Genomic DNA, 142,897 nt, shown 5'->3' with positions numbered 1-142,897 from the left:
GTGGACCATGATTATGCTCCTTGTACAGATGTGGACCACGATGCTTGAAGAGGCTAAGCAACTTTCTCAAGGTCACACCATAAGTGGTGTAGGCAGGATTCCAACCCCAGCCATCTGATCTCAGATTTATCTGATGCCTTAGAGAATGGCAAGAGAATAGAATGATCCCCGTGCCTGTGAGTGACTTGGCACGACAACAGCCTGAGAACAAAGACTGAGTTGTTGTCAGTTGGCCAGCACTTGCTTATGCAACCAGCATTTAGCAAAAATCTACCGTGTGCTTAACTGTGTGAGGCACCCAGAGCCTAGGTGACTGAGACAGAATCCCTACACTCTTGGATCTTGCAGGCGAACAGCAAGAGCAACAAAATGTGCATAGATTGTCACAAATGAGCAACAGAACATGGTACATGCCATGGAAGGTACAAAGTACAGGGGATTCAGGGCAGGCCACGCATTTCAAGCTGCAGTGATCAACAAAAAATTGTAGGCTCTGTAAATAACTTTTTTCTCTCCAGTTCATCTGAAAAACTGACACCATCCCACCTCAATGTATTATTTCTTTATTTCTGTCTGTATGTGTTTCAATGAAAATGCATGTAAAGAGTCAAATGCCTATTGCTTATTGGGAGTGGACCAACTGGCTTATGCATTCTCCATCAGGGTGGAACCTGGCAAGTTCTACCCCCAGAGAAGGTCTCTGGGGCACATAGCAACCATGGTACCTAGCCCAGATGACTTGAAGTGACAGCATCTCCTTCTCCTGGTGATAAAGAAGGCTCTCCATCGTTAGCACTGCTCATCAAGACTCATCTTCACTGTCAGACTCCTGAGCACAGGCACCACGTCAGTTTAATGCAGAGCTGTGAGGCTCTTTCTGGGGCAATCCTGGTTTAGAATGCGATTCTGTTGTCCTACAGGTGCTCTCCTATTTGTCTGACCTAGTCCCAATTTTAATTTTATTAAAAGGGTCACTGGAAACTTAATGAAAGATACTGTAAAGTGGGAGTCAGGAATCCTGGGTTCTGGACCCAGCTCCGGTACTAACCTAGATAATCTTGGGCACAAAATTCCATATCCTGGATGAGAAACTTCATATCCTAAAGCCACAGCTTTCTCATCTGTAAAATTTGGCAATTGGTCTAAATTTTCCAAAGGGAGTACCACTGACTTTTTAGTTGGGACCATTCTTCTTAGGTTGAATTGCTCATGTATGGCAGGATGTTTAATGTTCCTGAGCTCTAACGGTCAGTTACAGAGCCCCCTACCCTCAGTCATTATGAAAATTAAAACTACCTCCAAATATTTCCAAATGCCCATGGTTGGGGGGAGGGATATGGGGCAGTGAGGAGGGATGGGGATACCACACCTGGTTAAGGGTCATTGAGCTAAGTAATCTCTAAAAGGGCCTTTCCAGTTGATTCTAGTTGACAAACATTGGGGTAAAGGGTTGTCTCCAGGCTACTTCCTGGAAGTATTTGAGGTGTGCTGTCTCCACAAGAGCCTTGCAAGAGCCTTATCAATACAGACCTATTGGTTGTCAGGTGTGCTGGAATATTCTAGGTTTTCATGTTGGTGTTTTGTCCCATCTGAATCCTATAGGCATATAGAGCATTGAATTAAAGCCACATAAGCCCCAGTAAAAGGTTATTGTTGACAGCCAGCTTTTTATTCTGCCCAGACAGAACCACCATTCATGAGATCATGAACTTGCTATTTCTTCACCTTCTTTAGCAGGTCTGCTATTTCCAGTATGTACCTCTTCTTAGCTGTCAAGGAAAGCTCAGACACTAAAACTTCTTGCTTTATTACTACAAATTAAGAACCCAGAAATGGCCCAAATGTCTTTCATGTGGGCCAGGAGGCCAGTGTTTCCGGTATTCAGACTGGTCACCGTGGCTTTAGGCTTGCCAGCTAGCTGCCTCCTGGTAGGAGCCCTCCCGGCCACCAGCAGCTGGAAGAATTTGGGCTGCAAATGGCATCACTTTGCTGTTAATTGAAGTGAAGTAGCATACTGTGTTTAAGGGACTTGAACGCCTGTGTGTGTTTATGAAGCATGAATAAGTTATGACTTTCTGTCTAAGAATCTCCTTTGAAAGCAGCTGCTCTGTGCTCCCGGCCTGGCCCTCGGCTTTGTGGCTGCTCCCGGCTGTGGCTTTGCTTAGTCAACACCTGTGACGTGGGGCTAATTGTTTTGTCTTTTGAAATCTCTTCTTCTAGCACAGTCTTCAGAAAGCATCCTGTAAAATGTGATGCTTGTCACATTGTGGCCCTCCCTCCTGAGCCATCAGTGTAGGATCCGGTGGCTGGAACTAACCTGCATGGATGGGGACCTAATTCAGCATGCAGGGAGCAGGGAGTTCAAATTGGCTTCACTGGGGCACCTGGGTGGCTCAGTCAGGTTAAGCATCCAACTTTGGCTCCGGTCATGATCTCACAGTTTGTGAGTTTGAGCCCTGCATCGGGCTCTCCACTGTCAGCATGGAGCCTGATTCAGATCCTCTATCCCCCTCTCTCTCTGCCCCTTCCCAGCTCATGCTCTCTCTCTCTCTCTCTCTCTCTCTCTCTGTCTCTCAAAAATAAGTAAGCTTAACAAAAAAAATCTCAAATTGGCTTCACTCTGTCTTGGGTCACCTCTGCTCCGACCTGCAGCCTCAGGGGGCTTCTGTCCAGCAGTGGTAGAGGAAATGAGCCAACTCAGAGGTGAATGCCAGGAAGCCAGCCTGGGGGAGGAGCTGGGACCACAAATGTCCTCCGGGCTGAGGAGCATAGGCCAGGCACCATGCACTGACTGAGCTGAGGCCAGAGCTCCCCTCATCAAGGCAAGCAGAAAAGTAGTACTCGTTATGGACTCCTCTTGATGGTGTTACTGCTTAGTTGAAATATTAAATACCCTGCTCTGTGGAGAATCAATCTTAAAACGTGCCTCCCCCGAGAATGTCCACTGTGCAGGAAATGGAAGCAGTTTTCATTTCTCATTATTTGCAACGTCATTACATTCTGTTCTTTATTTCTTCAGAAAGTCTCCAGTCTCACTTTTCTTTCCCCAGTTCTGGCCACCACCTCGATCGAGACCCTCATTGATGCACACTTCGATTACTTTTGTAAGCTCTGGGATAGAAACATAATGAAGAGGGTAGGAAATATTCTTCCAGGAGATCAAAAACCTTACAAGCTTACAAGGTGCATTGAATTTGCCGATCATTGCTGTAGACCAAGTGGAATGTTCTGGTCGTCTAGGATTAGTTGAACATTCTCCAGGGAAAAGACAGAAGAGAGATCCCCATCCCTAACCCCCATTCCCCACCCGCAATAGGTGCTTCTAGCTAGAGAGCATCTGTCAGCATCTTGGCTCAGGGCACTGGAGAGGAAGCAGCAGATGAAATCAGAGGAAAAGAGCCTCATCTTGCATAATCTGAGGCAGGCACCGTACCCAGGCAGGCTTCCTGGGCTGCCTTTGCAAATGCCCTAGGGAGATAGGTCATAGCCCTCTATATGTGAAACATTCTCACTCAATATTTAGAAATCGACTCACTTTATGCTGATCCAAACGATGTAGATGAAAACTTTGCCAAAATGCAACATGGGACTTGGCTGTATGTTGAAATTTCACATTTTGCCACCAACACTTAAGTCAGACTCAGTCAGCATTCCATATAAAGTCACTTGGAATTAAAACACGGGATCTGGACGCCTGGGTGACTCTTGACTTGACTCAGGTCATGATCTCACAGTTGGTGGGATAGAGTCCTGTGTTGGGCTTCTCACTGGGCACAGAGCCTGCTTAAGATTCTCCCCCTCCCTCCCCCTCTATCCTTCTCTTGCTTGCACATGTGCTCTCTCTCTCTCTCTCTCTCTCTCTCTCAAATAATTCTCGGGTCACCTGGGTGGCTCAGTCAGTTAAGCAGCTGACTTCGGCTCAGGTCATGATCTCATGGTTCATGAGTTCGAGCCCCGCATCTGTCCTGCTCTGTGTTGACAGCTCAGAGCCTGGCTCCTGCTTTGGATTCTGTGTCTCCCTCTCTCTCTCTGCCCCTCCTCCGCTCACACTCTGTCTCTTTCTCTCAAAAGTAAATAAACATTAAAAAAATTAAAAAGATATTCTCTAATTCCAGATTTTCTTTTCTCGATCTTTTACTTTAGAAGAGGGGTCAGCAAACTACAACCCATAGACCCACCACCTGCTTTGGTAAATAAAGTTTTATTGGAGCACAACCAAACCCACTCATTCACATTTCCTTTGTGGCGACTTTGGCTCCAATGGCAGAGTTGAGTCATTGGTACAGAGACCTTATGGCTCACAACCTAAAAATATTTGCTATGAGGCTCTTGCCATCCTTTGTCCTAGAACTACCAAGAGACTCCCAATAAAAAAACCTAAATGTTTTTTAAGAAAACCTAAGTGCAATACGCAGGGCCACAGGCCCAGAACACGGGCTTTGACTTCAGGCCAACTTAAATCCGGGGTCGGTCCCTTACTAGCTGTGGAATCGCATAAATGAGCAGCCTTGTCCTTCTCTGCTCAGGTTCCAGCCATAAGTAACATACATCCCAACTCAAACAGGCTGAAAAGCTTCTAAAAGGTGTCATCTCGTATGAAAGGAAGTCTCAAAGTAAAACAGCCTTCCGGGGTTAGTGGATTCAAAGACTCAGCACTAACTCGGGGCCCCAGGGTGCTGCTGTCAGTGATATCTGGCAACAACCTAGACTCAGACTTCCGGAAGAAAAGAACCCCTCTTTCCCTTTGGTTCTCTCTTGAGAACAAGAACGAATCCCCCAAAGTCCAACAGCTGGTCTTCCCTCATCTGTCACTGGCAGCTGCCAGGTCACACGGCAGTGGTTATGGGTTGCTGAACTACGACATTAGTTTAATTCACAGTCTCATTCGTTCTTTTTAAAAAATTTTTAATTTATTTTTTATGTGTTTTTTTTGAGAGCTAGAGAGCAAGCTGGGGGAGGGGCAGAGAGAGAGAGAGAGAGAGAGAGAGAGAGAGAGACGCACAATCCGAAGCAGGCTCCAGGCTCTGAGTTGTCAGCACAGAGCCTGACGTGGGGCTCGAACTCTCGAACTGTGAGACCTGAGCCGAAGGTGGACGCTTAACCGACTGAGCCACCCAGGCGCCCCACGTTCCTACGTAAAAGCTCGGGGACCAGTCTGGAAACAGTGGATCAGGATAGAACGGGATATAATAGGAAGATCTGAATGCCTCGGAAACATCCAAACCCAGCAGAAGGCGCCTTTCCTTTGCCTTCCGATGAGGTTATTTCTGCCTTGCCTGAGGATGCCTGAAGATGATGGCTGAGGTGGGTAACTTGCAAGTAGGCTCATTCTCCTCATGATTTAGCTCAACCACCCCAATTTTTTTCTAGGCTTTTGACTAGATTCCAGCTTCCAGCACCAGCATAGCTTGAGATGTCACTCTAAAGACAAATCCAGGAGGAGCACACACCAAAAGATATGCAAGATATTGCCAACGCTTACTTTCCTTCTTTTTAAAAAAAAACATATTTATTTTTTGATAGAGAAAGAGAGCACTGTGGGAGCAAGGGGGGAGGCAGAGAGAGAGGAAGAGAGAGAATTCCAAGCAGGCTCCGCGCAGTTCGGAGCCCAACGTGACTCAGGGCTTGATCGCATGGAACCGTGAGATCGTGACCTGAACCAAAATCAAGAATTGGATGCTCAACCCACTGAGCCACCCAGGTGCCTCTGCCAATGCCCACTTTCAAAAACTCGCAGAGTATGGGTTTAGACCAAGGAAAGAGAAACTTAATTTTAGATCAGGCTGAATTTATTGCTATTTGGGTGTACCAGAAACCCTGAATTCAATATTCCAGGTTGATCATCTGGAAGTGATTTCAGTTGTGCTTTCAATTAATTGACTGATACCTGGGCTCAGGGGTGGCCTAACTGCAAGGTGTTGAGATGCCAGAAATTTGCTGGCATAACTGTAGGTTAGTGCTTCTCGAGCTTTAATGTGCTTACGAATAGCATGGAGGTCTTGTGAAAATTCTAATTCTGTAAGATCTGGGAGAGAGTCCAAGATTCTGAATTTCTAACAAGATCCTAGGTAGGTGATACCAGTATTCCTGGTCCTTACATACTTTGAGTAGTAATGATACAGAGAAATGATCCAATGCCTTGGGGGATATAGGAATGTTGGAGTGGATTTATTATGGGCATCCCACTCATCCATCGTCTATGTGCCTTAAAAGAACCTACAATACATTCCCTTAACCAAGCTTTTGAGAATTATGTTGGTGGAGTGTTGCCATAATCTTCAAAAGTAACCATAGGGTCTATTCTATACAGGCTGAGGATGCTGGGGGGAGAACCTCAGATGGACACGAGTTTCTTGGTTTTTATGACAATGTTGGAATTCCAGGGTAGATCAAATCTAGGAACAGTATTTAACTCCTAGAGGTAAAGTGGAGGAGTTGCTGAATAGGATATGGGACTAAAGTAACAGAATAGTCTTACTCATGGGGATCTTTGGCAATGGTCATTGATTATAAGCAGCTTAGAACTTGAGTAGATGGTCAGTCTACTTAGTTCCTTATCGATCAATATAACAAACAAAATCTAAGTCTGATGCACAGAGACCTGAGCACCTGTAGTAATAGTTATAACTATTTATGGCAATAGTCTTAGCTCCTGTCTTAAGTCAACTTCTCAGAAGCAGACCCTGAAATGAGGATTTCTATACAAGTTATTCATTAAGGAAGTACTCCCAGGAGAAACTGGTAAGAAAAAAGGAAGGAAGCATGACAGGCAAGGGAAATAAGCCAAGCAAGGTGCCTGATCCCACAGGGAAGTCTGGAGTTTAAATTATCTCAGAGCTTTTTCTTTGCTTCAGGCAAGGAAGCTGGGCTTCACACCCTTGCTCCAATCAGTCATTGACTGGGAGTCCCATGAGGGAGGGGATCATGAGCTCCCAGGCACCCCAGCTTTCTGTGCATGTGGCTACAGTGGCTCCAACAGCTAAAGGGCAGATGTCTGAAGAACATTGTAGGTAATGGGATGTTAGAAGCAGAAGAACCCAGAAACCAGGGGAGGGTGCACGGAAATTGTAAAAGGGATCCAGGGGGATATGGGTGGACACAGAATTTCTGCTGTAATACCGCATCCCACACTTAGTTAATTCACAGACTTAGAATGCTCTGAATGAAGGGACATTGCAAGGAAAAGATCCCACAGACCAACCAAAGTACATACTTCAAGTGTTCCTTTCATTCTTGTCCAGAGGAAACTGGGGCCACTTACCAGGGCAAATGGACTTTGAGGAATGGCAATTATCCAGCTTCTTGGGGATTATCAGACACAGGTTCTGAGCTGACACTATTTCTATGGTCCCAAAATACTACAATGGGTCATCAGTCACAGAGGGCACTTGTGATGATCCGGCCCTGAGAACTTTGCACCGAGTCCATCTCCTGGTAGCTCTAGTGAGACCCCCAACACTGGTCAAGGTTATTTCCCCATTCCTGAGGGTAGAGTCTGAATAAATAGACTCTATAGTGGGCACAAGTTCCACATGGACTCCCCTGTCTGAAGAAGAAGGGCGATTATGGCAGAAAGAAATGAAAGGAAGCCCTGGAACTCTGTTTTCCTTCCCAAACTATAAACCAAGACCAATACTGCTCCCTGAAAGAACTGAAGATCTATTGAAAGACTTGGAGGTAGTAAGCACATATTTGGTTAATATAAAAGACGGCTAAGTCTTAGAAAAATGATGCTAGCTTACGCAAGTGATGCAGCCAATTGTGGCTGGTGTTCCAAAAGCTGTTTCTATCAAAACAGATTAACACAGTCTCCATGACCTGGTATGTAGTATTGGCCTGGTGATTTGTAAAAATATATTGAAAGAAAGAAAGAAAGAAAGAAAGAAAGAAAGAAAGAAAGAAAGAAAGAAAAAAAGAAAGAAAGAAAAAAGAAAGAAAGAGGAAAGGAGAGAGAGACAGAGGGAAGGAAGGAAGGAGGGATGGGGAAGGAAGGAAGGAAGGAAGGAAGGAAGGAAGGAAGGAAGGAAGGAAGGAAGGGGGAAAATGCCAGGACGAAATTGTTTATCTTGTTAGGGACTGCAGTACACTTTCACGATTTTATAGAATGTCCCACATTCTGGATTTGTTTAAATGTTTTCTTGTGGCTGTGTTGCTCAGACCCATTTATATGCCACAGCTCTGAGAGGGCCCACACTGAGAGAAGTCTCATCAGCCAGTCCAGGCTGCTGTATCGCAGCTCTGCCATTTGGTCCTTTGGCCAAGGAGATCTAATGACTGTGGCAGATCGGCATGCTATAAGGAGCCTATGACAAGCCCAAGGGGACACGTTTAGCCACAGTCCCGAAGGGTTTTGAAATAAAATCATGCCCTGTTTAGAAAGTAATTATTTTCCTTTTGAGATACGGTTCCTGGATTGCTGCTATACCTTGGTAAATGTTGAGCAAATGTTGCCATGTGACATAGAATGTGTGTTGCTGCTCATTGATTGGGTGTTTTCTGATACATCAAGCATTAAAGAAAGTCGCATGTGCCCAGAGCACTCCATCAACAAGAAGGAACAATATATGGTAGTCAGTCTCTAAGATGACCTCCAACGATTCCAGCTCGGATATTCATGCCTTGTGTAGTCCTCTCCCACACTGCATCAAGTTTGGTCTGTGGGGCCATTGGAATGCAGCAGAAGTGATGAAGCTATATAAAAGACATTGTGATGTGTGCCTTGTTTTCTCTCTTGGATCCATTGCTCTGGAATAAGCTGCCTGCCACGTAATGAAGACACTCAAGCATCCTATGGGGAGGCCCGCCTGGCAACCAACTGAGGGTTCCTGCCAACATCAAGGGAAGACCTGAGACCTCTTGCCCTCAGCCATGTGAGGAGCCCTCAGGGAAGTGGGTCCTCCAGGCCCAGCTCAGCCTTCGGATGGCTGCAGCCCTGTGGACACCTGGAGTACAGCTTTGTGAGAAACCCTGAGCCAGAACCATCCACCTGAGCCGCCCCCACGTTCCTGACCCTCGAAGACTATGTGAGATGAGAAACGTTTGTTGTCTTAAGCTGCCGTGTTTCGGTGTAGTTTGTTAGGCAGCAATAATGGATACACACTGTCGTGTTATTAGAACAGGCCTTAAATCACACATAATTGTCGTGAGGAAACTCACGTTCCCATGGGCCCACACATCACTACTGCCTCCCTCAACGGAAGGGGAGTTTCCTAGAGAGTTGGAGTTTTCAGAACTGTCTGCATGTTACGTAGGTACCAGTGGAGTGACATAATGGGCCGTGAGGAGAAAATTCCTCCTGACGGGCAGAACTTAAAGCTGCACATCTCACTGTCTTCTTTGCCTTGCAAACCTGCCTTGTAGCTAGAAGACATGTCAACCAGTCTCTGCCATGTGGACACAGCAGAGTGGATATTACTTAGCAACGAATGCCAGAGAAACAGAATTCCATTCTCATGTAGGTAGTGGCAACAGGGGTGGCTGTGTCCAGTTTCCAGTGGTCACAACAATGTCCAGTGCCCAGTACCGATGGTACCAGTGACACCAGCGTAAGTGGTATCTTTATGGAACACCTCCGTGGAACTATTTTGGACATGGTTACTGGACTTGCTCCTAGAGCACTCTGGGATATCCTGTAAACTACTCAATCTTTTAATAAATTCCTTTTCAGCAAAAATTGGCCCAAACTGGTCTCTATTGTTTTCATTTAAGAACCCTATGTAATAGATTGGCTATAATTTATTCCTTCCTATCACTACAAGTTTTGCCACAGGGCCTTTGCACATATTTTCTTCCACCTGCCTAGAACATGCTTTCTTCTTGCTTCAGTCAGTTATTTACTATTCATTCTTAGAATCTCAGCTAAATTGTGCTTCTTTTCTTTTTTTTTAAGTTTGTTTACTTTCAAGAGAGAGTGAGCATGCATGAGCAGGGGCAGGGCAGAGAGAGAGAGAGGGAGAGAGAGAAAATCCAGAGCAGTCTCTGCACTGGCAGTGCAGAGCCTGACGCGGGGCTCGATCTCACAAACCATGAGATTACTACCTGAGCTGAAACCAAGAGTCAGATGCTTAACCAACTGAGCCACTTAGGTGCCCCTAAATTGTGCTTCTTAAGGAAGGCTTCTCTAGCCTACCATCAAATATTCTCACAGTGCCATTTACCTCTTCTTCTCATTATTTATCACCTTTACACGCATTAATGTACATATCCCCTTTAGCATATAAACTCCCTGAGAAAAAGGACCATATCTGTCTGGGTCACTATTATATTTCCAGGGACTAGTCCTGTGCCTGGAGCATAATAAGCGCACAACAAGCATGTATTGAATGAACAAATGAAAGAAAGAAATTGAAATGGTTTCCCCAACCTTTCGATGGATTATCACAAGAAATGAATGAGCATATACATATACATAAGCATATGTATATCATTTAGGCCTTCTCAGGCCACGCTATGTCTAAAATTACATCTCCCTTCTGCAGTACATCCCCTTCCCTGCTTTATTCTCCTCTATAGCATGTATGTGTATCTGATGGTTTATATATGTTAACGATTTTTTGTCTTTCTCCTCTACGAGAATATCAGCTCCTAAGGCCAGGAGTTTTTGTCTCTAATATTTACTGCTATGTCCCCAGCCAATCTAATAGGGCTTTACAGTAGAGGGTGCTAAATAAATATTTCTGAATGCACATTAAAGAGTTTGTGGCTTGGGTAAGGGACTTCATGCCTCAGTTTCCTTTTGTATATAGAGAGATGGTTGAACAAAAATCTCTCTCAGGACCTTCCGATTTTAATATTCTATGATTCTAATATTCCCAGTTACTTCTGGGAAATACATTCGTGTTGAAATTAAAGGATATTCTGGCTGGCTGGCTTATAAAAAATTATAAAAAATATTTGCTGATAATTACATGGAAATCTTATCTTTTAAGCAAAGAATCTGTGAATATTAAGCTTCAAGAAATAATGACACCCTGGGACACCTGGGTGGCTCAGTTGGTTAAGCATTCAACTTTGGCTCAGGTCATGATCTCACTGTTCAGGAATTTGAGCCCCATGTCAGGATCTGTGCTGACAGCTCGGAGCCTGCTTTAGATTCTCTGTCTCCCTCTCTCTTTCGGCCCCTCTACCCGCCCCCCCCCCCCCACCACACTATCTCTCAAAAATAAATAAATAAACATTTAAAAAAAAAAGAAATACTAAAATTCTAAGTTACTAGTTGAGTAATAAAAAGAAGTTTTCACTGACTAAAACTAAAAACGCTGATAACTCTTTCTCAGCACAGATATTGTTTTCTAATTTATTTTGCTTATTAGATAATACTTGTAAGATTTCACAATTTATAAATGTTATACCTAATCATAAATGACATTATGGTGGCATATTGAACAGAACTATATGTTATAGCATGCAGTTTTGTTTCATAATACTAAATATTTCTTTTACGAAACAGCCCATCTCCTAATAAACCATTGTCATTGTTCCAAAACATATCTATTAATACAAGTTGCAAAAAAAAAAAAGTGTTACTCAAGCTATTAAGGAATCCTCCTTGATATATTTCAAACAGTGTTACTCAAACTGGAGCCAAGACCATGAATATGATTAGAAAGTAGAAATAATTCAATATAATGTCAGTTGAACTCTGTTAAAGTCAAATTAAGTCTCTAAGGCCAAAAAATCAAACTCTTAACTATAGAGAACAAACAGAGGGTTTCAAGAGGGGAGGTAGGTGGGAGATGGATGAAACAGGTGATGGGGATTAAGAGACACCTTGATGAGCACTGGGTGATGGAATTGTGGAATCACTATATTGTACGCCTGAAACTAATATAACACTGTATGTTGACTACAGTGGAATTAAAACTTAAAAAAAGATAAATCTCTAAGGAACACGCATAAAAATATTTATGAGAGATTATGGTATGATTAGAAGGCTGTACGTCAATTTACATACAGTAAAGTGCACACATCTTAAGAATATAGATCAGTGAGTATTGACCAGTGCATATACCCGTGTAATTCACACCCCTATCACTTTTAATGTTGAGATCATTATAGGTTCACATACAGTTGTGAGAAATAACAGAGAGAGATCTTAGCCTTCAGTCTTTGCCTCAATGGCAAAGTCTTGCACGGATATAGTGCAAGATCACAACCAGGATATTGACTTTGATGCAATCAAAATACAAACATTGCCACCACCACAAAGATCCCTACTACTGCCCTTTCTAGCCACACTTGCTTCCCTCCCAACACTCCCCCTTCTTAGACCGTGACACTCATCCATTTGACATTTCTATAATTTTGTCATCTCAAAAAATGTTATAGAGAAGAATGACGTAGTATAAAACCTTGTGAGATTGGCTTTTTTCTCACTTAGTATACTTCTCTGGAAATTCATCCAGGTTGTCGTATATATCAACAGTGTGTTCCTTTTTATTGTTGGGTAGTTTTCCATGGTGTAGATGATATGGATGCAACATCCTTTCTTGAATCATTCCACCTGTTTAAGTATCTGCATGGTTTCCAGTTTGTGGCTCTCATGAATTAAGCTGTTGTACACAGTCAAGTAGTTTTTTGTGTGAACATAAATCTTCATTTACTTGGGAGTGCCGTTCCCAGGAGTGCAATTGCTGGGTCCCATGGCAGTTGCATATTTAGTTGCTGGTTTTTTTTAGCCTGTCAAACCGCTTCCCAGAGTGGCTGTACCATTTTACGTTTTCTTCTGAGCCCTGCTTACACTGCCTGCCACAAATTTTGATAAGTTGTATTTTCATTTTCCTTCCTTCAAAATATTTTCGAATTTCTCTAGAGACTCCTTTTTTACCTGTGTGTTGTTTAGAAGGGTGTTGTTTAATCTCCAAATGTTTTGGGATTTTCCAGCTACCTTTCTGTTACCGATTTTGAGTTTAATTTCATGGCGGCTTGAGAGCATTCTTTAGGTGACTTCTATTTTATATTTGCTAAGGTGTGATTTATGGCCTAGCTTGTGGTCTATCTCGGTGAATGTTTCACATGAGTTTGAGAAGAGTATGTAATCTGTCAGTGTTGTGATGAAGCATTCTATGTGATGAAGCATTGTCAATTAAATCCTGTTTGTTGGTGCTGCTGTTTAGCTCAACTATGTCCCTTCTGCATACACCAGTTACGGACAGAGAGGTGTACAGGTCCCCAACTACCACTGTGGCCCTGTCTGTTTCTCCTGGCTGGTCCATCAGTTCCTGCCTTGTGTGTTTTGATGCCCTGTTAGGCACATATACATTGTAGATTGTTATGTCTTCTTGGAGAATTGACCTCTTTATCATTAACGCTCCTCTGTTTCCCTGATAATTTTTCTTGTTCTGAAAATTTTTCTTGTTTCTTCACCTGAAATTAATATAGCTAGTCTAGGTCTCTTCTGATTCATGTTAGCAAGGTGTATCTTTACCCTTTACTTTTAAGCTATTCGTGTCTTTATATTCAATTCTTTTAAGGTTGATTTATCTTTGAGAGAGAGAGAGAGTGAGCGAGCACGTGAGCAGGGGAGGGGCAGAGAGAGGGAGACAGAGGATCCAAAGTAGGCTCTGCGCTGACAGCAGAGAGGCCGATGTGGGGCTTGAACTCATGAACTGCAAGATCACGACCTGAGCCAAAGTTGGACACTTATCTGACTGAGCTACCCAGGCGCGCTCCCTTAAAAAAAATTTTTTTTTATGTGTCTTTATATCTAAGTGAGTTTCTGTAAACAAGATATAGTTGGGTCTTTTTTTTTTTTTTTCTTTTAAGTCTGGTCAATCTCTGCCTTTTAACTGGTGTATTTAGCCAATTCACATTTAAAATGGTTGTTGATATATTTGGATTAATATCTGTCATATTTGTTACCATTTTCTATTTGCTGCATTTGTTCCTCATTTCTTGTTTTTTTAATCTTCTCTTTCTCTGGTTTTAACTGAGCGTTTTATGATTCTGGTTTTTTTCTTTTCTCTTAGCATAGAAATCATACTTCTTTTAAAAATAGTCTTAGTGGGGTGCTGGGTGGCTCAGTCGGTTAAGCATCCCACTTCGGCTCAGGTCATGATCTCGCGGTTCATGGGTTCGAGCCCCGAGGCGGGCTCTGTGCTGACAGCTCAGAGCCTGCAGCCTGCTTAGGATTCTGTCTCTGGCTCTCTCTGCCCCACCCCCTCTGTCTCTCTGTCTCTAAAATAAACATTAAAAAGTTTAAAAAAATAGTCTTAGTGGTTGCACTAGAATTTGTGATATATTTTTACAATTAATTGACGTCCAGTCCCAAATAACATAATTGCTGTTCACAGGTAGTGCAGGTACCTTTTACATTCCCAATTTTCCCCTCCTGTCTCTTAGAACATTGCTGTCATTCATTTCATTCATTTGCCCATAAGCTGTGATCAGCCAATACATAGTTACTGTTATGATTTTGAGGTAACAACCTGAGCTTGCAACTTGCAACTAGTGTGTGAAATGTGTGTGTGTGTGTGTGTGTGTGTGTGTGGTCAGGGGAGGGCAGTCTTGTGGGACTGAGCCCTTAACCTGTAGAATCTGATGCCATCTCTGGGTAGATGGTGCCAGAATTTAAACTGTAGGACACCCACCTGGTGTCACAGAGAATTGCCTGGTGTGGGGAAAGACCTTCATATATTTGGTGACCAGGAGTGTCAGAAGGGAAGCCTTCTTGGTAAAGGTGAAGAAGACATACAGGGAAGAGAAATACACAGTAGGGAAGAAATGGGTATTTCCCCACTCGGGAAGGAAAACTCTGTGAGTGGTGCCATTTCACACTCCTTTTTTTTCTTTGCCTTCTGGTATTCCCACTGTGTGCGTGTTTCCATCTGTTTATTCATCAGTCTTGGGACACAGGCTATTTACTCCTAAGGTCCTCTGCTGTTTCAATGGAAAGCCAGCAATGTTTGATGAAACCCCCTGACTTAGCGGGATTTGATGTCTACACTTCGTCTCCCCTTTTGTGGGTAGCAACTGATGGCTTTACTCAGCTCGGTCACCCTCCCAGCTGCTGCTCTCCCTTGTGCTCCTGGAAGCTCTCCCTGTCCCCCAGGCAGAGCAAGTATTTCACTGGAATGTGTAAATCGATTTGGGGACTTCCCCCTCTCTGGTTCTTTCATTTCCAGGATCTCACCCTTCTATTTCCAGCTGCTCCAGAATTCCCCAAATCCTTCCTTCCTCTGATACCTCAAACCATTAAGTAAGACTGCAGCTCTCTACCTGGATTTTAGTTTACCTGCAGATAGCTGGTTAACACCTGTCTGAATGTCGATCTTATCCAGGGCAACAGCCTCCCCCTTTTTTTTGAGGGGCATGTTCTTTCTAGTTTTGCCTGCTTTGGGCCATTTTCCTGACTTTTCAAATAGCTGGTTTTAAAAATATTTTGAATAGGGTTTATAGTTGTTATCTGTGGGAGAGTTAGCCCATTGTCCTACTCCTCCATTATTGGAATCGGAACCTAGGAAGCTATCTCTGGACCTTTTTGATGAGAACGGCAGGGTAGCCTTTTATTTATTTTTTTAAGGTAATCTCTACACCCAACATGGGGCTCAAATTCATGACCCTGAGATTAGAAGTCCCGTGCTCTACTGCCTGAGCCAGCCAGGTGTCCCAAGGTAGCCTTTCAGAATGTAGGCATTACCCCTTATCTCCCTGATCATTAGTAATCCAAAATGTCATGGGCCTGCTGTGCTCTGTGAGTAGAAGGTAACAAAAACTACAGCTTTCTGTGTCAGACATCTGTATTTTGGGTTTAGGATTTTCTTCAAGTGGGACACTTATAGACCTAAACTTAACTCTGGCCTGTTTCCAGAGCTTGGAAGAATATCAAGAGAGTTGTGCTCCTGTTTATACTTTTGTTGATGAAAGCACCCCTGCCAGAGCTCTCTTGTTAGAGAAGAGTGTTATCAGAAGAAGCTGTTGGTATTAATAAGCTAGAAATAGTGATTCACTTCTGATAATCCTTTCCAAGTTAGAGACCATGAGAAAGCGTACAATCATTGGCTTCCCTGAGTTGAAACACCCAAGCCTCTGTTGTTCCGTGTGGGCAGGGCGTGGAGGTGGGTGGTTCTCTCCTATTCTGAGGTTCTCCTTGGAGGTGGGGTTGGATTCAGAGACGGGTATTCACAAACACCTGTGCCATTTGTGAGTTTGGGCTGACTTCTGTCCTGGGGGAGGAGTGACAAGGGAATTTGCTCTTTATCCCTCCTTGACCTGCTCTGAGTCAGAAGAGACTCGATGCCACGTTAACTGCTACGTTTCCTGGGTCTGGGGCCCAGGGCACCCTTTCGAGTTCAGTAAAGAGCAGTATTCTGCCCCTGTGGGCTGGGAATCCATGTGCCAGGTGTGATTTTCTGCTTTTTTAGACATAGCGTGGCCTGAGAAGGCCTAAATGATCAAATAATGTCAGATTTAAAGGTGAAAAGGAGGGGGTTCACATGGGTGAAGGGTGAGGAGCTTTCTGGATGGAGGCAACAGTCAGTGCAGAGGCCTGAGGGAGACTCCTATTTGACCTGTTCCAGAAATAGCATGGAGGCGAGAGAGGTGTCTGAGTCACAGAGGGGTGCAGGAAGAGGCTTCCAAGTCTTTGGAAGGACTCAGAAATGGGGAGCTATTCAAGGTTTTTGAGTGGCAGAGTGACCTGCTTTAACATTGGTTCAGTAGAGAATAGACAGTAGGGAGGCAAGAACAAACACAGAGACCAGTTAGGAAGCTTTGAATTAATCCAGGGGAGAGACGATGCCGTTTGGGACCAGGGTGGTCAATACGGAGCTTGTGAGAGGGGGTCAAATTTTTGAAGGTAGAACCAAAAAGGAGGAAATGGCCGACGTAGGACCAGAACCCAGTTTTCTGATGCCCTAGTTTTCTTTTTGATGCACCGTGTTGCTGGATTATTTTGTATAGTCCCAAGAAATCATTGGATATCTGAGTCACAATAAGGATTATAGTTGCAATTTTTCATATGCAGCTTAGGCATGGCTCACAATCATTCTGGCAAGACGTTTGTAACTGGAAATAACTCACATTTGTCCTGTTGGTCCATCAGAAAGAAGAAAATTTTAGTTGCCTGCACTTTTTGAGTTGAATTGATCCTAGACTTATGGTGAAACATTCTGACATTATATGCCTCCTAGCGTGGCGTAATATGAAGTTGACAGGACTGCCTATGAAATATTATTGTCAAAGACTTAATCATGAATCTAATTAAGACTTTAGCTCTATCATCCAGTTTATAGGAAACACAGGGGATAGAGACACAAGCTAAATATCATCATGAAGAAACGATCAGACATCCAGATATAAATAACCTGGTCTCCTAAAAACAGTCCAGTAACAGAAAACAAAACCCAAACCAAAACCACAGGGGGAGCCTGTTCTAGCTTCAAAAAGACTTAAGAGCATAACCAAGGATAAACCATGAACCTTGATGGGTGTCTCACATCTTTATTCATTTATCAGTGGACACTTCAGTCCCTTCCATATCTTGACTGTTGTAAATAGTGCTGCGGGAAACATTGGGGTGCACACATCTTTGTGAATTAGTGTTGTTTATTTTCTTTGGGTAAATATCCAGTAGCGGAATTACCAGATCATAGGGTATGCCTATTTTTAATTTGAGAAACCTCCATACTGTTTTCCAGAGTTGCTGGACCAATTTACATTCCCACCAACAGCGCCCAATAGTTCCCTTTTCTCCACATCCTCGCCAGCACTTGTTTCTTGTCTTTTTTATTCTAGCCATTCTGACAGGTGTCGGGTGACACCTCGTTGTGGTTTTGGTTTGCATTTCCCTGTTGCCTAATGATGAGTATCTTTTCATGTGTGTGAAGACATGGGTTTCTTGAATTATGCTGGATGTAAATATTATGTTTATACACAAAACAGTGTATTTGGCATCTTGCTTATGCATGGAGAGATGATACACGTATATAAGCTTGATATCTGAAAAATATATCACTTTTCATGAACTTTTACATGTTTTCAAATAAGCTTAGGCAGGGCACACCCTCCACAGGTGATTGATGGGGACAGATTTTCATTTCCAATGCAGGTTTAACTTAATTATTATGAGCCCACTTGCTGCCTTTTCTCACAACTGTAGTGCAATTTCAGACTAATACTTTCATCATCTCTTGTTGTATGATCAATTATGCAAAAAAAATAGTGTCCTTAAACCACTATAATTTATTTTTCATGATTTCTTCCAAGCCCTGAATTCAGTCAGAGCACAGTAGGGGGCAGCTTACCTTGACTCCTTGATGCCGGGGACCTCAGCAGAATCATGTGTTCACATGACTGGTGGTGCTGGCAGTTAATGTGACCTCTCCATGTAGCCTTGGCTTTCTCCCAACATGGTGACAAGGTTCCAAAGGCACACCTCCCAAGAAAGAGACAGATGGAATTCATATTGTCTTTAATAGCTAGCTTGGAAATCGTGCAGTGGTATTTCCTCTCCATTCTATTGGCTGAAGCTACAAAGATATGTCCAGATTCAAAGGCAGGGAACAAAGATCCCGCCTCTTGATGGAAGTGTTGATAACACATTGAAGGAGTATGTGGGATGGAATATGGAATTATCCCATCCATCCATCTTTGGAAAACACAATCTGCTACAAGTAGTGACAGCTAGATCTCTTCCCTTAAAGTTACATTTCACCCTTTGTCTTAGCAAGTAAGACAAACACCAGATTCACATCCAGAGACACAAATCGGATGAGGCCAAAAGGATCTGAGGGGACACCTATAATAGTTAGGAAATGTGAAAGGGGACAGAGTATCCTAAGGAGAGGTGAAACAGGACAGAGGTTGATCAGATGTACCCTGAACACTTTTAACTACTGTGTTACCTAGAAAAAAAAATGTGTTATCTATGAATAACTAACTTAAGAAAAAACAACAGAACTTTTAAAGGAACAGAAGAAAGACTTTATCACATAAAAATTGGTATCTCGGGGCACCTGGGTGGCTCAGTCAGTGAAGCGTCCAACTTTGGCTCAGGTCGTGATCTCTTAGTTTGTGAGTTCAAGCCCCGCATCAGTCTCTGTGCGGATAGCTCAGAGCCTAGAGCCTGCTTCATATTCTGTCTCCCTTTCTCTCTGCCCGCCCCCCCCCCATGCTCATGTTCTGTCTCTGTTTCTCAATAATAAATAAATGTTTTAAAAAAATGTCTTTTTAATTAGTATCTCAATATAGAAGCCTGAGCAAGGTGCTGGGTCTCTGTTGCCTAGCCCTCTCCTCCCAGGGCCCACAGGCTGGTGGGTCTAGGAGGTGTGAGGCCAGGCCTCAGGCTCCGTGGCACCCAGGTGGAGACAGCCAGCCGGAATCTATTGTGCACCAGGCCACAGGACCCGTGGCAGAGAACTATGGCAGAAGGGGCAAGGCCCAAACTTCTGGAGAGCCATGCTGTGGGGACCATGGGCTGCAGGGGAAAGGTGCTTAAAGACGCAAGCTACTGAAGAGAAGATGGAGAGCAAAGGGTGAGGAGTGAATCTGAGGGCAGAGAGACCCAGGACCACAAGACGCATCCAAACTTAGATTTTTTAAAATGTTATTTTTCAAAAATACAGAAGTCGAACAAACCTGTCATTTTTTTTCTGAAAATGAAGTTCAAGTAATAGAGGTTAGTTCTTGTTTGAAAATCAATGTCTTTTTAAAAAAAATTTTTTTTAAAGCTTTATTTTTACTCATTTTGAGAGAGAAAGCACGGATGGGTGAGGAACAGAGAGAAGGAGAAAGAACCCCTAGCAGACTCCACACTGTCAGTGCAGAACCCGATGTGGGGCTCGAACTCACGAACCCTGAGATCATGACCTGAGCTAAAGTCAGATGCTTAACCGACTGAGCCAACCAGGTGCCTGAAAATTAATGTCTTTATTCTTCCTTGAGGGACAGTTTACCAAATGTATGCCCAAATTAACGTAACAAGTTGATTACATGCTAATGATTAACATAGAGACTAACTGCTCCCCTCAGTATCCATTCTACAAGAATTAAACACATTTCTCGACAGTTGTTCACTATGAGTTTCAGGAAGAGATATTTCAAGCAGATAAAATGTTTTTTACAGAGAAAAATGATTTATAGAGAAAAATCAAGCAAGACTTAAAGTAAAAGATAATGCCATTGTTTTTAAAGCAAGACATGAAAAATTAAACACATCTGCATTTAAATTAGGGAGGAAGAAAGGATAACAGTATGTAGTGCCCATAATATACTCCGTGGTCATCACAGTGACAGTGTTAACCAGGCCAAGACTTGGGGGACATTTTTCCCTCTGCTACAAGGATAGACCTGCCAAGCAGATGGCCAAGACCAGGATGGTTAACTTTATGTATCAACTTGACTGGCTGTGGGGTGCCCACATCAAACCTTATTTCTGGGTGTGTCTATGAAGGTGTTTCCAGAAGGGATTAGTATATGAATCAGTGGACTCAATAGACTACCCTCCCCAACGTGTGCAGGTATCATCCAATCCGTGGAGGACCTGAATACAAAAAAAGGTGAAGGAGGAATTCACTTCTTTCCTGCCTCATTGCTTGAGCCACAACACCTTGTCTTCTCTGGGTCTCAGGCCTTCAGACTTGGACTGAATTGCACCTGGCTTTCTTAGGTCTCCAGCTTGCAGACAGCAGACTGGGGGGCTTCTTGGCCTCCATAACCACACGCACCAATGTGTCATCACAAATCTGTGTGTGTGTGTGTGTGTGTATCCTATTGCTTCTAGAACTCTGGAGAACACCGACTAAAACACACATAGCCAGTCTCCCCAACTGTGGAAGAGAAAAAAACATCCTAAACACTTGCAATCCAACCACCCATTTTCCATGACAACTCTCGACTTGCTTACACGTTATCATCTTTTTCATCTCAATATACTTTTATTACAATATCATTACAGGTTGATGTTTATAGATTGGTTTACACTGCATGTATTTCAGGTAAGCTATTTCCAACAACATATGGGAAAGCAGAATCATCACAGGGAGGGGCTGCCTACAAATCCAACTTTTGCCTGTTCACTGAAATGCCAGATAGAATTTTGACATTCACGACCTTTAATTCTAATGAGCCTGTATACTCTTGACCTTATCTTCTCGACCTTTTTCTTCCCTAATCATGTCTGTACCTATCTTATTGGGGTCTACAGCACTGTCACTAAACACAAAAACAAAACCTGAACATTTTTTAATTCCATTACATGCCTAGCACAGAAGCTCATATGGTAGGGGGTTACCCATGTGCTGAAAGAAAGTGAATTTGGGACACCTGGGCAGCTCATTCAGTTAAGCGTCCAGCTCGTGATTTTGGCTTAGGTCATGATCTCATGGTTCATGGGATGGAGACCCACACTGGGCTCTGTGCTGTCAGCATGGAGCCTGCTTGGGATTCTCTCTCTCCCTCTCTCTCTGCCCCTCTGTACTCTCTCTCAAAATAAATAAACTTAAAAAAAAAAAAAAAGAGGAGTGCCTGGGTGGCTCATTCTGTTTGGTGGCTCACTCTTGATCTTGGCTCAGGTCATTATCTGTTTGTGAGATCAAGCCCCATGTCAGGCTCTGTGCTGACAGCGTGGAGCCTGCTTGGGATTCTATCCTTCCCTTTCTCTCTGCCTCTCCCCTAAAATAAATGAATTTTATTTACTCAAATAAATAAAAACTTAAAAATACATATCTGGAAAAAATATTTAAGAAAAGAAAGTGAATTTTAAAATACATATGCTTTATTTACTAAAAAGTTTCATTTTTATAGTCAAGCAGAAAAGAAAATAAGAAAAGCAAAGAAGTTATATATGAAGAAATTACATATAAGGAAACTATAGGAGTGGCCTCTATACCCGACTCTTGGCCAGTTCTAGAGCTCAGGAGGACTTCAGGTTATAACGTATCGGGTAAGGCCTCCCCCTCGGACCTCGGAGAGCCTCCGGCAGTGTCGTAAGATATTCAGTATTACATGAAACCGCTTGTCAGCTTTCAAAGTTGTGAACTCCTTTATGTCCGCTTCCACTATAAAATAATGACCTGAAAAATAAAGATATTTGTGCCAATTTTCACGAGGACAACTTTCAAGATGAATCTTTAATGTGGTACAATGTGAATATGAATAACATTAATCATTTTTACTATTAGGCAACTGGAGTGAGATGCGGTATTCTTGCTGAAATAATCATTGTTCAACTGCAGTTGCACAATGTTTGTGGTAGCATTTTAGAAATGCACTCATCTGGTGGTACCCACTTTCCAAGAGGGAATATAGTATAGTGGTTGAAAGAATGAAACCCCCGTAGCTCTATCCCTTAACTGGCTGACCTTGGGCAAGTATCTTAAGTTCTTTTTGCCCAATCTGCAAAATGGGAGTAATGGTACATACCTTGTAAGATGCGAGGACTAAAGCTCTCAGTACACTATCTGGTACATGTTAAGTGCTATGTAAGTATGACCAAGTGTTTTTCATTACTATTCCAATTCTGAAAACCCTGGGTATAGTTTCATAATAGACTCTAAAGCCATGTTTCTCAGCCTCGGAACTACAGACGTTTCTTTTCTGTGGAAGCTGTCTTGAGCACTGTACTAAAGTGTACTTTAACAGCATCTGTAGTCTCTAGATGCCAGTAGCACCCCCACCCTAGTTGTAACCACCAAATTATCTCCAGAGATGGTAAAAATGTTCCTTAGTGGGAAAGCCACCCCTGGCTGAGAACTACCTCTCTAGATTTAGAATTTTCTAGAATAAGTTTTGTTTCTCATGAGTTAGTTACATTCCAAACGGCTGACGTGCACACATACATATATATGCTATCATTTTTACCTTTGGTATCCTTTGTTTCTTCATCAATAAATCTGTGATAGAGATTTCTGGCCACAGAACTCATAGACTTCTTCGGCTGATATAGGATCTTGTATTTACTAACTATTGCCTTGTTGATTTCTTTAATAACATCATTAATTTGACAATAAGTTAAGCGGGATTTCATGTACCTGCAAATAAGTATATGATTCATTTTTTAAAAGAATCATTATACAAAATCATTTTCTTTGAAAAAATTTATGACTTTATACAGTAGCAGCTATTAGAACTCTTTATGCCAAAAAAATGTATATCAACTTCCAAATAAACCACACATCTCAACAATTGACAAATTAAAGACATACTACAACGTATCAGTTGCTTATCTTCCCTACTTACACCTAGATATATTAACCTCCATTACCTACAGAAATAATACTACAATTTAAAATAAGGTCTCAAATACTGACTCAAATGGACTGGTTAACTGCAAGCCAGAGGTTTAAACATTTTTAAATGTTTGTGAGCAACGGAAAGAAAAATTTAAATGTTAATAAATTAAATAACTCACACCACTCTAGTTTTCTGCAAACTTATCTGTTCTGAGAAAGAAAGAAAAAAGAAAGGAGGAGGAGGAGGAGGAGGAGGAGGAGGAGGAGGAAGGAAGATGCGCAACAAAGGCCACAACAGAGATGGTAATTCCCATCAGGACACAGAGCCGATCGCACAGGATGATGGCAGAGAAGAGGGCTGGGGGTGAGTCAGAGGATGGACTCCACCCCATTGAGCACTGGTCTTTCTCTAAATCCACTCTTCCAATCCCTTCTCCCCCTTGCTATGCTCCCCGTCACCTATAGTCTTAGAATATAAAAACAGGAGACTTGATTTCTCCGTATACACCAAAACCCAAACCCAATGATCTGCCTCAGTTTTTCCCTTCAACAAAATGTGGGTTCATTATGTGAAACACTGCCCTTCTCTTCTCTCCAAAGGGACAGATTTCTTTCTTTTTTTTTAAATGTTTATTTGTTTTTGACAGCAAGAAACAGAGCGCGAGCTGGGGAAGGTCAGTGAGAGGGAGACACAGAATCCAAAGCAGGCTCCAGACTCTGAGCTGTCAGCACAGAGCCTGACGTGGGGCTCGAACTCATGCCACAAGATCATGACCTGAGCCAAAGTTAGACACTTAACCAACTGAGCCACCCAGGTGCCCCCAAGGGGGCAGATTTCTAATCAAAACTTATTTAATATAAAATAATACATGAATATGTTTAAAGGAAAACGTTCATATAGATCAAAACACATTTTCATTGTTCTTTTCTAAATTCATTTTTGCTGTTGTTGTTTCTAACCACAATTCCCACAAACTGTTGATCCCACAAACTACCCCCCGTCCAAAATAATTCCTTTAAATCCTCTGAACTATCACCTTAATTTCCTCAATACCTGTCCCCCCTCTTCTGCCAATGTTCTCCACTTTAACTCCACCCTCAGTATTAACTTTTTAAAGATAAATAAATGAAAGCCCCATGCCTGGAATACATTCTTCCTTACCCCAACCTTCCAAGTCCTCTCATTCACCAAATATCCCCTTAGTTTAAAAATGAATACTCTGGGCGCCTGGATGGCTCTGTCAGTTGAGTGTCCGACTATGGCTCAGGTCACGATCTCATTAATTTGTGAGTTTGAGCCCCACATCAGGCTCTGCGCTGACAGCATAGAGCCTGCTTGGATCCTCTGTTTCCCTCTCTCTGTGTCCCTCCCCTGCTCTCTTTCTCTCAAAAAATAAACATTAAAAAAAACCCAAAACTCTACCATGCCTATTCTGATTTCCTTCATCTCTTCATGGAAGCATTTTCTAAAAACCCATCTACTCTACTGATCCTCACACACATTTGCTTTTCCCTTTAGCTCAGCTAATGAGCAACAAAAATAACAATTTAAAAAACTGAATAGCGCCAAACAGAATTATCATGAAAATAAAGCAATCATAAAAAGAAATGACTGACCAAAAAAAATAAAGATTAAAGAGAAAGGTCAGTCTCATTTTGATGAAATGTAATACAACTATTAAAACCCAAGTTTACAAGAATAGCTAACAATGGCAAAATGCTCATGATAAAAAAGGAAGTAAGTGGTATTTACTGTATAACTACATTGTTGTCATAACAATCAGAAACAACCTATTATATACGTGAAATTAAATAAATATCCGGGTGGCCGAATTACAGAGGAGTTATTTTCTGACATCAAATATTTTCTAACATGTATTATTTGTATAATGGAAACGTAGTAAGAAATGCAGTAATATAGAGCCAAGAAATTAAGCAAAGCCCTGGAACTACATTAGTTTAAAAACATGAGGTTCCATGACGGGCTCTCCATTACTGTCCTCTGTAAAGAGCAAAGACCTTCCTCCAGGGAAGTTATCTGGTCTTACTCGCCCCTGTATTCTCCTCAGTGACCCAGGGCCTGGAACGAGCATGTGGCAGAAGTTGAGTAACAAACAGAAACCAAACACAACACTTGCCATTCCAATTCTCACACCTACGCAGCACGCTTTCCTTAAAAGTACAGCAAAACTGAGGCTACTTCTAAATTTTTTTTTTTTTTAACGTTTATTTATTTTTGAGACAGAGAGAGACAGGGCATGAACAGGGGAGGGGCAAAGAGAGAGGGAGACACAGAATCCGAAGCAGGCTCCAGGCTCTGAGCCATCAGCCCAGAGCCCGACGCGGGGCTCGAACTCACAGACGGTGAGATCGCGAGATCGTGACCTGAGCTGAAGTCGGACGCTTAACCGCCTGAGCCACCCAGGCGCCCCCTGAGGCTACTTCTAAAATGTAACTGGATAAATCTCTATCACAAAATGGTCCTGGAACTCAGCAACAGACTGACCCATCTCTAGATCTCGCTATGAAAAGAGGTTTGACAACTAAATAAAAAACGATTTTAAGCATCTTTAAGAGACTTCCTGCATTTTCCTAGTACAATGTTAAGACTATTTTAGAAAAAAATCAATATTTGAACACAGCATACTATGAATATAATCAAGCTTTATGATTTAAACAATCATGTACATCGACCATTAAAGAGTTGAATGTTAAAATTTATCTTAAATACTTACGCTGGAATGCCATTAAACTCATCGGAAGTTATAAATGACATTTCTTTAATACTTCTTTGTTCTTTTGGGTGCTTCTTTGTGGGTGCAGGTTCCTCAACTTTGACTGGTTCTCCAGGGTCAACATCTGGCACATTAACACTAGGGAACAGAGATGCACACAGTTGTACAAGTGATGATCAGAATTCCGCAGCATACTAGAAAGTTTTCCCAACTGAAAATACTCAGTAACAAATACAAGATTCATCTTGTGATTGTTTTAGTCATTTTTTGCTGCCCCAACTCCTATGGTTCATGAAGATCTGAATAGTGAAGAGAACACTGAAAAATTAAATCCCCAAATCTTCAGTAACAGAATTATATTTATATACCCCAAACATGGTGCATGCAGTAAATATGCTAACCATCTTCACCAGTCATTCCTCTGGCTCCTCAAGTCAGTATGTGCAAAGCTGAACTTATCTTAACCTCTCAACAGCTTCTCTTCCTGACTCCCTATTTCTGGATGTAGAAGCATCAATCAGCTTCTGCTTCTGTTTTTCTAATTTATCCCATTGGTTGCTAGTATCAGTCCCTGCCTGTTGCAGACTCATTTTAGTTGCCAGCAATGAGCATGGAACTCTTGGATTCAGTCCTACCCAAATTTTGGAGTCAGTGAGAAGCCTAATATAGCTCCTACCCCACTAGCAAAGAGTCTAGAAATAGGCTGTAGCTTCTGGGTTATTTAGCTGCCAGGGAAGGAACAGACCCTTGTTTCTAGCAGCAAATGAAGCCATACTGGCTCAACTGTTCCAAAAAAGAAATGGGTTATAGGAAAGAGGAGATCGAACCCAGGAGTGAGTGAAGGGAATCCCAAGAAAGACAGGGAAGTGAGACCCCAAGATGACAGCTGAGCACCAGACACAGGGCAACCAGGCCTGACTGAGGTGGTAAGACTGAGGATGGCCGTGTTGTGTGTTGTCAAGATGAAGATGCCCAATGCTATGGTCCCATCAACCTTCTATGAGTGTTAACGTGAGACATCATGGTGAGGTTGGCTGACTTTTCTCTGTGCTTATCTTCACCAAGTGCTAAGGAAGCTCATGATTTCTCCTTCATGCCCTGCTGTGAGTATCAGCTGAAAAGAACCATTTCCACCTGCAGAAATGTTCTGCTTTGACTTTGGCTGAAAACTGAAACTAAGCCATAGCGAAGTCAGAAGAAGAAAAGTCCTCCTATTCCCCAGACCATATTCCTGCTGGATATCCAACGTCTAGTTCACACTACCATCCTGGCAGATCTCCTGTGATGACCTGTGATCCTAGCATTCATTCATGACCTTGCCCAGCACTTTCTCCTTGTAGGGAAATCGCAGGGCACCCTGACCATGCGAGGCACTCTGTTGAGCTTATCTTCTTCTGGAGAACTCCAGCCATCAGCAGAAATGTGGCTCTTCTACATAGCAAGGCCCGTGCCTTCCTTTAAGTTTTTCAAATTTAAACAGTATATTGTTTATAGAAACACTCAGGTAAGAGTATGATTATCATAAACACCAGGATGACTACCTCTTTGACAGAGGAAGGGTCTGCAAGGGAAGAAGGGTTGTAAGGTACCAGGAATATCCTATTTCTTAATCTGACTGGTAGATACACTGATGTTTATTCTTCTTCTTTAATTTGCACAAATAATGCTTTAGTCACTTCCTGTGTGTGTGTACACATATATATATATATTTCAAAAGTTAAAAAATTTTAAGTTATCCACGGCGTGTACTTGGAACCCTGGAAGAAGAATCCAGAAGCCTAGAGAGGTGGAGGTGGTGGAACCCTGGAAGGGCAAAACACAGGAGCTCTCAAATCACACAGACAAATGATGATGGGAGATGGCATTCAGAGCCAGGCAATGAGAGCAGAAGGGAGGCCAGGGAGGGGCGCCTGGGTGGCGCAGTCGGTTAAGCGTCCGACTTCAGCCAGGTCACGATCTCGCGGTCCGTGAGTTCGAGCCCCGCGTCAGGCTCTGGGCTGATGGCTCGGAGCCTGGAGCCTGTTTCCGATTCTGTGTCTCCCTCTCTCTCTGCCCCTCCCCCGTTCATGCTCTGTCTCTCTCTGTCCCAAAAATAAATAAAAAACGTTGGAAAAAAAAAATTTAAAAAAAAAAAAAAAAAAAAAAAAAAGAAGGGAGGCCAGGGACAGACAAAATCTTGCAGGGACAGCAGCTTGGCTGAGGGCTACAGAAAGCAAGACAGGCTGAAGGCACGGAGTTCCCGTCCCGGTGATGGGCGGAAGGCAGCAGGCATGACGGGTGGGTAACAAAGAACCAGTCAGTTGAGCCTCGGACACGCACAGTTGGAGAGAACAGCTCATTTATCAAGCTCCCAGCAAGCAATTAAAACAGCAGAATCAGAGGTCACGTCAAGGCTGGAGTTGGACATTTGAGAGCATTAACAGTGGCGTAAGGTATGCGTAAGCAAAACTCAGCAAAACTCAGCTGTAATTTAAAGGAGGGCAGCCAAGTCAGAGACGCGGGACAACAAAGCACCGTGGCAGAGCAACAAACAGAATTTCAGGAACAGAGAGACAGAGAGATAAAATCTGAGAAGAAGGATCAGGGCTAAAGGGAGGATTTCTTGATGAGTTTCCTCAGTGTGGTAGTAATAGCAGCCCAGAGCCAGGCTCAGGTCAGGGGCTCTGCGGCAAAGGGGAGGCACAAGCATATACAGGCAGGGTACACAGCGGGGACACGAGTTTGAGGGGGAAAGCGAAGCCAAGTTTTTGGTTCCTTCGGCTGTTTTTAAGATGGGACGTGTATGAATCTTATTTTTACCCTAAAACAATGGTTCTCAGGAGAGAGACTGTCCCCTAGAAGACATATGGCAATGTCTGGAGACATTTCTCATTGTCACAACCGGCCGGGGGCGGTGAGGGCGCCACTGACGCGTAGTTGGTAGGTAGAGATCAGGGTTGCTACTGAACACCCTCACTATCCTCATAACAAAAAATCATCTAGCCTAAGAAGGCAACACAGCCGAAGTTGACAAACTCTGCTCTAAGGGAAAGAAATGAGAAAAAGTAGGAAAAAAGAGCCTAGCGGACACTCACCCATGGGAAAGAGGGACCACATCGTCCAGAGGCAGCAGAATAAGACTGGGGCAGACAAAGCGAAACACTACTTCCAGTGTAAGTGACAACAACACTAACACTAACATAATCACTAACAAAATCACAAGCACATGAAAACGCAAAAGAGAGCTGAGGTGTTTAACAGTTTTATAAATGCAGACAGCAAGAATAATTATAAATACACTTACAAGTTCTGGGTTACTGTTACTTGAGGCAAGTGGGGAGGAATGTTTTCTTTGAGATGTTCCACATCTTTATAATCCTCTTCGAGAGATGCACAGAGTTCCTAAAATTTAAAAAATGCTCCCCAATAAGCGGCTGTCCTGCCTGTGTGTGTTTTAAGACATTTTAAAGAGCACAAAAGATTCAACCACAATCACCATGACTGGGAGTGTTCAGAACACAGAAGAGGTGGAAAAGCACAGGTAGCGGCAATATTTTTTTAAGAACCCTTTGGTTTCTAGAGCTGTTTTTGGATGGCAACATTGTATCTTTCTCTACTGTTTTTTTGTTTTTTGTTTTTTGTTTTCAGAGAAAACTGCTATAATCACATTACAACAGCTAGGGTTGACATTTAACTTCAGCCTTGGCAAGCAACTAAAAAATGCATGAAAGATTTATGTTTGTCATTCCGGTAAATTGCCTTTGTTGACTTAGCAAACCTTCCCCGGTGTTATCTGTGCAACAGCACCAGGGCGACAATGCATGCCTGGAACGCATGTACGAGAAGCTACACAGAACGATTTCCACTGCTGACCTGCATAATTCTCTAGTTTAATGGAAATTTCCACTGGATCATAATTGCTTGTGTTTGTTTTGTGTTGTCTTTATTTTACCTTTCACTAGAACTTGAGGTTATGAATTCATGCAAATGTAATAAGAAAAATACTCTACACCTTCGGAGCCCTGTCATCTGACTCTCAATCAAAACATGAACAAAAATTCTACGTAGGCTTCACTTCTAAATTTAACATTCACTAGACACACACTTAACTTTGGATACTCCCAGGCAGGTTAGAACTGAAACCAATATTGGTTTCTGTTTTGAAACCAATCTCTCTCTCAAAGGACATCTCTCTTTGAAAGAGCCAAATGATGCTCAAGCCGCTAATTTCATTTCAACTAATAGTAGGATAGGCATATTCATGCCCATTCCTATGAAAAATCTTTACAGAGCTTAAGGATTATGAGGCTGAAAGGGTCCATAGAGGCCCCTGTTCACTCCCACTGAACACATCAATGGCTCTCAAAGCGTGAGGCAATGATGGACAAATTTGAGTATTTTCTCAGAAGTATACAAGCACTTTCACTAGCTTAGTCAATTAGAAAGCTTATTTAGAGGGGCGCCTGGGTGGCTTGGTCGGTTAAGCGTCTGACTTCGGCTCAGGTCATGATCTCATGGTCCGTGAGTTCAAGCCCCGCGTCGGGCTCTGGGCTGACAGCTCAGAGCCTGGAGCCTGTTTCAGATTCTGTGTCTCCCTCTCTCTCTGCTCCTCCCCTGTTCATGCTCTGTCTCTCTCTGTCTCAAAAATAAATAAACGTTAAAAAAAATTAAAAAAAAAAAAAAAAAAAGAAAGCTTATTTAGAACAAAATGGTGTGTGAATGGGGCTCAAGTTTTTCTTGAGAATCCTTGTATTACATTTTATAGAACAGAGAAATGCAGAATGGAAGGAACCTAAGAAATAGTTCAGTATGCCCCATTAATTTCCAAATGAGGACAAGACCCCAAGGCATAAGATGGCTTTCTCAGCATGGCAGAGGGTGCTAAGGGCAGCCAGAGTGAGAATCCACATCTCCTCACCCCAGGGCTAGTGTTCCTTCCACACCACTCTACCAGATCATTTGTTTCAATTAAAGCTACCAAGAATTATTCAGGAAATCTTCCTTTTTAGTAAAGTTCAACTTCAAGAAGAAAGAAACACCTGTGGAGTTCTGGAGTCCTTTATATTAATACAATGTAAATGACATTCTATACCATTAATAATAATTTACAAATCTAAGAACATTTGAAAGTATCCTTCAGAATTCCCTGGATTAGGCAATTTGTGTTTATTGCCCTTTTGTTTCTTTACTGAAAAAAATGTTACCTTGAGTGAATGGTTGGTTTGTTCTTGATACTGAATTTCCAATTCCAATTTATTTAGAAGTTCATTTACTACAATGATCTCATCTCCTATTTTATCTAATGTAGTCTTCAAGGTAGGTTCCTGACCTATCAATAAACAAAGATAAAATGGCAAATAAAATATATAGAAGACTATTAACAAAACTGTACTCTTTAACTCAATTGTACCCAATTAAACTCTTGGACTAGAGCTTTACTTTAGATAGAGATGCTTAGGGGAAGAGAAAGGACTATTGTTTCAACCCTAGGACCTGTCTCCATGGATAATCTTAAGATCTCATTTCTAAGTAATTGGAAGAGAAGGAAGGGAGAGGTAAGTACAAAGCGTCCCCCGAGTCTTCTGTTTCTGGCAAATTCCTCCACCATAATAAAACACTTAGAAATGCTAGATAAAAGAAACACCCTTCTACATGCATAGCTGAGCTTTCATGAGAATAAGGTAAATCCCCAAGGGCTTCAACATGAAGGCAGACACACAGACTAGGCAGTGTGTGTGAGTCAGTGTTGCAAGAGCCCTGACTGGGGGTGCAGAGGAAACCTGGGGAGAGAAGGCTGCCAGTCTCAGCAACCTAACACATTTGGTTTTAATGGGGATAAGAGCCAAGGCTTTGGGACTTCAAAGCACAGGGTGTTAGAAGTTAGAATCCCAAATGAGGCTTCTTCATGGGATATATCTTCAGCGAAAGTGTAAACCTTAGAATTCTAATCACTGGCCAGGGAGAGAAGCTGATGTTTTGGACTGGCCCTCAGGGATGTGTGGAAATGAGGGAGAGCTTCTCTTCAGAATTTGTTAATAGCGGCTTGGGATTCACTTGGGTTTGAAATTCATATTTACACTATCCACACTATTCACTAAGCAGAAAAAGTAATATAAAAAGTCACAGGCTAGTAATCAGTCTGGGGCACTTGAAAGAAACAAACACCAGACATCTGTAAAGTAGCATGCTCTAGTATTCCCAACCCCACCTCCTGGCACCTCTCTCTAGCTCCATAGATTTGAGGATGGGAAAGCCAGAGTCTCCTCCTCCCTAGAAATAAAAGAAGTAATAAAAAAAATTTTTTTAAGAACAGATCAAAGGCACAAAAGAAAAACTATTCTCATAATCAAATCTTTCCATCTTTACTTCTAGTAACCAATGAAATACACATAAACAAAAGCGTAATTAGGGAGGCAGGAAAAAAAAATAAACAAAAGCACAATTTGACCCTATCCGTAGATTATGAAAGCAGAAGAGTGAAATGGTCAGAAGATTAAAGGCCTAAAGTCAGAGATGCCAGTACCTACCTTAAGGTTACTATGAAGATAAGTGAAAAAGTACATGTAAGATAAGTTGAACACTGTGCCTGGAATCTACTAAAACATTCAGTAAATGCTAACCCCTACTCATCATTATAATGACAAACAACATATAATTCTACCTAATAGAGCAATGCTAATTGCATTTGACAGGTTCATAACAACTAGAAGAAATTAGTAAGTAAATGAGAGTACTGATGTCTCTACCAAGATTAATTTCAGGGGATTAAATAACTAGTTTCGATACACTGGTATCTCCAATAACTTTTAGTCATTCAGGGCCTTATCTACTGATCTGTAGAAATATAATCAACTGAGCAAATACGCTACTTTTGATAGTAGTAATCTAGTACATTACAGCAGTCAAAAAATGTGTGGCAAACAAGTTACTGGGCTCTATTAAATAAGCTATGGAACCAGAAAGTCAAATTATTCTTCCCACATACACATGATGGTTACCCGGTATGTAGTAATCTAATAGGTCACATTGTTTCGGTCAGGTCTCATGCTTTGGTGGGGTCATTTGAATTCAAGCTTTAATAGTTTTATAGATCTCCAAATTTTAGGTGTTTATCCCACAATAATCACGCCTCCAGAAAGAGATTCTAAACAAGTTATTAACACACACAAAACCAAGCAAACAAAAGGTTTAAATTATCAATTCATACTACAAACTACAGAAAAGTTCACCACGATGGTGCCAGCAGATAGAATTCTGCCTATCAGTAAACCTTAAGCTTGCCTAGAGTGGACTGGGGAGCTCATAATTTTTATAAATAACATTTTCCCAGACTTGACAAAGATCACCTATTTCTTTGCACTGTCCCTGCCACATCCTTTCAGCACTTCAACACATTCTGGAAGATGGTTCCAACCTCCAAGTTTCCTGACCTTAAAAAACTGGACATTTTCAATTGTTTGCTAGTCATACACACAGATAAGCTTCCTCCAAAGTAGATTGTGAGATGGGTTATGGGCTATTCCTACCTCTGTGGGTGTTTTCCACTTCTATATTTCTCCCTTACCTTTCAGTATCTCCATTTAGGTTTAGAACCACAAATGCCCCATAACCTTCAAATCTTACTATTGTGCCTTGTGTATCTCAAAAAAACATAAGCAATTAAGTCTAATTAATATCCAGTTCATTGTTCAATGTAACTGGCATTTTAGTACTTTCTGCAATAGTCAAAATATTAATGCTGGAGGGCTTCAAAAAAACACTACTCAAAAAGTTCAAATTACTGGTCACTTAACTAGGTAGGTGTAAGATATTGAAAGTGGAACAATAATTAAAATGCATTATCTATGTATAACATCAGTGAAATCTGTTCTACTTACCACAGTTTCTTAATGACAGCATTCTTTTAATATTGCCAATTTTTTCATTAATATGAGAGCATAACTGTTCCAGGTCTGAGGAGGCCATCCTTTAAGCCTCTGAAGAAACAAACAACCATATTTACCAAGAAAAGGCCAAATTTCTGTTCACTTTCAAAATCCAATAATGGTAAATACCCATTTCTTGAAAAGAAAGTACAAAAACTCAATTTCTTTTAATTTTATAAAATTCAGTTTCTAAACACAGTCCAGCACCTGTCTCTGACCCTTCTGTAATCAACGCATCCCAAACCAAAGTACAGGGAATTTACGGGGACAAATGCACTGTTTACATATAATGACAACGTTGTGATCTTTAAAAATGCAAAGTACACATGACTTTTAAGAAAAAACACAGTTAAGTGCACAGAAGTAGGTCCAAGTAAGCATGTCTTCCATGCTGTGGGGGTCTGGCGCTTTACGGTTTGGGGTCCATAAGAAGGCAGAGGGAGGGGAAGGAAGGGAGTCAGTTAATCACTCGCCCCGAGGGTAGGACAGAGTATCTAAAGCAACCACTCCAGCTAACCGAGCGGTGGAAAGACAAGGCCGGCTCCACGGCTCCGCCCGGCTGCCCCGCTCCCGCACTCCGCCCCAGGAATGCCTATCGCCGGCTCCCGAGGGCACGACCCCCAATTCCAACCTCGAGAGGGTTCGGGAGCAAAGCGCCCACTCACTGCGGGTTCCCGAGCCGCGGAGCCCTTGAGTCCAGTCTCGGCCAGAAGCCCAAGATCGCGAGACGCGACTCAGGGAGCGAAATTCAAAGCGCCCGCCAGTATCCGGCGCCACGCAGGCGCACCTCGGCGTTCCCGGAACGCGGGCTTAAAGACAGTTCGAGTTACGGCGCCTTCCGGGGCCGCCCCTGAGCGGGGGGAAAGGGCGGGGAAAGGGCGGGGAAAGGGCGGGGAAAGGGCGGGGAAAGGGCGGGGCTGAGTGGGCTTTGAAGCGCCCGGCTGCCTGGGCCACTGCTCCTCCTAGCGCAGGCGGTGAGGCGTGATCCCTGGCCGTCACCACCCACCGGCCAGGGGCCGCGAGCTCTAACAGTGAGTGTCCAAGCTGGCTGCACGTTAAAATCACCAAGGGCAGCTTTTACAAATTCCAATTCCATTGAAATCAGGCACTCTGGAAGAGGGGCCCACTCCCTGATATTTTAAAAAGCACCCCAGATAACTCCAAAAAGCACCCAAGTTTGTGAACTTAGAGACGGGGAGGGACCTTGTCCTCATAGAGTTTACAGCCTCTGTGAGCACGAATACAAATTTAAGATAAAAAAGGTTAGGGGCGCCTGGGTGGCTCAGTCGGTTGGGCGTCTGACTTCAGTTCAGGTCATGATCTCGCGGTCGTGAGTTCGAGCCCCGCGTCGGGCTCTGGGCTGATGGCTCAGAGCCTGGAGCTTGCCTCCGATTCTGTGTCTCCCTCTCTCTGCCCCTCCCCCGTTCATGCTGTGTCTCTCTCTGTCTCAAAAATTTAAAAAAAATTAAAAAAAAAAAAAAGATAAAAAAGGTTAGTTATCCCTTTTGAAAAAAAAAAAAGGGAAAGTATCCCCGAGCTGGCGTGGCATCTCCACAGTCATCAACTATGCAGATTCCTTCTAACTTTTGGCACCACCCTCCACAGCGTCATGCATTCTGGTCTTCGGGTTGTCTGTGAAGCAAGATGACCCTGCCAATTCCTTCCTCAGGTCTTGGTCTAAGGCAGCAGAAAAGAGACCAGGGTCACATTCATGGAAGCCACACCCAATGGCTTCTATCTGATTTCACAGGTCATTCACATCTGCAAGCAAGACTGGAAGAAAAAAATCATCAAAAAGTTTTTTGATTTAGATAGTTACATTGCATCCTCAACCATGTAGGGGTTCTGCTTGTAAGGGAGAAGGAGAGCATAGGTTCTGGATAGGCACATAGCAGCCTTGGCCATTTCTACTTATTACTTTTAAAAATCTCTGAGGGAAAATTTCAAACTTATAAAGTTAGAATTTAAGATAATGAACCCCATGCTCAACCCATCACCCCAGCTTCAACCATTATTAATTTATCTCACATTTTGTTTCATCTGTACCTCCTGTCCTCTTACCTTTTACCTACTGGAATATTTTGTTTATTTTTTATTATTACTATTTTTATTTTAGAGAGAGCATGCAAATGGGGGAGAGGGGCAGTGGGAAAGAGAGAGGGAGAGAGAGAGAATCCCAAGCATGCTCCACACTCAGTGCAGAGCCCTACTTGGGACTCAATCCCATGACCCTGGGATCATGACCTGAGCCAAAATCTAGAGTTTGGCTGACTCAGCCACCCAGGGACCCCTGGAATATTTTGAAGCAAATCTCAAATATTATATCTTTCCATCCAAAACATCTACATATTTATCTCCTGAAAATAGAAACTCTTTAAAAATTACCATGTTAGCATGATCACACATAAGTATTTTAACAATTATTTCTGAATACCAAATATCCAATGTTCAATCCCCTGATTATATCATCATTTATTTTTAAACTTTCGTTTGTTTGAATTAGAATCCAAATAAGAGTCACACATTGTTATTTGGTTGATACATTTTTAATGTTTCTTTTAATTTTGACATACCTACTTATCTAAGGCTAAGTAATTTAACAGGAACAAAGCCTTTCAGTGTAGGAATAAATGTAAGGCCTCAAATGTCAATATTCTAAGAAAAATAACACAGTAACACAAATTCACCCTGTAGCATCAAGGACAAACATTATCAGATTATTTCCCATGAGAAAATAAATAGGAAGATGAGAGCATAAAGGCACTGAATTCAAGAGGAGAGGGGGGGAAATGTGGAAAAAATATAGAAATGAGTAACTGGATTACACTGCCTAGTTCATATTTCTTTCTAAGACAGGATTATTTATCAAGACTTCAAATACAATGACAGAAACTCAAGCCAAACTGACTTAAGCAAGAAAAAAAGACTTCATTTGGCTTATAAAACAATAAAGGGTACATGTGTAGGTCTTCAGTTACAGCTGGAGCCAGAAATTCAAACATTTTATTAAAGAACCACCTCTATCTCTCAGTTCTGCATTCCTCTGTGCTGATTCCATTCCCAGGCAGCCTTTTCCCTATGGTGACCGCTGGTACCTCTAGACTCAGACTCTAATAGGTTAGCAGTTCTTGCTTTCCTATGGAATCTAGCAAAATCATTGGTCTAATTTGAGTCATCTGCCCAGTCTTAAACTAAGCAGCCTGTTTAGGGAGGTGGAATGGTCAGGTTGGCCACATATCCTGAAGCTGGGAGTTAGGATAATCCTACCCAAAACACAGGGTCTGAGATTGGGACAGAAGTGGTTTCTGGAATGTAATTTTACAGACAAGGATGAGGAAATTGGGAGGGGTTGTTTTGAACAAAAGTTTGTTGGAGAAAAGCAAGAGTTTCTCATTGGCTGAGTTGCAGAGGGAATTGATTTCTTGTAGGGGATGCAATGTACATCTTTCTCTGTTGGGGTCTGTAATTGATGATTCCTTCTTATTGATGATTCTTCTGCTGGGGTCTATAATTGACAATTCTTCCTATAATTGACATGGAATGGTAAGGCTCCTTCTAGTCTCCTGATTCCATGTCAGAGAGGTTTCCCTTTATTTTTATATGAGCAAGATAGAAGAAATTGCTGGACTGGTCCTTGCAAGAAATATAAGCAAGAGTAAAAGCAATGTGAATTCTAGTCTTCAAGGAAAAATAATAACAATGATAACATCAATAAACTTTTAGTGGGTGCTTAGTCTAATTCAGGCATTTTGCACAGATTATCCTATTTAATCTTTGTAATAAACATGAATACTTACAATTATGATCTGTAATTTACAGATGAGGAACTGAGGATTATAATCACGTACTTGCACAAGTGAGTATCTCAGAGCCTGTCCTCTTTTGATGAAACTCTGTTACCTCTCGGAACCAAAAGGGTCTTTCACTCACTCCCATGTTTTATGTTTTGAACCTAAAGACTTCCATCATTGTTTCATTCTCTCATACCATGCATATTCCACACGTGCAATTTTGGATTATTTATGAATTCTAAGTGTTTGATACTCAACTGACTTTGACAGAAAATACTTTTCTTTGTACTTTTTGTACTTCCTTTTTGTCCTTTTCTTGCAGCTAGGGGTCAAGTTTAATTTATTTCTGGATGTCCCCAAGTCAGAATCAACTAAGATCCGCATTGTAGAATAAAGATCAAAATCTCTTTAAGCAATAGGACTCTGCGCTTCTGGGGAGCTGGAGAAATATTTAACCCTCTGGTTTTAACGGTGGATAGTGACCAATAAGTTTGGGGACAGCTTCATAGCTCTACTTCCTGAAGAGGGAAAGCTCCCAGTGTAATAGACGGGGTGCATTCTGAGATACCTCACGGATCAGAGATAGGCCTGACCCTTTGGGGAGTTATAACATTCAAGGCAGATTGTGTTTTTACATTCCCTGCTAAACTACGCTCCTTTATCTTGTTCTTAAGTCATTTTCCAACTGACAATATTAAAACCCAAGGCGTATACTCATTATACAGTTCTCATGGGGACCATTTCTCAATTCTCATTGCCTGTCATAGCAGCTGAGGTGAATCAGCCCAGAAAATCAAACTCCTCATTTTTACAATGTTTCGTACCCTAAAATGATTTATGCCTCTTGGTGGCATTTTTTTGGTTTTGTTTGTTTGTTTGTTTGGTCGAGGGTTTTTTTTAAACTAGAGAGAAAAAGAGAAAGAAAAAAGCTTACACTTTTCCCCTAGTGTTCTCTCCTCATTTTATGGAGTCTTTATCCAGTGTGTGCTTTTTTAGTGTTATACTTAGAGCCCCAATTTCCGGGCCACCAGGGTGTCTTTTACAAAGACTCAGAGGGATGTAGTATGATTAGAGGCAGGGAAGGAAAGTCACCAGCATGAAAACTACACACATACTTCTCTCTCTGAGAGAACTCCACCCATTAGTGAGAAAGAGGAAGATGGGGGGAAAAAATATCAAGAGACCTTTAGGTAGTCCCAGCTCAGTCATTAACTAGCTCTGTGAACTTGAGGGAGTGGATGACTTCTGACATCATGCTCAGCTCAAAGCATTAGGGTTTGTTCCTTTTGAGAAGTATTTCCTGGGGAGCCTGGGTGGCTTAGTCAGTCAAACACCCTACTTCTGGTTTCAGCTCAGGTCATGATCTCATGGTCGTGGGATTGAGCCCTGAGTCAAGCTCTGTGCTGGGCATGGAGCCTGCTTAAAATTTTCTCTCCTTCTTCCTCTGCCTCTTCCCCACTCGCATGCATATGTGTTCTCTCTCTCTCTCTGTCTCTCAAAAAGAAAAAAAAAAAGGAATTCCCTCTTCCTTTGACCTGCTTTTAAATATAAACATGACAAGGTGGAGATTAATAGACTTTTAAGTTAAAAGGGAGAATTAAGACTGACCCACATTTTGCTTTCCCTACTTCTTAACAAATGTCCCCCAAATAAGTTTTTTTTTTTAAATCCTTGCCTCCCAAAAAATCATTAATAATTGGCAATAAACAGAGATAATGTAAGGTAATAAACTTCAAAAACTGATGTCAAGGAGGGAAGTAGAAGATTCTGGAGCAAAGTGGAAAGGCAGAGGCCTGACTCCTCACCACACCACCACCTGAAATCATATTGGAAAACCCACAAATCTAAGAATTGCAAGCAATCTGAAGATTACCAACTGAGGGATAGCCTTTCTTTCCCCCCTATTCTTGGCAATCACTCGTCTCTGAGTCCAGTTTCCCATTGGGAAATGACCCAAAGGTTGAGCGTGTTCCTCAAAGGGATGGACTATTTGTTGAAACTGCAAAAAGCAGAACAATGGCTCGGTGCATTTAACAATGAAAATGGGAAAGTGGGGGAGGCAAGGAAGGAGGAAATCATGCAAGGAATGCTAAAGAAAATGATCTATAGGAATACATAAAGGAATAGCAAGACATTTTATATCTCTGTGAATTGTATATATACTAATTAAAAATAAGACTTCATCAAGAAGAGAGTAAAGAGAAACAAAAGAAAATGATAAAAAGGAGAGCTTCAGACTGAAAAATATAAATTGAGGGTTGCCTGCGTGGCTCAGTATGTTAAGTGTCTGACTTTGGCTTAGGTCATGGTGTCACGGTTTGTGAGATCGAGACCCGCATCTGGCTTTGCCCTGACAGCTCAGAGCCTGGAGCCTGCTTCGGATTCTGTGTCTCCCTCTCTCTCTGCCCCTCTCCTGCTCATGTGCTCACTCTCTCTCTCTTAAAATGATACACACACACACACACACACACACACACACACTTCTTTTATTAAAAAATTAGTGGTTTCCCTAGAATTTGCAATATACTATAATATTTGTGGAGCTAAAAAAATTTTTTTAATGTTTATTTATTTTTGAGAGACAGAGACAGAGCATGAGCAGGGGAGGGGCAGAGAGAGGGAGACACAGAATCTGAAGCAGACTCCAGGTTCCACCTGGAGGGGCACCTGGGTGGCTAAGTCGGTTAAGTGACCAACTCTTGATTTAGGTTCCGGTCATGATCTCACACTAATAGAATTGAGCCCTGCGTTAGGCTCTACCCTGAGCTTTGAGCCTGCTTGGGATTCTCTGTCTCCCTCTCCCTTTGCCCCTCCCCCTCCCCCTCTCAAAATAAATAAATAAACATTTAAAAAATATACGTATATACATATAAATTGAGGGGCCAAAAAACACGATTACAGAATTAATACACTGAATTACAAATAGCAAGGAATAGAAGAGACACCTTTGGAAATCAAGTTAAGAGAAAAGCTTAAGATGATCAGAGTACATGCAGTTGAAAAAAAAAAAGAAATTAAAGAAAACACAGAGAAGCCCACAGAAACAGAAGATAAAGATGATCCAACGTGAGGATAATTTGTGTCCTAAATGCAAAGTAACCCCCATAATGGCCAGAAGATTTAATAAAGGTGATTACCCAGAAAAAAAAAATTGAGCTTCTAGGTGAAGATGCACACCGCATTCAAGGAAAAGTTATTAAGGGACGCTTTATAACTGTAAATATCAGAGGTAAGTTATTCCACCTTAAGGATAAAGAAAGAATACTTCAACCATTCAGGTGAAAAGCGAATTGACTACAAGAAAGAAAAAAAAATCAGGCTGGCTGGCTGGCCTCCAACAACGGTACAGTAGCATTCCTCCCCCCATATTCTTTTTTTTGAAAAATTTCAGCCATACAAAAAAATAGAAAGAATTGAACAGCAAACATTCATATACCCTTCACTTAAATTCTTCAAATTGAAACATTTGCAATTTTTTCCTTCCTATATATCTGTACATACACAGTGGTGGTTCTAAAACTCCACAAATACAGAATCTGGAGCCTGCTTCAGATTGTGTCTCCCTCTCTCTCTGCCCCTCCCCCACTCATGCTCTGTCTCTGTCTCTCAAATAAACATTAAAAAAATTTTTTTAGCCCCACAAATATTATAGTATATTGCAAATTCTAGGGAAACCACTAATTTTTTATGAAAGAAGTATAACTGTTTACTAATAAAAAATGCTCAGGGCACCTGGGTGGCCCAGTCGGTTAAGTGTCTGACCCTTGATTTCGACTCAGGTCATGATCTCACAGTTCATGAGATCAAGCCTTGTGTCAGGTTCTGTGCTGACGGTGCCAGAGTCTGCTTGGCATTCTCTCTCTCCTTCTCTCTCTGCCCCTCCCTTGTTTTCTCTCTCTCTAAATAAATAAATAAACTTAAAAAATAAACCATGCTCAATGAAACTCAAAGAAAGTAGAAAAAGAAGCCTCTGGCAACAAATAGAAAATACTTACAAGTATGACTGATATTAACCCAAATACATGAATAATCACTTTATTTTTTTAATATAGCTTTTTAAAAAAATTTCTTAATTTTATTTAAATCCAACTTAGCATACAGCGTAATAATAATTTCAGGAGTAGAATTTAGTGATTCATCACTTACATATAACACCCAGTGCTCAATAATCACTTTAAATGTGAATGGGTCTAATTATACCAATTAAAAGACAGAAATTGTCAGAGTGGATTAAAAAAAAAAAAAAGTAAGACCCAACCATAAGTTGTCTACAAGAAAACCACTTTGAATATACAGAATCCAATAGATTAACAGTAAAGGTATGGAGAAAGATTACAACGATAATGCTAATCAAAAGAAAACTAAAGTAGTTATATTCATTTTGGACAAAGTAGACTTCAGAACAAGGAAAATTATCAGGGATAAAAAGCGACACTACAGAATAATAGAGGGGTCATTTTCCAAGAAGACTTACATTCTTAAACATGCATGCACCTAACAGCAGAGCATCATAATATGTGAGGCAAAACCTAATAGAAAAAAAAGAAAAATAGACCAATGCGCTATTATAGCTGGAGATCCAACATTTGTCCGTCAATAACTAACAGATCAAGCAGGCAGAAAAATCATTTACGATATAGTTTAACAGAACAACACTATAAATTGATCTAATTGACATTTATGGAATATTCTGGCTAACAAAAGCAGAATACACATTCTTTTCAAGCTTGCAGAGACCATTCACCGAGACAGACCACATTCTGGGCCATAAAGTACACCTTCTTATTTATTTATTTATTTATTTATTTATTTATTTATTTTTGAGAGAGAGAACTCGCTGGAGGGGCAGAGAGAGAGGGAGAAAGAGAGAATTCCAAGCAGGCCCCACATTGTCAGCACAGAGCCCAAAACTGGGCTCAATTCCATGAACCTTGAGATCACAACCTGAGCTGAAATCAAGGGTAGGACACTTGACCCACTGAGCCACCCAGGCACCCCATGGGCTATAAAGTACACCTTAAAAAATTTAGAAGACTACAAGTGATACAAAGTATATTTTTAGACTACAATGGAATTAAACTCTTAAAAGTCATATCTCGAAATTGAGTCACATTGTTGGGTTAGGGCTTCAACATACGAATTTTGAGGGGACACGACTCACTATATCGTACACACACACACATTTTCAACGATGAGAGGCTAATTTATGTCTCTGGCTTCTAGAGTTTAGCATTTTAATGCAACAGAATGTGTCCATGTAATAAAAGAATAAGGTGAGAAGTTCAGCGGCCTGTTGAGGGGAAGGGACAAGGACGCAAATAAAAAACTTAATATTTTTTCAATAATACTAAGAAGGAAATCTTTCTTCCTTCTACCTCACATATTCTAGAGGATGGTTGTTGCACTTGGGGGGCATAAAATACCCAACCCAAACAATAACAGAGTATAAATAGCCCCTTGAATCCTGACTGGTTGTGGCTAAGCTGACCTCAAGAGAGACTCAGAGCTGACTAGAAATTGGAGCACCGGTTTCTACTAAAAGAAAAGGAGGACGAGATGTATTAATAGAGCAGCTTTATAGTACAAAATCTCCCCAGTTTTTCACAGAGATTGTATGTTACTGTTTTCTGCCATATGCTTAGTTCACACAAAGAAAAGAGTAAACACACTATATAATCAATGCCTTGACAAAAATAAGACGGAAAAAAACCTGGGTAATTTGAGGAGAATTTAATCAAAGGGACTGCTTGAAATACATGGCAGAGTTTTCAGAAGGTGACAATTGATGGTGCAGTTCCCTGGGGTTTATAACCTTAAGGAACAGTTATTATCTCTAAATGTGAAGACTTAAAGTCACATGAGTTTGGGGAGGCAGCTCTGTGGAAGCGGCCACCTGGAAGGAGCTGTGACCTCTGGTTAGGTTCAGAGCACCCCTGTCAGAAACTCAACAGGAAGGAAGCTAGGAGAATAAATATCTGCCTGTATTTTCCTCCCACCTGTGGGTCTTCTTCTGATAACCCCTACTTCCATTGGCTGGACCCATCCTGAAGCCAGGAGGCAAAGGGAAATCTTGAAGCAGTCCATATAGGTCAGGCCCCCTCAGTCCAGGACTGGGTAGACAATCATGGAGAGTGGATCTTGAGGAGAAGGCAACTAACACGTACACTTAGGTCGTGGCTTTCACATATCGATATACTTTGAATTTGGTAAAATATTTCTTAGAACAGAGCATCGGTACTTTATGTATAAATATTTGAGATCAAGTATTATAAGCCACAAAAACCATATCTTTTGACAGAGACTTTTCCCAAAACATTGAACACATAAAGGACACTGTTATATTCATATTTATAAACTGGGCCGTTTCCAATTCTCGAGGCAGAGAACAGCAAGCCTTGCCAAATTTTCTAGAATCAATTAATTGCAGAAATACCTGCCAGTCAGATCTCTACTAATGGGTCACAGGAAAACCAGAAAGAACTGTTTGTATACCATTTATATAGATGTGTTCATTTTGCTGAATATGTTCTAATCTTCTAGAACCAAGGTGTTTTTCTTGCTTACCTTCTGCAAGTTCTTCTCCTTAAAAAAAACTTAGCAATAAAAATGAAAACTCAAGGGGCACCTGATTGGCTCAGTTGGTTAAGCATCAGACTCTGGCTCAGGTCATGATCTCATAGTTTGTGAGTTCAGGCCCCGCATTGGGCTCCGTGCTGACAGCTCAGACCTTGGAGCCTGCTTCAATTTCTGTGTCTCCCTCTCTCTCTCTCTGCCCCTCCCCTGCTCATGCTCTCTCTCTCTCTCTCAAAAATAAATTAACATTAAAAAAATTTTTTAATGAAGACTCAATTAGAATTTCATTTTATTAACTGTCATTATGATGTCCAAATCTATATAATGAGGTGATTTCCACATTTTCAAAATTCTATCTGTGTAGATATGACCAAGCAAACAGAGTATGCTTCTACATCTTGTGTAAGCCTTAAAGCTAAATTAATAATAATTCATGTATTTCCAAGATGCTTATAAGATTTTAGATCTTTACATCAAAGATTGATCAGACCTCATTAGAACACTCCCAGGATTTACTATATCTCCCAGACCTCCAAATAAACTTCCCAGACAACCTAGGAAATGGTTGAATTACATCAGAAATCTCTCACATGATGTTAAATTACTGTTATAGCAGAGGGGACAAACCCAAGCACAGATTTATCCTCCCCGTTGCTATTGACGTTTGAGAGAAATGGAGGCTGCCTAGAAGGGTTCTGAGCCGCAAACAACTCCCCAGAGCCTAGCCGCACTCACAGGAAGCAACACAATCATGCCAGCTCAGATGTGCCCATGCCACGGTGGTGCCTACAGCAGCAAAGCTCAATCCTTCCCCTGTCCACAGCTTAGCGGTTCCATGCACATTCTGCAGGTGAGTGGCTCAGCTCTTCCCTCATCACACCTCAGTGAAGCTGCTCCCAGGACCTACACTGGCCCATTTTCTTCTCTGCCCGACATGGGTCCCTATACCCCACTGCCAGACCGTGCACTTTCCCTTAATGCCTGGGCCCAGCTCCCCGCCCCACTTCACACGATGCATTTCCACACTACCTGCCCCGTTGCCTGTCGGAGCAACAATCCCCACCATCCATCATACTCCACGGGTCTTGCCCAGCTCTTGGTTATGCCCTTCCATCCATGGCAGCTATGGAATGGTAACAGCACCCTTCTTTGTACTGACTGCCTCATGCTTATTGTTCATCAAAATAGACTGGTGATTCAGCTCATCGAAGGCCAAATCGGAGTTCAACTGTGCACGGACCCCTCCCCCAATTCGGATGTTGAAGTCCTAACCACCACTACCTCAGAATGTGACCTCATTTGGAAATGGGGTCTTTAAAGGGCTAATCAAGTTGAACTGAGGCCAATAGGTGGGTACTAATCCAATATGCCTGATGTCTTTATTAAAAGGGGATATTTGGACACAGAGATACAGATGAAGGGAAGACACGGTAAAGACGCAGGGGGAGTACAAGCCAAAGAGAAGGAAGCGTGGGACAGATCCTTCCCTCACAGCCCTCAGAAGGTACCAATGCTGCCAGCACCTTGGTCTTGGACTTCCATCCTCCAGAACTGTGGGACAAAAAACTTCTGTCATTTACGCCACCCACTCTGTGGCACTTTGTTACAGTGGGCCTAGCAAACCAATATAGGATATACTGCTACACCGGGCTCTGGATTTACTGATTCGTTACGATGAAACCGGGCTCTTCCCGGTGATATTGTTTTGTTTTGTTTTGTTTTGTTTTGTTTTGTTTTGTTTTTTAATGTTTACTTATTTTTGAGAGAGAGAGAGAGAGAGACAGAGCATGAGCGGGGGAAGAGCAGAGAGAGAGGAAGACACAGAATCCAAAACAGGCTCCAGGCTCTGAGCTGTCAGCACAGAGCCCGACCCGAGGCTCGAACTCACAGACCGTGAGATCATGACCTGAGCCAAAGCCGGACAGCTCAACTGACTGAGCCACCCAGGCACCCCTTGTTTTATTTTTTTCAACCATGAGCTCTAAAAGAAACGTTGTTTTGTTCAATATATTCAGTTTAAGAAATGGTTTAATTTAATTTTTATGTAGGTCCTTGAGAGCTAAGCTTTGAGTGGAGAAGTTTTGTTCCTTGATGATGCCAAAAGGATGAGATTTTTACCATAAAAAAGAATGCTTGACCTGTGTTTGGTATCCATAAGGCTTTGGCAAATCAAAATTTTAGTCAGAACAACGTATGGTTGCTGTCTTCTTCAAAGTCGGTAAAGCAAATGTTTGCTTTGCTGAAACGCTGGTTGGAAGGTGCCTCTGCCATGTCGCCACTAGATGGCAGGGCAGCAGCATTCTTCCCGAGGCCACAGGGAAACCAGAGGCAAATTCAGACCTGCTGGGAACGTTTGCGAAGATAGACCAAAAAGTTTAGTTTTAGTTACTTTTTAGCTTATCTTCATAAACTTCACTGTCTTCTTTCTCAGCACTTGCTTTTTCTTTTATAAAACAAGCACATGTTTTTAGCTGCAAATCTGAACAACACGGAAGAGTGTAGGGCATAAAATCAAAACTCTCCTTATTCCACCCGTCAGAAGCAAATAGCTGGAGGTCCTGCTCCTGGGGATAACATGGCTAGAGCATGGACCCTTCCCTGAATTCTGTGTAAATACCTCTGCTCAAGGTTCCCTCCCCACCCATTTACTATGTATGTCACTCAAACCTCACAGAATCCCAACCCCAATCCAACCCTAACCCCAACCTACAGTCCCCCCTTGGTTATTTTTAGAAATTTGTTAGCAGTGTTCCCAGTGCTCACCATAAATACCAAATCTTGTGACAGCTGCAGCATCAGATATTAATCTTGGAAAGGCTGATAAACTTTGCCATTTTTAATTATAGGTAAAACACTGACATCTGAAGAGACATCACAGAGAAATCAGACTTTGGTTAAGAAACAAATGTCACTTTGGGTGGTCAGACATAGGAAGTTTACTTATTTCGGGGTTAAATTGTAAATTCCTATGTTTTGAATTAAAATACAGTAAAACTGACTTCTTACAGGTTTAACACATGTATTGATTTGTATAAATTCCATCACGATCAGGATCCAGAGAAGTTCCAGCACCCCAAAACAACTCCTCTGTCCCTTTGTCATTACACCCTAATGGCCTCTAAAATCTATATATAATTTTCACGTGGCTTAGTCACTTACCAGTTCTAACTCCCAGTCCTCTGGTGTACACCTTCTGCCTCCTCACCACCCCAGCAATGCCCTGCCTAAATCAACCCAAATCTAGGTATGGGTTTAGTGCTCCTTAAGCCCTGAATCTTTCACCAAGTTTTTATATTGATTTGCAAACTATAACAAGGTAAGTAAATGTATTTGATCCTCAATATGACGGAAAGATTCTCAGATAAACACACACACACACACACACACACACACACACACACACACAATCCAACTATGCAGTGTGAGACACACCCAAATATATAGAAAGAACAGGCTGTATGCAGACAGCATTATCGTTTCAATCTCACCTCCAGAGTAAATCTAACCCCTTCAAGCTCATAAATTGTCTTGAATTTAGATTTCAAAGATACTATAGATGTATGTAGGACATGCGTAGACTTCTTCAGACTTTCAGGGGAAAACCTGGAAATGCTGAGCCTCCTTTCCTCCTCCTGCCTACACCCAAGGAGAAAGCAGTGATCCTCCCATAAAGATCAATCTCCCCACTCTATACAGGATTTTGCCCATTAAATTCTGCCTCCTGAATACCGTGTAACTGGTATCCTATCCTATAGGATTTATATTTTATTTTTTTAATGTTTATTTATTTTTGAGAGAGGGAGAGACAGAGCACAAGTGGGGGAGGGGCAGAGAAAGAGAGAGACACAGAATCCGGAGCAGGCTCCAGGCTCTGAGCTGTCAGCAGAGAGCCTGACGAGGGTCTAGAACTCACAAACAGTGAGATCATGACCTCAGCCTAAGTGGGATGCTTACCCGACTGAGCCACCCACGCGCCCCGGATTTATATTTTAAATAAATCTTCTAGCTCTGATCAATTAATCAGTCAATCAGTGAATCATTCAGTACAACTAAATGTCCCTGGCTTCAATTCGTTTGCTTTTAGCACTGTTTTTCACAAACATTTTTTTCTGGTGTCTGCTTAAGATTCTCAATAAAGCCTCTTGGTGAATTTCCTAGCAACGTTACCTGCAGCTGGCGAATATGTCTCTCAATGGCAACAGGGCGCAATACAGCATCCACTATACCTGTAAATTCTATTGCTAAACTATTTCACCCCCAGAACGGAATGTGTGGATTATCTGTCCCATTAGCTATCCTGCCCTTTCACCTGGACTGCCCCACATATGTTCAGGACAGATTTGGAATGGGCAACATTGTCTTATGAATCATCACAATCAGATTTGTTATTGCTTAGAAAAATAGGGTCAAATTTAGAGTCCAGCTCTCAGGAGGGGAACCAGATTAGGAATGGCTTGAGACATATGGTCAGGGGGTGAGCCGGGTGCTTGTGGCAGGACTCCATGCTTCCCGGACAAAGGTGCTTTCGTGGCTGTCATCTTCAAAGGAAAGCCCAGGTTCCTTGGAATGACACAAAATTCTACTGCTGACCTGGCTCCTGCCTACCTCACTAGCCTCAGGAACTACCCCTCTTGTCCAGCAGTTGATGCCATACAAGCAGCTAGTAAGATTTGACAGATGAGTTCACCACTTAACCCACCACCAAGAAATAACCCCCATGAGTCAGCTTTAATATATAAATGATCTCTCTGGAAAACCATCATTTGTGGTCTTGAAGGCCCTTCAGTCTCCATGACATTGACACCCGGGAAGGCTGTCGCCTTGTGATGGGGTGTGTATGTCCCAAAGGAGACACAGGGCTGGGAAGCAGATGATCTGGGCACGGAGCTGGCCATTAACCAGCTTGAGATATGGAACTAGTTTTTCATCTCGTGGAGCGTGGGCTATGGAATCTGATGGAGCTGTGGGAGTCATGCCTTTGTCTCTCAGTCTTCTCCCGGCTGTCCACCACCGCTTTATGTGACCTGCTAGCGGCCTGGCTGAACCCACCCTGCAGACCTGGACACTGGAGGAAGGATGGAGGGCTGGAAGGACTGCAGTTGTGTAGACGACCAAGGGAATGCTGCTCACCATAGAATATCGCTAGGCTCTGCATTCCGCTGTAGACTGTTGCTGTAAGCACCCTATATTCCTTTGTTTCTGCCTAGCCAGTACAATACTCCAGACACTACTCCATCCACACTTACGCAATCACGGAGACACTGGCTTAGCCCCTGCATTGTGTGTGGCGCAATGGAAGACCCAGGTGGTCACGGTTATCCCAGGCATTACTGGTGGGAACGTAAAATGATGCAGCCGCTTTGGAAAACAGCCTTGCAGTTCATTGAATGATTAAATATAGAGTTATCGTATCATCCAGCGATTCCATTCCCAGGTAGTAATTCCCAATAGTAATGAAAACACGTGTCCGTGCAAAAGCTCATCCGCGCATGTTCATAAGCATTATTCATAATTGCCAAAAAAGTGAAAATCCAACCCAAATGTCCATCAACAAATGGATGGATGAAATGTGTTATATCCAAACACTGGGATATTATTTGGCCATAAAAAGGAATGAAATACTGATATATGCTACCACAAGAATGAATCTTGAAATTATGCTAAGAAACCAGTCACAAAATGCTAATATTATGTGATTCCATAAATATGAAATGTCTAGTCTAAGCAAATCTACAGAAACAAAAAGTCGATTTTGACTGCCTGGGGCTGGAGAAGTTGGGGAGAAATGAGGAGTGTCTACTAATGGGTACAAAGTTTCTTTTTTGAGCTGATGAAAATGTCCTCAACTGATTGTGGTAATGTTTGCACAATCATGTGATTATACTAAAAACCATTGAATTGTACATTTTAGATGGGTAAATTCTGTGACTTGTGAATTTTACCTCAATAAAATTGCTTCTTTAAAAAAAACAGGGAGATAAAATAAAATACATTGTTGGTAAAACTGGTACAGCCGCCTTGGAAAAGCTTGGCAGTTTAAAAAAGTTAAACATCCTCTTAGCATATCACCCTGCAATCCCACATAGGTATCTACTCCAGAAAAATGAAAATTTATGTTCACACACAAAAAATTGTAAGCAAATATTTGCAGTGGCTTTATTCATAACTACCAAAACCTAAGGCCTTTCAATAGACAGATAAAACACGGTACACCTATACAAATCTACCACAACTAAAAAGAAGAACAGGGGCGCCTGGGCGGCTCAGTCGGTTGAGCGTCCGACTTCGGCTCAGGTCACGATCTTGCGGTCCGTGAGTTCGAGCCCCGCGTCAGGCTCTGGGCTGATGGCCCAGAGCCTGGCGCCTGCTTCGGATTCTGTGTCTCCCTCTCTCTCTGCCCGGATTCTGTGTCTCCCTCTCTCTCTGCCCCTCCCCCGTTCATGCTCTGTCTCTGTCTCAAAAAAAAAAAAAAAAAAAAAAAGAACAATTGATAAATGCAACAACTTGGAATTTCACAAAACATCCATCCAAGGGAAAGAGGCCTAAGCAAAGGGTTCCTTCTATATGACATTTTGGAAAAGGCAAAATTATAGCAGTAGAAAACAGATCTCACACCTTCCAGGTGGTAAAGATGGGGGGAGAGGTTGACTACAATGGGGTAGCACCAGGGAAATTTCTGGGAGGTGATGAGACAATTCTGTATCTTGATTATGGTGGCTGTGTACACATTACCGTGAATTTGTAAAAATTCATGGAACTGTACAGGAAAGGAATGAATTTTATCTCATGTAAACTAAAATAAGTGGACTAAAAAAAAACGGGCGCTTGGGTGGCGCAGTCGGTTAAGTGTCCGACTCTTGATCTCAGCTCAGGTCATGATCTCGTGGTTTGAGCCCCACATTGGGCTCTATTCTGATGGTATGGAGCCTGCTTGGGATTCTGTCTCTCCTCTCTGCCCCTCCCCCACCTGTGTGTTTTCTCTCTCTCTCTCTCTCTCTCTCTCTCTCTAAATAAATTAATAAGCTAATTTAGTTTGTCATTGGGATAGTGCAGCAGTTTTCGGGACACAACAAGGATTTTCAGTGTTACGTTCAGTGTGAGTACAGCTCATATACTGATATGTAAGGAGGGTTGCTAAAAAGCAAGGAAAATGAAATGTGAGTTGGGGTCTAGTTGGGCAGGGTTTGTCTGCCATCTCAGAAAGTGGTCAGTAGGGGCGCCTGGGTGGCGCAGTCGGTTAAGCGTCCGACTTCAGCCAGGTCACGATCTCGCGGTCCGTGAGTTCAAGCCCCGCGTCGGGCTCTGGGCTGATGGCTCGGAGCCTGGAGCCTGTTTCCGATTCTGTGTCTCCCTCTCTCTCTGCCCCTCCCCCGTTCATGCTCTGTCTCTCTCTGTCCCAAAAATAAATTAAAAAACGTTGAAAAAAAAAAATTAAAAAAAAAAAAAAAAGAAAGTGGTCAGTAAAGAAGACCCTGGGACATCTGTGAGACAAAGATGTGGTCTTGTAAGGCCCAGATATACAGCAACTAGAGAGGTGGGGCTGACAAACTAGACAAGAGATGCTGACAATGATTTTCAGACGTAACTAAGGGACAGTGAACCTAATCACAAGAAAAACAAATGAGGGGCGCGGGGGTGACTCAGTCGGTTGGGCAACTGATTTGATTTTGGTTCAGGTCATGATCCCAGGGCTGTGGGAGACAGCCCCCTGTCCAGCTAGGTGCTGAGCTCGGAGCCTGCTTGAGATTCTCACTCTCTCTCTCTCTCTCTCTCTCTCTCTCTCTCTCCTCCTGCTCGTGCTCGCTCTCTCTCTCTCCAAATAAATAAATAAATAAATAAATTTAAAAAATAAGTAAGAAAGAAAAATGACTTATTTTAAAATTTCAGTTTATTAAGGAGAGGAGAACAGATTACAGGGGCCCTTTTTTCCTCTCCAAGGCCAGAAGAAAAGCTCAAGTTCCTACTGCCCCCCTAGCAAGAAGCGCCTACATTGTTCCCACTTCCGGACAGGCGGACATATCTAAAGCCAGCTAGCAAAGAGTCTGCAGGATCTCAGCATGTAGTTAGGGACTAGATCTAGTTTTTAGGTAATACGCAGGCTGGTGGCTGCTTTGCTCAGCCATTGGGTAAAGCTTTGCAGGTCTGCAGTTCTTATTTGTGTTGTTTTACATAACCCACACAGGTTTTAACCTGCTACTTGTGTTGCTTGCGCTGACAAATAGTGAAATTGTTAACATGTTCTGAACACCCTAAAAGTACGGGTCAGGCCCAAAGATTCCTCCTGATGGATTGAGGCAGCTGCTTGTTCAGTGCTGAAATTAACATCACTTACCTTGTTAAGGAAGAGTTGTAAGAATGGTTGACTCTTGAACAACATGGTGATTAGCAGCATCGATCCTGTGTGAACTGGAAAATCCACATGTAAGTTTTGATTCCCCCCAAACTTAACTACCAATAGCCTGTTATTGACCAGAAGCCTTATGGATAACATAAACAGTTGGTTAACATGTATTTTGTATGTCATGTGTATTCCATATTGTATTCTTATAACAAAGTAGGTTAGGGAAAAGAAAATCATATGGAAGACTAAATACTATACTGTATTTATACTATACTATGTTATATTCTATATTGTATTTATTTTTAATTGTGTTTAAGTGGGCTGACTGATGCAGTTCAAATCCCCGTTGTTCAAGGGTCAAGTGTAATCTTAAAATACTACAGCAATAAGAGGCTTGGTGACAGCTGCCCTGGAGGCAGACAGGACAGGTGTCTGCCTGTGTGAAGCCAGAGTGCAGTGGGGAGCCTGCAAAGCTCTTGTCTTTACTTGTGAAGACCTTGGAACCCTGCAGTCCAGGAATGGCCCAAAAGATGCCCACAAAGATCTGGAGAGAGCAGTGGAGAATAACATCTTGCGGGTGGTGGCCCCAGTGCACTCCCAAGAGGAGCCATCCAGTCCAGCCACTCCTGTAAACCACCCTGCACTATTCTGGGCACCCAGGGGCATATCCGGCACAACCTCTATGCTTTGTCTAAGGAGATCTGGCTGGAAGGCCACTGTCGGGTGATCTCTAGACACTGATCCCAGAGATTCCCTCCAGTGGCCTGGAGTCTGATGAGGCGTGGGAAACCCAGAAGCCACTAAGGATGCATGCTTCCAGCTGTTGACCTGGTCCACAAGTAGGGAGTCACCTCCAATGGCTCCTGGAAAACATCGGACTCAGATGTAATCCTCTGCAATTGCATAGAGTTGATCTGTGAGCAGTTGACTGTGTCCAAGGACAGATGGATCAAGAGCTGGGCACCAGGAGGAACAGAAGGATAACTGTGTATGACAGTTACCACTTGGAGATGGCCACTCCAGAATGGAGCGAGGAATTCCTCTGTGCAGCACGACAGCCAGAAGTGGGAGCTGGTGAGTGATGGCCAGCAACCACAGGACATTTACGAAGATGAAAATGATGAGAACAGTGAGGAAAACTGGCACAGTGGGTGCCCACAGGAGGTGAACAGTGCCAGAGATGAAGATTCCAGAGGCTCTGATGAATAGGACAGCCTCAGGGAAAAGGAAAAAGGCAATGGCAGACCAGAGGTGTGAAGCAAATATCCTTCAGATGTGCAGGAGTTTGGCTCTGACAACCCCAATGACCTGGATTCAGACTGATGATGATCCTGTGATATCTATGAGGTTCTATCACAGGTCCTTGGGGGCTCTGTGTCTGCAGCGTCAGCTGTCCTGGTTATGCCTTCTTGGGTTTCCTAGCTTAACACATGGAAGGAAGATGCATGGCCAACATCACCATCCTACCAGTGAAAACTTGTGCTGAAGAAGTTTGTCTTTTCCAGTAACACCAGGACTCCTTTGCCTCCATCAAAAATGATACTATAGTTAAAAAAAAAAAATAAGCTGTGAAAATGAAGCTTCTTGGCGCAGGCATTTTCCCATTCTCCTCCTGTGCTGAAGCCAGTAAGTGGAGGAGAGGCTCCTGTTTCCTCAGCACTGGGACTTCCTACCTCACCAGGGCACCTGCCTCCAGTAAAAGCCTGTTTCTCTTAATAGAGGGAATCTAGAAGGGCTACAGTGGGACCCTTATGGCAGCACAGGCTGGATAGTAATAGTCATTAGTGAAGGAAATAGAATCTGCCTGAGCTCTGAGAGGCTTTGGTTAACAGCTGTCTCCACCTCCCTGCTTTCTGACTTTGATAATGGTTGTAAATATCGCTGTCTTCCTCTGGCAGTGGTGCCAAGAAACAGGGAATGTGTGAATGTGATACTGTGTTTAGTGAAAACTAACTTTAAACATGAAAAGGAAACAGCAGAGCAAAAGAAAAAAAAAATCAGTGACTTCCCTCTTCTCCTATTTTTGTTTGATTGAAGGAAAACATCGGTTCAAACGAAAACGTAAGCTTTCTATTTGTTACACTTCTTTGTAGTATTACGAAGATTTCTCGAAATCTTTTGTATCATGAGCAAATATAAGCATGTATATTGTAAATTCGTATAGGATGACATCGAATAATACATTTAAGAACAAACAAAACATTTTATAGCTGCGTTCGTGTTTTGAAATGCAAACAATAGCAGTCCATATGAAGAAACTTAAAAACCATCCCAAACTATTTCAAAGAAATCACACAAGAATGATTTTATTTTTGTTCTTTGTTTTCTTTTCACGGAATTCCCTGCTTTGCTTGAGATCAAAAGAATATTAGAACAATAAGTTTTTAAAACAGCACGAAACAAAGACATAACATGGCAGCCTGCCATAAGCGTTCTGAAAACTGCAAACCTTTATTTTCCTATTTTAGTATATGTCCTGCCAAAGTGAGAGCTTGTTTCATCTCCCTAAATCATCAGGAGAAGAAAGAGGAGTAAGCCAGGAAACACCGCAGGGGGAGAAAGTCATATCACAGTGCTAGAAAAAACAAGTCAGCAAAGAGTGAGAAATTTAATTCGGTTGTGGTATGAAAGGCGATGCCTGGCAGAGAACAGCAGTTATCCAGAGCAGGCTCCAGCAGGCATCCCATTTCATGAAGGGATTCCCCCCCTCCTATTCTAGTACTCAGGGCCCCCACATAGTAGGGAGGACAGGGGTTGGGGCAGTCATATCCCAGAGGAAACAGCCTCAGGTTCCCTGCTCCAAAGAGCCAGATTCCTGAAGGGCTGCAGACGCCAGCCTATGAGGAGGCGGGTTTTCTCCGCGTTTTGCTCCCCATTGTGTCACAGTCCCCTGAGGTCCATGATAGACTTCCTGGCCTCCAAGAGGTCAAACTGGTTCCCATCCAGAGATCTTCTTGTGCCACCTGTCCCCAGACCTGAGCTGGCTGGGTTTGGTCTCTATGATCTTCTCACCACATGGCGGCAGAGGGTTGAGTCCTTGAGGGGGTTAAAAGTGGCTTGGCCATGGGCTCCCGTCTCATGCCACTGTGCTAGGACTTCATAAAATTAACATTTGTTAAGTGGAGCACGGGTTGCTGGACGGTGAGCCCCCTGCTCCCCAACCCTATTTCAACAACAGACCTCAAGACAAATTGCAATAGAGAAGTTTATTACTCACAGGTCCTGAGGGAAGTACCCCGCTTTCCTCCAGGGGTGGAGAGATCAAGGCAAAGTGCAGATGGGGAGGTGGGACCTGGGCCACATGCCTTTAATTAGGGTCCCTGGGTGAAGTGCTTTGGGGTTCCCAGGCTGAACTGATCAATTCAAACCAAAGAGTGTGGTTTTGGTAAGTCCCAGTAGGTCTTATCTAAGTAGTGAGTAAGGCTTGGGGAGGCAGGTGAGATTGTTGGCCACAAGGGCTGTTGGGGAAGTCATATCTGGAATTTGCCTTTGCTTGTGACTCTGTGGCTGCTATCTTGGGCCTGCGCTTGCAGGAGGGGGCTAGTGTCAGTTTGAGGCCCTTGCAAGCCCCTTGGCCAAACAGAATGGATGGGGGCGGGGGCGGGGGGGGGGGGAAGGCAATACCTTGGAGTAGCTTAGCTAAACTCTCCATAGAAAGCCTGCCGATGGTCTGCTGCAGACAACGGCCTAGGAAGGTGCGCAGCCCCCACCGTGACCCTGGCTCTGCTGGGAGCCACCCTGGCCGTGGGCAACGTCTGCAGGGACAGTGCCAGCCTGGGGGACAGCCTAGGTTTCCTGTAGCTGAGCTGAGGCCCCTCCAGCTCCGGGTGCACCCGACCGCCTGGGGATGCGGGATTTTTAATATGGAAATCCAGCCTTGGAGAAGCAGGTTCAGAGGTTGGACAAACCCGGAAAAGGCCCACCGACCCCACGCAGGACTCGATTTCAGGTCGGTTCATTTGCGAGATGCGGCGCTCTTGGAACACCTATGGTCTCTGGTTGGGGCCCCTCCTGCGGATACCACCGCGGGGAAAGCACCCACCGGCGACGGAGGGGACCAGACAAAGGGCAGGCAGAGCGGTGGCTGCCCTGGGACTGGGTGGGGGGGCGGGACGGCGGGTGCACCGTGACCGCCACCATCACCTCCGCTGTCCCCAGCCTCTTCCGAGAGGGCACTCTAGCCCTCTCACCCCCATTTTCAGCCTGTACAGTAAATAGCCAGATAACAAAACTCTTCCCGAACTGCTAAAAGAGCCGAACTATGCACTCTTGGAGCCAGATGAGAGCGAGCCATACCTTTATACCTATCATAAGATACAATTCACTGTATAAATTGGAGTTGTATTTAGACCTTCAGCCTTTCCGAAGGAAAGATGTACTAGGAATTAGTTGGCCTTCCGGGCAGAAGGGTATAATATCCAGTGAGGCTGGCCTGGGAGGAGAGAACAGCGCAGAGACTCAGCTTCTCAGAGTCAAGAGAAAATAGCTAGTTTTGGCGTCCTCAGTTCCCATGGTGACACTGCCCACTCTGGCAGGAGCAAACACACTCACAACCATCCTCCTCAGGGAGTGGGGAGTCCGGGGCCACCCAAATGCCACACCTTAAAGCAGTCCTCACTAGTTACTATGATTTGTGGGATCGTCCCTCTATGGGGTAGCTGCTGGTATCAGAGGCCCGGAAACTTAGAGACAACTAACCGTCTGGTTTCATGGAAGTGAAAGGCCTCATACCTGCTACTGATTGTGGTGGTAATGGTGGCAATTCAAAGGTAGGAGGGGAGGGGACTTCGAGGTGGTAGGAGTAAGGGAGGAAAGGGTGTTAATGACCTGCACCCTAGACTCTAGAAACTTGTCCAGGCTGCCCCCAATTCCTAGACCCAGCCTAGCCCAACTGGATCTGCAGTCAGGGCTCCTGTTAAGAGGAAAAGGTGACATCTCATGTGTGTAAATTGGAAGACTTGATGTTGCTACTATGGCAGTACTACTCCCAAACTGATCTACAGATTCAAACAACCCCTATCAAAATCCCAGGCTGACCCCTTCGAAAAATTAGACAAGCTGATCATAAAATTTTAGGAAAATTTAACGAATCCAGAAGAGCTAAAACAATATTTTTAAACAATAATTTAAATATTTTAAATACTTTATTCTTTAAAGAATAAAGAGACTCACACTTCCTGAATTTAAAACTTACTACAAAGCTACAGTCATCAAGACATATAGAATATGGTACTGGCATAAGGATAGATGTGTAGATCAGTAGAAAAGAATCGAGAGTCCAGAAATGAACCCTCATGTTTCTTGTCAATTGATTTCTGACAAGGATGCCATAACTATTCGTTGAGGAAAGAATAGTCAACAAACATTGCTGGGACAACTGTATATCCATATAAATATGAATGAAGTTGGCCCCCTACCTCACACCATATAGAAAACTCAAAATGGATTTTTTAACTCAGAATGGACCAAAAACCTAAATGAAAGAGCTTAAACTCTAAAACTTTTTGAAGACAACATAGGTGTGAATCTCTGTAACCTTGGATCAGGCAGTAGTTTTTTAGATATGACACCAAAAGCACAAGTAACAAAAGAAAAAATAGATAAACTAGATATAAAAATTAAAAACTTTGTTTTTCCTTTCCCATCCCTCCACCCACCTCCCCTCTGGTAACTATCTGTTTGTTCTCTACAGTTAAGAGTCTGTTTTTTGGTTTGTCTCTTATTTCTTTTCCTCTGTTCATTTGTTTTGTTTCTTAAATTCCACACATGAGTGAAATCATATGGTATTTGTCTTTCTCGACTGGCTTATTTCATTTAGCATTATACTCTGTAGCTCCATCTACGTCATTGCAAATAGCAAGATTTCATTCTTTTTTATGGCTGAATAATATTTCATTGTATATACATAAACTCCATCTTCTTTACCCATTCATCTATTGATGGACATTTGGGCTGCTTCCATAGTTGACTATTGTAAATAATGCTGCAGTAAACACAGCAGTGCATACACCCCTTCAAACTAGTGTTTTCATATTCTTTGAGTAAATACCCAGTAGTATGATTACTGGATCATAGGGTAGTTCTATTTTTAATTTTTTTGAGGAACCTCCATACTGTCTTCCACAGTGGTTACACCAGTTCGCATTCCCACCAGCAGTGCATAGGTTCATTTTTCTCCATATCCTTGCCAACGCTCGTCGTTTTTTGAGTTTTTGATTTTAGCCATTCTGACAGGTGTGAGATGATATTGGGGTTTTGACTGCATTTATCTGATGATGAATGATGTTGAGAATCTTTTCAGGTGTTTCTTGGCCGTTTGTATGTCTTCTTTGGAGAAACGTCTGTTCATGTCTTCTGCCCATTTTTAATTGGACTATTTGTTATTTTGGTGTTAAGTTGTATAAGTTCTTTATATATTTTGGATACTAACCCTTTATTAGATATGTCAATTGCAAATATCTTCTCCATTCAGTAGGCTGTCTTTTAGTTTTGTTGGTTGAAGATTAAAAACATTTGTGCTTCAAAGAACACCATCAAGAAAGTGAAGATTTGGGGCACCTGGGTGGCTCAGGAGGCTGAGCGTCCGACTTCAGCTCAGGTCATGATCTCATGGTTCATGGGTTTGAGCCCCGCATCGGGCTCTGTGCTGATAGCTCAGAGCCTGTAGTCTGCTTCAGATTCTGTGTATCCCTCTCTCTCTGCCCCTTCCCTGCTCTCTCAAAAATAAATAAAACATTTAAAAAACTTTTAAAAATAATAAAAATAAAAAGAAAGTGAGGACTTAATTGACAGAATGGAAGAAAATGTTTGCAAATCCCACATCTAATAAGGGATGTATCTAGAATATTTATAGAACTATTTCAGGCAAGTATTTAACACAATGAAAAATAGGCAAAGGGGGTGATATTTCTCCAAAGAAAATATTAAAATGGCCAATATACACATGGAAATATGCTCAATATCATTAGCCATTAGGGAAATGCAAATCAAACCCACAGTGTGATACCACTTCACACACACTAGCATGGCTATAAGCCAAAAGACAGATCATAAGTGTTATTGAGGAATTGGAGACATTAGAATCTGCACACACTACTGGTGGAAATAAAAAACAGTGAAGCCCCTTGGGAAAACAATTTCTTCAGATAGTCAAACATAGGGTTACCATATGACCCAGTGACTCCATTCCTAATGTTATGCTTAATAAACCTATATGTTTATCCTTAGCAGGGTGATGGTTTGCAAGCACCCATCTTGTGCAGCAGGTGAAGGACCCCATTCCTGGTGGGATATAGTAGTGGAATTGGCCAGGTGCTATATGATGCACATGCTTACACACAACAAAGGAGCATATATTGGGTCAGAAACAAAGATATTCCCACACGATGCAATAAGAGCCCCACTGGCTATGAGGAACCAATTGGTGAAACTGATCTTGCTTTGTCCCTTCTCTATGTGAGTAAAGCATTGTTTTATCTAGTGCCTCTCTAAGTCATGTCTTTTTTGATGACCCTGACAGGAACAGACTATGGAGTGTGTTGATCTCCAGAGACTTCTCCTCTTCATTTCACATTGCTTGTTTCCTGACTAAGATCCTAATCCCTAGAGTCTGATCACCTGGACTATTGATCCATTTTCTGACTTAGGTCCACTGTGTTCCTCAGTTTTCAGAGCCTGCTGCATTCTGTGGCTCCCCCATCAGGCTTTTCATTTAGCTGCTCCTATGCTGGGCTTCCCTTAGTCTGTGCCGAGCAGCACTCAAAGCAGGAAGAGTGTTATTAATAACATCAGATTTATTATTACTGGCTGTGTGGCCTGGCAAGAGACTTAGGCTCCCTAAGTCTTAATTGCTTTCACTATAAAGTGGGGATAACAATCCTAACTTGCAGGGATTAAAAAAAAAAGCATTGAAATTAGTTTAAGAATTATTTTAAAAAATATTTATGGACATGGAAAAGTATTCCTCAAAAAACATTAGATCAAAACATTAAAATATACGCCTAGAAATACCACAGAAGCCCAAATCTATTTCTTAATGTTTATGTACCTATATGTACATATGTAAATACATTAGCAAGTTAACAATGCTTCTCTTTAATGGTAGGATTATTGGTGGGTTTTGTTTCACATATTCCTAGATATTCTAGTTTTCCTTTAGTGTGTTAGTATTACAATTAGAAGAAAAGTAAAGGAAAAATATCGCAAATCATACTTTCTTTTCCTTGTAAGTTTTAGGACTTTACTAAGTTACAGTGTTTTGCTACAATAAAACTCTAGATTAGAAAGACCTTGAGGGGGCCTGGGTGGTTCAGTTGGTTGAGCTTCAAACTCCTGATCTCCTTGATCTCATTCGGCTCACGTCATGATCTTACAGTTCTTGAGACTGAGCCCTGTGTCCAGCTCTGTGGGTGTGGAAGCTGTTTAGGATTCTCTCTCTCCCTCTGCCCCTCCCCTCCTCAAAAAATAAATAAATAAATAAATAAATAAATAAATAAATAAATAGGAAGACCTTGAAAAGTTACTCTGCCTCTTCTGACAGGATTTCATTGGTGTATTTCTTCGCTGACCCACTGGTGTATTTAAAACATAATTTCTCCTCCCATTTCAGAACATTTTTGTGGCTATCTAGCAACTTTTTGTGTTCTCTTCCTGAGTCATTTACAGAAAGGTAACTGCTGATTATTTTTAAGATCTTAATGAGCATGATAATGTATTAACTAACTGACATTTATCTATGAGGCACCAGGTAGATGGTGCACCACATACTAACAAAAGTAAAGAGCTTGTGTCCCTGACTTCAAAGAGGTTCCAGTTTAGTTAGTGCAATGAGAATAATACATGTTAACCAATCAACGATATTCAGCAGTATTTGATCAATAGTAATCTTTATGGTATGCAAAATTAGTTCTCAAAGTGTTGTCTGGGGATCCCTGGGGATTCCTGAGATTATTTCAGGTGGTGCAAAATCAAACTGTGGTAGGGTCCCGTCCCTAAGGGAAAAAAAAAAAAAAAAAAAACCCCTCAAGGCAACCTGGTTATAAGTGTATGTGACAACATCCTTCATGACCTTGTAACATAAGACCACTTAGTCAGACTACAGGTTTGTATGTTACCATCTATGGGAGACAAAAAAGTGGAAAATATGCAAAAAACTATACCATGTGGTGCATTCAGGGCTCAATTCTTCAGTACGAACCCAGGTGAGCAGTGCCGGCAGGAATAAAGTTGCTTCCTGGAAAGAAAAGCCTCGGTGTCACAACTCTCTGTGCAAGAATCCCAGTACAAAACCTTTTCATAATATTAAGGCCCCCTCCCCCTTCTCAGCTTATTAATAGTTGCACCAATGGGGTAAAAGCGATGGTTGGTAAAACTGGAGACACTTTAGCACAAACACAGGCAGTTTCTCCACACTATACAGTTGACCCCTGAACAACACATGTTTAAGTTTACGTGCAGATTTTTTTTCAATAAATACAGTAGAGTACTGAAAATGTGTTTTTCTTACTTATGATTTCCTTAATAACATTTTCTCTTCTCTAGTTTTATTGTAAGAATACAGTGTATAATACATATAAACACACAAAATACATGTTAATAGACCGTGTTTTCAGTAAGGCTTCCAGTCAATAGTAGGTTTTTAGTAGTTAAGTTTTGGGAGGGTCAAAAGTTATGTCAATTTTCAACTGCATGGTGCTCAGTGCCCCTAACCCCCACGTTATTCAAAGGTCAATTGTAATTAGTGTATTTTAAGATGGGAATTTTTAACTTTTTGGTCTTAGGATTCTGTTATACTCTAAAAGTGGCAGCCCAGAGTCAGTTAAAAACAAAAACAAAACCAGCCAACCAACCAAACAAACAAAATAAACATAGGTTCATGAACGGGAATATTGGCTGGGGCTGTGTAATGGCTTCTTCCCACATAGCACAGTAATCGCACCTGCTTTTTAAATTTAAAAAATTTTTTTAAATGTTTATTTTTGAGAGAGAGAGAGAGACAGACAGACAGCATGAGCAGGGTCGGGGGGAGCAGAAAGAGAGAGGGAGACACAGAATCAGAAGCAGGTTCCAGGCTCTGAGCTGTCAGCACAAAGCCCAAAGTGGGGCTCAAGCCCATGGACCAGACCACAAGATCGTGACCTGAGCTGAAGTCAGACGCTCAACCAACTGAGCCAACCAGGCACCCCAACAGCCTGTTTTTGATTTATAGCTGACAGTGAGGTTTAAGAGTGGTAATAGAGTAGCTTACAGCCTTTCAAGCAAAACCAGGACAACCATAGGGCTAGCTCAATTGCATTCAGCAACATCTGTCTTGTAAGGCACGTTCTATCTGGGGAAGAAAGAACAGTTTTTCTTGATGGCCAGAGTGATTATGCAGCATAAGCACATAAACCCAAAAAACTTAGCAAATAGGCTCCTAAATTTGGGAGGTGGTTTATCAGTCAGTCCTGTGGGCAGCCTGTGATGATGCTTTGGGACACTGACACTGAGGCTTTGACTTGCCAACCAGTGGGTTATCTATCATCTATTAACAGGTTGGACAATGAGGGGACCCTTACTCATCCACCACTTAGGCAAGAGCATTTGCTACTGGATCCCAGGGAGTTTTAATGTTCACTGTCTTAAACTATCAAGTGGACAAGCAGTCCTTCAGCTTAAGTAGTGTGGTGGATAATAAGGCTACATGTATCACTACTACAGCTGTTCAGCATGGCTTGCCATTCTTCCACAGACTCAGTTAATTAGGAGACAAAAAGCTCAAGCACATTCAGACAGTTTATTTTACAAGGTCATCATGGTATCAGTTTCCTGCATCCCTAGTCCCATTAAACAAACAAACAAACAAACAAACAAACAAACAAACAGTAAATCAGAGGAGCCATATGGGTAGTACCAGTGGTGGTCACTTTTCTGCTGAAAAATCACCTCTAAACTTGAGTCAAGTGCTTCTATAACCAGCAGTCATTCCCAAAGGAGAGGTGAAGTGGTAAGTCTTGTGGTCAACTGCAGCTGGGAAGATGGATGAGAAATGGCCTTTGGGCTATTTCTCATAAGGCTGCTTCTCTCCCTTGGTTTTGGGGAAATCCAGGGCATTCCACCGAGACTCAGACTGCAATTAAATTTTGCGTACTTGGCCTGTATGGAGATGTATAAGGTAAACAGAGTGTCATGGTATAACTAGTCACTTGCAATATTTCAAACGTTAAATCAGTCTTGCATTTGGGCGATCATTCCTGGCATAAATACACTTCTTCATGGTGTACTATCAGTTTTATAAATGGCTAGATGCAATTGCTTATATTTTGTTAATGACTTTGCATCTATGTAGTAAAAAATTTAACTTTGCCTAAAGACAAGTCTGTCTTTTACTCTCCTTGGCTTCTGGAAGGTAATCTCTAAGCCCTTTAATGTCATTCCTGACAGAAATGTCTTTGCCTGAGGGCCTTTAGTCACCGGACAGTCTAACAATGTGACTTAGGGTAAGGACTCTGAGTCACATGGTATGATCTCCTCCTCTTGAGGGGACAGAAACTGTGATCAGGCACATGGGCAGTCAACAGTGCATAAGTAATGGAACTCCAATAATGACTCTGGACAGCAAGGGTCAGGTGAGCTTCTCTGGTTGACAATTCTCCATGTGTGTTGTCACATATTGCTCCTGAGCGGCTAACTCTGTCTATGATTCCTAAGGGACAGGATAACTCAAAGCTCTGTATTTGGAACCCTTCCAGACCCTGTTCTATGACAGATTTTGATCCTCTCCCTGTGATACCTGTGAATACAATTTTCAGTAAGTTCTGTGAGGCCTTCTAGCAAATTAGTTGGGAACCCTTGAACTTGCAATTAGTGTCAGACGTAAGCATGGTTTGGGAGAACTCTAAATTCTATAGTGATGTCGAAAGTAAAAGCAGTCTTTTGGAGACTATTTCTCAAAATTTGTAGCATTTATGCTCGTGGGGCAGGTTGGCCTGTCATTTTCTTTTCTTGTCTTTGTCTAGTCTGGTATCAGGGAAATGATTCTGAAAATGAATTGGGAAGTATTCCTTCTTCCTCTATTATCTCAAAGACTTTGTATAGGATTGGTCTTTTTTCCTCCTTAAATATTTGATGGAATTTATTAGTGAAGCTATTTGGGCTTGGGGTTTTCTTTGTGGAAAAGTTTTTTAATTAGAAATTCGAATAATCTAATAGCTGCTTGGCTATTCAAAATTTCTATTTCTTCAAGTGTTAGTTTTGCTAAATTGTCTTTTTCAATGAATTTGTTCATTTTATCTAAGTAGTCAAATAAATATATTGCATTAGGTTGGTATAAATGTGTGAATAATATTCTCTTTTTAATATCTGTAAGATCTGTACTGATAGCTCTTTTTGCATTCATGAGATGAGCAATTTGTGTTTTCTCACTGTTTTTTCTTAACTGAATAAATCATATTTAATTTAATAAATTATACTTAAACATTATAGTAATTGAATATAAATTTAATTCATTCAATTTAGTTATGTAACATTGAAATGTAATGAATTAGGTGAATTTGAATTAAAATTTAAATGTGTTAAATTAAATGGAAATTGAATTAAATTAAATCATATTAAATAAAACGCAAAATATCAAAGTAAAAAAATTAAATTGAAATTAAATGATACTTGAACAAACTGAATTAATATTAAATTATTTTGAACCAAATTAAATTGAGTAAATCAGAAGTCAGTAATGTTAAATTTGAGTAATTACATTTAAGTTATACTTGAACTATATTCCTTTAAACTTATTTTCATACATCAAATTGTAATTAACTTAAAACTGAATTATATGAAATTCATAAATTGATGTTAAACTAAATTTATCTGAGTACCTTACCAACACATATTCATTTATACTAACTAAAACTAATACATTAAATGAACAATTAATTTGATGAATTAAATTGTTTATTAAAATAAATTACAATCAAATTAAGATAACTCAGTATTAATTTAAAAAAGGAGGCAAGTCTGGATCTGAAGTTCCATTTTGTGGATTAAAAACCTGTTTCAGGAAGAGAGGGTCACAGAATCCATGTTGCGGCTTCTGTGTCTTTGGTGTCTGTGATGGTGTGTAGGGGACAACGAGTAAAAACGTTTAGGAAAGGCGAAAAAATAACACAAAACCCCAGATATCTGAACCATACACAGGACAATCATCAGTAGCAAAGAAGTTGCTACGTCCAGAGCCAAGAAATCCAGAAAAAATGTTAGCAAAGAGTGAAAATTTTCATTTTCCCCAGACCCCTCTCTTCAACCCGAATCAAGTCGTTCCGACTTTGAATGTGGACATGTGGATATTTAGTATGACCACGACTCGCGTATCTCGTGGGATTTGGGGTGATGGGGGCACTGACCTTTTGTATGTCATTTGACCTCCGTGGTTGCCAGAGTTAGATCATTACCCTGAGATGCCTAGCTCTCCGATCTGTCCAGATTTTTTTTTTTGTACTTAATCTAATTTAAAACAGAATGTTAAAATTAATTTTATAGGAAAGAATTGAATGTGTATGAAACAAGCGAACCAAAGCGGACGTCACCAGGAACCTGTCAAATCCACAGGTCGGGGAAGACTTGGTGAAGCCAGTGTCTCGGATTTCAAAATCTACTTTGGTTAGGCCACTTCTCACCAGAGTCTGTCAGTCCACCACCGACACCGTTGCTTGGGACTAATTCTGAGAAGCGAGAGCACTCCTGCAAAAGCCCAGGGGCTGAACCGTGCCAGGCCTGGCTGAGCGGGACAGAGCGGTGGAAGGTAAACGTCGGAGACATAACAGGGGGAATGGTTTCCTTCGCAGCGCACGACACCCAGTCTGCTGGCGTCCCATTTATACATGTGAAAGGGTAAAGTGATTGAATAGAAGAATGAGTGTGACTTGATACAGGTAGTGTTTCGGAAGCCGCCACTTTTTCTGTGAACTTCTCAAGCAGGGCAAGCCTCCGGCGTACGGAATCGATGGTCAAAATGGCGGCACCCTTGTGGAAGCCGCGATTAGGGCGCTGCCATGTATTGCCTGTAAACGTACGGACTCGGCCATCTTACGGAATCAGATTCCAAGATGACGGCATATGCGTGGAAGTGGCGCATAGGCGCGGCCATGTTGCCTGTAACGTTGTGTCCGTACAAGTGGTCACCGTACGGACTCGGCCGACAGAGTGGCGGTGATCTCGGGAAAGCTGCGATGCAGGTGCGGCCATGTTTCCCGCACTTATGGATTCGGCCGCCTTACGGTCTCAGTAGTCAATAGTCAAGATGGTGGCGTCTGAGAGACTTGTAGCGGCTCTAGGCGCCGGATCTACTTGTTTGCTGCGGAGCCGACGCATTGGGCCTGCGCAATAAGAGTACGGTGCCCGGGAGGCGCGACCAAAGCGGAAGTAGTTGTGGCCGCCTTTACAACGGCCGCGAACGCCAGCGAGAGGTCTGTGCAGCAGGTTCGCGGGTCGCTGGCGGGGGCAGCGGAGGGGTGCGCCGAGAGCGGAGAGATGGTGAGTACGAGTCCCAGGAGGGGGTCAGCGGTAGAGGTCAGTGGGATTGGTAGAGGCGGGGTCCGTGGGCAGAGGCAAGAGAGTCTGTGGTGAACAGTAGGAAGAGTCTGGGCAGTATGGTGGGCGCCCGTGGTGAGCCTTAACAGGGGTCTGTGGGTAGAACGTTGGGGGTCTGAGGTTCTGAAAATTTTCTGATGTGTGAACCATCTGGGAGTTTTGTGATGAGCCATTTTAGGGGTTCGTAATGGAAGTTTGGTGGGGGTCTCTCGATAGATAGTTCGTGGCAATCCGAATGGGAGATTGGGCAGAGCCGCACCGGGCAGTGTGTCATAAGCTGTGATGAGTCTGTGTCAAGGAGTTCGTGGGGAGTCGTGATGGGGGGCGGGGTTGTCTGTGGGGTTAATAACGGGAGATCTATGGGAAACGGTGTTGGGAAGTATGTAGAATATATCCCGTGGTGTCTGTGAGAAGAGATGGGGGTAATATGTGATGAGCGGTAGTTTATAAGTAACCGTTATGAGTGTGTGGATAGAGTAATGAGGTGTTAGTGATGGGAAGTCTGAGACAGAATGATGGGATCTGAAAGAACGGTACTGGGGCGTTAGGGGTGAGTGATGGGAGTTTGTGGGGACCGTGATGCAAAGATCTATGAGGAACTGTGATAGAAAGTTTATTGGCAGAATGTTGGGGTTTGTGGTGAGCCACGATGGAGCTGTAGCAAGGAATGAGACACCATGATAGGGGTTCTCTAAGAAGCCATGATGGGGGGGGTCCCACAGGAGGGTGACGGCTCAGACCCAGAGCCTCCAGATGCTGGAGAGGACAGCAAATCGGAGAATGGGGAGAATGCACCCATCTACTGCATCTGCCGCAAACCAGATATCAACTGCTTCATGATGTGAGCCGGGGAGAGGCGGGTGGGGCTGACACCTGCAAGGTTGGGTGAGGCTGATGGGGCCGGCCCCTCACATCTGCACCACTCACCCCATCCTCTGCAGCGGGTGTGACAACTGCAATGAGTGGTTCCATGGGGACTGCATCCGGATCACTGAGAAGATGGCCAAGGCCATCCGGGAGTGGTACTGTCGGGATTGCCGAGGTGAGGGGGTGGTGCCTGGACAGGGCAGGCAGGTCCACCTGCCTTGAGGGAGAAGCCATAAAGGGAGGGTGGGTCATAGGGAGTAGTGACGTGTGTCTGTGGGTGATTGTTGGTTTGTGGTGAGTTGGAATGGAGATTCCACTGTGAGCCCAAACACAGGGTCCCACCAGAGGGGTTAGCCTGCCCTGGAGTAGGGGGACGGAGCAGGTGAGTGGGACAGAAAAGAAGAGGAAGAAAGAGTTCTGGGACCATCCAAATCCCTCACTGTTAATCCATCCTGGTCCCACTGTCTGCCCCACAGAGAAAGACCCCAAGCTGGAAATCCGTTATCGGCACAAGAAGTCACGGGAGCGGGACAGCAATGAGCGAGACGGCAGTGAGCCTCGGGATGAGGGTGGAGGGCGCAAGAGGCCTGCCCCGGATCCAGATCTGCAGCGCCGGGCGGGGTCAGGGACAGGGGTTGGGGCGATGCTTGCTCGGGGCTCTGCTTCGCCCCACAAATCCTCTCCACAGCCCTTGGTGGCCACACCCAGCCAGGTGAGTGGCTGCCACGGCTGGGATAGGTAGGGTGATCCCGTGTCAGGCCCTCCTTGGGTTCCTGATTTCTGTTCCGGGCCCCTTCCCCCAGCATCACCAGCAGCAGCAGCAGCAGCAGCAACAGCAGCAGCAGATCAAACGGTCAGCCCGCATGTGTGGCGAGTGCGAGGCCTGCCGGCGCACTGAGGACTGTGGCCACTGTGACTTCTGTCGGGACATGAAGAAGTTTGGGGGCCCCAACAAGATCCGGCAGAAGTGCCGGCTGCGTCAGTGCCAGCTGCGGGCCCGGGTGAGCATGGGTAGAGCTGGGCAGGGCCAGGTGGGGGCGTCAGTGTGTCCAGGAGGAGCTCATTGAGGCTAGGAGGGGTGGGCCAGGTGAGGTGGGGCCTACTGCACATAGACAGGTGGGAAGGAGCCTGACCTGTCCAGACGAATGGGGCATGATCAGGTGTGCAGGGCTAGCAGGGGCGCCTCCAACCCCAGATGGGCAGAGTAGAGCCAGATGTTTCAAGGTGGTCAGGCATGTCAGGCCAGGTGGGGCAGGGTTCAGCATGTCCTAGTGATGAGAAGTAGGAGTAGTGGGTGTGTTTCTGGGGAGGCGAGGCAGGGTTAGTTGGTGGGGCTAGGCTCTTGTGGGAGGGGCTAGGGCAGGGCCACCCTCCATCCACTTGGGGCTGACCTGGGCCTTCCTCCTGCCGGCACAGGAATCGTACAAGTACTTCCCTTCCTCGGTGAGTCCAGCCCCCCAGGGCGGGGCGGGGCATGCGGGCAGGGCGGTCAGGGCCAGTCCTGAGATTCTGCCCTGCAGCTCTCGCCAGTGACGCCCTCAGAATCCCTGCCAAGGCCTCGCAGGCCACTGCCCACCCAGCAGCAGCCACAGCCATCACAGAAGCTGGGGCGCATCCGTGAGGACGAGGGGGCAGTGGCATCATCAGCGGTCAAGGAGCCACCTGAGGCTACGGCCACACCTGAGCCACTCTCAGACGAGGACCTACCACTGGATCCTGACCTGTACCAGGACTTCTGTGCAGGGGCCTTTGATGACCATGGCCTGGTGAGCAGGTGGAGCGTGCCATGGTGGAAGGGTGGAGGTTACAGAAGCTGAGTTTCCATGATGAGGAGAGAGAAGGCAGAGTATGGAAGGCTGATTTGGGAACTGAGTAGGTGGTGGGGTAGTCACAAGTGGGGCAGGTGGGTCAGCGTATGCCTCACTTGCAGCCCTGGATGAGTGACACAGAGGAGTCCCCGTTCTTGGATCCTGCCCTGCGGAAGAGGGCAGTGAAAGTGAAGCATGTAAAGCGTCGGGAGAAGAAGTCTGAGAAAAAGGTGACGGGAAGGGTGAAGTGGGTGTGGGAAAGCAGAGGGCAGGGAGGCGAGGGAGAGGCAAAGGTCAGAGGCTGGATGGGGCAAGAGCCAGAAGGGGGTGGAATACCGGGGGAGGCAGGCATTCAGGGCTGACTTCAACTCCACCCTGACCTGACCTGCTTTGTCCCATAGAAGGAAGAGAGATATAAGCGGCATCGGCAGAAGCAGAAGCACAAGGACAAATGGAAACACCCAGAACGTGCCGATGCCAAGGACCCTGCGTCGCTACCGCAGTGCCTGGGACCTGGCTGTGTGCGCCCTGCCCAGCCTGGCTCCAAGTATTGCTCAGATGACTGTGGCATGAAGCTGGCAGCCAAGTGAGTCATTCCTGGAGAGTTCAAGGGAGTCGGGGAGTATAGGGTCGGGCATGACCAGATGTCTTCCGGTCAGTCACCTGCACACTGTTCAGTCCATGAAGCACCCCCCATCCACCCCTCATCCATCTACCATTCTGGTGCTCATCTGGCTTTTTATCTACTGCTCAGTCACTTATCCTTTTGCCGTTTGGTCACCCATCCGTTCTACCATTCTTGGATCCACCCCCCCGCCCCACCTATTTTGTTGCTTGCCACTTTCCCTGCCTGCACCCAACCAACTGCCTCCCTGCAGCCGCATCTACGAGATCCTCCCCCAGCGCATCCAGCAGTGGCAGCAGAGTCCCTGCATTGCTGAGGAGCACGGGAAGAAGCTGCTCGAACGTATTCGCCGTGAGCAGCAGAGTGCCCGCACCCGCCTCCAGGAAATGGAGCGCCGATTCCATGAGCTTGAGGCCATCATTCTTCGTGCCAAGCAGCAGGCTGTCCGTGAGGATGAGGAGGTGAGCAGGCACAGGCCCAGCAGTGCGGGGCCCAGTACCTAGTCCTGACTGGCCTCATCGTTCTTTCCGCTCCACACAGAGCAATGAGGGTGACAGCGACGACACGGACCTGCAGATCTTCTGTGTCTCTTGCGGGCATCCCATCAACCCACGTGTTGCCTTGCGCCACATGGAGCGCTGCTACGCCAAGGTCAGGGTGTCAGCCTGAGGGGGAATCATCAGTGGGTCCGTGGGGGAGAGACGTGTTGTCTGGGGGGTGTCTTGGGATGCAGCACACATCCACAGTTCCCTCCATTTGTGCTCATCCCTCCAGTATGAGAGCCAGACGTCCTTTGGGTCCATGTACCCCACACGCATTGAGGGGTGAGTGTGGGCGCTACGTCGAGTTAGAGCAGGGAGGTCGAGGCTGGGGTCAGAAGTGGCATGTTGGGGCAGGATACGGGCACGGGCAAGAACAGGTGGGTCTCCCTCCACTACCCTGTCTTTACTCCAAACCCCCAGAGCTACCCGACTCTTCTGTGATGTCTACAATCCTCAGAGCAAGACATACTGTAAGCGGCTCCAGGTGCTGTGCCCCGAGCACTCACGGGACCCCAAAGTAAGGTTTTCCCTCAACTCCCCGCCCTTCTGTCCTTTCTTCCTCCTCACTGGCCCACATTCATCCCTTGCTCCCTCCTCTCCCCTCCTTCCTTACCTTTTCCCTACTTGACCACTTCCGTGACCCCTGCTTTGCCTGCCTCATCATCCTTCGTTCCTTTCCTTTTTCCTCCTCTTTTCCATTCCTCTCCTCTCCCTGAACTTTCCATTCCTTCCTTCCTACCTCCCTGACCACTTCCCATTCCTGTCTTCTTTCCTGCCTCACCACCCGCATTCATCCCCGACCCCCCATCTCGCTGCAGGTGCCAGCTGATGAGGTATGCGGGTGCCCCCTTGTACGTGATGTCTTTGAGCTCACAGGTGACTTCTGCCGCCTGCCCAAGCGCCAGTGTAACCGCCACTACTGCTGGGAGAAGTTGCGGCGTGCTGAAGTCGATTTGGAGCGTGTGCGCGTGGTAGGTTTTGATGCTGGATGTGGCTGGGGTCAGGTGGGGCTTCTGGAGCTCCTTCTCATGGCTCTTTTCTGCTCTCCTGTCAGTGGTACAAGCTGGACGAGCTGTTTGAGCAGGAGCGCAACGTACGCACAGCCATGACTAATCGGGCAGGATTACTGGCCCTGATGCTGCATCAAACGATCCAGCATGACCCACTCACTACCGACCTGCGCTCCAGTGCTGACCGCTGAGCCTCACAATGGCGCAGAAGTCCTCACACCCTGCATTCCAGGCTGGGGAGCTGCCCTGAATCCCCCATTTGTCTGTTCTGCCCTTTATATGTTTCTCCGGGGGTCCTTGAGTTTCTCCCTGTACCGATCCACCATTTGACTGCCCGGCTGTTACCAGGGGGTCTCAGAACTTTTTCCTGTTCTTGTCTGTTCCTTTGTTTCTCCATTCTCTGTGCCTGGGCGGGACTGTGGAATCCGCTCACTCTTGCCTCCCCCCTTCCTCGTTTTGTTAATAAAATTTTGAAGAACTAAGAAAAATGACTACTGATGGTTTCCACACTTTATCCAGCTGCGACTGCATTTCCAAAGCCCTTGGGTAGATGGGCTGTGGCACACTTATACCTCAGGAGGGGCTGCAGTATACAGCTTCGAGTACACTGTTGGCATTTACTCTGTGCTCTGCAGGAGCCCCGGCGGGCGTGGGGGATATGACTTGCCGAGAGCCCAACCACCTACATTCTCAGCCTTTCATTTTGAAACTGGGTATCCAGTTAGCGCTAATTCAGCGTGTGGCTCATTTACCACTTGTGTCAGCACTGACATTCTCCAAACTAGATGTATTCAACGGTGCACATAAGGTCCCTTGTTCCCCACAAGCCTCTCTTTTGGGACACGTATGTAACAGAAGTCTCCATCCCGCCCTCTTGATGTCAGTCCGGGAGTCCCCACAGCACTACGTTTCCAGAACGGACCCGCCCTTCTCGGTTGCACGGACCTTCTGTTTACCTGCAGCGAGGCACGCCCCCCTCTCCAGTTCCCGCGGAAGGAGCTGGGCTCAGCGTGCGGCAGTACCAGTCCCCGCGCGCTCCTGTAACCGTTCGGCGGGCCGGAGAGAGCGGGACACAATAGTCCTGGGGCAGATGTTCGGGGAACCGGAGAGCACAGGCGCGACGTAAGCGAGAGGTGGGAGAGGAGGGCTACGGCACAACCTCAGGCTTCTCCGCCCCTTCCGCTAGGTTACCCCTGGTGGAGACCGCCAGGGAAACATCATAGGGCCCCAACCTTCCTCGCCCCCTTAAGAGAGCGCAGGCGCAAACCAGGTGGGCGGAGTGGGGCGAAAGCGTCGGTTGGCGAGGTGAGGAGCTCAAGTGTTGCAGGTCTCCGGTGGGGGTGCGAGCCGTAGTTGGATGTTAGAGCGCAAGCGCAGTAGTGCCGGGACGGGAGGCGCGCGCCGCTGTGGGACTGAGCACGCAGGCGCGGAGTCCTCCCCACTAAGGGCCAACGCTGGCGGGGCATTAGCGCGCAGGCGTCTTGCCGGGAGCGGAGCCCTAGAGGTGGGCAGCGGGTTTCCGGTTCCGGGAGCAACGAACGGCCGCGGCAGCGACAGCTATCGCTTCAGAGGAAGCGTCTGCGGAGGAGGAAGAAGAGCAGGGCAAGGCGGGAGTCACAGGCGGGACCCTCGCCATGGGTCCGCGGACCTAGAGCGGCGGAAGCTACCGGCCCGGTGCCGAGCTGGTGAGACAGTCGTGAGGGTGGAAATGGAGAGCGCTCAGGCGTAGGATGGGGAAGAATTGAGGCTCAGAACGCTGACGGAGAGGAATGAAGGGCCCTCAGGCCGACGAGTGGGAGGAATGGCGGCGTCGGAATATTGAAGGGAGGAATAGAGAGGTTTTGGCGGAGGACGGGGAGGAATGGGGCTCAGAACGCTGACAGGTGGACGTGTCGGGAGCCTGGACGAGGACGGAGAGGAATGGGGAAGGATCTAAACGCTGAGGAGAGATCTCGGGGCCTCTCAGGTTAAGGAGAGAGAAACGGGGGTTCAGAACGCCGAGAGGGAGAAATGAGGGGTTCTCAGGTTGTTGACGGGAAGAGATGGAGGCGTTGGGATGCTGAAAGAGAGCGACGGGGGCTTCCTCTGGAGAACGTGAAGTAAGAGGGGTTTAGAATGCTGAGCTAGGGATGGGCATGATCTTGGGACAAGAACGGGGACGAAAGGGGGGTTGGTTCAGCATGCTGAGAGGAGAAATCAGGGTCTCTTCAGGTGATGAGCAGAATAGAAGGTAGGAGACACAGAAGGGAAGAGAGGGGATGAGAAAGTTTTTAGCTGAACATGAGAGGAACAAGGCGGTCTGGGGACTGAGATTGGGGAGGACTTGTGGCTCAGAACACTGACAGGGAAGATGAGGAGGCTTTCGGGCTGAGGAGCAGAAGGAATGAGGGGTGTTCAGGGTAAAGGTGTGGGGAAGCTGCGGGCTGCCTGCCAGAGGACACAGGAAATTGAGGCAGTAATAGTGGAGGTAGCAGGTAAGGGGACGTCAGAAAGGGAAGGAATGGGAGGGCTTTTGACTGAAAGGGAAACTGGGGACTCCTGGGTCAAGGAAGGGAGCGAACGGGAGGTCAGAATACTGAGGCCAAGTGCTGGGACCTTGGTGTGGGGACGAGCAGAATGGGGGCCTCTTGGGCTGACGATGGGAGGAATGGGCCCTCTCAGGCTGAGGATGGGGGGTATGGAGGTTTCAGGGTGACAGAGGGGAGGAATAGGGGCCAGTGGGTCAAAGATAGAGAATGTCTCCTGGGGGGAATGACAGGGTCCTAGGTTGGCAGTGGGGAGAAGTGATGAGTTCTCAGGCTGAGGATGGGGAAGAATTGGGGATCGGGACATTGAGGGAGGCGTGAGGATCTTTGGGTTGAGGACGGGGACTTTAAAGTTGGAGACAGGGCTGCCAGGTCAAGAAGGGGTAGGAATGACAAGCTCCTGGGCCCAGGACAGGGAAGAATGAGGTGGGAAAGGGGATTTTTCTCTTTCTTGTATTGGCCGGTTGCCTGTGGTAGGTCCCAGGTCTTGGAAAAGCATTACTAAGTACCGGCGGTTTGTGTGGTTAGGGCCCAACATGTCCTCCCCTAGAGCCTCAGTTTTCCCACTGCCCTCTCCGTGTTGCAGGCCGCTGCTCCTTCCTGTGGCCCCCATGGCTGAGGACTGGCTGGACTGCCCAGCCTTGGGCCCCGGCTGGAAGCGCCGTGAAGTCTTTCGAAAGTCAGGTGCCACCTGTGGACGCTCAGACACCTATTACCAGAGGTACTGGGTGGGTTGTGGACAGAGTCACGGATAGGGCTAAAATCAGGGGGTGTGGTTAAATTTGTGGATGGTTGAAATTATGCAAATATAGTCGATTCTTATTATTTGCAGATTCCATATTTCCAAATTAGTCTACTCACTGAAAGTCGGTACTCACTATACTTTCATGGTCATTCATAGACATGCACAGAACAGCAAAAAATTTAAGTTCCCTGATACACTCATTCCCAGCTGAGGTTGAATGAGGCCTTCTTATTTTAGTTCATATACTGTAAACAAGTATCTTTTTCGTGATCTGCTAAGTGCTGTGTTTTTCACATTTTTGCACTTTTTATTGGTGATTTTCGTATTTACAACGCCCCCCCAAGTATAGCCCTGAAGTGCTGTCTAGTGTTTTAAGTGCAAGAAGTCTTATGATATGCTGTAAGAAGAGAATAACACGTTAAATAAATTTTATTTGTGAGTTGCAGTGTTGTTAGGTGTGAGTTCAATGTTAATGAGTCAAAAATGTGGTACATTTAGAAAAAGAAAAGGAAATGTTCTGATTTGTACACGAGTCTGCTCTGGAAAATGCTGAAGTAACACGTATAGTACGTGATGAAGTTAAGGGAAAGGTGGAAAAGTAGCCAAATTTGAAGATGCATAAGGAAATACTTAATAAAATAAAATGTAGTGGACAGTGTGAGAGACTGGAAGCCAAGGACATTGATGGTTGTGTTACCCCTGATTAGGAATATGTTAAACCTGTCTCAGCTAGTACTGACTGGCTCACGTGTTTCAAAAGGCGTACATCGTGAAAGATGTTAAATTTGCACACAAGGCAGGTCCTGCAGATCAAGAGTTTGCAGAGGAATTTTAAAAATACCTGGTAAGTGTTAGGTGTGAAAAGTGTCATGCAGAATAGGTTTTACTGAGGAGACTGGCTTGTTTTACAAGGACCGTGGTAAAGGTAGCTGTGTAACATAAATGGTCTCCGAAGCTCCTGACTTTAAATCATTCAAAGGCCATGCTGTCAGTCATTCGTAGGAATGTATTAAGTAGAGTGTCTTTAAATAGGAAAACAATAAAACAAGGCTACATATCGATTAGTTGACAGAAATGTCCCCTGGGGCTCACATTACCTTAAGCTATAGTTCCACAAGAACAGAGGTTCTAGATTCACTAATTCAGTGTTCAGCGTGACTCTATAAGACATACCAGGAATAATGGGAATCGACTACAAATGCACAAAATGTACATGTTTATATGCAATTCACATTTAAGGATCTAAGGTGATTATTGAATTTTTTTCACTCTTCCTGAACTTTTTTTTTTTTTGTCTAAGTAGTTGTTTTTGTGGAGGAATATAGCAAAATCATGAATATAATTATGTTTGTTTATACTTAATTATATGTTTATCCCCATATTCATAATTTGTGTGAAACTGTCAAAATTTTAAATTTTAAATACTTTTGTCAAGAACCGTAAAGCAACAGGTTTTATCTTAATTAGGGCAAGATAACGAATATGTTACAATTTTGTGGATGCTGGTAGGATATAGGAGACTCCTGGGTCAGAGATGAAAGATAGTTTATTATTCACAGTAACAGCAGTATCCAGAATGTCATTATTTTTGTGCCAGTTCCCCAAATGCCAGTTCCCATAGGGTAACCTGAAGAGAACTGACTAACATCTGCCCATGCATTGGGTTGTAGGAAAGGAACCCTGAGCTTAAGGAATCCAATCTTTTATAATGTTAGGACAGTAAGGATGCCTTCCCTTTGCTCTGGAAGGAGAACTTATCTCTTATCTTCCAAGGCTGTTTGCTGTACAAACATCCTTGAAAAGATAGTTCATAACAAAGGACTATCAGTGCCTCTCTTGCAAGACATGCAGAAATGCTAGAGACCTGTGGGCTATTCTCTCCGAGAATATTAGTTGCTCCTACTTTGTTTTACATGTAGTTGCATTTGTTTGTTTACGCATGTCTTTGTATATATATATTTATATGTTCATTTATTCATGTGTATGTTTTCAGACGCTTCTCCTGTGTTTTTCCTTTCTATGTATTTAGTATGTTAACTTTAATGCATTTGTACATCATTCGACAAGTTTGTATTTCTGTCCGTGTTTATGTTTGTTTACATGAACAGACTACAATTAGTAGTGTATGTTATAAGTAAACATGTACTTATTTATGTTTATATTTTTCATTTGTGTTTGTATATATGCTGGTATTTATACACATTTTATATTTCTGCTATGCAAGCTTAGTTGGGGTAAGACCTGGTAGGGCTCACAGGCCAATCCCAGGCTGCCAGCCCTCTATCCCCTGCCAGCCCTGCAGGTCTGTTCACGAGCCCAGTGGGAGGGTTGTGTGGGTGGAGTGGCCATGGCTCCACCGGGGTACCAATCCATCCTGGCCCATTCCCAGCCCCACAGGAGACAGGATCCGAAGCAAAGTTGAGCTGACCCGATACCTGGGCCCTGCGTGTGACCTCACCCTCTTCGACTTCAAACAAGGCATTCTGTGCTATCCAGCCCCCAAGGTACTACACAGTGTGGGGTACCCAGGCAGGGGTGACTGAGCCACCTAACACCCACCCACAGATCTCTTCCTGCTTTCCCTCTCATTTGCAGGCCCAGCCCTTAGCTGTCCCTAGCAGGAAGCGGAAGAAGCCTTCACGGCCAGCCAAGACTCGAAAACGTCAGGTTGGACCTCAAAAGGGTGAGGTCAGGAAGGAGGCCCCAGGAGATGAGACCAAGGCTAATGCTGACACAGCCCCAGCTTCACTCCCTGCACCTGGGTGAGTGTTGGCCTAAAGTGAGCCAAGAGGGTGAGGGTTGTGGTTGGAGACGTACTCAGCTTCCCACACCCATGTTTCCTATCCCAGGTGCTGTGAGAACTGTGGAATCAGCTTCTCAGGAGATGGTACCCGAAGGCAGCGGCTCAAGACATTATGCAAGGACTGCCGAGGTGAGTGGCCCCAGAGCCCTGGGAGGTAGAGGTGGAGCAGATCTGATGTCAAGCTGGGACACCACTGTCAGCTTTCAGGTTGAATGGTGGATGAGGTTAGCTATCTGATGCTCCTTGTCCACTTCTCTTCTTCCGCCTCCCTTTCCTCAGCGCAGAGAATTGCTTTCAACCGGGAACAGAGGATGTTTAAGGTAAGCACGACCTGCCTCCTCCTCACAAGTGTGCGGTGGGAGCAGGATGTGATGGGGGCTGGTAAGAAGGTCTGAAGGAATGATGATGGATCCATAGGGTGTCAGAATCATTTTGTAGGGAGCTAGCTCTGGTCATTGGACAGTAATGTGTTAATGGGGTGTCAGTAGACACAGCGATGAGGTTAACCGGGCACTTGGAGACTTTGGGGATGGCCTCTGGTGACAGCTTGTTAGTAGTTGTCAGATACAGTGATGAGGCATATGGTGGACTACTAGACATGGCAGTGGGGGCTCAAAACATACACATAAGGGGCAGCATACCTGGAGCTACTCTGTCTGGGCCTGTGACCTCGCCCCACCCATTCCTGGCAGCGTGTGGGCTGCGGGGAGTGTGAGGCCTGCCGGGTAACCGAGGACTGCGGGGCCTGCTCCACCTGCCTTCTGCAGCTGCCCCATGATGTGGCCTCGGGGCTGTTCTGCAAGTGTGAGCGGAGACGGTGCCTCCGGATTGTGGAAAGGGTGAGTTGGGCAGGTAGGGTGGGCCCAAGGCTCACCCTGTCCTCTGGCTCTCAGAGCCCTGGCCCCATACATCATACCTCTGGCCTCCCTGACAGAGCCGAGGGTGTGGAGTGTGCCGGGGCTGTCAGACCCGAGAGGACTGTGGCCGTTGCCGAGTCTGCCTTCGCCCTCCCCGCCCTGGTCTCAGGCGCCAGTGGAGGTGTGTCCAACGGCGCTGCCTACGGGTGAGTAGAGGGGCCAGTGCTGTTGGGGCCAGGGCTGGGGCAGAGCTCATTCTGCTATTAAAGTTGCTACTGCTGCTGCTGCTTCCTCCCAGCCTTGCCCACCTCATGTCTTCTTTTCTCCCCCACCTCATGCTCACCTCCCTGGCCTCACCTACCTGCCCCTGTCTGCCAGCACCTTGCCCACCGTCTCCGTCGCCACCATCAGCGATGTCAACGACGCCCTCCCCTAGCTGTGGCTCCCCCTGCTGTGAGTGCTGCACCCCACCTTCTGTCTGCCTGTCCCACGCATGCTTTCTGTACTCCTTTTGGGGGTGGGGGTGGGGGTGGGGGTAGGGGTCCTGTGTCTGCCTGGTTCCACCAAGCCTAAACTTCTGTTCTGGCTTTCTCCCAGGGTAAACGTAGTCGCCGTAGAGGAGGCTGCGACTCCAAGATGGCTGCCCGGCGGCGCCCCCCCCGAACCCAGCCATTGCCTCCAGTTCCCCTGTCACAGCCTCCAGAGTCCCCAGAGCTGGTGAGGCCCTGGTGGGCAGGGGGAAGGCACAACTATAACCTTACCCAGTACCTGCCCTGACCCCACCCATTTGCCTCTGCAGCACCCCAGAGCCCTGGTCCCCTCGCCACCTGCCGAGTTCATCTATTACTGTGTAGACGAGGACGAGCTAGTGAGTGGCCCCACCCTACCTGGACAAGCCTAGACCCTCCCAGGGCACTTGGTTAATCCCAAAGAAGCAACTGCTGCAATGGGCCTAATAGGGGAACAGCAAGACACAGTAATGGGTACTAGTATGGGATAAGCAGACAATGGGGGAGGGACTAACGTGGGATCGACAGGTGCAGTGATAGTACCTAATGTCAGATGAATCAACACTCTGGTGGGGTTAATAGGAAAAGCCAGCATAGGGAATGGAGTTCACATAGGCTGAGCAGATACAGCAGGCACAGCATCGGCAGCTGTAGAGGGTCAGCAAAATGCCACTGGAGGTGGGGGTCAAAGACGTTGTCTTGGTAACCACTGGTCTAGCAGATGAAGTGATGGATACTGCGTTGGAACAGCCACAGTCCTAATGCTCTTGGGCACTGTCCGGTGCAGTGATAGTGCCTGGTGTTGGAACTACCAGATGCTGAGGTGTGACTGAGACCAGTGCACAGCCAGTTCCCTCTGATGGAGCTAGTGAAGGGGCAACAAGAACAGCACTTGAATGGTGCCAGTAACAGCACCCCCCCCCCTTTTGCCTGTCCCCCAGCAGCCTTACACCAATCGCCGGCAGAACCGCAAGTGTGGGGCCTGTGCAGCCTGCCTACGGCGGATGGACTGTGGTCGCTGCGACTTCTGCTGTGACAAGCCTAAATTTGGGGGCAGCAACCAAAAGCGCCAGAAGTGTCGTTGGCGCCAATGCCTGCAGTTTGCTATGGTGGGTGATGCAGAAGAGTGAGGTGGGTGGGCTACGTTGACCTAGGGCCACCCCCCCCTTCCCCGCCGTGCCTGGGAATGGTGGGCAGGCCTGGTGGGTAGGGCAGGCCAGATTCTGCATCTTCAGAGGAGTAGATGGAGCGGTGGGTTCAGCCAAAGATTAGCAAACATTGTGCTGGGATGAACGAATCTGAGTGGCAGTGGCATTAACAGGAGACTAGCAAGCTCAGTGATGAGGGCTTCATGTGAAAGCATGTTCTGTGCCGTGACTAATGGGGATTAGCAGGCATGTTGATCAGGGCAGGGTGGTCAATCATTGCATCAGGTGGCCATAACATCCTATCTTTCTTCAGAAGCGGCTGCTGCCTAGTGTCTGGGCAGGATCTGAGGATGGGGCAGGGCCGCCCCCACCTTACTCTCGTCGAAAGAGGCCTGGCTCTACTCGAAGGCCCCGTCTGGGTCAGATACTGAAGACCTCCTTGACCACACCCACAACCCGACCAGGCCATGCCCAGACTCCAATGAAACAAGAAACAGGCAGTGGCTTTGTGCTGCCTCCACCTGGCACTGATCTTGTGTTCTTACGGGAAGGTGCAAGCAGTCCCGTGCAGGTGCCTGGCCCTGCTGCAGCTTCCACAGAAGCCCTGTTGCAGGTGAGGATCCCATCTTAGCTTGCCCTTCCCAGAACTACCCAGCCTTGTGCCAGGAAGCTGGGACCAAGACTGCTGCAATCCTCCTTCACACAGGAGGCCCAGTGCCCTGGCCTGAGTTGGGTTGTGGCCTTACCCCAGGTGAAGCAAGAGAAGGCGGATGCCCAGGAAGACTGGACACCGGGCACAGCCATCCTGACTTCTCCTGTATTGCTGCCTGGCTGCCCCAGCAAGGTGGGGGTCAGTGATGGGTGGTCTGTGAGCAGAGTGATGGTGAGCCATGATGGTGGTTCTTTGAGCAGAGCAACAGATACGCGGATTGCAGCCTCACCACAAAATTACCCCACCTGTCTGACAGATGCCCCACCTTCCCCAGGCAACTAACTTTGCCTGCTTTGCTGCCCAGCTAACAAAAATGGAACTCTGAGGAATGGGAAAGGTTTGTAGGCAGAGAGATGGATTTTCCAGGCTGAAGTGTGACAGAAGTGGGATTTGTCAGTATACTGACAGGTTGGCTGATAAGGAGACTCTTTTCTTAGGCCAACCCTGTCCTTCTGACTGCTGCCTGTTTCCCACCTCTCCCAGGCAGTGGACCCAGACTTGCCACCTGTGAAGCAAGAGCCACTGGACCCTGAGGAGGACAAGGAGGAAGAGAGCAAGGATGACTCCGCCTCCGACTCGGCCCCAGAGGAGGAGGCAGGAGGGGCTGGCACACCCGTGGTCAGTGCTGGGGGACATTTCACCCTGCCCTGAACCTGCTTTAGCCCCATTGGCCATGATGACCCATGATGTTAATTCTTCCCCAGATCACGGAGATTTTCAGCCTGGGTGGAACCCGCCTCCGGGACACAGCAGTCTGGTTGCCAAGGTGTGCCCCGCACAGTGAGGGGTGGTATGGGGTCGGTGCTGGTCAGATATGGGCCCTGAGTGTTAAAAATAGAGCCAGCAATTTGGCATGAGGCAGTGGGAGGTAGAGGCTTCTGTCACTGTGCTGATCCCGGTCAGTGAGGGGTTATGTGTAGGACCCTAGAGATTTCTCCTGAGGTTCAGATTAGGGCTTTCCTTGGGTGTATGGGGTGGGGGCTGGGGAGTAGAGAGACAGGGGTTAGTGGAGGTTAAGGATTTGATGCCCTGTGATGAGATTTGAAAGAAAAAGATAAAAGCCTGGTCCATATCTTTCTAAGAAAATCCAGAAGGAGTCAGATTTAATATATAAGTTTTTATCCAGTGAATCATCATTTGGGGTTTTGTGGGTGTCTGGAGTCTCCAAGAGATGACAGGTGGGCTGGATAGTGGTGGGTGGGCAGATCTGGGCCCTGAGATGTGCAACTGTGCAATCTTAGGCTAGTCCACCTCCTGGAGCGTCCTCTGTGGAGAGAGTTGGGCTGTGTTTCTTGAACCTTTCCTGAGCCTGTTGAGGTTATTAAGAGTTTCAGCTGCTTCACAGAACTGTCCCTGCAGGCCTGGCAATAGGATGAAAGATAGTTGTCCCTAAGGACAGGGCTGGTGGGAGGAGGACAGGGGAATACTACCTCCTGCAGAATGTTTGCAGGCTGTGCGCGTGGTCCCAGATACAGGCGACATAAACTGTTGGCCTAGGCACCTGGATTCCTTTGTCCCTACAAGCTAGTTTCTGCCGGCCGGAAACTCCTGCATCTGCCTTGGGCAGTTTGCAGGTACAGACTGAGTACCTGCTGGGTATACTGCAGTGTGAGAGAGAACATGATGAATGCACTGACCCTGGAAGGCTTATCCTTCAGGAGACATGGATTCCTGTCTTCAGGGAGCTATCATCTAAGGAAATAGTTTCCTTGTGTGTGAAATCATTATATGTTAGTGGAGAAGGTAATGTTTAGTTGGTGGTATTGGAATATTTTAGCAGAGAGATAAGAGATAAGGGATAATTATGGGGAAATGGATTCCAGGCACAGAATACTAGGAAATGGTTTTGTGATGCTCCATTTTACAATGAGCGAACCTCATTCAACATATAGTCCTGCTCCCTCTTCTCTAGGTCCAAGGACCTTAAAAAACCTGGAGCTAGAAAGCAGTAGACTGGAGGCTTCTGCAGACTGTAGGATTCAAGGTGATAATTTACAGACTGGCTTTATGAGAGACAACACTGATCTACTCAGAGCTGGACCATAGGCTGAGGGGCTTATGTAGGATTCAATAGGAACTGGAAAAACCCACCACCAAACCTGAGAATCAGGCCTGTTCAGTACTTTGAGATTATAGAGGAAGTAAGCAGGAAAGGAAGAGAAAGAATAGAAAGTTGTATCTGCTCCAACTGGTGCGAATCTCAGGAGCTTGACTGATGAGAAGTGTGGATATTATGGGTGGGGGATCTGGGGTGGAGAGGGGATGTAAAAGCCACCACAAAACAGCCTATACAAGCCATCTTCATAATTTTTCAATGGCTTCTGGATGAGACCTGGTAGTGTTTCTGAACATTTCCATTTCCACAGAGAGACAGCATTTGAAAATGTAATGTGAATAAATGAGGAAAGGAACTGCTATTTGGTTAGTTCCTCCTACTGATCTATGTAATTCTCAAGTCTTTTTAGGAAGACAATGATTTTTGCCCATTTTTACATACGGGAAAACAGACTCAAAGAAATTACATAACTTGTCCAGTGTCAAACAGCTAGTATCAATAAGCATAGAATCAAATCCAGGTTGTAAAAACCTTGTTGTTTAAGCCACCAAACGGTAAGCCGTAATACTATATTCGATAATGTGTAATGTTATAGTAACAGAAGTTTCCAGTGACCTTGAAAACAAGGTGGACTACTCTAAACAGAACAAATCCTTTACACTGCTGCCTCTAGCGTGGTTTAGGGAGTGCCAAGGTTGTATGGATGGGGTCACCTTGTCACAACACCCTTGCATCCAAGAGACTGGGTTCTTCCCAGGCCTTGGGTGTCGTAAATATTTCTCAAACACTAAAGGACATCCTTCCCCAGTGGACACTTCGTTTTGCTTGTTACCCTCATTCTCCTCTGCCAAAGCAGTCTTCAGAAGTAAAGCTGCCAGCCTGGCTCATCTTTGCTGACAACTTACCTCCCTTGCCTATTGATGACTTTTGTGCTTGGTTTCTGCTCTTGGCCCCTCTCTATTAGGAGTATGAATTCCTGCTTCCAAGTCCTGCATAAAGGCCAGTCTTGACTCATCCCTGTCTCACTTCCCAGTTCTTCATAAAGTGCCGGAAAGTTCAGGCCTGCAGTTTGTTATGTAGCCAGCTTCACAGGGCTGTGACTGAGTGCATGCCTCCTTAAATTTTGTAGCTGTCTGTCTTCCCCTGCCTTTTTCTAGTCCCAGCCCTGCAGCTTTAAGTATTTTACATGTAGATTAGATATTTCCCTACCCTTAACCCTTTCTGCTACCCTCCTCTGTTCCTTCCTTTGCCTTACCTACTTAAGCCAGAGTCAAGACTGGATAATTTACTGATACTGTTTTGCCCTCCCCAGGACCCAGCCACCCAACCCTAGTATTCTGTAAGGTCCTAAATGAAATTTATTTGATGGGCATTCAGACTCTTCTAAAGAAGAGTCTGGCTACAGTGTGTATCACAGTACCATTGGAAAAGCAGCACCACTAATTATATATACATATGCATATGTAGGTATATATGTGTATATGTGTATATTTTAAGGGACTTCTAGGGATTTGACCTTATGTAGTAGTGGGAGCTGGTTAAACAGTCTCTGTAAGGCTGTTGTCTTTACATCTAATGCTGGAGCTTGAAGTCTGCAGGGCAGGCAATCGGGAAGGGAAGATGGATGTAAAGTGTGGGAGACGGAGGACGCTTTGGCGCGCAGGAGCACGAGCACGAGCACGAGCACGAGCTGGAACCGGCGAAGATGGCCTAGAACCCATGTCAGTCTCTCACCACCTCCAACTTCGATAATGTGGGTGTCCTACAGAAGAAGCTGGTGCCCTTCATCACAGACTTAAATACTCATCTGACCCAGGAATTAGAGACGCTGAAGGAAGATCCCAGGGAAAGTGGAGCAGCTGCAGGCCTGGCTGCAGGCCTGACTGCTGCCCCACACCAACGAGGTGAGCCAGCAGATAAGTGACAACATGTGTGAACTGCAACAGTGCCTGGTGCCCCGCACCAACCTTCCGAGTGTAAAAACAGTATGCTGCTGCTTGACTTCTGCCCTCCAGTTACCAGGCAAAATGTCTCTTGTGGCCCATCCTAACCGGAAGCATACGGGGAAGGGAGTTCTGGGAAACGTAGCCTAGTCAAGGTGACACATTACAAAGCCACCCTGCCATGAATCAGCTCCCAAGGGTCTCACTGCTCACCTGAGGATAACTTGATAAAGCTACGTTGCTGAAAATGCAAAGCTGAAGACCATGGATTTCATGGTGACCCCAGCAAGTACAGAAATTCTGTCAAGCCCACCCAGAAAAAAACTTGCTGGTCTCGGCTATTTTTGTATCATTCATTCAAGTATTGAGAACCTGGCCCATGGTAGGCACTGTACTTGATACTGGGATACAGGAATGAAAAAGATATAGTCCATGCAATTTTATTAAATACATCAATATGTATTACAAATGGTGAATGGATATCCAACTTTATCGTGGAATTTAATGGTGAAAATCTAGAATTCAGGAAAACTGTCGGGAGGACAGCCCTTGCGTGAACCTTGGTGGGGCACAATAGGAATTGGAAATAATATAAATAGTTTCTATCTCTGAGCTGTTCTATTTTAAAATTATTTTAAAATGATTTTTATTGTCCTGTTTACTGTTTTCATACATTTAGTGTTTATTTGGGGAGTGTCTTGATGGTGGTAACTGTTAACTCTGAGAAAGCGGGATGGTGGGTGGCAAGATCTAGGTCAGGTTCTGTCCTAGGACCAATCGCTTTCTAGGCCTTGGGGCAGCTTGGCTGAAAGCTGAGGCTCCCCTAGCTGGGCTCTAGTCCTGGCCCCGCCCCTCCACCCTCCGAAGAGGCCCGCCAGGGGGCGCCGGGGCCGCGGTCATCCCACCAGGGCTCGGGAGACGAGCTGCCCCCCACCCCTGGCCTCGGCGGCCCTGGGGCGTGGCCTTTGCCCGGCTCAGAAGCCAATTCTTGGCGGGACCCGGAGAAAAGCCGACTCTCCTTCTTCACGTAGTGGTAAAACAGGCAAAACCGAACTGGAGTTAAGTTACGGGGAGCGCCCAGGGTGAGGGTGCGGCACGACGAGTTCTGACCGACGCTGGGACGTTCGAGGGCAGCAAAGTGTCGCCAAGGGTCGCCTTCCCCTGTCGCCGACCTCATTTCGACGGGATCCTTCAGGCTGTACGACCTCTGGGGGTGCCCAACGGGCTCTCTCGTAACTCCGCTGCTGTTCCCAACCCCCGTGCCTGACTGAGGGCCTTTTCATTGCCTCCCTTTTTCCCCAAAGGTGTAGTGTGAGGGGTGGTTCCACCCAGATCAACCGGCGGGCCAGTCGCCCGTGGGACTTGAAGATCAAGGAACTGACCCTCAGGACTCTGTCCAGGGAACCGAGACGACCTCTAATTTCTTTCTTTTTTGTTTGTTTCAGGCTACGTAAACTCTTAGCAGTAAATGAAAATGAGTATTTTACCGAACTGCAATTGAAAGAAGAAGCATTATAGGAGAAAAAAAGACAAAATGACAATTATTAAAAGAGATTATTAAAAAGAAAAAAAAGAGACATTATTTTGTGGCTGAAAAGCTGAACCAGCAATTCAGGAAATGGAATCCAAATCTAGAAACGTACCGCATACAAAATCCGAAGTGGGTGGATTACAAATGATTAAGGAATGCTAATTTACAGTAAATTGCAGCCTTGCGACGGTATACACAGTAGTTGTACTTTGGTTGTTAGATGTCAGTGACTAGGTTCTGATTTTATTCTGTGCTCTAGTGTTTTGTGCTCGTCCCACTTTAGGAGGAGAGTACCAAAGTGTCATTCTTAATCTGCTTTTTAGTTACCACCACGTTGCTTTTGACCAGAAGTACAGCTGTGGTCTCCACCTGTGCTGAGGGCCCCTTCTAGGTTCCCTGATCTGTGTTGCCTGTTCCCCTTCCTGGGATACAGATTCTCAGGCCTCATTGCCTGCACTTCTTACTCATGTCCTGACCCTGTTTTACTGGGATCCTTAACTCAGACTGTTGGCCTTTATTTTGCCCAGCCATGTCATGCCATGCCCTCCTAGCCCATCTGATCTGCCCCCTCCCCCCATCCTAAGGTACCCCGAGTCAGCTCTGGTTTCTGCCCAGTGCAGTAGGAAGATTTTATTAATAACAGGTTTATCATTATTGGTTTGGGTGGGCTGACAAGACAGGCCGTCTAGGCCTTAATTGTCTTAGCTGGCAAATGAGAATACCTGCTGTTCCCATCAACCCTCTAAAGTATTTGTGAGGCCCAAAGGTTTAATGTGTGAAAGTACCTTGCAAATTGCCGTAAAGAACTACACAAATAGAAGGTTGTTGTCCTGTGATGATTACTACCATCAACAAGATTCACTTAAAAATGGCCGCAAAATTTAACCTTCCCATAAAATATCCACTAACTTTTCTCATGCTTTTAGGCTGATTACAGGATATAAATAGCAAAGTCATTTGGAATGTAATTAGATCTTCGCCTTCACTTCGGGTTAAGGAGGCTTATTTCTGTTATTCTGATGAACCCTAGAGGAAGGGAGCGAGGTCGCCGGAGGCCTGGCCAAGGGCGGGGTGAGGACCGCGCAGACTCAGCTCCTCGGCTCCGGGAGGAAGTTGCGAGCTCCGGCGTCTATGGTCACCATGGTGACGGGACCGACTTCGGCCCCTCCCACCTGCCCCTCACCCTGCAGGGCGCACCATGGCAACCAGACCTCTGCATTGCGGAAGCTGGTCCGGCTGGTCTCCACAGTCGGGAAACCCGCGGCGGAGGCCGCCCCCATCCCGAGGGACTCGAAAATGTACAGCCAGCGATTTGGCATCATACAGCGGGAGGTTAAGGGCCCCACTCCCAAGGTGGTGATCGTGGTAAGCACGGGATGTGTGTGCGGGACCCTACCGCTTTCTGCATTTCCCTGCACTCCAAGCCCAGCCAAGCCCATCCTGGCCCCAGCCGCGGCTCTCATAACGGGAGCAGGTGCCTGATGTAGTGGGGGTTGAATTTTGAAAGAAGGAAAGATAGGTCATTCACCTAGCTCCTGTACTCTGTCCCTCAACCCACCCCCTCCCGCCCTCGCACCAGTTATATTTAGATTCTGTATTTGTAGAATCACCACTTGGGATACTGAGAGTTTTCAGTCTCCAACAAGACACCCAAGGGAGGTCTGTCCCCTTGTGATGTGGCGTGTCTGTCACGGAAAGGGTGCTGGGCTGGGGCAGGACAGGAAATCGGGTCTGGGCTGGTGGTGATTCAGCTGTATGCTCTTGGGCTGGTCCTGCATTCCCTGAGGAAATTGTATAAGAAAGGGGGATTGGGCTGTGAGGGATTGTGAGGGGTTTTAGTGCCCTTCCTGTACCAACTCCACTGTAACAGAAGTGTCCTTGCAGGCCTGGAAATAGGACGGTTGGTTGCCTCTAAGGCTCGGGTGGTGGTAGGAGGCTAGGCGAATGTTGTGTGCTGCAGAATTTGATGGGTCTTGCTCAGAACCCCAGACACTTGGTCTATGCACCTGGATTCCTTTGTTCCTACAAACTAGTCTCTACAGGCTAGAAAGCCTTCATGTGTAATTCAGCAATTACAGAGGTATATTCTTGAACCCCTGCTGTGTCCACAGCACTGTGGGAGATACAGGAGTAAATACAATGACCCTAGGAGGTTTATTCTTCATTAAAAGTTGGATCCCTGCCTTCCTCTTGCTTATTTTCTAATTACAGAAACAATTTGTTCATTCATAAAACCATTAAAGGCTAACACGATAGATAATCATGTGCTATATTATCTGTGATGGTACTTAATGGAAGAAATATCAGGAATAATGAAGGATGCAGTTTTACTATGCACCACAGTGCACATGGCGTTTCTCAGTCCACTTATAGACCTGCTCCCTCTTCTCTAGATCCAAGGACTGTAGGTCCTGGGTCTGGAAATCAATAGATTGGAGGCTTCTACAGACTGTAAGTTTCAAAGGGATAATTACATATTTCATGAAGGACAGAAACTGATCTATTCTGGGTTCTGTATCCCAACACAGAGATCAGGGGCTGGGCTATTTTTCTTGTGCCATTACTTGTGATGGGAACCAATAAAGAACAGGAAAAAAAAATATTACCACCAAACCAGAGAAGCAGACCTATTGAATACTTTGAGCTTATAGAAGAATAAAGAGGAAAAGGGAGAAATCAGAGTTGTGCATCTCAGATGTCAGAGTGTGATAAAAAGCGTGGATGTTAGAGATTGCAGAGTTTCGGTGGGGGAAGAATTAAAGCCGCCAGAGATGAGACTTGATGCTAAACAATTCCTCCAGGAGAAAGCCATAAATGATATAACATCTGAAGTAATGGAGAAGTAAAGGAGCAGTTATTTGGTGAGTGCTGCTGAGGGACCCAATTACTTAATTCTCAAAATAGTTTCTTAGGAGCGCATTTATTTTGCTCATTTTGACAGGTGAGAAAACTGAGACTCAGATTAAGTACCTTGTTCAAATTCATAGAGTTATAATGGGTAGAGGCCAGAATCAAATTTAGACTGTAAAACATTGTTTTTTAAGACATATAAACTATAAACTCCATTGTTAGAAACTATAATTGAACATGTCACAGTAACAAAAGACTTCAGTGACCTTGGAAACACAAAGTAGTTTTTTTAAATATAATTTATTGTCAAATTGGCTTCGATACAACACCTAGTGCTCATCCCAACAACAAGGTAGTTATTAAACCCTATGTTCTTCTGCCTTTAGCATGGTTTAGAGTTGCAGTGTCCAATATGGTAGCCACTAGCCAGAATGGCTTTTAAGCACTTGAAATGTGCCTGCAGTCACATGTTGAAATGACAATATTTTGAATTTATTGGTTAAATAAAATACATTATTAAAATTAACTTCCCGTTTCTTTTTACTTTCTAAAATGCAGCTACTAGAAAATGTTGAACTATAGATTTGTTTTACATTATATTTCTGTTAAGCAGTATGGATATTGAGTAATGCTGAGACTGTGCATGGATTGGTATCACCTTGTTAGAGAACTCCAGGTCATATCTTACTCATCCAGACACTGGGCCCTTCCTGACTACTGAGTCCTATACAGGATACCCCAAACCTTGAAAGGTTTCCCGATCCCTGGCTACTGCTAAGGGTGTTTCCCACCACGCTTCACGTCCATTCTCCTTTTCAGTCAACATGTACTTCAGAGCCAGGCTCCTGCTCTGACAACTCAAGATAGTCGATTCTTGGTGACTTTGGTGCTAGGTTCTCAGCCCATAAGTCTACTGGGAGCCTGAGTTCCTGTGTATATCCTGCCCAAGGTGTAGTCTTGACTCTGCTCTACTTTATTATCACTGAATCTGTATTCATAAAGTGTCATATATATTAGAGAACAGTAGTTTGCTAATTAAGTGGCTCTAGGCTGTAAATAGTTCTGATATGGATTAGCTATCTACCATGATGTAACCTCCAACATCATCTGTCTCCAACCCATCTCAGACCTGTCTTACCTTGTTCAACTAAATTTAGGTACCTGTATGTGTACCTTGAACCCGGAACCTTTTCATCAAGTTATCTGCAAGTGTTGATTTTCTTTTCTCAGGAGACTCCTTTACCAAGACCTAACACTAGTATTCTGGTAATCCCAACAGTGATGTTCTAAGTGTAAATTAGCAAATTGACTTTCTGCCTTATGAGTAAGAATTTTGATACTTGCAAATCAGTATCCCAGAGTCTCACTATTCATCTAAGGTTGACTTGCTAAATATGGCTGAAAATACAAAGCTCAAGACAGTGGATTTCATGATGGCACCAGGAGGAGCAGAAATTGCATCAAGCCCACCCAGAAAGCTTTCCTTTCTCTCTTCTTTCCTTCACCTTTCACACTGAGAACCAGTGGTGGTAAGGCATTGTGCTCAAAGCTAGGAATATAGAAATGAGAAAGATAGTCCATGTGATTTTATAAAATGTATCAATATGTATTCAAAATGATGTATGTATTTCCAACTCTTTAGTGGAAGTTTGTGTAAAAAGAATATAGAAATTTAAGTTATTCCAAAATGTCAGGAGCACTGCCCTTACATTGGGCACAATAGAAACAAGAATAAAGCTTTGCCATCAGTTTTTTCCCCCCTTTTTTCTCTTCTCTTTTCCCCTTCCCTCCTTCCTTACCTTCCTTTCTTCTTAGTGGAGGGTGTTTTGTTTTTGTTTTTTTTTTTATTGTCACATCTCATTAGAGAGAGTAGCCTCTTCTAGTTGAAAGTATTTTGATGGTAACTATGTTGTCTACCCATGGAAAACAATGCAGGACAGTGGGGGGCAAGATGAAGGTTACAAACTAAAAGATCTCTAATTCTTATTCTATTTAGGTTCACCCTGAGTATTTAAAGACTATTACAGCACTTAATGTTTCTGAGTTTGCCTAAATAATCTCTAGAGTCCTGCTCAAAGTTTTAACTTCATAATTCCATGAACTTTTACTCAAACGGCTCTTAAGAAATATTTGAGACTGATTTGATGACATTGTAAGTATAGGGTTCAAAGAATCAAGTTAAACCTTAGGCACTTGAGCTCTTTGTGGTTGTAGCCAGTTGGATTACTTTGATATACCCAATTTTATTTAGTATTGGTGGAGATCATGATTAATTGAAAATATGCAATTGATTTTTGATCGATTGTGAGTGATTATTATTTATTTTCAGAGAGCTAAGCCTCCTAAAGTTCAAGGGGCTGAGCAAATTCTGCAAAGAATCCAACGCAGCCATCAGAAACATCATGCTATCTTGGCTTCCATTAAGTCAAAGGAGCGGGATCGCTTGAAAGTTGACTGGGACCAGCACAATGATCACAAATTTGTGGACAGTCTTGTGAAAGCAAGAATCAAGGATGCCATGCAAGGTTTTATCATCAACACTGAAGAAAGACGAAATAAGTAAGGTTCACAAACATGGTGCTTCAGACTATAAAACAATCCCAAAACCTTAACATCAGATTGACCAAAAATCAAGTGAATTTTTAAAGTAAGGATCATGGCTGAGATATTCATATCTCTACCAAATCAATAGCTACTGCTTGTTTGTATTCTCATTTGTGATAACCCACATTTGATAGAAAGCAAAAGAATGTGTTGTTTAATATTGTTACTTTAATTAAAATCTGTTTATATTCTTTTGCTGAAGATGTACATTATGTATCTAATTTGTATGTGATCAAATAAAATATGGCAAATAGTCTGTTTATTGCATTAAATGGTGACTAGTATTATTTTATAGAAAACTACAATGATCTTTTCCTTGCAAAATTTATGACGAAATATGTGCTTTGGGAATCATATAAATAATCAGTTGGTAAAATGGTCCCTGTGGCATGACAGTTTTAATTTTTTTGTAATTTTCTTTCAGGCTACGTGAACTTTTATCCTCAGAAGAAAATGGGTATTTTACTGAAATGCGGTTGCAAGAAGAAACAATTGAGGAGAAAAAAGATAGAATGAGAGAGAAAACCAGATTACTGAAAGAGAAGAAAGAAAAAGAGAGACAGGATTTTGTGACTGAAAAACTAGACCAGCAATTCAGGTAATGATACAGAAAAACACACACAGAATCTGAAGTTGGTGTATGAAAAACTGATTTAGGAATGCTAATTTATAGCAAAGTATGGCCTTAAGATGGTATACACAGTAGTTGTGCCTCTAAGTCTTGGTAATTATACACATCATTGGATATTGCAGGCATTGGGGGTTTACTGTTGTTTTGTAGTGAGAATGCTTAGGACCTACTGAGTTAGTAAATTATAAGTATTTAATATAGTGTTATTGTCTATAGTCATAATACTGTACATTAGATCTTCAGAACTTATTTATTCATCTTATAACTGGAAGCTTGTGTCCTTTGATCAACATTTCCTCATTTTTCCCACCTCCACTCCCTGGGAACCACCACACCTTTCTACTCTGTATGCATTCAACCATTTTTTTTTTTTTTTTTAATTGGGAATACAATATTGCTCTTTCTCTGGCTTAACCCACTGAATAGTGTCATCCAGGTTCATCTGTGTTGTCTCAAGTGGTAGGATTTCCTTTTTTATGTTGAATAATATTCCATTTCATATATCTATGTGTATATACATAGATATGTGTGTGTATGTATATCTATATATATGGCATATATGTCACACATTTTATTTATCCATTCACATATCACTAGACACTTAGGATGTTTCCATATCTTGACTATTGTCAATGCATATCTTGACTATTGCAATGAACATGACAGTGCAGATATCGAGATACTGATTTTATTTCCGTTGGATATATGCCCAGAAGTGGGATTGCTGGATCATATGGTAGTTCTATTTTTAGTTTTTTTAAGAATCTCTATACTGTTTTTCATAATAGCTGTACAAATTTATATTCCCACCAATACAAAGGTTTCCTTTTCTCTACACCCTTTCCAACATTTGTCATCGCTTGTCTTTTTGATAATAGCTATCCTAACAGGTGTAAGGTGATATCTCATTGTGGTGTTGATTTGCATTTCCCTGGTAATTAGTAATGTCAGGTACCTTTTCATGTACTTCTTGGTCATCATTTGTATGTCTTCTCTGGAAAAATGTCTATTCAGTTTCTTGGCTCATTTTTTAATCGGGTTTTTAGGGGGCTACTGAGCTGTTTGAGTTCCTTATATATTTTATTTTATTTTTATTTTTATTATTTTTTTTAAGGTTATTTATTTTGGGAGACAGAGACTGAGTGCAAGCAGGGAAGGGGCAGAGAGAGAGGGAGAGAGAGAGAATCACAAGCAGGCACCACACTGTCAGTGTGGAGCCTGATGCAGGGCTCTAAATCACTAACTTTGAGATCATGGACCTGAGCCGAAATCAAGAGTAAGATGCTTAACTGACTGAGCCACCCAGGTGCCCCATCCTTATATATTTTGGATATTAATCCTTTAACAGATACATAGTTTGAAAGTATCCCATGATTGCCTTTTCATTTTGTTGGTTGTTTTCTGTGCAGAAGCTTTTTAGTTTAATGTGGTCCCACTTGTTTATTTTTGCTTTTGTTACCATTCCTTTAGGTGTCCTATCCAAAAAATCATGCCAAGACCAATGTCAAGGTGATTTTTCCCTATATTTTTGCCTATGTGTTTTACAGTTTACAGATTTATGTTTAAGTCTTTAATCCATTTCGAGTTCATTTTTATGAATGGTATATATAGTAGTCCAATTTTATTCTTTTTCATAAGGATATCCAGTTTTCCCAAGACTATTTATGAAGAGACTATTCAATAGTGTGTAATACTTCCAGCTTTGTTCTTTTTTATCAATGTTGCTTTGGCTATCTTGATAACCAATGGCACAGGGACCGTTTATCAAGATTGATTTGCTTCTTTTGTGGTTCCATCTGAAATTTTGGATTATTTTTTCTATTTCTGTGAAAAATTTCATTGGAATTTTGGTGGGGATTGCATTAACTCTGTAGATCACTACATAGCATGGACGTTTTACCGATATTGATTCTTACAGGGCGCCTGGGTGACTCAGTCAGTTGAGTGTCCGACTTCGGCTCTGGTCATGATCTCGCAGTCTGTGAGTTCGAGCCCTGTGTCGGGCTCTGTGCTGACAGCTCAGAGCCTGGAGCCTGCTTCGGATTCTGTGTCTCCCTCTCTCTCTGCCCCTCCCCTGCTCATGCTGTCTCTTTCTGTCGAAACTAAATAAAACATTTAAAAAAAAATTAAAAAAACAATATTGATTCTTACAATCCAAGGACAAATGATATCTTTCCACCTATTTATGTCTTCTTTTTTTTTTTTTTTTTATCAATGTCTTACAGTTTTCAGTGTATTAATCTTTAACCTCCTTGGTAAAATATTTTCCTAAATATTGTGTTGTTTTTGATGCTTTTTTCAAGTGGGTTGTTTTCTTAACTTCTCTTTCAGATAGTTCATTTTTAGTGTATAGAAATGGCAACTAATTTCTGTATGTTTTCATATCCTGCAATTTTACTGAACTTATTGATTAGTTCTAACAGTTTTTTGGTTGAGTCTTTAGTGTTTTCTATATATAAGATCATGTCATGTGCAGACAGTTTTACTTCTTTTCCATTTTGGATGCCTTTTATTTATTTTTCTTGCCTAATTGCTCTAGCTAGAACCTCCAGTACTAAGTTGAATAAAAGTGGCAAGAGTGGGCCCCCTTATCTCATTCCTGATTTCAGAGGAAGAGCCTTCAACTTTCTACCATTGAGTATGAAGTGAGCAGGGAGCTTCTCATATATGGACTTTATTGTGGTGAGCTACATTCTTTCTGTACCTAGTTTGTTGAGAGTTTTTATCATGAAAGTATGTTGAATTTTTCAGTTGCTTTTTCTGCAGCTATTGTGATTATCTTATAATTTTTATCCTTCATTTTGTTAATGTGGTGCATCACATTTATTGATTTGTATATATTGAACCATTGTTACATTCTAGGGATAAATCCCACTTGATCATGGTGTATGATCGTTTTTTTTTTTTAAGTTAATTTATTTATTTTGAGACAGAGAGAGAGCAAGAGAGAGTGAAGGGGAAGGGGTAGAGAGAGAGGGAGAGAATCCTAAGAAGAGCCTGATGCAGGGCTTAATCCCATGAACCGTGAGGTCACAACCTGAACTGAAATCAAGGGTTGGATGCTTAACCAACTGAGCTACCCAGGTACCCTAGTAGATCCTTTTAATGTGCTATTAAATTTGGTTTACTAGTATTTTGTTGCGAATTTTTGCATCTATGTTTATCAGGGATATTGGCCTGTAATTTCCTTTTCTTGTAGTGTCCATGTCTGGTTTTGGTGGTAGGGTAATGCTGGTCTCATAAAATACATTTGGAAGTGTTCTCTCTTCTTCAATTTTTTGGAAGCTTTTGAGAAGGATTGGTATTAATTCTTCTTTAAAAGTTTGGTAGAATTCACCAATGAAGCCATCTAGTCCTGGGATTTTGTTTACTGGGAGATTTTTGATTAGTGATTCAATCCCCGAGCTCATTATTGATCTTTTCAGATTTTGTATTTCTTCATGATTCAGTCTTTTTTTCTTTTTCTTTTTTTTCTTTTTTTTTTACATTTATTTATTTTTGAGAAACAGAGTGAGAGAAGGCATGAGCAGGGGAGGGGCACAGAGACAAGGAGACGCAGAATCCGAAGCAGGCTCCAGGCTCTGAGCATAGCGGTCAGCACAGAGCCTGATGCGGGGCTCGAATCCATGAACTGTGAGATCATGACCTAAGCTGAAGTCGGACACGCAACCGACTGAGCCACCCAGGCACCCCTTCATGATTCAGTCTTGATAGGTTTATGTGTTTAGGAATTTGTCCATTTTTCCCAGGCTATCTAATTTGTTGGTTTGGAATTGTTCATAGTAGTCTTCCATGATCCTTTGTGTTTTTGTAGGATCAGTTGTAATGTCTCCTCTTTCATTTATGATTTTATTTATTTGAGTCTTCTCTCTTTTTTTCTTAGTCAAGCTACAGGTTTGTCGATTTTGTTAATTTTTTCAAGAAACTAAATCTTAGTTTGATTGATTTTTTTTCTATCATTTTGCTAGTGTCCATTTTATTTGTTTCTGCTCTAATCTTTGTTATTTCCTTTCTTCTGGTAACTTTGGGAATGGTTTGTTGTTTTTCTAGTTCCTTGAAGTAAAGTTGTATTGTTTACTTGAGACTTTTTTCTTACTATAGGTGTTTATTGCTCTAAAATTCTCTCTTTTTTTAAAAAAAAAATTTTTTTTTGACGTTTTTATTTATTTTTGAGACAGAGAGAGACAGAGCATGAACGGGGGAGGGGCAGAGAGAGAGGGAGACACAGAATCGGAAGCAGGCTCCAGGCTCTGAGCCATCAGCCCAGAGCCCGACGTGGAGCTCGAACTCACGGACTGTGAGATCGTGACCTGAGCCGAAGTCGGACGCTTAACCGACTGAGCCACCCAGGCGTCCCTAAAATTCCATCTTTAAACTGCTTTTGCTACATCCTGTAGGTCTGGTATGTTGCATTTCCATTTTCATTTGTTTCAAGATATTTTTTGATTTTCCTTTTTATTTCTTCTTTGACTCATTGGTTGGTTGTTCAGAAGTGTGTTGTTTAGTTTCCACATTATTTGTTAGTTTTCCAACTTTCGTCCTGTTATTAATTTCTAGTTTCATACCATTGTGGTAAGAAAAGATGCTTGATAAGATTTCAGTCTTTTTTTTTTGTGACCTAGCATATGATATATCCTAGAGAGTATTCCATGTACGCTTGAGAAGAATGTATTCTGCTGCTGTTGGATAGACTGTTCTGTATATGTCTATGAGTTCCATTTGATCTAGAGTGTACTTAAGTCCCATGTTTCCTTATTGATTTTCTGTCTGGATGATCTATGCACTGTTGAAAGTGGAGTATTGAAGTCCTTTACTATTGCTGCATTGCTACAGTTTCTCCCTTCGAATCTGTTAATATTTGTTTAATATATTTAGGTGTTACCTGTATATATATTTATAATTGTTATATCCTTTTGATATGTAAGGACTGTCTTTGTCTTTTTTTTTTTTTACAGCTTTTGAGTTAAAATTTATTTTGTCTAATGGAAGTATAGCCATCTCTTCTCTTTTTGTTTCTGCTTGCATGGAATATCTTTTTCCATTCCTTCACTTTCAGCCTTTATGTGTCCTTAAAGCTGAAGTGAGTGTTTTGCAAGCAGCATATATATGGATCTTGTTTTCTTTCTGTTCAGCCACTCTGGATAGTTTCAAATTTCCTGTCTTCGAGTTCTCAGATTTTTTATTCCACTTGATCAAATCTGGTGTTGATGCCCTCTCTTGCATTTTTCATTTCATCCATTGTGTTCTTTAGCTCCAGAATTTCTGTTTGGTTCTTTTTTATGATTTCTGTCTCTGTTGAAACTCTCATTTTGTTCATGTGTTGTTTTCCTGATTTTGTTGAATTGTCTGTGTTGTCTTGTAGCTCACCGAGCTTTAAAACAATTATTTTGAATTTTTTGTCTTTAGGATTGCTTACCGGAAAATTATTGTGTTCCTTTGATGGTGTCATTTTTTCTTGGTTTTTTTGTGTGTTCCTTGAAGTCTCTTGTGGCTCTTTTCACATCTTGAAAACAGTTACCTCCTCCAGTCTTTACTGGATTGCTTCAGGATAAGTATACCTTCACAGGCTGGCCCAGCTAAGAATTCTGAGGCTTTCTCAGACCTTTTTACAGATGTGCCTACTCCATACTTTTTGTTCTTTCTTTTAGGGGAGAGGATTCTCTCAGTCCTGCAAAGCTAGGCCGGGTGCTGAGAGACTCCTGTTTGTTTTTCCTAGTATGGCACCCCAAAATGACTAAATTTGTGCATCTTCTCCCAATCCCACAGAATTGGGCTGACTTTCTGTACATGCCAGCTAGCCATCTGCAAAGGCCCACACTCAACATCCAGTGGAGCACAAGTAGGAAGCTGGCCACAGGGGGTATGCCATGGAGTATCCGGGGTGTTTGTGGCTCAGCTGGAGGGTCTGCAGGCAAGCTGTCCCCAGCAGTTCATGGGCAGGCTTCCTGATGGAGTCCATGTGGCAGTTAGGAGGCTCCACATCCCATGATGATTTCCAGACCCTGGTTGCTGTGCTCCTCGCCTCTTTCAAGCCCTTAGCCGTGCACCTCAGTATTTGGGGTGAGGCAAGAAAGAAATGGGCCACTTGGGGGAAGTCACATGCTCGCTCGTGTGTTTTCACTTTCCCCTGTAAGAGAAATCATGGACTGAGGGGTGTCTGTCTTGGCACTGAGTTCTGCTACCTTGGGGGAGAGGTGACAAGGATAAAATGAAGCTGTTCTTACTCTCTTCAATGTGATTATTACCAGATTTTTGTCTCTAGTGGTATGCCATAACTTCTCCGCCAGACTCCTGGACTCCCACAAAGGTACTCTCAGACTACCAAAATTGATGGTTTTTAAGGGGATAACAGTAGAAAATTGCTATTCGACCACATTGCTCATGTCCACTTATGCAGGTACTGAGTTGGTGTAAGTACTGTGCTCTAACATTCTGTTCTTGTCTCCCAATTAGAATGGAAGTACCAAGTGAGATTCTGTTACTGAATTTTAGATATTAATCTCAGACATGCTATTGGCAGAAAGTTCCTGTCCCAGGAAGTCTTTGGTAGAGTTGAGTTTTTCCCCCTAGTGCTGTAGTCTCTACCTGTGCAGAATGTGTGCTTGGTTCCCTGTTCTTTATTGTTTACTTGACTGGCCTCTTGGTCCTTGAAGTCTTAACCTTAACTTTTGATCCACTTCCTGACCCAGACTCACAGTGACTCTCAGTTTTCAGATCTCTGGTCTTCACTATGCGCACTCTAATCCTGTGGTTGTCTTCATCAGCCCTTTTTGTTTTGCTTTTTCCCTTTTGGGAATACCCTGAATTTATACTCTCATTTCAGACCAATACTCTAGTTACAGAGGGAAAATTTGAATGGAACTACCTGAGATGATTTATATCATGAAGAGCTTGACGAAGGCTTTTAATTTCACAAAGTGTGAGAGATTCCTTCCTTCTAAAGCAAAGGTATACTAAAAAGCCTCAATGTGTTGTATTCCTTCTTAGATCTACAACTCTTAGAGCAAGAGCACATTTACATATTTATAATTTCATTATATGTGTAATTCCTCAGTTATATTTTCAGTGGCTCTAATAATGCCTTCTAAGAGTGCGCATCAAGAATTACCATTATGTATCTCAGGATGGTGTGTTCATTTTGCCCCCTTTTTTTCATTCATGTCTCTTAATATAGTGATGATCACATGATGTGACCCATGGAATGCCCCCAATTATCCACTTTATCAGTCTCTTAATTTTGGAGTAACTGATTAAGACTTTTATCTTCAGAAGGGATTTTTAAAGTTCAAGTATCACCTGGCAATGCTTAAAACATAGCCATTATCATTCAGTAATTAAATAATTATTTCTGGGCCCCTACTTTGTGCCAGGTTCTGGGATTGAATAATAGACTGATTGGCTTCACACAAAAACAAATGTCACTTAGGCTATCAGGTCACCAAATGTGAGTGGGACAGCTTGTGTATCATGTTACTCTGGATTCGGGAACAGAGTAATGTAACAAAGTAACAAAACGAAGTTAATGTAAACCCCGAATTAAAGTCTAGCACAATTCAGAAGGAATGTAAGAGTTCATTTTTCACAGCATGCAGAATTGGAGCCAATGAGAAATCCAAAGGTCAACAGGTGTGAGAAAACAGCAAAACCAGGCATGCAGAGAGATCAAAACATGGTTTCAGAGGCAAGGCTTTTTCCATCTCCTCTCTCTCTGCCATGAAGTTGCTGTTAATCATAGAGACTGCCCTAAATCCTCCTGGTAGAAGCCCAGAGGACAAGTAAGCTAATTCAGTGGGGAGTTCATACAGATCGCAGATACAGCTGTGCCAACAGAGTAAATTAAACTGCTCACACTGGAGGGAATGGCAAGTTCCAGGGCTTAGGGACCTGCTGGAGGAGGGCAGTGAAGAAAACCAGAGTGGTAGTAATGCATATGTCCAGAAGGGACTTGCTGCTTTCCTCATCTAGCATATAGGTAACTTGAGTTCCACAGGTATTAATTTTCTTGACTCTTCAAGCTTGTAGTAACCAAGACAGGATTAGACTTGGATTTTCTAGCCTGTGTAAAGTATAGCCTCACGCCTTGTCCTTGATAGGACTTGGACACTCCTACCGGCTTCTGGAGGGGAAGATGCAGGGAGAGACAAAGGGGACACTAGCAAATGAATTTCAGTGGATCATTCATATATTTTCCACTCCCTGGTGAATGCTTCTGAACACAGTAAGGACAATGAGGTTCAAAACTGATTTGGGCCGTTAAAATACCTATCAATTTGGTAACATCTTACAGATTTCATAGACAAATCTTGTATAACTAAGTATATAGCTTCACAGAGAAGTTGTACAACTTGCTAGTTAGATAAGTTGTTATCTTTTTGAAGAAACAGTTATATCCTACAGCTTTATAATTTATCTGAAAACAAATTGTTTATAGTGCTTTTAACATAATACTGCCAACTCTTTAATACAGAGCATCAAACATAGTGTTCATTCATTATGAGAGTGAAGGGTCAGGGTTAAATTTTGACCAAGGATGCTAAATCAGGCCCCATTATTGAAAATTTAAGTGGAGCTTTAACACATATATGGAGCAAGATGAAATTACTCCCCCTCCTCCACTGCTTTCTCCTCCGCCTCCTTTTTGTATTCCATTGTATGAATATGCCACAACGTATTTGTTCATTTTCCAGACAATGGGCATTTCGGTTATTTCCAGTTTGGGACTCTTAAGAATGAAGCTGCTATGAACATGCTTGTACATGTCTTTGGTGGACATGTGCATTCACAGGGACATGTGACCCATTTGATTGGGTCATTTTTAGTGTTCTTATTCTTCCAAACAGAGACATTATTTTCAGTAATAATTAAATGAATAATAATAAGATAGCCAGTGATTTCTCTCTTTTTTTTTTTTTAATTTTAAATTTCAAAATAATTATACATTTACAGAGGTGCCATGTACCCTTCTCCCGGTTTCTCCCAGTGGTTATATATTACATAACTATAGCCACAATATTAGGGAAATTAACAGTGGTGCAACATGTGTGCACAGTTCTGTCTCCTTTTATCACACGTGTAGGTCCATCTAACTCACCACCACAATCAAGATACAGACCTATTCCAGTGCCACAGAGATCTCCCTTGTGTGGTCACACCCACCCCTCTTACCCCCATCATTCTCGGCCTCGGGCAGCCACTAATCTCTTTTCTTTTTCCTTTCACCATTTCAAGAATGTTACATGCATGGAATCACACAATATTTGTTCTTTTGAGATTGGCTTGTTTTCATTCAACATGGTGCCTTTGTAAGGTCCATCCAAGTTGCTACACGTATCAGTGGTTTGTGCTTTGTGTTCCCTTGTACGGATATACTTAGGTTTGTGTAAACCATTCACTACTGAAGGACATTTTGATGGTTTCTACTTTTTAGCTATTATAAATGAATCTAATATGAACATTTGCATACAGATTTTTGTGTGACCATAAATTTTCATTTCTCCTGGATAGTTGTCCTGTGCTATTGCTGGATCTTTATATGTGTGTTTAGTTCTTAAAGAAACTGCCAAAGTGTTTTCCGGTGTGGTTGTACCATCTTATATTTGCACCAGTAATGTATAAAAGACCAAGTTTTTCCATGTTCTTGCCAAGATTTTTATACTGTCACTGTTAGAGGTATGCAGTGATATCTCATCATGGTCTTAATTGGCATTTCCCTAATGACTGGTGATGTTGAACAACTTTTTATGTGCTTATTTGGTATCTGTGTATCCTCTTTGGTAAATGTCTCTTCATGTCTTTGCCCATTTTCTAATTGGATTACCTATTAAGTTTTTAAAGTTTTTTATATATTCTAGATATGAGTCCTTTGCGTAGGATATGTGCTTTGGAAATATTTTTCTTCCTAGTCTGTAGTTTGTTTGTTTTTAATCCTCTTAACAGGGTCTTTCACAGAGAATTTTTAAATTTGATGCAATTCTGTTTATCAATATTTCTTTTATGGATCATGCTTTTGATGCATCATGAACTTTGTTTTTAAGTGTCCTATATTTATATACAGTTAGTGACTGGATCCCAGATTAAGGTAGGCATTTTTTGGTTTTGTTTTGTTTTGGAGTGTTTTTATTAAATGAATACACTAGGATGTATTGTCAGAACACTTGAGGATAGTCTTGCCTCTGTTAATTACTGATAGAGGTGGCAGAATGAAGTACCAAAGAACTCAAACTCCAGGGCCAGACTGCCAGGTCTTCAGTCCCAGTTCCACCACATATGAAATGTATGAACTTATCTAAGATGTTTAATTGCTCTGTGCCTCTATTTTATCTGTAAACTGGGGACAATAATAATAATTAAATTGCAATAATGTTCATTGCAACATTGGTTGCTATGAAGATTACAAGAGTTCATACATGTCGAGGGCTTAGAATAGTGCCTGGCAAATAATAAGCACTCCGTAACTGTTGCTTATATTACAACTATTGGCTATGTGGCTTGAAAGACCATAAGGTTTCCTGAGTTTCAATTACTTTAACTCTAAAATGGGGATATTACTTGCTGCTCTAAGTTATAAGACACATGTGAGGATAAAATAAGACTTTTTTCTTAATTTTATTTTTTTAAATTTACATCCAAATTAGTTAGCATACAGTGCAACAATGATTTCAGGAGTAGATTCCTTAATGCCCCTTACCCATTTAGCCCATCCCCCCTCCCACAACCCCTCCAGTAACCCTCTGTTTGTTCTCCATATTTAAGAGTCTCTTATGTTTTGTTCCCCTCCCTGTTTTTATATTATTTTTGTTTCTCTTCCCTTATGTTTATCTGTTTTGTCTCTTAAAGTCCTCATATGAGTGAAGGCATATGATATTTGTCTTTCTCTAATTTTGCTTAGCATAGTACCCTCCAGTTCCAGTCACATAGTTGCAAACGGCAAGATTTCATTCTTTTTGATTGCCGAGTAATACTCCATTGCATATGTCTACATCTTATCCATTCATCCATCGATGGACATTTGGGCTCTTTCCATACTTTGGCTATTGTTGATAGTGCTGCTATAAACATTGGGGTGCATATGTCCCTTCGAAACAGCACACCTGTACCCCTTGGATAAATGCCTAGTAGTGCAATTGCTGGGTCGCAGGGTAGTTCTGTTTTTAATTTTTTGAGGAACCTCCATATTGTTTTCCAGAGTGGCTGCACCAGCTTGCATCCCCACCAACAATGCCAAAGAGATCCTCTTTCTCCGCATCCTCACCAACATCTGTCGTTGCCTGAGTTGTTCATGTTAGCCATTCTGACAGGTGTAAGGTGGTATCTCATTGTGGTTTTGATTTGTATTTCCCTGATGATGAGTGATGTTGAGCATTTAGTCATGTGCCGGTTGGCCATCTGGATGTCTTCTTTGGAGAAGTGTCTATTCATGTCTTTTGCCCATTTCTTCACTGGATTATTTGGTTTTTAGGTGTTGAGTTTGATAAGTTATTTATAGATTTTGGATACTAACCCTTTATCTGATATGTCATTTGCAAATATCTTCTTCCATTCTGTCGATTGCCTTTTAGTTTTGCTGATTGTTTCCTTCACTGTGCAGAAGCTGTTTATTTTGATGAGGTCCCAGTAGTTCATTTTTGCTTTTGTTTCCCTTGCCTCCGGAGATGTGTTGAGTAAGAAATTGCTGCTAAAATAAGACTTTACTGTGAGAGTTGCCTGGGTGGCTCAGTCAGTTAAGTGTCCTACTTCTGCTGAGGTCGTGATCTCATGGTTCATGGGTTTGAGCCCCACGTTGGGCTCTGTGCTGACAGCTCAGAGCCTAGAACCTGCTTCAGATTCTGTGTCTCCCTCTCTCTCTGCCCCTCCCCTGATTACTCTCTGTCTCTGTATCTCTCTCAAAAATAAGTAAAATTTTAAAAATGTGTTTCAATCTGGCTTTCTGTATTTAAAAAAATAAGATTTTGGGGCACCTGGGTGGCTCAGTTGGTTGGGCGGCCAACTTCGGCTCAGGTCATGATCTCGTGGTCCGTGAGTTCAAGCCCCGCGTCGGGCTCTGTGCTGACAGCTCAGAGCCTGGAGCCTGTTTCAGATTCTGTGTCTCCCTCCTTCTCTGACCCTCCCCTGTTCATGCTCTCTCTCTCTCTCTCTGTCTCAAAAATAAATAAACGTTAAAAAAAAAATTAAAAGAAAAAAGAAAAAAATAAGATTTTACTGTGAAAGTACTATGTAAAGCACTGACAAACAAAAGGTTTTTCTCTTATCAATGATTATCATTAATATAGATATACTGTCTGTAGATAAAGGTGACCATCCCTGAATCAAGTGTTCTCAAGGTTAAGAGAATAGGTGAATCATTAGGATGTAGGGAAGAAATATTTGATGTGTTTTTTTTTTTTAATCTCATCTGTCCTTGGTTTTTTTACTTTTGCATATATTTAATAATTTATGTGATATAGTAACATAGTAATAATTGCATATGATTTATAAGTAATAATCCTGTTTGTAGGTACATAGAATTTTTTTACTGAAAGGGATACATAATCAAAAAAGTTTGAAGACATATTGATCTAAAGAAATACTTGATATGGGCATCTTCATACAGTGTTAATTTGTGATTTCTTGACAGCATACATCCTCAAATGCCTTACAATGTTTTTGTACTCTGATTTTATATTAAGGGAGGGAATTACCTTAAGGAAATGATCAGAGATAAGCAGAAAGAGCTACACTTAAGAATATTCATTATAGGGGCACCTGAGCGGCTCAGTAGGTTGAGCATCTGACTCTTGATTTCTGCTCAGGTTATTTTCTCACAGTTCATGAGATTGAACCCTGTGTTGGGATTTGCACTGACAGTGAGGGACCTGCTTGGGATTATCTCTCTCCGTGTCTCTCCCCACCTCCCCAGCTTGCGTGCTCTCTCTCTCTCTGTCTTCCAAAATAAATAAATAAACCTAAAAAAAAGAATATTCATTGCAACATTATAGTAAAAGTCAGAAGTAACCAATATGTTCATCAAATAAGGCAATGTTTAAATAAGCTGATATATTATAGGCTCCAGCCTCTATTCCACAGTTTAGTAAATTATAATAAAGTTTTGAGGTTAGGAATTACTTTTAAGAAGACTTCATGAAGAAACATTCCCAATATAGCGTTAGGTGAGAAAATTAAGATATAAGGAGATACCAATATAGGTATGTAGATATGCAGAATGACCCCAACTGTAGTAAAAATGCACATACACAAGACTGGAAAGAAATATGCTAACATGCTAAAACCAGTTGGGTTTGAGTAGTGGGATTAAGCATATTGTTAGTGTCTTCACACTTTTCTGTATTTTCCAGTTTTTCTGCATGTGTTAGTTGTGTAATTGGAAAGAGGTTTTCTTTTTAAGAAAAAAAATATCAAAAGTCATACTTGTTATTCTTAGGCTTCAGATTTTCATTAATTGAATAACTTTCCCGGAGTATAAGTCATAAGATTTGGAAGGACTTTAGTTAGTTGTCATGGCCAATTCTGATAGAATTTCACAAATGAATCCCAGATAGATGAGTTCATTTTTCAATGTTAAAATGTTTTGGTTTTTTTGATAATGTAACAATTTCAGCTTCTGGAATCTCTTTCAGCTTTTCATAGAATGTAGGTAACTGCTAGTTGTCACTATTTTGCTAATAAGTGCGACTGTATATATAATCAATTTAACCAAGAATTATTTATTGGACATTGGGTAGGTAGTATGGGGCATATATTCCTGAAATGTATTCCTGAGTCCCAGCCCTCACAGAGATTCCCCTTTAGTTAGGGAAATGGGTCTAGTCTTTATTAAATGTTGAATGATACTCGACAGGGTCAATTTCTGTGGTATTGACCACTCTTGTAATTTTAGATATCATTCTTTCTTTCAGCCTTAGCAACTAAAATTCTTCAAAGTTCTTTACTGAGCCCATTCTCAAATTTTAGCTTCTTGATGTTGAATTTGATGAAATCAGGAAGACTTGATGTTTATAAACATTGCCTTGAATCAGAGGTTCTCAAACTTGGTTGTATGCCAGAAGTTCCTGAGGAGCTCTGAAAAAATATAGATGCCTGGGTGCTACCCCCAGATATTCTGATTTAACTAATCTTTGAGTAGCAGGGGGAAGAAGTGGAGAGTAGAACTTTAAAGATACCTCTATGTAATTCTAAAGTGCAGGCAGTATTGAGTATCGCAGCCCTTAAATTAAAAATGGGCTCAATGAAGAACTTTTGAAGAAGTTTGAATTACCAAGAGTGAAAGAAAGGATGAGGTCTAAACACTTACTGAAAGAGCATTTCTTCTGGAATGGTGACAGAAGCCTGGGTATGAAAAGGCAGCATTTGCGCTATTTTCCCAGCTCTGGCAGAACCCCCTTCAGTGACATGTATCCTGCCAGGAAGCCAGGGGCATTGGGCCAACTTCACCATGACATGCTGACCCTTAGCTCTTTCTATGGCATGCAGGGTCTCTTCCTACCAAAACCTTAATCTATTTGTAACAGTGCAGGGATCCTTGCCTCGTCTGTTTCCTCTACGGTAGTAATAATAGTTACCATTTATTTAGCTTCTATTATTTACCAGATATTTTCATCCATTTTCTCTGATCCTTACCAGAACCTTGAAAAAGAGTTGTTTTACAGATAAAGAAACAGGCTCAGAGAGGTCTAGTTTTTGATCCAAGGTCACACAGAAATGTCAGCTCTCAGATTCAAAGCCTGCTCAGCCTGACTCCAATGCCTGTGTTTTGTCTATGACATCATGGTGCCTACGTCCCTGCTGCCCCTCACATGTCTCCTCGGCTCTGGTAGCCTACGTCTAGGTCTTTCATTTTTCTTACTCCAGTGTCTGTGCAGATGTGTGCCTAAATAGAGCCGTGTCTCATGGAAGGCTAACTTTTGCCTTTTTAAAATTCTCCTTTCAGGGAATGCTGCGAGGAACTCCGTGTTCACTTGTTTTGTGTCCATCAGAAGAAGGTGTGCGAGGAGCGGAAAGCACAGATAGCTTTTAATGAGGAACTGAAAAGACAGAAACTGGTGGAAGAGCAAATGTTCTCAAAGCTCTGGGAGGAAGACCGGTTAGCCAAAGAAAAGCGAGAAGCCCAAGAGGCAAGGAGGCAGAAAGAGCTGGTGGAGAACACACGCCTGGGGCTGAATGCCCAGATCACCAGCATCAAGGCGCAAAGGCGGGCCACGCAGCAGCTGAAGGAAGAGGAGGCGCGCTTTGTGGTGGGCCTTTTACAGTGCTTGTCACAGGATGATCTGCTCAGTGGGTGTAGGACATGGTTACATGCGGTTTGCCCAATGGCCTGGCTGCTTCACAGGGGCAGCAGACCATGGTTAGAGTCTGGGATTCCAAGGCCCAGTTAACAGTGCTGTCCCATTGCATAGGGCAAGTGACTTCACTACTGTGACTTGGGTTCTTTATCTAAAAAATGAGTCAGGAGCGCGTGGGTGGCTCAGTGGGTTAAGTGTCCAACTTCAGCTCAGATCATGATCTCATGGTTCATGAGTTCGAGCCCTGCATGGGGCTTGCTGCTGTCAGTGTAGAGCCTGCTTCTGATCCTCTGTCCTTTTCTCTCTGCCCCTTCCCTGCTAGTATACACATCTCTCTCAAATATAAACATTAAAAAATTAAAAATTAAAAAATTAAAAATGAGGCAAAAGACACTTGTCTTTGTTGTGAGGGTGAAATGTGAGAATCATGGGCAGTACCGTAGAGGGTAAGTGGCAGTTTGGCAACATTCCCCCATTCTTTGATATGGATAACTCCATAGGACTTCCGTGACCTAGGTAAAGCATTATACAACAGCTACAGAGGCTCCCTTCACCCCAGTCACCAAAATCAATAATTTCAGGTCACTGCCCCTACTATATAGAAACTAGAGGGGCGCCTGGGTGGCTCAATCAGTTGAGTGTCATACTTCGGCTCAGGTCATGATCTCATGGTCCATGAGTTTAGGCCCTGCGTGGGGCTCTGTGCTGACATCTCAGAGCCTGGAGCCTGCTTCGGATTCTGTATCTCCCTCTCTCTCTGCCCCTCCTGTGCTCATGTTCTGTCTGTCTCTCTCTCTCTCAAAAAGAAAAAAAAAAGAGAAAGGTGTCACTGGAAATGTATGAAAGCATTAAAAAAAGTAGCAATTTTATACGTATATAGAGCTTCTAGCAACTGATACTTTAATACCACCAAATTTAGGAAGAAGGTATATTTTCCTGGGAAATCCCAAGTTCTAAGATTTGGAACCATAGTAAATGTTAAAGGTAAGCTTTTTCAGAGACCCTGAAAACCTTCCCTGGGTTTGAAACTGTTTTCTCTTAGAGAGTTTAGTGGAAGATGCCTAAATATTTTAGCTTCTCTAAGAAAATTGAAACTGCTTCTGTTCTGAGATATCAACACATTAGGTATAGAAGGAGGTGTCTCAACATAATGACAATATATGACAAGCCCATAGCTAACATCATACTCAATGGTAAAAGGTTTTAAGCTTTTTCTATAAAATCAGAAAAAAAAACAAGGGTACCCATTGTCACCACTCCTGTGCAACATAGTACTGGAAGTCCTTACCAGAGCACTTAGGTAAGGAAGAGAATAAAAGTCATCAGAATTGGAAAGGAAGAAGTAAAATGGTCTCCATTGCAGATGGTAATATTTTATATAGAGAAAATTCTAAAGATTGTACCCCAAAACCATTAGATCTAATCAACAAATTCAGTAAAATTGCAGGATAAAAAATAAACATGCACAAAAAGTGCATTTGAAAGAACAAAACGGGAAATTAATATTGGTATAATACTTTCAATTAAAGTTATTCTTTATTTAAATATAGTAAAACCTTTGGATTTCACCAGTTTCTACATGCACTCTTGGGGGGAAGGGATATGGTTCTATGAAATTTTATCACATGTATAGATTTTGTAAGTACTACCAAAATCAAGATACAGAACTGTTCCACCATTCAAAGAAACTCTTTTATTTTTTTTTAAGTTTTATTCATTTATTTTGAGAGAGAGCGTGTGTACAGGTCGGGGGAAGAGCAGAGAGAGAGGGAAAGAGTTGGGGAGGGGGAAAGAGAGAGGGAGAGAATCCCAAGAAGGTTCCTGGCTGTCAGCACAGAGCCCAATGCAGGGTTCAAACTCACAAACCTCAAGATCATGACCTGAGCGAAAATCAAGAGTTGGATGCTTCACCAACTGAGCCACCCAGGTCCCCCTCAAAGAAACTCCTTTAAAGTTACTCCTGTATAGTCATAACCTCCCTCAATCCTAACTCCTGGCAGCCACTGATATATTCTTTATCATTATCATTTTGTAATTTCGAGAATGTTATATAAATTTCACCCCTTTTAATGTTTTATTGTAAACATTTTCAAATGCACAGAAGAGTACAATGAATCCCTCCTCTACCCATCTCCCTGTTTTAGCAGCTGTGTAATTTTGCCACATTGGTTTCTTCTACCTGCCCCCAGCCCCACTCCATTTTTACGTTTTAAAACATAAATACCAGGAGGGTCATTTCCCCCTTAAATACATGTCAAGTGTGCATCTCAACAAAGGACATTTCCTGACATGTGCCAATATCAGACCTAAAAAAGCTAACTGTGACTCCTTTTTATCATCTAAAATCAGCATCGAATTTCCATCATAGCCTAAATTATTTGATATTTAGAGAAGAATCCAAACATGGGTCTTATAGTCTCTTTAGAGGGAGTGACTGTTTCTTATTCAAGCCAGGGTGCATTTGAGATGGGAAGGATGCAATAAATTCATTACATCAGCACAATAGGTGTGTCATCAGAACCACCCCAGGGAAACCAAGACGTGGCCAACTGCTTTTAGATCTCTTAGTCTTGAACAGGTCTCTGCTGTCCCATCCCATCTCCCCCATGTCTCAGAGTCTGGGTTTGGCTGATTGCTTCCTCCTGGTGTAGTCAGACTTACTGTTAAAAAAAAGTGTGTCCGGCTATTGCATTGGCTTTCATGTTTGATAGCCATTACTTTTCCTTAGGTGCTGCAGCTCGGTTTCATATTTTCGTTTGAACCTCACAATTCAGGATTTACTGTTCATGGCATTACTGGGAAAGTCTAGCCTATAACTCTCTCTCTCACAAACCAGGGATCATGGCGATCATGGCTGTTGTGAGTCTCGGTTAAATCACATTGGGAATGCACACCATCCTCACTATTGCCGCGTCGTCTCTTGTCCCAGCTGGGCAAGTACTTATCTATCCCTCTAGGACGGCTCAGCTGCCTCTGGCAGGAGGGCTAATGCTTCAGTTTTTACCACGCCCAAGCATTTTACCAAACCCACAATGCCTGACAGCATTGGTGCCCCAGTTGAAACTGCTTGATTGGCCAGGCAATTAAGCCCAGAGGGTTAGAAAGAGAAGAAAATAAGAGGAAGGGGGGAATACTTTTAAAGGAGTATTTGTTATTGGTAATTTTGCATATGTTTAATTTTGTATAGGCAGCTGATGTGCACATTTCCATTTTTGAGCTCCTATTGCTGCATAATAATAGATCCATATCCAGAAGTTGCAGGTGTATATAGAAAAGTCTGGAAAGCCAATGCACTGAAATGTTGAGTGTGGTAGTGTGGGAGGGATACAAGGTTAAAAGTGATTTCTCTTTATATTTTTCTGCATTTTAAACTGTAAAACCATTTATTATTTTATAATCACAGCACAAAGCCTTCTTGCTGACTCAGCAATGAAAAGGCAAGTTTTCTATCCTACAGTCCCTCTAAATTCCAAGAAATCCTTGATTTTCATCTTTTAAGTGAAATGCTTGCACTTATTTGTTTTGTCCAACTGTACTGATACATTGTCTTCATTATTGTTTTACCTTAGGAAAATGACAAAGCACAGGTGAAACTTGAGAATGAACAGGATAAGCTAAAGAAACGAAAGACAAAACAGGAACTTAGGGCTGCTTTGCAAAAAGCGCTCCTAGAGAAGACAGAGCATACTCAGCAGGAATACAGAGAAGAGCAGGACTTGAACATGAAACTTGTGCAAAGGGCCCTTCAAAATTTACAGGAAGAGGCTGATAAAAAGAAGCAAAAAAAGGTAAGATATTTATTCAGTGCCTACTATGTGCTAGATGAGATTCCTTGCTGAGCTTTTAGTCTTACAGGAGCCAGCCACATGTAGAATGAACCATACCCATGCTACTCTTTATTTTTTTTTTTTTAATTTTTTTTTTTTAGAGATAGAGAGCACGCATGTGTTGGGGAGGGGCAGAGAGAGAGGGAGACACAGAATCTGAAGCAGGCTCCGGGCTCTGAGCTGTCAGCACAGAGCCCGACGTTGGGCTCAAATTCACGAGCCGTGAGATCATGGCCTGAGCTGAAGTCAGATGCTCAACCAACTGAGCCACCCATGAACCACCCATGTTACTTTTGAGTGTGGTTCACAAACCAACAGCATCAGCATCATCTGAGAGGATGTTAGAAAGAGAAATTCATAGGCTCCAGAATTAGGATTTCCGAATTGAAATCTTGGCAGGGGCAAGAAATCTGTTTTAACAAGCTCTGCCAGGGGATTCTGATGCTCACTGAATTTAGAGAACTCCTATAACGTGGTGTTGGGACTGTCATAGCAGGATGGGAGTGAAGGAAATGAGTGACTAAGTATGCTGGGAAGCTAGGGAGGACATCAATGAGAAAGTGGTATTCAAGGGACCTCAAAAGATAGGTAAAGTTTTGTCAAGCAGAGAGCAAGAGAAAAGCATTCCAGTATTCAGTATTCAGCTGTCTGTTTCTTTAAAACTTGTATTGAACTCTTGAGGGTCTTGTGCTTTTCCTATAAGTACTATTTTTTGTTCCTTTTTAAAAATTTTATATTTCAGAGCGGTTTTAGATTCAGAGCAAAATTGAGCAGAAGATATAGAAATTTCCCACGTACTCCCTCCTCCCACACATGTACAGTCTCTCCCATATCAATATACCCCAACCAGAGTGGTACATTTGTTATCATCGATGAACCTATATCGACACGTCATTGTCCCCCAAAGCCCATAGTTTACATTAAGGTTTACTCTTGTGTTGTACATTCTGTGAGTGTGAACAAATATAAAATGTCATGTATCTACCACGAAAGTATCATACAGACTAATTTCACTAGCCTTAAAATCCTCTGTGCTCCCCTGTTCATTCCTCTCCCGACTCCAAACCCTTGGAAACCACTGATCTTTTTACGGTCTCCACAGTTTTGCCTTTTCCAGAATGTCATAAAGTTGGAATCACATAGTACGTTGCCTTTTTAGATTTGCTTATTTCACCAAGTAATAGGCATTTAAGTTTCCCCTATATCTTTTCATGGCTCGATAGCTCATTTCCTTTTAACTCTGAATAACATAACATTGTGTGGTTGCACCAGTTTATCCAGCTACGTACTGAAGTATATCCTTGGTTGCTTCCAAGTTTTACTGATTGTGACTAAAGCTGCTGTACATGCTTGTGTGCAGGTTTTTGTATGGCTGTAAGTTTTCAACTCATTTGGGTAAATACCAAGGAGCGTAGTCTCTGGGTCATATGGTAGGAGTATGTTTAGTTTTGTAAGAAACTGCCAAATTGTCTTCCAAAGTGGCTGTGCCATTTTGCATGCCCACGTTGTTCAGGGTCAACTATACACACTAGAGGCCTGGCTCAGGGTGGAACTGCAAGTATGGGCTCTACTGCTAGTTGAGGCAGATCTCAGTGAGCTCCACTGGGTCAGTAGGGGTGCACCTTGCAAAGGAATGTGGGGTGTCCTCCACTGAGCTTAGAATCACTGTAACTTGGGCTTGGGCTTCTGTGTCTAATAGAGCCAGGAGTGTCTGGTTATTGCATTTGTCCCAGTGGACCACCAGAGTTGTAAATGGGCGATTGTGTAGGCAGCAGTCGCTGCCAAGTCCCTAGCGTAATATCTGGGAAACTGCCAAGCCTGCAGGTCATGGGAGTTGTTTGGGAAAGAGAGAGCCTTGGGACTCTCTGAAGGCCTTTGAGCCATTAGGATTGGGCTCTGTAGTGAGATAGTCACTTGTTTTAAAGACAGGAGCTTACTTCATGGTTGTCCCAATATAAGATCATTGGGCACCCCCAATTGGGGGAGCTGCCAGTAGAAGGCCTCCTGCTATTTGAAATGTCCCAGACATTGCTTCCTGACAGCTTTGGCATGGGAGCTCCAGGCCCAGGAGGTGTGACGTGGGTTGCAGAGCTTGGCACCTGAAGGCTGGCTTGGGGGCTGTGGGCTGCCTTGGTACTGTAAAATCTGGTAGTCTGGGTAAGTGTCTCTTTCACAGTGTGGCTATCAAGTCTACTCCTTCCAGTGACTCCTGAATAGTATGGGAGGTCCCTACAAAGTGGAGGAATATGGCCTTGTAATTTTGGAGGAGGGTTCCCTATAAAAAGAATTCTCTGGATTTGGGGAGAATTGGGACCTCTTCAAGATTGGAGATGAAATCTGGGTCATCTGGTTGCTATATTCAGAGAAGAGATAGACCCATTGGACCATACCAGTCTTACCAAGGAGTCAGGCCCCATCTAGTGTGTTCCGCTGGCTTTGAGCCTTTGTGGTAATAAGTGTAATAGAAGGGTGAGGTCAGCTCCACACCATAAAAATCCAAGCAAGCAATGGAAGGGATTCTCCCTCGATCTTTAGAGCTGGTGCCTTAGAGTTTGGACTGCCTCGCCATTGGAATCCTTGATTATGGTGTTTCCCTTTCCCAGGTGGAAGGCTAGAGGGGCCCTGCATTTGGGTATTTCCCTTCTCCCAGGTCGGTTAACTGGGATAAAACCCCAGCAGTTTAGGCTCTGGTTAAATAGTTTCTCCTGAGAACAACCTGAGAATAGAATGCTCTGGTGTATTTCAAAATGATTCCTTTTCTCCTCCCTCTGCGAGAAACATGAGAGGATTTTTCTCTGATTTTCACTATGAGAACCTGGTAGAGCTTCAGGAGGTAAAACTCAAGAAAGTGTGGTCTCCCACACTCCTCAATGACTGGGCCCCCTTAGAGTTTTTAACTCTTAGAGGTGTCCACACTAAGCCTCCAGAAATTCATCAATTACAGGTTTTCCTACCCGAGCACTGGTTCCCACAGATTTCTGCTCAGGGGTTTCCATTGTGGTAAGTTGTGATTCTTTGTATTTACCTGTATGTTTCTCTAATTTGGGGCAATGGTTTACCCTGTGACCTTGCTTCTCTTATGGATCTAAGGTTAGTTCTTGATTTTTTTAAGTTTGTAAGCTTTTTCCTTGATGTTAGGATGACAGAGTTGCAACTTCTAAGCTCCTGACATGCCAGACTGGAAACCAGAAGTCTGCTACTATTTCTTAAATTATACTTTTTTATTTGGGGATAATTTTAGATTCACATGCAGTTGAAAGAAATAAACAGAGAGATGCTATGTACCCTTTATTTAGTTTCTCTCAATGATGCCTTGAAAACCTGTAGTCTATTATCACAGTCAGGATACTGACACTGAACTGTCAAGATACAGAACATCCCCATCACCACAAGGATTCTTCATGTTTCCCTTTTATCTGTTCTCCATTTCCCTAATTTTGTCATTTCAAGAGTGTTATGTAAATGGAATCGTATAGTGTGTAACATTTTAGGATTGACATTTTCCTTCAGCGTAACTCTGGAGATTCATCCAGGTTTTTGCATGTATCAGTAGTGTGTTTATTTTTATTGTTGAGGAGTATTCATGCTATGACTGCACTACAGTCTGTTTTTACCATTTACCTGTTAAAGGTCATCTGAGTTGTTTCCAGCTTATGGCTATTATGAGTAAAGCTCCTGTAGTCATTCATGTACAGGTTTTTTATGTGAGCACAAATTTTTGTTTCTCTGGGAAAATGCCCTGAAGGGCAATTGTAATTGCACGTTCGGTTTTTTAAGAAACTGCCAAACTGTTTTTCAGAGTAGCTTTACCATCCCACCAATAATGTACATTCCTACTAACAATGAATGAATAATCCAGTCTCTCTACATCCTTGCCAACATTTGATGGTGTTATTGGTTTTTTACTTTAGCCGTATTGATAGATGTATAGTGATATCTCATTGTTTTTACATTTTATAGTTCCATAATAACTATGATGTCAATCAACTTTTCACATGCTCATTTGCCATCTGTATTTCCTCTTCAGTGAAATGTTTTCTCATAATTCTTGCCCATTTTCTAATTGGATTGTTTGATTTCTTTTTTTTTTCTCTTGAGTTTTTGTTCTCCATTTGATCTCCATAGATGATTTTATTTTGTTTTTTAATAGCTTCATTAAGGTAAGTCATATAACATACGATTTGCCCATTTAAAACATACATTTTAGTGGTTTTTGGTATATTCACAGATATGTACAACCATTCCCACAGTCAATTTTAGAACTTTTTTATTGTCTTACTATTCCCTCTTCCCCACCCCCTACCCCCATTCCTAAGCAACTACTAATATATTTTCTGTCTCTATAGATTTGCTATTCTGGACTTTAATATGAATACAATTATATATTCTGTGACTTTTTGACTGGCATCTTTCATTTAGCACAATGTTTCAAGGTTTATCCATGTTGTAACACGTATGAGTACTTCATTCTTTTATGCAGCTGAATAGTACTCCATTGTATGGATATACCACATTTCCTTTATCCATTTGTCAGTCTATGGACATTTGATTTGTTTGCAGTTTTGGGCTATTATGAATAATGCTACTGTAATCTTGTGTAAATTTTTGTTTGGACATAGGTTTTTTTTATCTTTTTTCCCCCCTCTTAGGTATATACCCAGGAGTGGAATTAATGAGTCCTAGGGTAACTTTATGTTTAAGTTTCTGAGTACTTGCCAAATTGTTTTCCAAAGTGGCTTTACCATTTTTTGTTCTCACTAGCAGTGTGAGAAGGTTTTGATTTCTCCACATGCTTGTTAACATTTGTTATTGTTTGTCTTTTTTTATTTTAACCATCCTAGTGTGTCTAAAGTGATCTGTTTTGTGGCTTTGAGGTGCATTTCTCTAATGACTAATGATGTTCAGCCTCTTTTTCTGTGCCTATTGACCATTTGTATATCTTTCTAGAGAAATCTATTTGAATCCATTTGAAATTTCAAGAAAACAATTCCAGTCATTTCCCCAATTTTTAATTGGGTTATTTGTCTTTATTATTGAGTTGTTATAGTTCTTTATATGTTCTAGATACAAGTCCCTTACACATAAATTGTGTATATCTATCTATCTATCTATCTATCTATATATATATATATACATACACACACACATATATATACACACATATATATATATATATATATATATATATATATATATATATACAACCCACAGAATAAAAATATATATATATATATTTTATTCTGTGGGTTGTAGTTTCACTTTCAAGGGATGGTATCCCTTGAAGTCCCAAGTCCCATTCATCTATATTTTGTTTTGTTGCATGTGCTTTTGGTGCCCTATCTAAAAATCTGTTCCTAAACCAAGGTCAAGAAGATAGTGGTCCTATGTTTTCTTCTTAGAGTTTTATAGGTTTAGCTCTCACATTTAGGCCTTTGATCCATTTTGAGTTAAATTTTGTATATGGTGTGAGGTAGGGGTCCAACGTCATTCCTTTGCATGTAGATATCCAATTGTTCTAGCACCATTTGTTGAAGAGACTATTCTTCCCCTATCAAACTGTCTTGGTACACTTGTCAAAATCAATTGACAGTGAATGTGAGGGTTTATCTCTGAACTCTCAGTTCTATTTGATTAATCTACATGTCCATCCTTAGGCCAGTGTCACATATCTATTTGTCTTGATCACTGTAGCTTTTGTGGTAAGTTTGAGATCAGGAAATGTGAATCCTCCACCTTTGTTCCTTTTCAAATTGTTTTGGCTTTTCTGGCTCTCTTGCATTTTCATATGAATTTAGAAGCAACTTGATGATTTCTGCATAGAAGCTATTTGGGATTTTGATAGGGATTATTTTGAATCTGTAGACCAAATGTAGACTATTGCCATTTTAATAATATTGCCTTCTGATCCATGAATGTAGGATGTCTTTCCACTTATTATTTCAATTTCTTAGTTTTCAGAGTATACGTTTTGCACTTCTTTTGTTAAATTTATTCCCACATATGAGACTGTGAATGCAAACCATTCTGAGGGTACAGTTCAGACCTTGCTAGCCCCTCCCCAGATCTATGATATTCTCAAAAGAGATCAGACCAGAGACTAGATAGAACAGCACAAATATAATACCATGAACAACAGAGAAGCCAACTAAAATGCCAGCATGATAAAGCCCAGTTTGAAGCCTTAGCTGCACATTAAAATCACTTGGGGAACTTTGTTCATTAGACAAGAATCTCTCAGGGTGAGATTCAGTCCTTTGTACTTTTTTAAGCTCCCAGCTGATTCCACAGTATATCTAAGGCTGAGAATGTCTGTCTCAAAGCATCAAGTGACTCGGCTTCTAGTCAGAGACTGTGCCATCATAGTAGTAATGACTTACTTTGTTTATCAGGTTACAATTTCATAATCTACATAAATGAAAAGCTGTATAATTGAAAATTATCTGAGAACTGCTTTGAAAAATACTTTGGGAATGTGTTTGAAGTAACTTGTTTAAAAATGTATTATAAAGCACAGGTATAAAGAATAGTACAATAAAACCCTCCTGTGTCCTTTACTTAACTTCAATAACCACCAACTACTGGCCATTCTGTATTTCATCTGTGCCCCACCCATTCCCTACCACCATCCCTGGATATTTCGAAATGAACCCTAGACATAATATTTCATCTGTAAATGTGTCAGTATGTAGTTCTAAAAGGTTGGGATTGTAGCTTTAAAATATTGTTTTAAAACTTAATTTTCCATACCATATCACATCTACATGTTTGACAACATGAGGTAATCTTTCTGTTGTGTAGGAAGAGATGGCAAGAGAACAGGAAATATATCGTCGATATGTGGCACAGAGGCGTGAGGAGGAAAGAGCTCAGGAGAAAGAATTGGACAGAATATTAGAGGCAGAGAAGGAAAAGAAGTTGGCTGAGAAGGACAAGGAGCTGAGACTTGAAAAGGAGGCAAGGAGACAACTTGTGAATGAGGTCATGTGTACAAGAAAACTTCAAGTTCAAGAAAAATGTAAGGAAATGAACTATAATAATAATATAGTGGGGCCTTAATTCAACTTAAACAGCAACCAAAAAATTTATTAAGTAGGTATTATACGTAAAATGATATGAGGATTAAGGCAAGACCCCTGCCTTGGAGAACTTATCTAATTTAGTACATGGAGTATAAACATACGAAGAGTTTTATATCCTAGCAGATTCTAAGTAGTCATGTGGGAGATGTTTCAAGGTTAAAGGAACAGTATGTCTATTGAATGGTCTGTGTGCCTTAGTGATTATAAAGGAGAATGAGGAGGTAGGGCACAGCACGCATACATACCCCTCCTCCCTTTTATCTGTCCTTCTTTTCTTTCTGCAGGTGTCTCTGTACCTTCATACCTGAATACCTTTACTTGGGTAGTCTTCCCTGTCTATGATGTTTCTGATCTTGAGAAATCCTGGAGATCCTTCAAGACCAGCTCAAATGTCTCATTCCTCAAATATGTCCCCTTATTCATAATAAATCCTCTTTCTGGGGCTCTCCCTGAGGCTTGCTCAATCTCTGTCTTAGCACGCCTTTGTATGCCCTCAGCTCCAAACAGTGCTTGGTCACAAAAGGAAATGTCTGTTGAGAGGGTAAACAGCCACCTCCAGATTTCCATCATTCCATGTCCAGCCCAATGAACCGGAGAGGCAGTAGATGGACACATTTACCATTTGGGTACCACTAGACTCCACACTAGTTGTCTTTGCAGGAGAAAGCTCATCTTGGTTCCACTAATTGATTCTCCACTCCATGAATTATAACAGCCATTGAAAATTATTAGGCCCATGTTGGGTGGAGTTGTAAGAAAATTAGAAGAAAGCTTATAAGCTAAAACGATTTCCGTGTTTACCCATGATAAATGTTTTAAAAGCTATTGAGGCAACATGGAAAATTTAAGTATTTGGGGCCATTTTTAAACAAATAAACAAAATCAACCATAATTCTACCACCCAGTGATAGCTACTATTCACGACTTCATGTATTTCCTTCCAGTATTATTACTATGTATATCATTTCCCTTCACAAGTTAGGATCATGTTGAATATATTGTTTTAGAGCCAGCCTTTTCCACCTATAAGCATTTTTCCAGGTCATATTTCTTCAATTATAGAATTTGTAATGTTGCCTAGAAATCCATTATAAAAATGGACCATAATTTATTTTACCTAAACACAACTAATGGACCTTCAGATTGTCTTGAATCTTTTTACTACTATTTTAGCATTGCAGGTTACTATCTCTGTACATAGTTCTTTTTGGCTCATGTATGATTATTTAAGATAAGTTCCTGTAAATGGATTTGGGGACCAAAGATGCATACGTTTCAGATGTATATTTCCCAATTGTATTTATTCTTCTGTGAACTCTGTTTTCTTTGTCGTTTTCCCCCCTTACTGGATGCTTATGTTTTTAAAATTTAATTTACAAAAGCCTTATATATTATATACTAAGGCTTTTTCCAATATTTATTTTGTCATAAATAAACTCTCATTAACATAAATGACAATAGAACTGTTTGTCCTCAAGAAGAAAAGGGTGAGAAGTGTTCTGACAGTGGTAACCTGGTTTGAAAAGGCTGATCATAGATTTGCAATGAAAAATGGTTAAGAAAAATATGTGTAGATCACAGCACATTCAAACCTAAACCCTCTTGTTCCCTTGATGAAGATGACTGACTACTTGATAAGATGACTACTTATTGACCTAAGATGCAGTCAGTGAGTGTAAGCTCTGCCTCTCTAAAGACAGGATGGCATTGATGCCCAGAGGGATGGCAGCAAGTCTTGTCTGAAGAAGGTCGTTTAGCAAAAATTACTTTTGTCTTTCTCAGTGCAACGAAAGGCAAAAGAACAGGAAGAGCGTGTTATGGAACAGGAACGTATAAATGAAGGTCTTAAAGAGCTTAATCGTGAAGAGAAGGAGAATTTTGCAAGGTATGATTTTGTTTTCTTTATTATTGTTTACTACCTAAAAAAAGGCAGATTTTTAACACGGAAAGAGGACAATGTGCCGTTATTCATGCATTATTGACATTTTTTAACATCAGTATTAAATTTGTCTTAAAAGCTCAAGTCGATTTACAGAATTTCATATAGAAATAAGCACCAGCCATCTTGGTAAAAGTAAATTTTATTGCTATTGTGTATATTGTGATTATAGACATTAGATATTAAACTGGACAAACATCTTAAAAAATAAAATACATTAGAAACAATTTTTTAAAAATAGGCCCCAACATTAAATCCTAATGAAATAACAAGAAGACTGTTCTCCCCCATGAAACAAACCCTGAAACACAGTGTGTCTTCATTAGTTGGATTAGCATAAATGGCTTATGGGGATAGCAGTCCATGCAAAATGTCCTCAGGAGAATTTTTGCAGGTTCACTGGATGGGAAAACTGAAGTGTTCTAGGCACTTTGGGAAATACCAGTGCCTTCCTTTGCTAAGTGGCCCTCTGATCACCACAATCAGGCTGTGGTGGAGGAAACAGACAGATAGATGCCTCCTTGCAGCATTTCTTGGACCATAGCCTAACCTTTCACTGATGACCAAGATACCCAACTCAGGTGACCAGTGTGGTGGAGGAAGAAGATTTGGCTCTTCTAATTGCTGGTCACCCTTCCTGTCCCTTGGGCCTGTCTGCTGACTTACACACTCACTTGATGCGTAGAAATAAGCTCTTTTCACTCTAGAAAGACTGTGGTTTATGTACCTGAACCTATTGTTAGTTTGGGGGTACTCACTTTAATATCTGGCCTACCCTACTGACTTCCTGCTACTGCCTCTGTTCTGGAGGTCTTCTCATTTTTAAAAAGTTTATTGTTGGAGATGTGAGGGGACTTGACAAATAGAAACTTTCTTCCCTGCCCAACTTCTGAATCAACTGAGAGAGAAGAAAAACAAGTGTGTATGGAAGGTGTCACAGCTACCTATTGGTGCATAATAAAATAACCCCAAAATTTGTGGCTTAAAGTGAGTTATGATTATCTCTCATGATTGGTTGACAAGGCTCAGCTAGGTGGTTCTTGCTTAGGGTCCCTCATGTGGTTCAAGTCAGTTGTTGGACGGGGCTGCATTCATCTGAAGGCTCAACTGCCCTGGACTCCTCCAGTATCTTCTCATATACCTGGCAGTGTATGTTGAGTTGGGGAGCTCATCAGTATTATCACCCAGAACACCTTCATGTGGCCTCTCCATGTGCTTGGGCTTCTCCCAGTATGGTGGTTGGTTCCGACAGGGAGAGTTCCAATAGTGAGCATTCCAGTAGGCAGGAGGGGAAGCTGCCAGGCCAGGTAAGGGCTACGCCTAGGACTGACATAGCATCACTTTTGTCATATTCTACTGGTCATAAAAATTGTCACTGGGCCTATGCAGATTCAAGGGGATGGAGACATAAGCCCCACCTCTTGATAAGGGGAATAGAGGTTCACATTGCAGAAGAGCATATGGAGGGGAGATATCACTGTAACCATCTTTAGAAAATGGAATCTGCCACAGAGGCTTATGCATCTTTATTTTATGATAAAAGCTTCATTTCTGATAAAAGCTGATAAAAAATGTGGCTTATAGATTATAAAATGGCATGAGCACTATGGAGAAAAGTAGGAAGTTTTCCTCAAAAAATTAACAATAGAACTACCTTGTGATCGAGCAATCCCACTTGTGGGTATATATCCAAAATAACTGAAAGCAGGACCTTGAAGAGCTACTTGCACAGCTGTGTTTATAGCAGCACTGTTCACAATAGCCAGGAAGTGGAAATAACCCTAATGTCCACTAACAGATGAATGGATGAACCAGATGTGATATATATGTACAATGGAATATTATTCAGCCTTCAGAAGGAAGAAAATCCTGTCAGATGTCACTGCATGGATGAGAACCTTGAGGACACTATGCTAAGTGAGATAAGCCAGTCACAAAAAGACAAATACTATGATTTTGCTTATACAAGATATCTAGACTATTCGAATTCTGCACGGCAAATAGAATGGTGGTTGCCAGAGGCTGGTGGGAGGGGGAGAGAAGGACCTATTGTTGTTTAATGGGTATAGAGTTTCAGATTTGCAAGATGAAAACATCCCGGAGATCTGATTCACAACAATGTGAATGTACTTAACACTGCTGAACTATTACACTTAAAAATTGTTAAATGGTCAATTTTACATTATGTGGTTTTTACCATAGTAAAAAAAAAATCACACTATAAAATTTAATATGTGGTTTATATGTTTAAAATGTGGCTTGTATGTGGAAGAAATTGTCTAGTTAATACTGAACAGAATGAGGCACCTTTACCCACCCAGTCACCAGCAGTACCAGACCAGTGCAGGTCTCTCCAGCAGAAAGCAGGGGAGAAAACAGGCAGACTAGCCTGTTCCAGTGTTACCATTAGCAAAGTCACTTCTTGGGGCACCCCGGTGGTTCAATCAATTAAGCGTCCAACTCTTGATTTTGGCTCCAGTCATGATCTCACAGTTCATGTGATGGAGTACCGGTGTTGGGTTCCGTGCTGACGGCGTGGAGCCTACTTGGGATTCTCTCTTCTCTTCTCTCTGTCTCTGTCTCTCTCTCTCAAAATAAATAAATAAACATTAAAAGAGAAAAGTCACTTCTTCCTTGGGGAAGAGTGGAAGAAGAGATGGAGAGAGGCCAAGGACTCGCTCCAGATAGCAGGAAATATTCTGAGTGAACCAAATCAATATTTGTTCTATGTCTAGCTTAATTATTATTGTGTAATAAACACATTATTGAATTTTCCATCTATTTCTTCCCCTCTCACCCTGATTTTCACAGTCAAATTATTTTAATGTGACTTCAAAAATTCCATTTTAATTGTAATGCCTTAAGTGAATCCAAATGCTTACCATTTGTAATTCTGTACTTTAACATTTCTAATATCTTAGACGTTCCAGTTTGGCCCAGGAGTACAGGAAGCAACTTCAGATGCAAATGTCCTACCAGCAGCAGGCCCGGGAAGCAGAGAAGGAAGAGGAACGCAGAGAGTTTGAAGCAGGGATGGCAGCAAACAAGATTTGCCAGGACAAGATCCGGGAGATCCTATCGGTCCATCCCGTGCTGCCCCGAAACATTCATCCCATGAGGAGGGCATGCCCTGATAAGCTCCCACCATAGTCTCACAGATGTTAATATATTTTTTCTCAGTCTTTTAATGTTTTTAACTACAGTATGAGTTCCTTTCAACTCACAGATAAACTTTCCTTTATTTCTGAGTTTGCATAATTCCACATAATGTTATTCCTTCAAATTAAACTTCATGCCTTTTTTTTAGGCTTTATAGACTTTCAAGTCTGAATGAGCTATTTCCTATCACACAGTTACTTTCCTGACTTATCCCCATGCCTCTGTTTCATATTCATTTATTAATAGCTACACTTTCTTGCCCCCATTTCCTCTTGCCTCCTTTCTCTTTTGTCTCATATACATAACTCACCATATCAACAGGGCAGAGCTGGGCCTAGGAACCACTTTCATAAGCCCACTTATTTAGATATTACACAAATATGTACCGTCCATGTGCCAGGCACTATTCTGGTTCTGGGACTTTAGCGAGATCAGAACAAACCCCTTGCTTTTGTGGAGCTTACTTCCTGGTGGAAGAAACCAGGCGATGTGATAAGTGTTATAAAGCAGGAAATGGCAAGAGTGCTCAAAGATCAGTTTGAGCAGCTGATACTTGAATGAACCACCCATATGGTTATCTGAGGGAAAACATCCCAGGCAGAGGAAAGAGCCAATGCAAGGGCCCCGGGGCAGAAATCTGCTTAGTGCATTTGAGACATAGAGTGGAGTGAGTGAGGAGAGAGTGGTAAGTGGTTGAAGATTAATCAGAAAGAAGGGGCCAGATGATGTAAGGCCTTGGAGCCATAGTAAAGACTGGCTTTTACTTGGCTGTGAAAAACTGTCATAGGGTTTTGAGCAGAAGAGTAACATAGGATGTAAGAGGGTTGCTGGCTGCTGTGTTGAGAACAGACTTTAGGCAAAACAGACAAGAACAGACTCAGTTAAGGAGGGATCATAATAACCCAGGTAAGAGGTGGTGATAGCATATGGTAGCCAGCCTCCAAGATGGCCCCTGATGATCCTCTCCCTGTATTTCCGCCCTTGTATAGTCTCCTTCCACCCTGAACCATGGCTACCCTGTGTGACAAAGTGTTATAGGATCTTCTAGTGAGTCTTCTTAAAAGAGAAGGGAAGGGATTTTTGGAATGGTCGAGTAAGGGGCTCTGGAAATCCTCTCCCAAAATGCAATGATAAAATGGACACCATTGTCAAAAAGAGCCATTTCAGGCCTGGAAATTGACCAAAGGCATGCAACAGATTGAGGCATTTATTCAAGAAAATCTACCAAACCTTGGTAAGAATGGTGAGAATCTATGGCATTTTAGCCTGGAGCTGCTGCCATATCTCCCTCAGCTACGTGGGGCAATGGTTCTACCAAGGCAGGGCATGGTATGAGGACCTGCAGCCTCACTGCCAGATGACGCTGACTTGATTAGGAGCAGAATTTGGAAAAAAAAATCCATGCTTGGGGCATTGTCAAAATAATAGTGATTTTTTAAAAAAATATTTTTAGAGTGTGAGTGGAGGAGAGAGGCAGAGAGAGAGAGAGAGAGAGAGAGAATCTTAAGTAGGCTCCATGCTGTCAGTGTAGATCCTGATTGTGGGGCTCAATCCCATGACCCTGGGATCATGACCTGAGCTGAAATCGGGACTTGGATGCCCAACGGGCTGAGCCACCCAGGAGCCCCAAAAGAATAGTGATTATAGTGGCAGTCAGGGAAGGCCAACATCACAGCTAACCTGAGGTTGTGATACTGATTGGGACAAGCAACAGACAGACCAGCCAGAAATTTAGAGGAAGATTTGGGGAACATGACAGCCATAATGGACTTTGATGTTTGAATGGGCTTCCATATATTCTTGGTAGTCTGGAAGGCTGTATAGGCATAAAGCTATATGCTTGCTCATGAAAGACCTGAGTAGGTCCTAGTAGTCTATGGATCCTTGGCCAAATGTAAGGTCTTGAACATACAGAAGGTAAAAGTTGGGGCAGATTTGCAAATGGCCTAAACTTTAAATGAGTTCCCTAACCTTTACACAGATCTATCAGCAAAAGGTGCAAACCTTACAAGTTTAATCACTCACTGAGTAGTAAGCTATAGTGACCCAGGGCCACCCCTAGGAAGCCAGCCTTAAAAATAAAACAGGAATTAAAAAAATGAGCAGACATCAGCGCTATCTAGCCAGGTTGTATAAAGGTTTAAATGAAGTCTAGAATGTGTATGTAATTTGATTAACTATAGAGTGTTACAGACATGTGGGTATTAGTATCAGATTCATCCCCCCACGCGAGGGTTCTCTCCTCGGTCTCTCATTTGTGTCCACCTTGCTCTTTTTGCACTCTTCCATTAATAGGGAGGTTCAGGGGTGTCTGGGTGGCTCAGTCAGTTAAGCGTCTGACTTCGGTTTGGGTCATGATCTCACAGCTTGTGAGTTGGAGCCCCGCATTGGACTCTGGGCTGACAGCTCGGAGCCTGGAGCCTGCTTCGGATTCTGTGTCTCCCTCTCTCTCTCTGCCCCTCCCCCGCTCACCCTCTGTCTCTCTCTCTCTCTCTCAAAAAATAAACATTAAAAAAATTTTTTAATTAAGAAAATAGGGAAGTTCTTTATATCAGACTGAAATCTATCTCCTCAAGGAGGTGTTTGCAAAACACATATCCAACAAAGGACTCATTTCCAGAATATATAAACAGCTGCTACAATAAGAAAAAGATAACTCAGTAGAAAAAAATGGACAAAAGACTTGTACTGACACTTCACAAAGAGAATAAGAAAATGGGTAATAAACAGGGAGGTGCTCAACGTTATTACTCACCATGGAAGTAAAATTAAAACCACCATGAGTCTACACACTCAGCGAAATGGGTAAAATGAGAAAGACAAGCAAACAAATATTGGAGAGAATATCAAGCAACGGAACTCTCATACACTGATGTTAAGAATATAAATTTTAAGGGGGCGCTTGGGTGGCTCAGTCGGTTAAGTGTACGACTTCGGCTCAGGTCATGATCTCATGGTTCATGGAATAGAGCCCTGCATTGGGCTCTTGTGCTGACAGCTCAGAGCCTGGAGCCTACTTTGGATTCTGTGTCTCCCTCTCTCTCTGCCCCTTCTCCCACTCACACTCTCTCTCTTTCTCAAAAATAAACATTAAAAAATATATATAAATTTTAGGGGCGCCTGGGTGGCTCAGTCGGTTGAGTGTCTGACTCTTGATCTTGGCTCAAGTTACGGTCTTGTGGTTAATGGTATCAAGCCCTGCATCGGGCTCTGCACTGACAGCACAGAGCTTTCTTGAGATTTTCTCTCTTTCTCTCTCTGCCCCTCCCCTGCTCTCTCTCCCCCCAAAAAAACATAAAAAAAAAAAAAGATTGTTCATAGCAGCACTATTCATAATAGCTCAAATTAGAAGTAGCCCAAATGCCCATCCAGAGTAGAATGGAAAACTATACACAATGAAAATGAATGAACTTTGCTGCATGCAACAGCATTGATTAGCCTCACAGACATAATGATGAACAAAATAAGTCAGATATGTGCTATGATGTTCCACTTATGAAAAACTCAGAAGCAGGTAAAACTAAGTTTTGGTATTATAAATCAGGTGATTACCCTTTTGGGGAGAGTGCCTGGAGAGGGACTTCTGGGTATTATTACTGTTCTGTTTCTTGATTTTTGGGTGGTGGTTACTCAGTGTGTTCACCTTGAGCAAATTCTTCAAGCTGTACATTTAAGATTTGTGCAGTTTTCTATATGTGTGCTGGGCTTCCATTAAGAGTTTAAAAACAACCAACCTTCCTGAAATAGCTACCATTGGTGATAGTGCTGCTTTCTGGATCTTTACAAACTGTATCTAATATTTGGAGACTACTATCCTGTCTCTTGCCATTCTCCAGGTAAACATCTCTCATTGGTCTATGCACTGCAGACCCTTCATCATCAGCTTGCCCTCTAGTGGTCACTGGACATTTTTCCAGATTTATATTAAAACAGGATGTTCAGAACTAGATAAAATCAGTCCAGAAGAGGTCTGCAGAGACCAATACAGTGGGACCATCACTTCCTATAATCGGCACATTATACTTCATTTAATGCAGTCCACAATTGAGTGCCCTCATTCCAGTCACAATTGTAAAAAAGACATAATTGTCTTGTCCTTGGCAGGCCCTACCTGCTTATTATAAACAATAAGAAGTTAGAAAGGGGAGAGGCTACAGATTGAGCTGTGTGTAAACCTTTGAATAGCAATGTTTGATGTTCGGAAAGCTCCAGTTGGGGAACACAGGTGGGGAGGGTGGCACACCCAGAGAAGGCATGGACCCTCTGCCTTCCCCATACTTAGCTCTACCTGGCCACTCTGTTTGGCTGTTCCTGAGTTAAATCCTTTATAACAAATCAGCAAATATAAAGAGTGTTCCTGAGTTCTGTGAGCTGTTCTAGCCAATTATTGAAACTGAGAACAGAGGGTCATAGGAATTCCCAATTTATAGACAGTTAGTCAGAAGCATAGGTGGCCCAAGACTTGCGACTGGCCTCGGAAATGGGGCGAAGGCAGTCCTGTGGGACTGAGCTTTTAATCTGTGGGGTCTGCACTAACTGCAGATAGTGTCTGAACTGATTTGAATTGTCGAACTTTGGTGTCTTGGAGAATCACAGAATTGGTCATTGGTATTGGGAAACACCCCAGTTAGTAGGTGGTGGTACTGGCATTTGAACTCTGTCTGGATACAGAGTCTATGCGTTTAGTTTCTTTGATTCACTGCCTCCCCACAAACAGGTCAAAATCAATGAATTATAGGCTTTTAGAACATAAACATCTATCACAAATATTTTAGTTTATTTTGCAAATGATAAAGCAGACCCGCCCCCCCAATCTCCTATCTCTTGGTTCAGCACTTTTTTCATATAACATCATGATTTGTTACCAAAATCCAATGTATCAAAGCAGTCAATCAACCATATGCCCTTCAAGCATGGCTGTCTAGGCAATATATAGCATGAGGCTATTTCACTCCATTTCCAGCACTTTTCGGCCTCTATCCACACCTTTATGTTTGCTAACAGCTTCTTGGTGCAAATCCATCAAGTACACTTATGTATACGCATTCCACAAATTACACAAGGCATGAATATTTTTCTTTCTACAAAGCATCCTTCTCATATTTTGATTACCTTATATAAACTGGGCAAACAGTCTCTCAGAATATAGATGAAAATTTCATTTAATAAAAAGAATAGCTTCCTATATAGGGAAGTCCCTGAGATAACAGGAAAAGATCAAAAGAAAAAGATGTGATTCAGTTTATGCCTCCTGAGAAGCTGTTGGCTGGATGAGGGCTCTAGGAGCCAAAAATTGCCTCCAAGTATAAACTCATTTCTATAAAGTTCTAAGACGTGTGTTTTGGATAGAGGCTGAGTGTTATTAACTTAGTGCTTCCAAGCATTGTGATGTGGGACTTTTATTTGAAGTGGCTTTATAGATAAGGTTCTGGGAAAGCTGACATAACGAGACAGTTTCCTGTTAGGTTCTTGCCCCGTGGGCCATTAATCTGCTGTGTGACTTTGGGTGAAACTGTCTGGGATGCACTTTTCTTGCCTAAAAACTAAGGTGCCTCTAGGCCTGGGAGAGACCTGAAGGAGTGTCTAGTCCAAACCCTTCACTTTATAGATGACAGAGTGTCTCACACTATGAGGACTTGGCTGCACTTAGGTTGTTTGGTAGGTTGTCCCAGAAGCAGAAGTTCGGGATGGGCAGAGTAGCAAGGAGGAACCAGTACAAGAATGTGCTAGAGGGAGGTTACTACTGCAGGCGACTGGGTCTCATGCCACTTGGGAGCCTTCTGAGGATCTGTGGAGAAAGCCTCACAGGTATGTACTGTCCAAGGTGGATGCCAGGCACTTACCACCCCACTCCTGCCCTCTTTTGTTGAGGGGTGCCCCTGTAGTAGTTGGGAGGCTCTGGGGGCTGTGGGAAGGCCCTGGGTGAGAACCCAGAGTCATGTGCGGTATGTGCCTGAGGCGTCCCCTGGTGCCTCAGACAGAACCATCGCTAGAATCCGGGGGGCTGAGGGAAGCAGTGATACAGGGCACCTCAAGGCCAGAGAAGTTACGAAGACTTCTGATCTGGCCTGCAGCACACAGCTAGAACTATACTTTTTGTGTGTGTACATATTTTCCGTGTGTGTGTGTGTGTGTGTGTGTGTGTGTTCTAACTAGACAGATGCTCGAAGCAGGTGCCAAGTCTTAGACGTCTCAGATGATCCTAAGCTTTCAGCACAAGACTTTGTCCAGAGCAAGTCCTCAGAAAATATTTCCTCATTTGTTTTGGGGAGAGAAAGGAAGCATCAGTGGCCAGGGTGAAAGGATGACCATGGAGTCTTCTTTCTGATTCTTTAGCATCCAGACCTAAGAGGGCCTCACAGGACTGAAATGGTATAAGGCCAGGCCGAGAGAGACAAGCCCCAAAGAACACCTACAATGGCCAGCAGCAAGTCAGAGCTGAGTCAGGAGGCAGAGAACCCTGACAACGAAGAGGCCACGCAAGACCTGAAGCAGGCAGGCAGCTGGGCAGGGAGATGTCATCTGAAGGAGCAAGACTTGGCCATTCTATGGCTCCCAGATCTGGACAGGAAATGTCTTGCAGTAGCCACAGACTTTGGCATAGAGCAGGTAAGGGGCTCCTGAAGGCAATGTGACATGTTTGCACTCTCTCTCCCCAGTGGGGGAGCTAGAATTTTCAGAGACTCACATCTTGATCAGACGCCCAAGGCTGGTGACCATGGTACACGTCTGCTTTTCCTGTGCCTCTAGATGCAGAGCCCAACTCTAGGGCTTTCAGGTGAGTGGCTACCTGGAGCCAAAAACAGGTTATCCAGATTGATGTGGACAGTGCGGGGTTGAAATGAAAGGCATTTTGCCCCTTCGTGGTCTTCTGGTCACTGAGGAAGGGTCCTCCCTTTGATGGCAGGCTCCCCTCTGCCTCTCTGCAGGCATTGGTGAATTTGGGGTTAGAGAAGGAAAGAAGATACAACCACAACCACGAGGGGGCGATAGCAAACACAAGCTTCGGTGTGGGGTGGGGAGGGGGGCAAGGTGCTTGGACAGGGTTGCTGGAGAGACTATTCCCTCACAGCAAGAGACCCAGACAGTAGGGAGAAGGAATAGAGGACAAGGGAAATCCCGGGGGTAAGGGGGATCGGGGTGGGGCTCACATGTCCAGGTGATGTTGGCCAGCACAGTGGGAAGTCTCTGGGTCAGAGAACTCCAAAGGGACTCTGGCAACATGGGGCTTGACTACTGCAAGGCCCTATCTTAGTAACAGCAGTTGGGTGGGGTGTCTTTTGAGAGAGAGACAGAGACAGAGCGTGAGGTGGGGAGGGGCAGAGAGAGAGAGGGAGACACAGAATCCAAAGCAGGGTCCAGGGATACACAGAGCCTTGATGTGGGACTCAAACTCACGAACTGTGAGATCATGACTTGAGGCAAAGGCAGAAGCTTAACCGACTGAGCCACACAGGTACCCCTGGTCTATTTTTAAGATAATTGGCTGTGAGTATGGCACGGGAAGGCTTTTGAACTAACAGGTTTCTGCCTTCAGTGAAGAAACAAACAACCCAGGGGCCAATACACAGAAGGCACCTTGGGTTCTTTCCTCTAACTCTGAGCACCAAGAATGCAGCCATCACCCATCCCTAAACAGACACACACCCTTTTCCCCATGCTATGCCTTTACTCAGTAAAGGCATCCCCCCACTGTGGGATCACAGCCTGCTCTTGGCTGAGAGCCCAGCTCAGATGCCGTCTATTCCATAGCGCCCCCTCCCACCCACCACCTACCCAACTCACTGAAGGTGCCAGGCTCCCTGCTCAGCCCCAGCTCTTTGTTTCTCTTTCCTTTTCATCACACATGGCAGTTTAGCTGTGATCTGGCCCGCGTCTACCACTAGATTTGGAGCTCTCTGAGGGAAAGGGCCTGCTAAGAACCGACCTGTGTCCCCCTCAAATTCATATGCTAAAGCCCTAACCCCCAGTGTGACTATTTAGAGATAGGGCCTTCATGAGGTAATTAGGTTTTATGAGGTCCTAAGCATGGGGCCCTCATCAGACAAGGCTGGTGTCTTTATAAGGGGGGGGGGGGGACACCAACAATTGCTTCCTGTCTGCGTGCATGGAGAAAAAGCACATGAAGAGCAGTGAAGAGGTGATGATCTTCAAGCTGGAAAGGGGGCCTCCCCCAGAAACGAGCAGCCTGTCAGCACCTTGATCTTGGACTTCCAGTCTCCAGAGCCGTGAAAAAATAAATGTCTGTTGGTTAAGCCACACACACCGGTACTTGGATATGGCTGCCCAGGCAGACTAACGCAGAACCCTATCTTCTTCCCCTTAAAAATCTCCCACAGTGCCTAGGACAGGGCCTGGCACATAGAGACTCCTCCACAAACGTTTGCTGAATTTAATTGTGATGTCCGAATGAATGAGTGAAGCGCGGTGTTGGTGGTGCCCAGAACCTCTCACAAACCCGGTGGCCTCCTCCGTGGACACAGCAGAAGGAAGACCAGCCCACCAACGCTCATCTACAGCTGCACCATCCAAAAAGCTTGGAAACCAGAAAGTCGGATGCTAAAACTCATTTAGCAGCAAAACCTGACCTGAACAAGTGTGAAAGTACCTGAAATGATCTCACTAGGTTTTACTACAGAACTACTAATGTTTTTGATTACTGCCCCAGCTCTTGCTGAGAGTATTATAAAATCTATGGCTGAGGCATTCTACTACCTGTCTAAAATCCAAAAAATTTAGAGTTTCAAAACATATCTGGCCCCAGTGATTTCAGATAAAGGACTATAGCCCTCTGGCACCTAAGGGGTTAAAACCAACCCCGCAGCTGTCAACCCGAGGAAGACCACCGCTAATTATCCGGTACGTAAATAAACTTCAATTGCTTTTTGAACAGAATGAGAAATAACTTAATCCTACACTAGGGAGATGTGTGATTGGAATGAAAACGTGTTTATTGATATACATGCTACAGATGAGAAGTTTATTTCATCAGCCTACAAAATGTGCTGAGTACAGTTTTTAAAGATATAATGAAAAAGTGGAGTATTACCTTGGAAAATAGCAGTGGTACAGCTTAAAGTCCAATTGGTTTTTTATAAATTGCCTTTAACAACTGGAGAAATCAATAAAAAATGCAATTATAAGAGCACCAAAGATTATTCTTTATGACTATCGGCAATACTACTATAAATAATACGATACAGTTAATTTGCTGAATGTACAAAGTATAGTATGTTTTCAGCAGAAAAGTCAAAGTCTTTAGTAATTAGTGCTCTCTTGGCTATGTCAAGCCCCCTGCGAGACCCTATGGAGACAACGGTAGAAGACTGATACAGTTTCTTCCCTTGAGGAGTTTAGCCTTGTCAAAGATCAAGACCTTGGAAAAGAAATAAGTTGGAAAAATACAAGGCAACATATGATAGTGCTGTGTCAAATACAATCAAGTGTGTAGAACAAACTTACTGCTCAGCCTTCTTTTAAAGGCTCCAGAATTTCCATGCGGCTTGGCTGAAGGGAGAACCAGGTTGGAAGACAGGCATAGAGATCATGTCTTGAAGGGGCATTTGAATAGCAGCACGCACTTTTTGTTTAGATTTTGTGTTTCTTGGGAGTACTTGGAGGAGGAGCTTTTGGTGACTGGGAGGAGGGTGGTATCATCCAAGTTATACTTTGGAGTCGCACCATTGCTACTCTGCGTTTCTGGAAAAGGGAGAGGTTTATTATGGCTGAGGGTCTCAAGGAAGATTTTTGGGAAAAGGTGGCACTAGAGCTGGACTTACAGGTCATGTGGACTGTAGATGGCCTTGAGAAGGAAGAGGATATTTGGAGGGGAGTCTGTAGGGGGCAGGTCATAGTCAGACGTGGACTCGACTCGGTTGGGGAATCTGTCCCATTTTCTGAAAAAGAAAAAGGAAAAATTTCCTAAACTCCACCTGATCTCAACAGAAATTGCCTACAGAATTTCAGTAACTGCGTACCCCACCTCGGGCATGCTTCATGAGCAGACCACCCTACCTCCCTTCTCACTAAGGGTGCAGTTTTGAGTATACGGTTAACACTATTAGACATAATCATTTGGACCACTCACTGCAAGAAGAAAAAGGTGAACCATTGGGTGATGGGAAACAGGGTGCCTGCTGGGCCTTTGTAGCTTTCAGACTCGGGACCTGGATACTCTACTGACATCCAAGGTCAGGTGAGAGGTCAGACAATTGAGGGCAGTGGGGACATCCCTGCCATGACTGTTAGGAAATTAAATGAAATGATATACAAGGTCAGCACTCAACAAACGCCACATACTATCATTCAACGTCAGAAATTTCATAGGCCATGATACGTATCATATCCTTCCAGTGAAATTACGTAACAGCCCAGAGGTGCTCAGTTTCTACTCCTAGTCATGTTAGTGCTGATTTAGAACAGTATGGCTTTCTTTCTCGAAGCTGTAACATCTGTCATCTGCATTATTATTACTTAACAATAACAATTCATACGTATTTGGTGTTTTAGAAGTGTGTCTAGTTTTACATGGTCCTCACCACAGCCATGGACACTGGGCAGGGATTTTTCTCTTTTCGTAAGAGGTACAGCATCCGGACAGCAAAACGTGGGAAGTGCACAGTGTGGTGAATGTTTTCATGTTTGCTCCTGTATAACCCCACCAGAGCATGCTTAGAACATTTCCAGCACTGTGTCCCTTCCCATTCAGCGCCCCCTCAGAGATGACCACTGTTCTGACTTGTAGCACCATCTGTTAGTTTCGCCTGATCTTGAATGTATACAAATGGAACCTCATGAAGAAAGTAGTCTTCTGTGTCTGGTTTCATTCACTCAACACAATGTCCATGATTCGTCCATGTTGCTGCATATGTCAGTGGTTTGTTCTCTGTTTTTGCTGGGTAGTATTTCGCCGTATGAATCTACCAGAATTTATTTACCCATTCTCTTGTAGGCAGGGATTATTACACAAAATTTCCAGATGAAGAAATCCAGGACCAGAATGACTTAGTCTCCTAAGATTAAGGGACTCAGTTCAGACAGCTGGGAAGGTCGGGATTTGAACTTGAGTTACCTGGCTCCAAATTCAGTGATCTTTCTAACATATACTGTGAAGCATACGACTTCTAAACTTCTGAAGGTTTTTTTTTTTTTTTTAGGTTGCAGAACTTTGAACTACATGACTTATGGTGCCTTAACTCACTTGAAGAGAATAAGTAATTCAAACAAAAAGCAAAAGCCAAAACAAAAACCCCAAAAAACCCCATTTTGTTGGGAATCCTCACATGAAAATGTAGGTATGTACTCCAAGTGAACACCTTGCCCTTGGTAGGCTTTGAACAAATGCTTTGTGGTCCTGAGTCATTCAGAAGTCCTGGGATGATGGATTCAGTTCTCAGCTCTCAAGGTATACAGCTAAAGTGTGGGCAAGGCTAGGGGAAGTACCAGTGCCTCCCTAGAGTGGTCTGCCTGTGGTTGGCTGGCCCAGGGTGTGTGTGTGTGTGTGTGTGTGTGTGTGTGTGTGTGTGTGCCACTAATCATGGTGACATTCCAAAGCCCTGTTGTGCATATAGGCACTTACCTCTCCCTGCATTGGAAACTGAGGCCCATTGCTCTGTTTCTGCAGGCCCCAGCCTTCCGAGGTCTCTCAGGAACCAGCTGTGGCCTCTCTAGCTCTTTCTCCAAAAGGACTGATGGCAGTCTTGCTGCAGCCCAGGGAAGCAGCCATGACCGGCACCTGATGGGGGGAAGAGAAGCTGGAGGCAGGTCAGAGTGATTTGTGGGAAACTGGGGCAGGGAAAATAGACCCAGACAAGGATTTAGGACAATAACACAAAACAACAAATCATTTCATCGTAAATGCTGCAAATCAAATTCCAAGTCTGGGGCCAAGAACCAGAGAAATTTATGTGCAGTGAAAAGGCAAGGGAGGTAATCACTCAGGTTGAATGTGCTTTCCCAACAATGTGTGCTAAATACGGGTGTCTGCACCATCAAGAAGAGGGGAGACTCTTCCATTACTTAGCAGAGAAATCACATTTCCTGCGAGAGGAGTCATCCAAGCCGCCCAGGTTACAATGGTAAAAAATACAAAAATCAAGTTCTATCTCTGGCAGTTCCTGTGTCCGCTTCTAGACCCCCAGTCCCCACCTCATGATGTGCGCCTCTCCTCCGAGCCCAGCACCCAGTGGGCGGGGCTCCCTTCTACTACCTTCCCATCTCTCATGCCTTTCTCTCCCACAAAGACACACAGCTGCCCATCCTCTCCACCCCGGCCCCCGGCACCTGTACTCCTCTCTTTTCTGTTTTTTAATGTTTATTTATTTTTGAGATGGGGGGAGGGGCAGAGAGAGAGGGAGACCGAGGATCCAAAGCGGGCTGTGCGCTGACAGAAGAGACCCCTACGCGGGGCTCAAACTCACAAACCGTGAGATCAGGACCTGAGCTGCAGTCAGACACTTAACCAACTGAACCACCCAGACGCCTGTCCTATCTCTCTTTCCTGGCTCCAGCTCGCCTGCTCTTGGTGTGTGCAATACCCTACCCTCACCAGAGAATGTTCGGGAAATCTAATCTCCGAGACTGCTATGACCCAGGTTTGGACCAACATCTTCAAGGACAAACCTGCTTAAGGGCCTTGTGCCACCACGAGACTCGTGGGGATGGACTTTCAGGTGGCTTTCTGGCTTTTGTTATTTCAAATCACGCCAGCGTGAATAAACTCATGAGCCCATCAGGAACGTGAACTCCTAAAGTGGAATTTCTGGGTCAAAGGGAACGTGCATTTTGTTTTTTGTTTTTTTTTATTTATTTTTGAGACAGGGAGAGACAGAGCATGAACAGGGGAGGGTCAGAGAGAGGGAGACACAGAATCTGAAACAGGCTCCAGGCTCTGAGCTGTCAGCACAGAGCCCGACATGGGGCTCGAACTCACGGACCGCGAGATCATGACCTGAGCCAAAGTCGGACACCCAACCAACTGAGCCACCCAGGCGCCCCAGGGAACGTGCATTTTGATGTTAGATCATAATTGCCAAGCAGGCAGCCATCTCCTCATCTGTGCTACTGATTAACTTCAGAAAAGAAGGGGCTGGCGGACGGCTCTACGTCGGCTCCGTGAGGAAGAACCTGGCCCCTGTCGTGTTTCTTCAACTTTTTGGTGTATGCTTCAAGTCACGCTTCAGAAAATATCAGCAATTTTGTTGATACATCCGGAAGGATTGAAAGGAACAAAGCCAGGCAAGTCTGAGGTGACTACCACACACCATTCCTGGGGCGGCCCAGCATCGCGTGGGGTGTGTAAAGCCCCCAGCTGGCACACTGGGCTGATGTGCGTGTGGACAGAGTGCTCGACTGCACCATCTACACTGTCAGCGGAAGATGTGACACAAACGTGTTACCCCATTTCTTGCCTCTCAAAGCAAAGGGCATCCTGTTCATCAGAGTATGTGTCTTCTCCATTCACAACAAAAATACATGTTACATTGTATCAGAATTTAGCGATCCACTGGTGACCGTTGACGACTGCCTCAGTGTGCTGTGGGAGGCTAATTAAGAACCATTGAGGGGCGCCTGAGTGGCTCAGTTGGTTCCGCATCCGACTCCGGCTCAGGTCATGATCTCACGGTTCGTGGGTTCGAGCCCCGCGTCGGGCTCTGTGCTGACAGCTCGGAGCCTGGAGCCTCCTTTGGATTCTGTCTCCCTCTCTCTCTGCCCCTCCCCCACTCATGCTCTGTCTCTCTCAAAAATAAATAAACACACACACACATACACACAAAAGAAGAACCACTGACGGCCAAACCAAACAGATCCCCCAGGAGGTAGCAGGAAGTCTGGGAAGGTCCGTGCGGTGATTCGGAGGAATCCTGGCAGGTGAGTAGATCGCAGCATTGGGAATCTGCAAGCAAGATACAGGCAGGTCCGGGCATCCAGGAGGAAGTGCTGCAAAAATTGGACGAAGGCGTGGGGCCTGGGCTTAAAGATGCATCACAGACCAGGGGGAGACTCTGGTGGGCCAGCCGAGGCTTTTCCTGGGGAAGTGTGGGTACGACATGGGGATTCCAACAGAGAGGAGGACACCGGGGCAAGAGGAGGGTTCAGGCCCTATAACCAGACTGTGACAGAGGCTTGGTTGTAAGGAGTAAAACAGAATCCCAGTGACTGGAACTGGAGTTCAAGGCAAAAGGAGTGTCAAGACCAAGTCAAGGCCATGCATCGACTTTGGGCTTAAAACTGGTCGCAGCCCTGGGTGAGATTGCCTGTGAGTGCTACCGGAGGTACGAGCAGCGGGGAGCCAGGGGCTGGACAGTTACTGCCCTGACCACTTGTGGAATGAGCTTTAAGACCAGCTAGAGCAGGAATGGCAAAATGCTTGAGTCAAAATCACCTTATATCTGTGAGAATTTTACAGCCTGATTTATGGAGTAACACATGTTGAAATAGAAGCAGACCAGAAACTTTTAGCTAAAGCATAAAAATAAAATGCTAAATGATACGCCTCCCTACACTCCTAAGCTGTCAAGGCTGAGGATGCAAATATTACTGGGGCTCCAGCAGGTGGCTGCTGGTCAAAGGCCCTGGAAAGGAGGTGCACGCTCGCTTGTGCCCATGCGCCCGCCAGTCCAAGGCCCCACCACTCCCCAGTGTCGTCATTTGGTTCTCCTCACCAGCCTGGGTTGCTCCCTGGGGTAGGGGTCTTGTCTGTCGCTTTGTTGTCTCCGGTGCCTAGTAAATGCCTGGCTCTGTAAAAGCATGTTGAATAAATGGGTGAGGATGACCAGGAAGACTTTGTTTTGCATAAACGATAGCAGCTCCAGCCCCACATTTTTCCTTTAATGGGACAGAACTGCCACTGGACAAGGATATCCTGAGGTGTCACCTGTGATGGTTGAATTACGTCTCCCCAAAAAGATATGTTGAAGTCCTAACCGCCAGTGCTTCAGAATGTGACCTTATTTGGAAGTAGTTTCACTGTAGATGTAATTACATAAGATGGGTCATACTGGATGGAGCGGGTGGACCCTTAATCCAATATGACTGGTGTCCTTATACAAAGAGGAAAGGACACAGAGAGACACAGATGCTCAGGGAGAATGCCACGTGACAATGAAGGCAGAGACCGGAGTCACACAGCTTCAAGCCCAGGGGCCCCAAGGGTCCCCAGCCACCACCGGAAGCTGGAAGAGGCAAAGAAGGGTCGTCCCCTAGAGACCCAGAGGAAGCGCTGCCCTTCTGACACCTTGATTTTGGGCTCCAGCCTCCAGAGATATTACATTTCTACGGTATTAAGCCACCCAGTGTGGTTCTTTATTATGGCAGCCTCAGAGAGTGAATAGTCACCCAAACCACCACTTTCACTTCCACTGGGAAGAATCATGCTTAAGATTAGGACATCCTTGGGGCGCCTGGGTGGCTCAGCCGGTTAAGCGTCCGACTTCAGCTCAGGTCATGATCTCGCGGTCCATCAGTTCCAGCCCCGCGTCGGGCTCTGTGCTGACAGCTCAGAGCCTGGAGCCTGTTTCAGATTCTGTGTCTCCCTCTTTCTCTGACCCTCCCCTATTCATGCTCTCTCTCTGTCTCAAAAATAAATAAATGTTAAAAAAAATTAAAAAAAAAAAAGATCAGGACATCCTTAAGGATTAGAGAATCAAACAGCTTGCATTCTCCAAGGGGAGGGAAACAATGCACAAATCAGTGAGGAAAAGGTATACTATGCTAGACTATGATTGCAGCATGGGGAAAATAGAGGGGCTGGGGAATACTGAATCATAATAGGACTCGCAACCTTAAATGAGGTGGGCAGGGAAGGCCTCCTGGAGAAAACCCTGAGGAGGTGAGGGGGAGGAGAGCAAAGGCTTACCGGGGGACTGGCCATGAGGTATGTGAGGGACCAAAAGATGCCAGTGGAGTGGAGTGGAGAGCCGAGGCCACTGTAAAGACTTTGGCTGGATGAGTGGGGGGGGGGGGCAGAGAGAGAGGGAGACACAGAATCAGAAACAGGCTCCAGGCTCCGAGCTGTCAGCACAGCTGACAGCTGAGCCACCCAGGCGCCCCTAGTTTTTATTTTTTGGGAGAGAGTGTGTGTGTGTGAGCAGGGAGGGGAGAGGGAGAGAGAGAATCTTAAGCAGGCTCCTCACCCAGTGTGGGCCTCCATCTCGACTACGAGCTCATGACCTGCGTCGAAATCAAGAGTCAGATGCTTAACCGACTGAGCCACCCAGGCATCCCTAAATATCAAGAATTTAAAGAAAGGATCTGGCAGGTGTTGTGCTGGGTCATATTAGAACCCGAGGCCAGGGGTGTCTTGGTGGCTCAGTCAGGTCATGATCTCGCGGTCCATCAGTTCCAGCCCCATGTCGGGCTCTGTGCTGACAGCTCAGAGCCTGGAGCCTGCTTTGGATTCTGTGTCTCCCTCTCTCTTTGCCCCTCCTCCATTCACGTTTCTCTCTCTCTCTCTCTCTCTCTCAAACATAAATAAACATTAAAATGGTGCCTGGGTGGTTCAGTGGGTTGAGCGTCCCACTTTGGCTCAGGTCATGATCTCACGGTTCGTGAGTTTGAGCCCTGCGTTGGGCTCTGTGCTGACAGCTTAGAGCCTGGAGCCTGCTTTGGATTCTGTGAGTCCCTCTCTCTCTCTGCCCCTCCCCAGCTTGTACTATCTCTCTCTCTCTCAAAAATAAACATTAAAAAAATTAAAAAAAAAAAGAACCCAAGGCCAATGGAAAAAAATGTGTGTCCCTATTTATATGTTTTGATGTGTTTCTTTAATGGTTAACTTTGTCCAGAAATAGATTTTGAAAATATTACTTATGATAGTGTTTGCTTCATTAAAGCAAATACGTAAAATGATAATACATTCTGTTTGGCGGATCGTATCATAAAGGGTTAAAGACTTGGGGTGTTCAAACCTTTCACATCCCAAAGAAAATTGGTTCTTGATCACCTCTTGGGAGATAACCTGTGGGTCTTTGGAATTCTGCCTGGGAGTGCCTTTGTATAGCTGGGGCCTAGGGCCGTCCCAGGGAGTTCATACTATCCATGTGGTTTGTGATGAATGCCCGTTTTTATTCACCTGGGGCCTGACCATGCTGTGTCAGTTTCACCTTGGGGGTGGAAGGTTTGGAGACTGGGTAGTTACAGTTAGTCAGTGGGCACTCCATGCCTAGGTGACTGACCCCCAGTAATAACCCTGGAGGCTTGGGTGAGCTTCCCTGCTTGGCGATACTTTGTACATGTTGTCACACATCCTTGCTGGGAGACGTAGGTGCTGTCCCTATTAGTCCACTGGTAGGGACAACTGGAAGCTTGTGCCTGCTCTCTCCTGGACACCACCCTGTGCACCTTTTTTCTTTGCTGATTTCTAGTTTGTATCTTTTCATTGTAATGAACCAAAACCATGAACGTAACAGCTTTGCTGAGTCCTGTGAGTCCTTCTAGGCAATCACCAAACCTGAAGGTGGTCTTGGGGGAATCCCTAATCCAAGTATAAATTAAGTATTCAAACTTAAAATAATGTTGTGAGTTTTAATACACTTACCTAATGATTTTTCAATCTTTTCCCACTCCTTCAATGTCCTGGGGAAGAAAATTGCCTTTAAAAACTCCACAAAGGGGCATTTGGGTGGCTCAGTCGGTTAAACGTGATGAATAGTAACCATGATCACTTTGTGGTTTATGCAAATTTCAGATTACGGCATACACCTGAAACCAATATAATGTCGTATGCCAATTTTATCTGAATAAAAATAATAAAGAGGGAAAAGGAGGTCCAGGTAAAGGCCTGAGATGCTCTCCTTTAAATAAGGTGAACTGCTTGCAACATCTATTTTAGCTTTCATTAAGCAAATTTTACTTTTTTTGTCTCAAAAAGAGAAAGGAAGGACGGGAGGAAGGAGAGGAACAGGAAGAGAGGAGATCAAAAGCATAGATGAAAATGAGGAGACCAATCTGGTGGCTTTTGAAGAGTCCAGCAGGAAATGGCTGGGGCCTGGTTAAGGGTGTGGTGGCAGGAGAGATGGAACGAGGTGGCAGGTTTGGGGTGTGCTTTGGAGATTGAGCTGTGAAGTCTTGCTGATAGATTAGAACTGAGAGCTGAGAGGAAGGGAAGAACCAAGAGGACTTTGGGGTTTTGTCTTGATGGTAGATGGTAAAGTCCTACATCCATATGAGGAAGATTTGAGGGAAGAACGTGTGTGGCAGATAAAAATCAAGATTTTTGTTCTGCACAGGTTAAGTTGGAGATATCCTGAGACATATGTGTGGAAAAGTCAGGAAGGCAGCCGGATGTTTGAGCCCCCCAAACACATTTTATTTGTGTCTAAACATCTAGTCTCTCGTAGGGTGCCTCAAACATAGCGGGTGTTTAATAAATAACATTTACACTAATATTTTGTCACAGGCTACGAGTCTGGAGTTCTCTCTTGTCCAGCAAGAGAGGGAATGTGGAATTGAATACAAGAGACACTAATGTCGGGAGAAGACAAGAGCCCCAAACAAGCCTTTCGTCTCCTTATTTATTGAGCTCACAAGATCTTACCCACGTGGTGAATGTGAAGAAAACAAGATCTTACCCACGTGGTGAATGTGAAGAAAACAAGATCTTACCCACGTGGTATGAATTGAAGAAAACAAGCTCTTACCCACGTGGTGAACGTGAAGAAAATAATCAGACAGTAATCGTTAATTTGTGTGTGTAAGAAGCGAAGGGTCTGGGGGGCAAGTGGAGATGGTGATCAAGGTACATTGACGCCAGATGGAAAGTAATTTCCTGCAGGTGATATAA

General features: G+C 43.4%; 4 protein-coding genes and 1 pseudogene across 50 annotated transcripts; 4 read left to right on the top strand and 1 right to left on the bottom strand.

Moving 5' to 3' along the window:
- Positions 1–18,248: 18,248 nt before the first annotated feature.
- SKA1 (spindle and kinetochore associated complex subunit 1) lies at positions 18,249–34,559 on the bottom strand. Of its 4 annotated transcripts, none has more exons than XR_006195218.1 (8): positions 34,439–34,559; positions 33,760–33,858; positions 31,087–31,211; positions 29,187–29,284; positions 25,904–26,041; positions 22,798–22,967; positions 21,795–22,010; positions 18,249–18,373 (listed from the first exon to the last, which is right to left on the bottom strand). XR_006195218.1 is itself a non-coding variant. In XM_042910450.1 (8 exons), the coding sequence occupies exons 2-7, from the start codon at positions 33,845–33,847 to the stop codon at positions 21,862–21,864; spliced, it is 768 nt and encodes a 255-aa protein (XP_042766384.1). In that variant the 5' UTR covers positions 33,848–33,858; positions 34,439–34,559; the 3' UTR covers positions 18,249–18,373; positions 21,827–21,861. The 4 variants fall into 4 exon arrangements, 2 of the variants coding, with proteins under 2 accessions (XP_042766384.1, XP_042766383.1); XR_006195219.1 differs by having other exon boundaries at positions 34,473–34,551; XM_042910450.1 differs by having other exon boundaries at positions 21,827–22,010.
- Positions 34,560–44,922: 10,363 nt separating this feature from the next.
- On the top strand, positions 44,923–53,835 carry LOC122203142 (annotated as a pseudogene).
- Positions 53,836–66,626: 12,791 nt separating this feature from the next.
- Positions 66,627–72,417, top strand: CXXC1 (CXXC finger protein 1). 3 transcript variants are annotated; one of them, XM_042911614.1, is made up of 15 exons: positions 66,627–67,017; positions 67,797–67,915; positions 68,016–68,116; positions 68,418–68,653; positions 68,745–68,942; positions 69,358–69,384; positions 69,462–69,707; positions 69,872–69,979; positions 70,151–70,335; positions 70,628–70,835; positions 70,915–71,025; positions 71,149–71,198; positions 71,337–71,433; positions 71,735–71,887; positions 71,971–72,417. In XM_042911614.1, exons 1-15 carry the CDS (start codon positions 67,015–67,017, stop codon positions 72,115–72,117), a joined length of 1,989 nt encoding a protein of 662 aa, XP_042767548.1. In that variant the 5' UTR covers positions 66,627–67,014; the 3' UTR covers positions 72,118–72,417. The 3 variants fall into 3 exon arrangements, with proteins under 3 accessions (XP_042767548.1, XP_042767549.1, XP_042767550.1); XM_042911616.1 differs by lacking the exon at positions 66,627–67,017 and adding an exon at positions 67,274–67,360; XM_042911615.1 differs by lacking the exon at positions 69,358–69,384.
- Positions 72,418–72,945: 528 nt separating this feature from the next.
- Positions 72,946–86,744, top strand: MBD1 (methyl-CpG binding domain protein 1). Of its 42 annotated transcripts, none has more exons than XM_042911597.1 (19): positions 72,950–73,048; positions 73,396–73,611; positions 75,038–75,172; positions 77,586–77,700; positions 77,762–77,958; positions 78,046–78,128; positions 78,279–78,319; positions 78,692–78,838; positions 78,934–79,062; positions 79,235–79,309; positions 79,454–79,573; positions 79,656–79,724; positions 80,307–80,474; positions 80,827–81,126; positions 81,265–81,357; positions 81,709–81,843; positions 81,930–81,991; positions 83,138–83,209; positions 84,873–84,954. In XM_042911597.1, exons 1-18 carry the CDS (start codon positions 73,017–73,019, stop codon positions 83,175–83,177), a joined length of 2,157 nt encoding a protein of 718 aa, XP_042767531.1. In that variant the 5' UTR covers positions 72,950–73,016; the 3' UTR covers positions 83,178–83,209; positions 84,873–84,954. The 42 variants fall into 42 exon arrangements, 41 of the variants coding, with proteins under 41 accessions (XP_042767540.1, XP_042767532.1, XP_042767527.1 ...); XR_006195561.1 differs by lacking the exon at positions 83,138–83,209 and adding an exon at positions 86,670–86,744 and having other exon boundaries at positions 72,952–73,048; positions 81,220–81,357; positions 84,873–85,185; XM_042911591.1 differs by lacking the exon at positions 84,873–84,954 and adding an exon at positions 86,670–86,744 and having other exon boundaries at positions 72,953–73,048; positions 81,220–81,357.
- A 932-nt stretch (positions 86,745–87,676) lies between these two features.
- On the top strand, positions 87,677–124,157 carry CFAP53 (cilia and flagella associated protein 53). Its single transcript, XM_042911617.1, has 8 exons — positions 87,677–88,120; positions 91,935–92,164; positions 92,634–92,807; positions 107,764–108,067; positions 111,685–111,903; positions 118,741–118,957; positions 120,804–120,906; positions 123,882–124,157. Exons 1-8 carry the CDS (start codon positions 87,887–87,889, stop codon positions 124,108–124,110), a joined length of 1,710 nt encoding a protein of 569 aa, XP_042767551.1. The 5' UTR covers positions 87,677–87,886; the 3' UTR covers positions 124,111–124,157.
- The last annotated feature ends 18,740 nt before the right edge of the window (positions 124,158–142,897 follow it).

The sequence above is a fragment of the Panthera leo genome, chromosome D3 (assembly GCF_018350215.1).
Source record: "Panthera leo isolate Ple1 chromosome D3, P.leo_Ple1_pat1.1, whole genome shotgun sequence".
Taxonomy (NCBI): domain Eukaryota; kingdom Metazoa; phylum Chordata; class Mammalia; order Carnivora; family Felidae; genus Panthera; species Panthera leo.
The sequence above is the reverse complement of the archived record's forward strand: the minus strand, read 5'-3'. Positions and strand labels throughout refer to the sequence as shown.

Bases quoted from the DNA above. Each gene is read 5' to 3' on its own strand.
- MBD1 (XM_042911570.1), top strand. From the start codon at position 73,017: ATGTTCGGGGAACCGGAGAGCACAGGCGCGAC. The intron at 78,129-78,278 runs GTGAGTGGCCCC...CCCTTTCCTCAG, and splicing joins ATTATGCAAGGACTGCCGAG to CGCAGAGAATTGCTTTCAAC. The intron at 81,127-81,219 runs GTGAGGATCCCA...TCCTTCACACAG, and splicing joins CCACAGAAGCCCTGTTGCAG to GAGGCCCAGTGCCCTGGCCT.
- SKA1 (XM_042910450.1), bottom strand. From the start codon at position 33,847: ATGGCCTCCTCAGACCTGGAACAGTTATGCTCTCATATTAATGAAAAA. The intron at 26,042-29,186 runs GTAAGTGTATTT...TCTGTTCCCTAG, and splicing joins GTAACAGTAACCCAGAACTT to TGTTAATGTGCCAGATGTTG. The intron at 22,011-22,797 runs GTAAAAATGATA...TTTATTTTTCAG, and splicing joins AGAAACAAAGGATACCAAAG to GTCATTATTTTATAGTGGAA.
- CXXC1 (XM_042911614.1), top strand. The intron at 70,336-70,627 runs GTGAGTCATTCC...GCCTCCCTGCAG, and splicing joins GGCATGAAGCTGGCAGCCAA to CCGCATCTACGAGATCCTCC. The intron at 71,199-71,336 runs GTGAGTGTGGGC...CCAAACCCCCAG, and splicing joins TACCCCACACGCATTGAGGG to AGCTACCCGACTCTTCTGTG.
- CFAP53 (XM_042911617.1), top strand. From the start codon at position 87,887: ATGGTCACCATGGTGACGGGACCGACTTCGGCCCCTCCCACCTGCCCC. The intron at 92,165-92,633 runs GTAAGGTTCACA...ATTTTCTTTCAG, and splicing joins ACTGAAGAAAGACGAAATAA to GCTACGTGAACTTTTATCCT. The intron at 118,958-120,803 runs GTAAGGAAATGA...TGTCTTTCTCAG, and splicing joins ACTTCAAGTTCAAGAAAAAT to TGCAACGAAAGGCAAAAGAA.